Below are 138,621 nucleotides of genomic sequence, written 5' to 3'. Positions count from 1 at the left end.
TGAGTCTCCTCAGCACACACGGTTGGGAGAAGTCTTAGCTAGAAAAGTAAAGTGACTTAATTCAAATAAAAAACACAGGAGAAAAAGTGATCGTTTATGGTTACTACAGAAATAGCCGACCACTTCCTGAACTTAAAGGCAGGAAATCTGAAGATGGCTTGCTTTTCCCCGTAACTGTCATCACTGAACTCTCCCCCGTGAGACCCAGGCACCCCTCCCAGGGAATGTGGGGCCCGGACGGGCGTCCGCAAGCCCCCCATAAGCTGTTCGTATCTTCTTCCCGGGAACTTCCCAGATTCTCAAACGGCTTATGTGACCACAACGTTGAGTCAAACTAAGGAAGCATTAGCCTTTACAGCCGTAACAAGAAATTAGCTTAAAATTCATTTTCTAAAAAGATCGTGTTACTAAAGTCCCAAGAAAATCTGTCATCTCTCGACACATCCGTTTTCATGAGGCCTGTTTCCCAACATGTCTAATCACGCAGTTTCCTTTGGTTCTGAACTCAACTCCTCCCCGTTTTAAATGAGTTTTCACACGCCAAGCCAGTTCCCGTCTTGAGCTATAAAAATGCCTCCCGACAGTCAATATTAGACACTCAAGACTCCATTTTTACGTGATATTCCAAGAAGTGAGAAACGAAGGTATCATCAGTAAGCCCTCTTGAAAGGGTAAAAGGGCCTATTTAACAGCCTTAAATAAATTACGATCTCCTGGGCCTTGAGTCATCCACAACGCGAGTCCGGAAGTTCGCTTCTTCCGCCGGGCCTCCGCCTGTCTCCGCCGGGCCCGGGACCCCGGGAACCCGGTCCTCCGGCCGCCCCCGCCCCGCCGGGCTCCCGGATCTCGCCTTCTTCCCCCAACAATGGGGAGCCCGGCCGCCAACATGGCCGCGCCCACGGCGCCGCCACTCACCGACTTCAAGCTCGGGACTGCGGCGGCGGCTCCTACCGGCAGCGAGGCCCCCTCCCCTTCCAGGGAGAGACGAGGCACGGGACGGACACAGCCCGCGAGCACCGCGACCCAGCTGCTGGCACCTCAGGGCCCCGACGACTTCCTCCTTCTGTCTCCACCGACAAAATGGAGGCTGTGGAGAGCGCAGGAGCGGCCGGAAGGCACGACGGCCAATCAAAACGCGCGGAGGCGGGTCCGGCCAATGAGGCGAGGCCGCCGCCTGTTGCTGGGCGGCTGGGCGAGAGCGGCGGTGGTTGTTGCCGAGGTTTTGAAATCCTCCCGGAGAGGAGCATGTCGGGAAGCACTGCGGGGCTCCTGGTGACGCCGGGCTCCTCTGAGGCGCCTGCCCAGCTCCTCCCGGCGCTGCTGGCCCGGTGGCCTCTGCCCTCAGTCCTGGCGAATCGCGACGCCGGCGCCCCAACCCAAGAAGCCCGCTCCTCCGGCGCCTGGTGGGGGCCTCCGCCGCCCGCCCGGCTCTCCCGCGGCCCTCAGGACCCGGGGAGTGACTGAGGGGCCATGTTTCACGGGCGGGAGACCGCTTCCCGAGGCCCGGCCCCTGTCCGCGGCCCCTCGCACTCCGTCTCTCCGCGCCTCGCCAGCAAACCGCTGCTGCTCTCAGAACCTGCGGCGCCTCCTGTCCTCGCACCCGGCCTCGGCCTTCTGCCGAGTGGCCTCCGCCGTGAACGCCTTTCCTGCCCACGGGCGCCGACCAAGTCCATCGCCGCCTCTGGGTCCCCGCTGGGCCCCAACTTCCATTGGAGCCCTTCACCGAATCTACCACACACACCCCCAGCCCTGGAGGGCAAGTCTGGGCTTTATCTTGACGAGCACAGTGTAAGTGCACAAGATGAGCTTGTAGAAAGAATGGGGGCTTCCCGATTCCCCTTCCCGACCAACGTGCGAGTGAAAAGCGGGAGGATTATGCCAGCGAGGTGCACAGTTAGGAAAAGGGCAACTTCTGTGGCGGGAGCGGGCGAGCCATCCAACGTGAGTGTTAAGAGAACACCAATGTCTACGAACACATGAACATTTTGTTACTGGAGTCCTAGATACTTTTTATAAGTTCCACACAATTCGTTTTTTAATCTTCAGTTTTTCGCTGCCATTATCCCCATTCCACGCCCGCCCCCCCCCCCCTCCCCCACTATGTTCTTCTGGCCCTGGGTCTTAAGTTTTCCTTTTTTTAAAAATGTATTTTTATTGATTTCAGAGAGGGAGAGAGAAATAAAAACATCAATGATGAGAGAATCATTGATTGGCTGCCTCCTGCATGCGGAATAGAGCTGAGAATAGAGCTGCAACCAGGACAGGTGCCCTGACGGGGGAATCCGTGACCTCCTGGTTCACAGGTCCATGCTCAACCACTGAGCCACACCAGCCGGGCAGTCTAAAGTTTTCTTAAGAAAACTACCTAAGCGACTGCATTTCTAAAAAGGAGTTTGTTAATCAAATTAATTTGGTAAAGTGTGTAGAAGAGATATTGTTGGGGTCCAACCCCAGCAGGTCCAGGGGTTCCCAAAGGTGTGGACAGAGTCAGTGAAGAAGAAATGACACAGAAGACAGCATTCAGTTGATCAGCAGCCTAGCCAGGTTCTCTAGTCAGGTTCTCCAGCCAGGTTCTGTGTTTATTCTCCTGTTACATCTGTATTTATACCAATTGATTTTAATCCTATCCATTCTATTCCAAAGGTTAGGGTGTTTGTTATCTCCATTCCAAGGTCACTACTCTATTGTTCTGTTAAACTACAAGGAAGTAACTGAAGGAGATTATCCTAAGTAAAGATTATGTAGCTTAAGCGTGATTGTTCGTAGTTAAAGTGCTTAACTACCCACCTGGCACTTAGTTAAGGAGTTTTACTGATTTATTCCCTTCCTTAGTCCTGTTAATCCCTAACTCCAAGGAAAAATCCCCACCTGGGGAAACAACCTTTCTCGGAGAGGTGACCTTGGTTTAAAACACATAGCACTAAGTAGGGGAGCAAACATATTAAGAACAGATTGCCATATACGCCAGGTCCCTTGAAACATGCTGTGCAGATGTTTCTTCCCTGCAGCAACTGTGTTAAGCAGCAAGGATGGACGGGCTTCAGGCAAGATATTTTTGAGCATGGGACTTTCTGGTACTATTATAGTCAAAATGCACTGTACATGGTAACTGCTGGTTACTGAACATGTGATAAGAAAAGCTGCCCTGGCCGGTGTGGCTCAGTTGGTTAGAGCATCCTCCTGTGCATTGAAAGGTCATGGGTTTGATTCCTGCCAGGTGCATTAGGAAGGCAGGTGATTGATGTTTCTCTCTCTCTCTCTCTCTCTCTCTCTCTCTCTCTCTCATCCTCTCTCTAAAATAAACTTCAAAAAATTTTAAAAGCTGGCTTAGATATCTGGCCAGTAAAATAGCTGTTTTTTTAAACAGGTCAAAACTTTGACTTCAGAAAAGACCCTTACAATATATTTTTTAATATAATGGTTTGTATTTTTAATATAACTAGTGGCCCGGTGCATGGATTTGTGCACATTGAAAGCAAATTAATTATAAGAAAGATTCATGTAGTAATTATGTTACTGCAAAAAATTACATGTCAAAGTAGTATATATGAAATTATAAAATTAAAATACAAAGTATTTTAATATTGCTATTTGCCCTTTTTCTATAATAGAATTGTCAGAGATGAAAGAAAATTAGTGAAATATATATGAAAATAATATATAAATTGATTAATAATAGCATGATATAAAAACAAAGACATGATATAAAAATAACAAAAACATGATATAAAAACAACATTGAGCCCTGACCAGTTTGGCTCAGTGGATAGAGAGTCGGCCTGCGGACTGAAGGGTCCCAGGTTCAATTCCAGTCAAGGGCATGTACCTTGGTTGCAGGCACATCCCAGTGGGGGGTGTGCAGGAGGCAGCTGGTCGATGTTTCTCTCTCATCAATGTTTCTTTTTTTTTTTTTAATATATTTTATTGATTTTGTACAGAGAGGAAGGGAGATAGATAGAGAGTCAGAAACATCGATGAGAGAGAAACATCGATCAGCCGCCTCCTGCACATCTCCCACCGGGAATGTGCCCGCAACCCAGGTACATGCCCTTGACCGGAATCGAACCTGGGACCTTTCAGTCCGCAGGCCGACGCTCTATCCACTGAGCCAAACTGGTTTCGGCTCATCGATGTTTCTAACTATCCTTCTCCCTTCCTCTCTGTAAAAAATCAATAAAATATCTATTTTTTTAAAAAAATTGATAAAACAATCCTATATAATAAAAGGGTAATATGTAAATCGACCAAACAGCAGGAACGACTGGTCGCTGTGACGCACACTGACCACCAGGGGGCAGATGCTCAATGCAGGATCTGCCCCCTGGTGGTCAGTGCACTCCCACAAAGAGAGCACCACTCAGGCACAAGCCAGGCTGATGGATGGTGAGGGTAGTGGCCCGCCTCCGCAGCAGTGCTAAGGATGTCCAACTCACAGCTTAGGCCCGCTCCAGGGAGTGGGCTTAAGCCATCAATCAGACATCCCCTGAAGGCTCCCGGACTGCAAAAGGGTGCAGGCTGGGCTGAGGGACCCCTCCCCCCAAGTTCATGAATGTCATGCACTGGGCTTCTAGTGATTGATAAATTGATTAATAAATCAACAACAACATGATATTACAACAACAAAGACATGATATAAAAACAACATTGATAAAAACAATGACTGAGAAATTGATTAAACAATAGTTGGTCTTCAAATACATTCTGTCAACAATACCCGCTTCTTTCGGCTTCAGAGATATGTTGTGCCAATAGTTGGTCTTCAGACATATTCTGTTGACAACGTAGCTTTCTTTCAGCTTTAGAGGTACATTGTGCCAATAGTTGGTTTTTAGATACACTCTGGCATCGAGTGTGATTGGCGCTGCATGCAATTGGTGCCAGCGAGAGCTTTATATGTATCGTGCATGCGAGAGTCAATGTTTATTTTTAAATTGCCAGTGCACATCATATGTACGGGCTGGTTGGTTGGACAAACCAACAGTCAGTCACTTAGCCATTTATATAGATAGATAGATGGTTTGTAAAGTGAACAGTCATTTCAGTCTGAACACTTTATTTTTCTAATACTTTTTTCGGGTTTGATTCCCAGGTCAGGCACACATACAAGAATCAACCAAGGAATGCATAAATGGATGGAACAACAATTTGATATCTCTCTCTCTCTCGCTCGCTCTCTCTTTCCCTCCCTCTGTCTCTAAAATCAAATAGCCCTAACTGGTTTGGCTCAGCAGAAAAAGTGTTGACCTGGAGACTGAAGGGTCCCCCCAGTTTCAATTCCAGTCAAGGGTACGTACCTCAGTTGCAGGCTTGATACCCAAGCCTGGCTGTGGTATGTGTGAAGGCAACCAGTCAATGTGTCTCTCTCACATCTATGTTTCTTTCTCTCTCCTCCTCCCATTCACTCTAAAAATCAAGGGAAAAATATCCTCAGATGAGGATTAACAACAACAAAAAAAAGTTTAATAAAAACATTTTTTAAAATAAAATCAATCAATAAATTTTTAAAATAAAAAAACATTTCAGTGGCCCCAATTGTATTATAGAATCCAATCCTCCTCCAGATCTTATCTGCATAAACACACAGATAATGTATTGGATACTTGTAATCATGCATACCATGTCCCAGACTCCTAGCAGTCTCTCAATATAGCTCCTGTCTCATTCTTCATTAATATTTACTAAGTGCGCACAACAGCTCAGAACTGGAGAGCAGGAGTTAAAAATACACCCTCTTCGGGACATGTGAGACAGCCTCTGCCTGTCCCATGCTGGTCGTTAAAGTCAGTTCCACCAACACCATCCAATTACTGGTTCTCAGTTCAAGTGGGAAGATGTTGATGCCAACAAACAGCTCTCAGGATGTAGACCAGCCCCAATGCTGGCAGCCACATGCATAATAAATACACAGGTTTTAATACCAAACATTTACTTAAAAATTTATTTGATGCCTTCTTTGAGGCAGGCACTCTGCCAAGCCTTGGGGATACAGTGAGATTCCATCCCAGCCCTAAAGGAACTCAAAAGCTGTTTCCTTTACTATAAATCAGAGAGGAAAGCTGGTGTCTGGGAGATTTATTCCCTCAGTTCTTCCCCTGAGAGTCAAGGACATGCAATGCCAATTGTCAACACAAAAATCAACCTGCTAGCATTGATAAGGAGTGCAGGTTACAGACGTTGTACCTGACTGAAGTGGAGGGCGAGAGGAAGGGATTCTCATACTCACTGAAATCCCTTCCCAGGAGAATCTGTGGGAATTATGTACCAGTGGGAGCTACAATCGACGACCGAAACCTGTTCCGTAAACATGACCTACCTAATCTGTAGGTAGAAGTGGGACAAAAAAGTGTTTCTAAAAGTTTGGCTTTGGAGCACTGGCAGGTTGCAGGCTGATGGTTATTGGGTTTTAGATCCAATCTCCCAGGTTTCCAAACCTGTGGAGCAAGTCTTTAGTGGGACTGACAACTGGCTTTCAGGCTGGGTCACTTAGCTCCCAGTCTGTCTATCTCAAAACAAGCTGGTCTGGCTATTTTTATTCCTCAAGCTCATGTATGAGTTCAGAATACAACTTTGAATGCTTGCAGATCTGTCCATTGATAGCTTAGGAGAAGCAGGTTCTTAGAACCCGACAAAGAGTAAAGGAGACCGCCTCCCTGGCATCTCAATGTGCCTTAGGGTTCTGATCTCATTGCCAAACTGGTATCTAAGCACACACCTGAATTTGTTTCCTGGGGAGGCATCTGCCGCGTGTTCCCAGTTACTCACACGTTCCTGAGCAGTTGCACATCAGTTCCCAGCATTACAGTCATTTTGGTCTGATTACTAAATGGGGCACAGGATGTCAATGCTAACCTCCCACACTTCCTGTGACTCTGACCCAGGGGCTCTCAATCTCCCAGTCCTTTAAAAGATTCTGATGCATGGATTCCCACCCCAGATCAGAATCTTGGAGGAAAGGTGCTTGGGTGTTCCAATTGCAGCTCAAGAGTAGCATACCCGGCTGGTGTGGCTCAGTGGTTGAGCATAGACCTATGAGCCAGGAGGTCACAGTTCAATTCCCGGTAGGGGCACATGCCCAGGTTGCAGGTTCCATCCCCAGTGTGGGACGTGCATGAGGCAGCCTATCAATGATTCTCTCTCATCATTGATGTTTCTATCTCTCCCTCTCCCTTCCTCTCTGAAATCAATAAAAAAATATATATTTTTTAAAAGTAGCAGAATACGCCTCTTCAAAATATGCCACTTTGGTGTAAGGATAATTTTGAGCTAAAGGCACTTGAGAAACACCAAGTACAAGAAAAGCACTCGGATCCCCCTCCTCCTCTTTTCTTCCCAAAAACAGAAGAGAGGGAAAGATGTCTTCCCTATACCAGAAGGAAAGAAACACTCTTATCCCCAGGGAATTTTGTACAAACAACTTTTATATCAATTTAATTCACAGACCCAGTTTTTCTAAGGGTGTCTGTGTGAAGGGGGCACACTCTGTCCTCTATAATCTTCAAAGGTTACCTTGCCAAACAAACAGTGGGAAAAGGTAAGAAACTAGCTTCTGAATACCCAGAGTTGTTTAGATTCGTTTTTTTGAGTGTCTGTCACACAGGTGCTAGACAGTTCCACCAACACCATCCAATTAGTGGTTCTCAGTTCAAGTGAGAAGCTCCCAGGCTCTACCATCAGGCTCCTTGCTAGTCTGGTTTTTTGTTGTTTGTTTTGTGTTGTGTTGTGTTGTTAATCCTCACCCGAGGATATTTTTTTCCATTGATTTTTAGGGAGAGTGGAAGAAAGAGGGAAATCCTCATTTCCTTAAAGAAATTTCCTTTAGATAAGTTACTAGGGTAAATACATAGGGAGGGTGTTGATTTAACACCCCTCTCCCTCCCCCTACCACACACACACACATCACCACCACCACCACCATCAGGATAAGAGTCAAGTCGCAGGCTTCTGGATTGAGACTACCATTTCCCACTCCCACCCCCCCACCCCCGTCATTTATGGCTTCTTTGGCATTGGACCTGTAAGAGGAGTTGGTGGATTTACCTAGAAGGCAAGTAGTTGAAAGAATTTTAAAGGTTGTTCATTTGTTTTTAAATATATTTTTATTGATTTCAGACAGGAAGGGAGAGGGAGAGAGAGACAGAAACATCAATAATGAGAGAGAATCATTGATCGGCTGCCTCCTGCACGCCCCCCACTGGAGGAGTCCCCAACCTGGGCATGTGCCCTGACCAGGAATCGAACCCTGACCTCCTCATTCCTGGGTCGATTCTCAACCACTGAGCCATGCCACTCAGGCAAGAATTTAAAAGGCTTGTAAAGATCACCTGGTACATATGGCCCTTTTAAGAAATATGCCTGTGGGACAGCTCTTTCTTCAAGGGAACATGAAGCTAATAAGTTCTACTTATTCATTACAGTTGACAGCCACTATAGGTGTTGATTTGGCAGTTAATGAGCTACAAACATGTGGAATTTTCCACTGACTCGGGCAGGCTCTTGTTTGGGTCGCATGGGTTTAGGAGGAGACTGTGAGTCAAGCTTCCATGTCCCAAGAGTCTGTGCTTTGCCACAGCAGAAAAAAAATACAGATTGACATAGTTTTAAAAGATGACTAAAACTGGCCTGGTTGGCACTAGGGCATGACTTCCACTCTTGGGAACAGCAGGTACCAAGGAAGTCTCCATTAAACCCACGTCTTCTAAGGCCTGGGGAGGTGAAGTAACTTGCCCAAGGACAGTCTAAGCCAACCGTGGGCAAACTACGGCCCTCGGGCCGGATCCGGCTGTTTGAAATGAATAAAACTAAAAAAAAAAAAAAAGACCGTACCCTTTTATGTAATGATGTTTACTTTGAATTTATATTAGTTCACACAAACACTCCATCCATGCTTTTGTTCCGGCCCTCCGGTCCAGTTTAAGAACCCATTGTGGTCCTTGAGTCAAAAAGTTTGCCCACCCCTGGAAGCTCTTAACTTGGGTTCACCATGGCTGAATATTTATATCATCTCTTTGCCTTTAAGTGATACATCTTCATTTTAGTTATAACTGTTGCCTTGTACAATTCAAAGGTATGATCTTTTGCATATTCCAAATGTACTCTTCATTAGATAATTGCAGTAAGTATTGAGCACTTCACTATGAGCAAATGCTGAACAAAGCAATTTATATGTATCATTTAATTCTCATCACAACCCTTCTGAGGTCAATAGTATGTTTTTTAAAAATATATTTCTTTATTGATTTCAGAGAGGAAGGGAGAAGGAGAGAGAGAGATAGAAACATCAATGATGAGAGAGAATCATTGATTGGCTGCCTCCTGCACACCCCACACTGAGGATTGAGCCCACAACCCAGGCATGTGCCCTTGGCCGGAACCGACCCTGGGACCCTTCAGTCCGCAGGCTGACGCCTTATCCACTGAGCCAAGCCGGCTAGGGCGGTCAATAGTATTATTATCCCCATTTAACTGAAGAGAAAACTGAGGCTCAGAGAGAAAGGTTATGTGATTTGCCCAAAGTCACACATGGAGATCTCAAACCTGAGTCGAAATGAATGAATATAGAAATGAAAACCAGACTGCTTGCCCTGGCTGACGTGGCTCAGTGGTTTGAGCATCAACTTGCACACCAAAGGGTCTTTCTCGGGTTTGATTCCAGGTCAAGGGCATGTACGTGGGTTTCAGGTTCACTCCCCACCCCCACCCCTTCTTGTTGGGATGTGTGCGGAAGGCAACCAATCAATGTGTCTCTCTCACATTGATGTGCTCTCTCTCTCTCCCCTTACCTCCTTACCTCCCTCCTTTCCTTCCACTCTCTCTGAAAATGCAATGGAAAAAATATATATCCTCAGGTGAGGATTAACAACAACAAAAAACCCAGACTGAATAAACCCTAATGCAGCCAGCTCCAGGAGCTGAGTGACTGGTCACATGGGTTGCTCTGCAATGCAAGGACACGGGGGCACCTCTGGCGCTCAGGGCTGGCACATCACAGCCTCAGCATCCACCCTGTGACTAACACTGTGTGCCCCATGGAAGTGCTTCTCCCCATCTCTTGCCCCATGACCTCGAAACAAAAGGCAACTGTGTCAAAATGATGTGAAGTTTGTGGTTGATGTTATCATTATGAATATAAGCTGCACAAGGTAGGAACATAGGAAAAAATATCTCTTATTTAAATGTTTGTTAGTTTGTCCCATTTAAATATTTAGACAAATGATATGTGGGTCTTCATAGGTTGTCTCCATTTGTACCCTATGTACAATATGGTGATTAAGTTCATTTATAAGGTTGTGCAGCCATCACCACCATCCATCTCCATAACTCTTTTCTTCTTGCAAAATTGAAACTCTGACCCCACCGGTGTGGCTCAGTGGTTGAGCGTTGACCTATGAACCAAGAGGTCACAGTTCGATTCCCAGTCAGGGCACATGCCTGGGTTGCGGGCTCCATCCCCAGTGGAGAGCGTGCAGGAGGCGGGGGATCAATACTTGTCTCTCATCATTGATGTTTCTTTCTCTTTCTCCCTCTCCTTTCCTTTCTGAAATTAATAAAAGTATATTTTTAAAAATTAAACCTCTGCCCATTAAACAATAACTCCTCGTTCCCCCTCCCCACCCCCAGGTAACCACCATCCTATTTTCTGTCTCTAGGATTTTGATTACTCAGGGAACTTCATGGAATCATACAATATTTGTCGTTTTGTGTCTGGTTTACTTTACTTACCATAATGTTCTCAAGTTTCACCCATGTTGCAGCATATGTCACAATTTCCTTTCTCCTTAAGGCTGAATAATACTCGATTGTATGTATATACCACACTTTGCTTATCCATTCATTCGTCGATGGACACTGGATTGCTTCCATGTTTTAGTTATTCTTCTGAATAATACTACTGTGAACATGAGTATAACAAATATCTGCTCAAGACCCCACTTTAAATTCTTTAAAATCCCCTTTTCAGCAAGTAATAGAATTACTAGAGAGAAAATCACCATAGATATAGAAACTCTGAGTAATACAATCCAAAGTGGGATAGCTGTGTCAAATGGTAATTCTATTTTTAATTTTTAGGAACCACCATAATGTTTTCCACAGTGGTTATGCCAATTTACATTCCCACCAACAGTGCACAAGGTTCCAATTTCTTCACATCCTGCCAACAGTTGTTACTTTCTGTTTTTAAAATAGTAGCCATTCTTACCCATGTATGTTTTTAACATACTAACATACAGCACAAAAACTACATATTGGTATGATTATGTCACCTTTGGCAAATATAAATTGCTTTATTTATTTTATTTTTATGTCAATGATCTGTTGGATTATGAATCCAATGGCATAGACAACAAAAGAGAAAAATACACAAATAGGACTTCGTAAAAACTAAATCTTTTGTGCATCACTATCAACAGAATGATAAGGTATGGGATGGAAGAAAATGCTTTTGTTCCAAGTTTTTCTTCTAAGAGTCTTAGCTCTTGCATTTAGGTCTTAGATTCACTTGGGTTGTGTATATGGCAAAAGATGAGAGTCCAACTTCATTCTTTTGCATGGAGATACCCAGGTTTTGCCCTAGCCAGTTTGCTCAGTGGGTAGAGTATCCTTCGGACCAAAGGCTCCCAGGTTCGATTCTAGTCTTGGTTTGGTTGCAGGCTCCTCCCCAGCTGGGGCCCTGGTCAGGGCGAGTGCAGGAGGCAACCAATCGATATGTTTCTCTCCCCTCTCACATTGATATTTCTCTCTGTCTTTCCCTCTCTCTTCCACTCTCTCTAAAAATCAATGGAAAAATATTCTCGGGTGAGGATTAAAAACAAAAAAACCAACAATTTTCCCAGCACCATTTGTTGAAAAGACTGTCCTTCCCCCAAAGATCTTGGCACCCTTGTTGAAGACAATTTGACCATATATGGGAGGATTTATTTTCGGACTCTTGGTTCCATTGATCTGTATGTCTATTTTTACTCCAGTATCACATTGATTTGATTACTGTAGGCCTGTAATACATCATTTTTTAAAAATATATTTTTATTGATTTCAGAAAGGAAGGGACAGGGAGAGAGATATAGAAATATCAATGATGAGAGAGCATCATTGATCAGCTGCCTCCTGCACACCCCCTCACTAGGGATTGAACCCACAACCCAGGCATGTGCTCTGACCGGGAATCGAACCGTGACTTCCTAGTTCATAGGTCGAAGCTCAACCTCTGAGCCACATCAGCTATAATAAGTTTTGAAGTGTGAGACCTCCAACTTGGGTTATGTTTTCAAGATTGTTTTGGCTATTTGTGGTTCCTTACATCCCAGCACTTTTGCTACATTCTGTTTGTTGGAAGCTAGTCCACAATCAAGAAAAGATCACGCAAAGGATATGAATGCCAGGAGGCAGAGATTACCGAGAGCCATTTTAGGGGCTGCCTACCACAAAGCTGACAGCTACTGAGCCATGTGCATTCATTAAATGCATATTCATTAAATACTGACAATAAGGTTGGGGATCTGTAACTATTATTATACCTCGTTTGTCATAGAGGGAATTGAGGTTTAAAGAGATTAAACTTTTACCTATAGCCCCACAACCACAAAAGAACGGAGCTGGGTTTCACACTCAGCCTGTCCAGCTCCAAAACTGTGTTTTTAACCATCATGCTATCCACGCACACTTGGCTGCGTCAGTATCTCAGATGAATATGAAATGCCATTGGTTGCCATTTAGAGCTTAGATTTATGATTTGCAAGAGTCTCAGACGACTGCTCACGAAGAGAAGGCGCTTTTCCGGCTGTATTTAGCCCTAGTCAAATGAAGTTGAGAAAGCCTTCTATTTTAGTTCAATGTCCGCCTGTTGTAGAAGTTCGCAGCTCCCTGTGAGAAAGGAAACACAAACCCACTAACACGTTGAAGAATTTCCCTTCTTGCTGTGCTGGACAGGAGGTTCTCCAGCTCCTACGAAGGACCTCAGCTTTAGGGAAGCTTCTGGACCCGATTTCGTGGGCAGCTGCCTCCTAACATCAAATTTCTCTCGAACTTTGCCAGAGTTTCTGGGCCAGTTCACACACACAAGAGAACTTTGTGAAAACGGAACCTCTTGACCTGAGAGAGTTCTACTTTCAAATTACCGCCCCCCTCCTTCCTAGGGGGGTTCTGCCGCTTGTGATGGGGCTATGGAAAAGTACCCATCTGCCCAGCCGAGGAATGTGTCAGGGAATGTCCGATGGAGCCTGCAAGATCCTCCTCCTCTCTCCTCCTTCTGCCACCACATCTGCAAACTCACAGAAAGAAAAATGCTGGGTTGCGTCTTCAAGCCCCGGATAGAAAGCTCGGTTTAGAAGTGTTTGGGGAATGTTAAGAATGTTTTTAAACATATTTTTAAGAGGTGTTTTTGTTTTCCTTATGCTTTCATGAGCAGACATAGTTGCCTTAGAGCAGGGGTCCTCAAACTTTTTAAACAGGGGGCCAGTTCACTGTCCCTCAGACCGTTGGAGGGCCAGACTATAGTTTAAAAAAAAACTATGAACAAATTCCTATGCACACTGCACATACCTTATTTTGAAGTAAAAAAACAAAACGGGAGCAAATGCAATATTTGTATTTGCATGTGGCCCGCGGGCCGTAGTTTGAGGACCCCTGCCTTAGAGCTTCAGCTTGAAAGGGGGGGCCCATTCCAGGTACATTCTCCCCACTGGGGGGCTGTGAGGATTAAGGGAAGTGGTGTGTCTTAAGGGCTTAGTGTACAGAGCGTGTAATAAATGTTAGCAGTGACAGCATGTCTGGTTTGTAAGTGAGCAGGCTGAGGTTTCACTAGTACCCACAGGAAGTCAGAGCTGGACGGGCCATCCCATCCTCTGATTTTAAAGAAGAATCGAAGGCTCAGACTTGTTCAAGGTCACACAGCCAGCACGAGGCGGAGCAGGACTAGAACTCTGTCCCGGATCCAGTCTTGCCTCCTCCCTTGCTTCCTTATCCATCCAAGTGTCCCCACCCCCCTTGCTTGCTGACTGTTTCCATAGGAGCCTGCAAACTATTGTTAAAGAAAAGAATTATTCATGACTGTTGTTAAAGATGGGAAGGAAGACTGTAGGGACCATCACAGTGGGGTTTTGCAGTGGGAGAGAGATCGACCCAACTCTGAATACAGCAGGGCAAGTGGGAATTTACAGCCAGGGAGCAGGCAGAGGGTCAGAGGACGGAAAATTACTAAGAGGAACCACCAGGAATAAGTGGGATTCCGGCTAAATCTACCAACCAGGATTCCTGCTGATGGCAGGCCAGGGTGACCAGACACCATCTGGAGGGCAGAGGGTCGGAGGCTGAGAAACTCAATTAGGTATCAAAGGTGATCAGATAAACCGAACAATGCAGAGACTAACAAAAATCCAACATTCAAGGCCTAATTGTAAGGTCCAAGGCAGCCTGAGTAGAAATAGGGGATGTAATGTACAGCTCAGGGAACAGAGTTAATAATATCAGCATAACTGTGTGGCGAAGGTCATGGCGATCAATTGTAAAGTACATAAATATCAAATCACTCTTTTGTACACCTGAAACAAATATAATATTACATGTCAACTATACTTTAATTAAAATAAATAAAATAATCTTTAAAAAAGTATTCAAACCATTCAATAGTTCAGTCAACTTTCTTTTCCGGAAAGTTTCAAGATTAACCTGTCCACAGCTCCTTGAGTCAGGAGTGTCTGGGTCAGAAGCATGCAGCCAGCTGGACACTTTGTTCTTTTGTTTGTTTTGTTTTGTTTTGTATTTTAAGATTTACTTTAAAAAAATATATATTCTATTGATTTTTTACAGAGAGGAAGGGAGAGGGATAGAGAGTTAGAAACATCGATGAGCCGCCTCCTGCACACCCCCTACTGGGGATGTGCCCACAACCAAGGTACATACCCCTGACTGGAATCGGACCTGGGACCCTTCAGTCCGCAGGCCAACGCTCTATCCACTGAGCCGAACCAGTCAGGGGTAGCTGGACACTTTGGCATCTTCCCAGAGAGGAAACTGTGGCTGCTGACCAGCATCCCCCCACCCACGCCCACCCCCATGCCAGGGCCCCAGCCAGTCAGGCAGCAGGAAGTGCCTCCCTCTGACGTTTTCCTAGACCCCTGATCTGGGGCCTTGGAGGTCAGCTCCTCTTTGTTTAGGGGCTGTTCTTCCGCCCCCTCCCCTGCCTTTGGGCTCATTTTGTCCCCAGCCCTCCCTGTCTTTGCCCTGCCTCCACTTCTCCGAATGTTGGGGAGTGGACAGGGCTCTCCCCTCCTCTCCTCCAGGAGGCTGTCGCCCCCTTAGGCTGCCCTTTTAGCGTCCTTGTTCTCTGTGTCTTGCTGATCACTCCAACTCAGCGCCTGGCCCCTGAATGTGTCTTATGCCTTTTTTACTTTTCCATAGCCCCACACACTGTTCTAGACACATAAGTTGACAAATAAATACCCACCAGCTAATTGACAGGTATGGCCATTTCAGGAAAAAGAAACCAAAACAAAACAGATTGAGAAGTGGGACCTGTGACAAGCAAGGAAGACTTCCTGTAGGAGAGAGGGTTGGGTGAGCCTAGAAGCAGATAAGACCAAATAGATAAGGGGGAAGAGGGCCAGCAGCCTGGGAGAACCACAGGACCACAGATGTGGAGGCAGAAATATGCAAGCAGATTAGAATTCCAAACCTGGGCAGGAGGCCCTCTAAGAAGTGTTCTTCAAATTTCAGTTTGTGGCCCATTGGTGGGTGATAGAAATTATTTCTTTGGCTACAAATAGCATTTTGTAAAATGAAACAGAACAGATTAGGAGCAGATCTATGTATGTAGCAAGGATTATTTGTTTCATCCAATTGATGTTGCAATCTTAAATGAAGCATATCAATATCTTAAGTACTAGAGACCCGTTGCACGAAGATTCGTGCAATAGGCCTTCCTTCCCCTAGCTGCCGGCACTGGTTTTCCTCTGGCACCCAGGACCAAAGGGTCCAGCTGCAGCAGAGAAGCCAAGCCTCTTCAGTCTTCAGTCCACACCTGCATATGCAAATTAACCACCATCTTTGTTGGGCTAATTTGCATGCTCATCCTGATTGGCTGGTGGGTGTAGTGGAGTGACATCAATTTGCATGTTTCTCTTTTATTAGTGTCGATACTGGCTCATGCTATAAATGAATTTTTCTTGAATTGCAGTTTTTTTTTAAAAAAGTGTGTGTGTTGCCCTGACCAGTTTGGCTCAGTGGATAGAGTATCAGCCTGTGGACCGAAGTGTCCCGGGTTCGATTCCAGTCAAGGCCATGTACCTTGGTTGCAGGCATATCCCCAGTGGGAGGTATGCAGGAGGCAGCTGATCGATGTGCCTCTCTCATCGATGTTTCTAATTCTCTATCTCTCTCCCTTCCTCTCTGTAAAAAATCAATAAAATATATTTTAAAAAATAAAAAATAAAAAAATAAAAATAAAAATAAAAAAGTGTGTGGTTTTGTTGTTGTTGTTTGTTTTTAAATCTCTTGTCAAACCCAGCCCATTCATCTCACAGCTGTGGAGAAGGCTCATAGAGAGAGCTGGAGACTGGACCAATCCCCTGACTCCCAGTGCTCCTTCTCGATGAGCTGTCCCACCTCCTAAGCTGAGGGAGCAGCTGGAACTCAGCTCTTACACACTGTGGCTCCTGTGATTTTTAGCATCCAAAGGACACTTCGTATTTGTTCATTCAGCAAATGCTTGTTCAAAGCCTACCCTGGGTTGGACATCTGTGCTGAGTAGTTACATCGTATAGAGTTAAAAACAGGAATGTAGGGTTTACTGTCTGACATTGATGTCTCTTGGGTTAACTTTTTAAATTTTTTGTCCAGATTGAGGATGTAAAAGAAAAAGTATCCTGACACTTGTCAAAACAGTAAGGAAGACTTTATTCAAGAATATTGCAATAGAGGAGAGAGGAGGAGCTCAACTTCAAATACAGCAAAGACAGCCGGGGTTTACAACCAAGGAGCAGGATGGGGGTCTGTGGGTGGGAAGTTACTGAGAAGACACATCAAGGGCAGGAGGGTTCTTGCTAAAAGCCGGCCAAGGACTGAGACATGGAAAGTGGAGGATGAGGACTTAACCAGATGGTATCAGAGGTGGAGGGGAGGACTTAGATTCTGTGCTAAGACTGGGCTGGGCAGGTCTAAGACAGAACAGAGGCCAAGATCCAGGCCTAATTGTGTAGTTGGGGAGAGTCCTTGTCAGTGACAGCATCTATAGCTGTCTTATTTATCTTGTGTTTACACTTCTCCCTGATGTCTATATGGTACTTTCCAATTTTTTGTATTTAAATGCTAGCTAGTAGCCCAGCCAGCATGGCTCAGTGCTTGAGCATCAACCTATGATCCAGGAGGTCACGGTTCAATTCTGGTCAGGGCACATGTCTGCATTATGAGCTCAATCCCCAGTGTGGGGTGTGCAGGAGGCAGCCAACCAAGGATTCTCTCTCATCATTGATGTTTCCATCTCTCTCCCTCTCCAATCCTCTCTGAAATCAATAAAAATATATTTTTAAAAAGTGCTAGCTAGTATTAGTGCAAGGGAAAACAGAGGTTCAAGGATATTGAGTGACTTGACCAAGGTCACACAGCTATTCAGTGGCAGACCCAGAACAGGACCAGGTCCACCTGGCTTCAGAGCCCAGACACTTCACCCCTGTGCTGTGTTGCTCCTCATGGCCAGAGCCCAGCTTGAAAATCCCAGTCCAACCTCCTGTCACTGCATTACCTGCTTTGGAGCCTGGATGTGATCCATCTCTGCTTGCATGGCTGAGCCCAGCGGTGAGCGCCAAGGCTATTATTAAACCCTCTCGGGTCCCTGAGCCCGGCCCCTGCTGTTATTTATGGAGCCGATTGTTTACTGCTGGACCTGGGCTGGGACACAAGGGCAAAGACCAGGTCGAAATACCCCAGGGCAGAGCCCAAAGTTTGTCTCCAAAGTCAGATTCTGTTGGCCGACTTTCTGACTCATCTCTTCAACTCTGCCCCATGGCCCCCAGAGGCATGTGGAGGCTAAAAATAAATAAATAAACCCTTTTCTCCCACATTCTAGGTCTTCTGGTGGGGCTAATAATCAAGTTAACAGAGACAGATTAACAGGAGAAAATCAAATTTTAATACGTGTGCATGGGGAATTCACATAAGCATGAAAATTTCAAAGACAGTGAGATAAATTTGGGGATAGATTGGTAGGTAGATATCATTTTTGACAAAGGATGAAGGGGGCGAGAGGTCTGAGATTTCAAAGAAAGTAGGCAATTTACAGGTAGTTGGAAGAGGGGAATGCATGTTGCCAGTGGAAATAGGATTCTTCCACGGAGTCATGAGGAAAGCATTTCTGGGACTCACACGTAGGAGGAGGAGGCATAGCGGTAAGATTTATTGGAGCAAAGACAAAGGACTACCCGCAGGTGCCCGATGTCTCATCCACAACCAGGTGGCTCAGCCTCTGGGCCACAGCCCACACTTGTCCTCACCAAGCCCAGAAGACGGGCCAGGGCCCAGAGATGCGGAGCTATTGGCCGGGCATTGGCAGGGCCTCTGAAGCTCCCGTAATTCAGTTCAGTCTCCGTCCCCCTCTGGCTAGCTTGGTCTCTGTTCCTGGTCAGGGCACATGTCCAGGTTGGGTGCTTGACCCTCAGTGTTGGCATGCAGAAGGAAGCTGATCAAGGATTCTCTTTCATCATTGATGTTTCTATATCTCTCCCCCTCTCTCAATTCAATAAAAACATATTTTAAAAACAAGAAAGAAAAGAAATACAAAGGCATTCCTTAGAAAGGGAAGAGTAGGTGCCCTTGGGGAGAAGTTTTCAGCCATCCTACCTGGGAGGGGCAGGAGCAGGAAAGGATGGGGCAACACGGAAATGCCAGAAAATGAGAAGGGTCCTTAGGCAAAGGGTGCCAACTGGAGGCCCACGGGACAGGTCCAGCCTGCAGACATGTGTTGTTTGTTCCTCGTAATGTTGGATTAAAACATCAAATCCAGGCTTTTGGCTTCTCTTGAAAAATCATGTGATTTGGCAACTTGAGCCCATTTCCACCAGGAACCATCAGCAGAGCCGAGAGGCACTGCCTCCTTTAGGCAGGGCACCAGCTCTCCAACTGGCCACAGGCCTTCACGCTCCGATGTTGAACACAGGCCTCTGCCTGTCCCCACACAGCTGTGTTTGCAATTCTTGCCTTAAATTTCATCAGCTTCTTAAAGAAGGCCATGACCCCCCAACACTTTAAGAACTCCGTTCTGAGGATGCCAAAGCCTGGCCTGCGAACTCCTGCCTCTCTTGCACCATAGCAGACCCCATTAATTGATCGTGACCCTTTTTTCTACGGAGCTTAGACTCAGCTTCACAATCCCTCTCAACACTATGCTCTGACAGCAATCACCACAATAGCAGACTTGGCAATCAAGAAGAAAAAAAATATATTACCCGGCCAGTGGCTGAGCGTTGATCTATGAACCAGGAGGTCATGGTTCCATTCCCGGTCAGGGCACATGCCCAGGTTGAGGGCTCAATCCCCAGTGGGGGCCATGCAGGAGGCAGCCAATCAATGATTCTCTCGCCTCATTCATGTTTCTATCTCGCTCTTTCTCTCCCTTCCTCTCTGAAATCAATTAAAAATAAATAAATAAATAAAAATCTACCTGCCAATTCCTGGAAACCCAATTACCTCCTTTTTCAGAGGAGGAGACCAAGGCCCAGAGAGGAGACGTGACTTATCCAAGGTCTGCACAGCTGGATTAGGAGGGAGGAGCTTTCTAGTCAGGGGAATGACATCGAGGGCCCTGGAGGTTGGAAAACGTGGGCATCTTTAAGAAGCTAAAATAAGGCCCCAGGGTCTCGAATAGAGGGAAGAAGTAGAGGCCTTCCTCCCCCTCCGTATCCCCACCTCCTGTTGAGCACCTTTACATGTTTAACATTTGGATTTTTTTTCTTCTTTTTAAAAGAATGGTTTATTGATTTTTAGAGGAAAGAGGGAGAGAGAGAGAGAGAGAGAGAGAGAGAGAGAGAGAACACCATTGATACGAGTCCCTCCTTCCTCCTGCACGCCCGTACTCCGGGATAGAGGCCCAGCATGGGACCAGCAACCTTTGGGTGCAGGGACAAGGCCCAACCAACTGAGCCACGCCAGCCAGGGGTCTGTGTCAGGTTGTTAAAAGAAGAAAATAGCACTGATCTGGTGAAAGTATTATTATCCTACATGCTTGCAGGAGCGTTTCCTTTTCATAATCCCAGGTTAATTCGAGTGCCAGTATCCACAGCGGAAACGGAATCATCTCCAGGGGCGAGATGGCCCAGATATTACAAAGGCTGCTTCCTGGGCGGGGGAGGGGTGGGGGAGGAGGGGAGCGGTTGGGTGTTGATAGGAAAGACCAGGAATGTTCCTCCTTCAATCAGCTCCTACCGATGGCCTTGCTTGGGGTCCAGCACTGAGGAGATGCATCCAGTAGGTGGCGATGTCTCACAGTACAAGGGCTGGTGAGGCAGGCTGCGGGGCGGGGGGGGGGGGGGGGGGGGGGGGAGATACTGAGAAACCAGATCCTGGACCCTCCCCTGCAGATGCACCTCACCCTCCCAGGGCGATAAGACAGCAGACTTCCTGTGAGGGCCCTAAGAGCCCAGCCCAGGTTAGCCAGGGCACTTGGAGATCCCGGACCAACCGAGCTAGAAGGGCCCTTATCCATCATCCTGTCCAGTGCTACCCAAGGTGTGTCCAGCGACTAATAGCATCACCTGGGAACGTGTTAAAATGCAGATTCTCGGGCCCCGCCCCAGAATACTTCAGTCAAAACTTAGGGGTGGGGCGCAGCAGTCTGTTTTAACAAGCCCTACAGGTGCTTCTGATGCATTCGGAAGTTATAGAAGCACCCAGTATCTCCAACTTCCTCATTTTAGGAATGGGGAAGTGGAAGCCACACAGAGGAGGCAGCGACCACACTAGCGTTCTTTTCTTTTTTTAAAAAAAAATATATTTTATTGATTTTTTACAGAGAGGAAGGGAGAGGGATAGAGAGTTAGAAACATCGATCAGCTGCCTCCTGCACACCCCCTACTAGGGATGTGCCCGCAACCAAGGTACATCCCCTTGACCAAAATCGAACCCGGGACCTTTCAGTCCGCAGGCCGACGCTCTATCCACTGAGCCAAACTGGTCAGGGCCTCCCAGCATTCTTAACACCTTAGCTTTTAATAGCTTCCTTCTTGTCTTCATTCATCCATCCATTCATTTTTGCATTCAGCTTGTCATTAGGCACTTGAGGCTGCAGAGGGGGGCCAGACTCCGGGGCAGCAGCCTCACCCTTCGCCGTGAGGCTTCCTCCAGGCCACGGTCCAGGGCTCAGTGTCATGGAAGCACTTGCTGGATCTTTGCCAGCTCACCCCTGGGGTTCCCCAATCCCAGCCCAGCCAGTGGCCCCCAGTTCCCAGCTACTTCCTGTCTCCTTTTCCTTTTTCCAGCCTCCCTGGCTCTCAGTCCCATTCCTTACTGTCCATTACTTGCTCTTGGAAAAGGCGCAAGAGCTGGGAGAAGGCACTGTGCCCTCTCCCCATGGGACTAACGATCAAATTAAAGTCCCCTCTCCAGAGTGGTGTTTGCTCTGAAGGGACCTGGGCAGGTCCAGAGCCCCTTTTCAATCTGGGCACGATCATCGTTTAACCTTGTGTCCTGAGCGCTGTAGGACGTTTCGCAGCATCGTTGGCCTCTACCCACTGGGTGTCAATAGAATCCCCTCCGAGTTATGACATCTTCGGACATTGCCAAATGTCCACTCTGGGTAGGGTCGCCAGGTAAAATATAAAATGCCCAGTTAAATTTCAAGTTCAGATAAACAACAACTAATTTTTTAGTCTAGGTATGTTCAACATTTGTACTTGCTGTATCTGGAAACTCTAGCACAAGGACAAAAATCTCCCTTCTTGAAAACCACGGGTCTGGGTGTGGGATCGGATGAGCTAATCAGCGGCCATTCGCCTAGGAGGGCAGGCACTTTATCATACTCATCTTCTATCCCCAGGAAAAGCAGGTTCTCATTAAATATTCTCTCTGACAACAGGTGTGGGAACACTTTGAACTGCATCAGGTACCATATCTGCGCGTTGACCCAGGACCAGGCCTCAGGGACACACACACGGAGCTCGTGGCCCAGCAAATATAAACTGAAAATGGCGTTCGGTTAGATCCACAGAGCATTTTGTAAAACTATGTTCTTTTTTTTTTTAATTTTATCATTGATTGATTTGAGACAGAGAGGGAGAGTTCAATTTGTTGTTTCACTTACTTACGCATTCATTGGTTCATTCTTGTATGTGCCCTGACCAGGAATCAAACCCAAAACCTCAGCATATTGGGACGATGCTCTAACCAACTGAACTTCCCAGCCTGAGCCATAGCATTTTTTAAAGATTTGACTTCGTGGTTAACATTTTAAAATTGGAAGCCATGGCATGACGTCAGGATTCCTAGTATCTCATGGGAAATGGGGCACATCTTCCAAGTGCTTGGAACAGCTGCCAGCGGCGCCTACACTCCCAGGGGCCAGGTGTGGCTAAAGCTGAGTGATGCCGGCCCCCTTTGGCTGGGTCATGTGCTCCCCAGTCCCCACTGCTCTCTATTGCCCTGTACCAGCACCCTCCACCCATCGATGAGATCAGCCTGGCACCTGTAGGCATGGTCTGGGGGGGAAGAGGCATTGGGATAGAATGTGAGGTGATCTATGTGAGGCTGGTACATTATCCCCATTTTACAGGTGAAGAAACTAAGGTTTAGGAAGCTTAAATGAATTGCTCAAGGTCATAGACTGGATCCGAACCCAAGACCCTTGACTCTAAGGCCTATACCCAAGCCCCACCCTCAGAGTTCCTCCTGAGAAACAGCTCAACTGCAGGGGCAAGAAGCGTGTGGCAGTGGGGACCCGGAGGGGAAGTGGTGACAGGGACGGAAGGCCAGACCTCCCACACTTGCTCATCTGTGATGTGAGAAAGAGAAAGCTGGTATGGTGGGCAGCAGCTGGCAGGAGCTCTGATTGGGACCCAGGGCCAGGTCTTAGACGCAAAACCACCAGGACTCCTCAACTCCCAGCAGGGTCGGGGGCTCAGCCAAAAAACTGTGAGTAGCTTTCTGGTTGTTTTATTTTGGGCTTCTTCCTCATTCCAGAAAAACCTGTGTTGTTACCTGACCCCTTCCCTCCTGGGATATAAGAAACTGGGTGGGCCTGCCTGGGGCGGGGGGTTGATGTCATATGAGGACTCCTGGGGTTTATAAGGACCAGTCACGGAAGACTTAGGGCAGGCGTGGTCCTCGCCCTGGGACATGCCCAAAATCCTATCCACCAAGGTCAGGACAGAGGTGATCATCACCAACACGCAGACGGCCTTACTGTGTGCCAGGCACTGCTCTAAGGGCCTTCCATGGTTTATTATATGAATCCTCACCACAACTGCGTATACAAGCGCTTATTCCCCACTTTACAGAAGGGTGCAACCCAACTTAACCAAAGGCACACGGGCATTGAGGGAGAGCGCTGAGCTGGAACGTAGGCACTGTGACTCCACCGCCCGCTCTTGAACCACCAGACACTCCTGCGTTACAGGGTGCAGGCTTGAATCGCAGACGGTGGGCCAGAAAAGAACCCCAAAAGACGAGGGCTGGAGGAGCACTTAGAGGCCATCTGGTGGGTCCAAGTGCCCTCATTTTACAGAAGGAGAAACTGAGGCACAGGAAGACTTGCACTTCTGGCTGGGGCAGTTCAGAAATGTAGTGTAGCCCAGAACACACTAGAACCAGGAGACCAGGGCCTCCATTCTCAGAGGTTCCACTCAGCAGAACAGGAGTGTCTATGGGGCCAGTGCCGGGTGAGAACCCTGGGGCTGTCTCTGTAACTCTATGGCCTCAGGCAAACCACTCACTGATCTCCCACTCAGCTTCCTCTTCTGAGAAATTCTGCCCGAGACCATCACCCATAACCTGTGGTGGACCATGACCTCTGGCCCCTTCCCAACCTGGGCCGTCTCTCCTCTCTCCCTGGGGGTTGACTCCATGATGCTGGTGCCAGGATGGGGACTTGTGCTGGGCTCAGAATGACTGTAGTGGAGATTTTGATCTTCACCCCATCTGTCCTCGCTGTGGGTGAGAAATGAGGATAAATGGGGCCATGGTTGTTTTTCCCTTAAATGCGTGGCAGGTAGACACCTTGAGCCACAAAGGCCAGGACTGAGGCAGGGGAGGGGATGGGAGGAATTTGGGGAAACCCTTGGGAGGTGACATGCCAAGGACTCTGGCCCCAGCTCTATGCCCCACCTTGTGGGCCCCTGGAGGTGGCTCCCTAACTTTTCCTGGGCTCCTGGCATCAATTTCTACCCATGAAGCATGTCCTTTACCCTTTGGTCGGTTAAGGATGTTAAGGCAGTTTAGAACGGCAAACTGGCAGCCCAGCTCAGTGGAGCAGAGCCCTCAGTGTCAGTCTCTTCTCTTCCTTCCTCCTCTTATTGCACCTGTTCATCTTATCGCCTGCTCTCAGATGTGCATAAAATGTTCTTTTATTCATTCTTATCAGAGCACATTCAATAGAATCCTGAGCCCTCACCCTGCGGGGCTGGTCGGTACTTAAATCTCAGCGTGTACTGAGCTTCCCACCTGCACCTTCCAGCATCAAACATTGACTCTGAGGGTCACAAACAGCATAGCATGAGGGAGGCCCCCTGCTCTTTGTGCAACCCTGGCTCCTCCTAGGATGGATGCCCATTGCAAACCGGCTTGGTCTCCTGAAGTCCAACATCTCCATTTCCCTGGCATGCCTGGAGTCTGAATTCTTTGTCAAATTCAAAGGTTCAACCTCCTTAGGACCAACCTCCAAGGTGTGCCACCTGGCAGCTTCCCCAAGGCATCCCTGAGTCACAATTGTGAGTTCTGACTCTTGCTCCTTATTTAATACTAGTAGCCTGGTGCACAAAATTCGTGCATTGGGGTAGGGGGGGAAAGGGGACCCTCAGTCTGGCCTTCACCCTCTCCAATCTGAGACCCCTCAGGGAATGCCCAACTGCCTGTTTGTGCCCACACTTTTAACAGATAACAGCTCCATTGCTGTTTCTTTCTTATGCTTAAAACCATTGGAATTAGTAGGTATTCAAAGTGTGTATACATTTTGGGGGCACACCCTGTATATCTCTAGTCAGCGGTGAAAGAAACCAACAGCAGATTTGGAACCCCCGGACAGGGAACCTCGCTCACTCCCCACATGTCTCCCCACTTCACTTTCCACCTTTGTGGGCAGCAGGAGAATCAACGTTTTCTCTCATTAATTTGGAAAAGCACGTCCTGTCACCGGCTGCCCGGCAGGAGTGCGCTAGGCCCCAAGCAAGCGAGGCTCAGTCAGAGCAGCCTTCGCTCATGGGTGCTGGCACCCAAAGTGCACATTGCTCCTCTACAGTTGCCCCGACTATCCCACTGTTTCACTGAGAGGACGGAATTCCTCTCCGCCTCTGGGTTCTTGATCTTGAACGCTGACCAAAGGCACCTCAGCGAGGGCCGCCCACGCTAACCAGGTGTGTCTGTCTGCATCTGCTCTCGCCTAAGCACCTGCATTAACCCCCCAGTGGTGATCTCGTAGCTGCACTGGCCTCCGTGGGAACAGGGCATCACCACTCCGCCCTTTCACTGTCATCTCACAGGCGCCCACCCTCAGCACCCAAAACACCCAGACACTCTCCAAAGGACGTGAGCGCATCAGAGGGGATGTGTGCACATCCTGTGGGGGTGTTAGGCATGCTGGGTTGATGGAAGTGCGGTGGAGAGGTGGGGGGAACTTGTGCACGCCTTGGTTTGCAACTGTTGCAGGTGCGGGAGGGTGACAGCGTGCTGGGGGATGTTCGCATGCCGGGTGGGGGGGGGGTGGGGGATGTGCACACTGGAGGCCTCTGGCTTTGCAGATCCGCAAACCCCCATGGTGCGGCCAGGAGGACGTCAGTCTGGCCCGCCACGGTGGCTGTCCCTGCGATCCTGCACCTTCTGGCCAGGAGACGGGACTTGCACAGCCACTCCTGAGCACGGATGGCCTGCAGGCGCTACTTCAGCTCAGCCTGCAGGCCCTGCTTGGCGCACTCACAGTTGTCACCACCGCCATGTGGGGAGTACAGGCAGCCCTCCGCCAGCCTGCCTTCCCTGTCCAGAGGCTCTCTGTGCTGCTCACCTGCCCAGAGTGACTGGGGATGGGTGGAAGCCAGGCGTTCTGCCCTGCCCAACCCCTGCCGATCTGCCCCTGTGCGAGCTGCCGCCCCGCCGGGAAGGGTCCCGGGACCGCAGACAGCCTCAAGCACTGTCCCCCGCCTGCCAGGGTCACAGACCCGTGTCTTGGTCCCGCAGGCAGCCTCAAGCACTGCCCCCCACCTGGCAGGGTCACAGGTACATGTCTTGGTCCCGTGGACAGCCTCAAGCGCTGCCCCCCGCCCACCAGGTCACGGATCCGAGTCCCAGACCATGGGCAGCTTCAAGCGATGTCCCCCACCTGACAGGTCATGGATCCGGGTCCCAGACTGCGGAAAGCCTCAAGCACTGCCCCCCACCCGCCAGGTCACAGATCTGGTCCTGACCATGGACAGCCTTGTTCGCTGCCGCCCGCCTTCAGTATGCAAATTAGCCGCCATCTTGTTGCTTCAGGGTGGGGGTCCCCATTGGGGTGCCTGGCCAGTCTGGGTGAGGGGCTGAGGGCCGTTTTCAGGCTGGTGGGCGACTGAAGCTCCTAACTTCTCCTTTTTGTCCTTTTTTTTTTATTCTGGGATTTATTTACCTTCTATGGCTGTCACTGGAGCTGAGAGCCGGCTTTAGCTCTGAGACCCGGCTGCAGCTCTGAGACCTTGGCTGCTGAAAGCAGGGATCTGGGTTTGTTTGGATTCTATAATTGTAACACTGTTGCGGTCCTGCTGGCTCCAGCTGTGACGGCTGAAAGCAGGTTTCTGGGGATTGTTTAGGTTCTATACTTGCAACATTGTTTCTTTAGAGTGCAAGCTCAGAGGCCAGCAGTGGCAGGCGGGGAACCTTGGCTTCCTCCTTCACTGGAGCAAGCAAGCCTCCTGTTCGCTTCAGCTGCCTGGCTGCCAGCTGCCATCTTGTTTGGCAGTTAATTTGCATATCGCCCTGATTAGCCAATGAGAAGCATGTCAGAGCTACGGTTAATTACCATGTTTGTCTATTATTATATATTTAATACTAGAGGCCCAGTGCACAAAATTCATGCACTCAGGGAGGTCCCTCAGCCTGGCCTGTGCCCTCTTGCAGTCCAGAAGCCCTCGGGGGATGTCTGACTGATGGCTTAGGCCCGCTTCCCACAGGCTGGTAGTCAGGCATCCTTAGCACTGCCACGGAGGTGGGAGAGGCTCCTGCCACCACCGTTGCACTCGCCAGCCATGAGCCCGGCTTCTGGCTGAGCGGCACTCCCCCTGACCACCAGGAGGCAGCTCCTGTGTTGAGTGTCTGCCTCCTGGTGGTAAGTCCACATCATAGCAACTGGTATTCTGTCATTCGGTCAATTTGCATATTAGCCTTTTATTATATAAGATTGGCCTCTTGGGTAAATTACTCACCTCCCTGAACCTCAGTCTCCTCATCTTGGAGAGAGGGTCCCCATCTCCCCAAAGGACTTCCAGGGAACAGAGCCCAGGTCCCCAACACTCAAGGGACCATGACCTCTGGCCCCTTCCCAGTCTGGGCCACCTCTCTTCTCTCCCTGGCTTTGGATCACAGATACAGGCTCTTTGCTCCCCACCCACCTGGGACACAAGCTTAATCTTTGTGCTGAGTCAGGTTTTCACAGGATGGGCAGAAAGGCTGTCTTCAGATATGGCTTCTGCTTTCTACTCCTCCCCCTTCAAAAAGTCCCTGAGCCAGGAGACAGAAAGGGTGCTCTCTGTGGGAGGCAGGCAGCCCGGCCTTACTGAGAAGGAAAACCAAGCCTCAAAGGCAACGGTAACTCGCTCAAGGTCACATGACCAAGGAATAGTGACGCCAGTGCTGAGTCCAGCTCTGTGGGCTCCAGCACTTGTGCTCTCTATCCTCTCATCCTGCGGAAGACCCAAGTCCCCTCACCAAGTAGGCAGGTCACCTTGGGTGAGTCACATCACCTTTCTGAAACTCAGTTTCTCCAACTCTAAAAATGCAGCTATAACAGCATTACCAACCTGCTCAAAGGGATGCTTCTTTATTTTCTTCAGTTGACATTTATGGGACTCTCACCTCAGGCTAGACCTCTGTTAGCACTGAGAATTACCTCCTTCAGTCCTCCAACAGCCTACGAGAGAGATACTGTCACCACCCCCAGTTGACAGGTGAGAAACTGACGCTCACATGAAAGGTCACACAGCTCAAATCCAGGTCCAGAACCATACTCTAGTGTAAGAATCAAATAGGAGAACAGGTGCGGAAAGCGCCTCGAAGGCACTAAGGTGTGATGCAGGCTTGAGAAATGGTCAGCCCTCCACCAGCAGAACTCAGGAAAGGATAAAACTACCCCCTCTTCCCTCCACGTCCTGGGGAGAGGACACATCCACAGAGCGTGAGATGTGTCCTGCCCCCAGCCCATGCCACAGGAAAGAAGACCCCAAATGCCAAGGAAAGAAAATGGCAGACAAGGCAGATCAATGGAGTAGATCAGGCAGGGAGAGCCCCCGGGCAGGGGAGGGAAGGCTGCTGGGACCCCATTCAAATGGGGAGGTTTTTGGCGAGACCTTGGGGCAGAAGTAGGTTGGGTTGGGTGTCCTGTGGGTTTTGCTGTTTCTCTCCTCCCTAACCTGCTCCGATCCACTGCTCACACAGCAAGTTAGAGGCAGCCCTCCCACCAAAGCCCCCCACCCACCTCTCCCTGGGGGTTGTGGCCGCCCCAAAGTTCCTCTTTGAGAACCACAGCTGCATTCATGGTGTTGCCTCCGCCAGAATTCAGTGAGTCCCTCTTCTGTGTGTCTCGTGGATCTGCTGTGGTCCTGGGGAGCTGGACGCAGGGATGGGCGTCTGCTGGGAACCAAGGGGGAGCAAGATGCTTCTCTAGTCCTCGCACGAGGCCGGTCTTAATAACACTCACCTGACAGATGAGGCCACCGAGGCTCAGACTCGGCAGGTAAATGGCAGAGACAAGAGTCAAGTCCAGGGCTGTCTTTCCACCAGCTTTTCCCAACAGGAAGGGAGGTCTTCTAGGAGGTTCACGTTATGAGATGATCATGGCGCCTGTTGCCATTTATTTAATTAATGAATAATTATTTTAAAAGATATTTAAAAGATATTTTTCCCCCAGTGTGAGAGCTTCTTAGGATAAATGGAAGAAGCAGCAGTTAGGATATTACTCTAAGACTTTAAGTGAGGTAAGTCAGACAGAGAAAGATACTAGTAAGTGCCATATGATTTCACTTATAGGTGGAATCTCAAAAAATAAAACAAGAGAGAAACAAAGCCATAGATATAGAAAACAAGCTGAGGGTTGCCAAAGGGGACGGGCAGAGGGATGGGTGAAATAAAAACATATGTATTTATGCTAAGGGGGAAAATGTACAAATATTAAACACTATTGTGTATTGTGGTGAGCTACTGCGTGCCCGCCTAAGGCAGTGATGGCGAACCTTTTGAGCTCGGCGTGTCAGCATTTTGAAAAACCCTAACTTAACTCTGGTGCAGTGTCACATATAGAAATTTTTTGATATTTTCAACCATAGTAAAACAAAGACCTATTTATTTTATATATTTAAATGCCATTGAACAAAGAAAAATCAACCAAAAAAATGAGTTCGCGTGTCACCTCTGACACGCGTGTCATACATTCGCCATCACTGACCTAAGGTCAGCAGTACGTTAAACTTTATTGATCGAACACCTGCTATGTACAAAGGCAGGATGGCAGGTTCTGAGGGCATGGAGATGACAAGACAAGGCCCCCATCTGGGAAGCAGAAAAAACAAACAAACCCACAAAAGCAGCAGTTAGTGGTGATCAAACCAACCATGATCTCATGACTCCCAACCAAGCTGCTGAACATTTGGCCACTGGAGTGGCTTTGGCTGATGTATGGTCTTATTCTGAATCTTATATTGTTTAGTTTATACCCTTCGTGAGCCAATGATCAAAGACAGGAAGCAAAAGGAACTCTGCCATCCATTCCATTTATTCCTTACAACAGCCCTGGGTGGAGACACTGTCATTATTTCCATTTTACAGATGAGGGCACTGAGGCGCAGGGAGGTGAGTAACTTGCCCAAGAGGCCACAGATTAAATAAGGGGCAAGAGTCAGAACTCACAACTGTGACTCAGGGCTGCCTCTTAAACCTGTCCATGCATCTGCTTCTTATCCTCAGTCGATCCTTCCCTGTTAACTGCCTCTCTTCACAGAAGCAGGAGAGAGAAATCCAGGTCCCCTTGCACGTTGGGTGGGATTCGCGCTGCTGGGTCTGATATCAAATCCCAGGCCAGAAAGGGTAACACGCTTTCTTTTTCACGGCTCTAGGGCCCAAAAGCCAAATAGACCCACAAACTCACATGAATTCATTCTGCTGGGGGGGGGCGGGGGGGAATGATCAGCTCCCCAGAGGCCAGGCCCTTCTCTGGCCTCTCCTCATCTCTCATGGCCTGAGTGCCCACACCAGGTTTAATGTATATCATCAGCCTCTGTCCAGCTGTCCCTGTGATTCTCCAGCCACTTTGTTACCCTCACAGATCTTGGTGGCCAGAAGCCCTGTGAGTCAGCCTGTGTGCTGGTGCCCATTCCCTCCGCCGTAAGATGGGGTGGTGACATTGGTCCCCTTGCTGGCTGGTCATGAAGAACCCATGACTTAACGTGTAAAGTGTGTGGAACGATGCTGGCTGCGGTATGTGGGAAGCACTCATTCCATGTTGCTTGCTACTATTGTCACCATCCCCAGTGTGTTGCAAGACCTGAGTCTCCGGAGCTCTTTGCATCATCATCTCCCCATCATGTCCACCTCTGCCCTGGGCACCTGCCGAATTCCACCCCCACCCCCACGGCTGCAACCCTGCAAACAACCAGAACCAGAAGTAGAGCAGGAACCCCATGCTTTGGGATGTGGCCAAGCCAGGAAGAGATAGACCAGCCTGGAGGAAAACCTCAAGTGATTCAGAATAGCCACCATGAGGTTAACCCTTTCCTGCTCTCTGCTGTAGAGAGAAGCCACCGTGAAAAGCCGTCCATTCCAGCCAAGGCCTCCCCCACCCCCTGGTTATAATGCCTTGCTTGTCCTACAGCGAGCATGTCAGGGGCAGAAGAGGTGTCCACTACCTCCAGGTGTAATTTTAACAATGTTTTCCAAGTCTCCCCCATTCCCATCCCCCACCCCCCCCAACACACACACACTTCCCAATGGCTAATGGCTCCCAGCAGTAGCAAGCTGCCCCCAGGGGGAGGGAGACTTAGACACTGTTATCAGTCACTTATATTTAATATGACTCAGTCTCCAAAATTTTCTGTAGCAGGTTTTCTTGGTAAGAAGGATATAGGCCTTTTTGTTTCTATTACAAAAACAGAAATGAAGGGCAGAGAATCAGAGTGATGTGCCCTGAGTCAAGGGAGTGACAGCATTGAAACGTGCCCATCTTAAGCCTCTGAACCCTGGGGCCTGGTGAAGCAGGAAGCAAGGAAACCTGGGCTGCTTACAGTATTCCAAGAGGTCCCCCAGAAAGGATAGAGATCCCCCAGAAAGGACAGAGGTCCCCCAGAAAGGATAGAGGTCCCCCAGAAAGGACAGAGGTCCCCCAGAAAGGATAGAGGTCCCCCAGAAAGGATAGAAGTCCCCCAGAAAGGACAGAGGTCCCCGGAGAAAGCCCACCGGGGACGGGAGAAATGATGATTATGTCCTGGGCCTGGGTTCAAATGGGCCCTGCCCTTTCGTAGGACCTTGGGCAAGGCCTTCAGCTCTGTTGCTCCTGTGTCCTTGTCTGTGATACCGAACTGACGATAATAAAACCGCCCTCGTGGCTTGTCGTGGGGCTTGACTGAGTTTACATGCAAAGCACGGCAAGCCATTGTTATTCAGGCACCTCCCCCGCCAGGACCCCACTCTCCCCGCATTTATGGAGGGGCAAGTTGGGCTCTGAAAATCTGTCCCAAGTCCTCTTGCCACAGATCCTATGAGAGGCCCTTCTGAAGCACACGTTAAGCCAGGCACGCCCTTCCTGCTGCTGCCTATCCATCAGCCGTCGTCCCCCCATAAAGGAGCTCAGCGTGTCCACTTTGGAAATCTTGGATGGTGTAATTGCCCGTGAGGATTTTCACGGTGTCAGGGAGAATTCCTGCGACCAATTCATTCCACAAACACTGATCGAGCAGGACACATGCATTTTTAAAAAATGTTTTTATTGATTTTTTTTGTAGAGAGAGGAAGGGACAGAGAGGGTTAGAGAGATAGAAACATCGAAACATCGATGGGCTGCCTCCTGCACGCCCTCCTCTGGGTATCAAGCCCTGAGCAGGAATCAAACTGGTGACCTCTTGGTCCACGGATTGATGCTCAACCACTGAGCCACACTGGCCAGGCAATTTCCCTCATGCACACCAGGTTGAGTGCAGGAACACAGATGAAAACCCAGCTGCCAGACCATTAAGAGATTTGCCACAAAAGGGTTATTTTCATTAAACATGTTATTCCGATGAACATGTATGAGGTGTATTTAACTTGTGAGCTTTATTTTCTAAGACAGTAATAACTGATGCATGTGATCCACATCAGCGAAAGCTCTTTCGGGTCTGGGTCACTGTTCAGAGGGTAAGGAGGTGCTGAGAGCACAAAGCTTGGGAGCGGCTGCCAGGCTTTGCTGAGCCGGCTTCCTCAGGCCAGCTCTTCTGCAGCCTGACAGCAGCCCCCTCCCCCGCTCCCACCCCCGCCCTGTGTGGTTAATTGCACAACTTCCAGGTTGGAAGGACCCTCTGAGATAGCATCAAAAACCCCTTCCTGATGCAGATGGACACACGAGAAGGGGACTGGTTTGTCTGAGGTTACCCAGCCGTCCGTTCCACCCAAAACGGGAACTGGAATCCACTCTCCTGTCTCCTGGGCCCAGGGCTCCTGTGACTGCAGACATGCCGGTGCGGACCTCCTGACCTCACCTAGCTGATCCTGGATCAGGCTCCCCGGCACATACTCAGCTTCCCGTTCGCTCAACTCTAAAATCCCAAATGGAGATCTTCCCCCTCTGCTCTGCTAACACGCTCCTCCCTCGGGCTTCTCACCTCCCTCCTTGACCCCCACCTCCACCCCCACCGCCCACCGCCAGCCCAATGCACAACAAAAAGCACTTGTCATTCTCATTCATCGACAACTAGCAAAGAAGTTGGGCAAGTGAGGAGAAAGGGATGCTATGTGCACATATTACATATGTCATCTACATATGATCTGCTGTCGGTGGAGGGCTGCTGTGTTCCAGGCATTGTACTAAAGATGATGCCATTCCATTCATTCTCCCGCCTCACCACCACTGAGGAAATAGGTGCTATTGGTCATTCCCATTTTACAGACGAGGAAACTGAGGAAAAGAAGTGAGCGACTTTATCTGAAGGCACAAAGCTAGCAGTTGGCTGAGCCACGACTGGACATCAGGGCTGTCTGACTCCTCAGCCCACCAGCCTGACTGGTAAGTCCTTGGGGGTGAGCAGGTTAGGACTCCACCAGCCTGGTGGGGGCAGAACTAACCCTCGTCCAGCTAATGGTAGTCATGGAGGCGTTAGTGAGTGAAACTGGCCAAAAAAAGATGTGGTTTACCCCTGGGACTAAAGACAAAAGATTGCCCGTGTTGGCTGTCAGGGCCCCCGCACCCTGGGCAGGGCCCTGAAATAGATCCCGGCCCTTGACCAACCTGACTGGGTCATAACACAAGGGCTCAAGTCCCGCCATTTGCTGTGGAGTTTGGGGCAAGTGACCCGCCCTCTCTGAACCTGTTTGCTCAAGGAACACCACTGTGGGGTGGTGAACACACAATATCTCAGATAATAGCTGAGAGCCTTCCTCCACCGTGCAAACTCAAGTGTGAAGAGCTGTGGGCATTATTAGCACATTCTCGAAAAGGGAAGTTGCCTGGGGTATCAGGCAGTCAAAAAGAGGAAGAAGATATTTGAAGAGATTCAACAAAATTGGCAGATTTTAAATCCTCCGTTAATGGGCTAAGTATTTGTTTGGAGGTGGGAGGGAGACTACAGAGCAAGAGGACTGGGATTGGACAAGAGGAATGGACAAGAGCGCAGGTTCCCAGTGCCCGCAGCAAGTTTCTTCACATGTCTGGGTCCCAGTTTTCTCATGTATAAAAGATGGAAAATAAGAATACCAGCCTCACAGGGTTGTTTTGAGGCTTAAATGAGATACCTGTAGATCGAGCATGTCAAACTCAAAGGCTAACACGGGCCAAATAAACAAGGTTTAAGTTTATGTGGGCCGCAGAAAAACAAAAGCTTCCGTTTTCATAGAAACGTAGGCTTATGTCGATAGAGACATGCTGAATACAAAGGGCTGAAATAAATAAGTAATCATTAACATAAAGTACTAGTAATAGAACATTTTCATAAAAATTAGTATTTTTTCTTGAACATTAACTTACCAGACACTGAATAACACAAATAAACCTATTTTTCTTGTTCTCCGAAAGCACACCAAACAAGTCAGTACAAGACTAATGACATGGCCATCGGCTGCTAAAATATTCGCTGCTAGAATTAGTTGAGAGAAATGGTGCGCCTGCGTGTAAGGCACATAAGGGAAATGAATGCAACACGATTATAGTCATCAGTCATTAGCGAACGTTGTAGTTCGTTATTAACAATTATGTATAACAGGATATTGTAAAAATTAAGTTAAGAAATTTTTATTAAAACGTTTCTTACATACCGTTATGTTGGCTGGGCTGCAACAATATTCGTTGTGGGCCGCATGCGGCCCGTGGGCCGCGAGTTTGACATGCTTGAGTACAATGCCTAGCACTGGTCATCGTTCTCCCCCAACCTTGCTTTCACGTGGCGACACCTGGTTGACAGAGTAAGTGACTTCTCCATGGCACTAGCTGGTGCCAGGGCCACGGCTCCTTCCCTGAGTGCCTGCTCTTTCCACACATCACATGCGCATTCTGTAGTTCAATCAGGCAGCCAAGCTATTGCTTAGTTTGCTTTATTTTATTTTTTAAAAATATATTTTATTTATTTTTTTACAGAGAGGAAGGGAGAGGAATAGAGTTAGAAACATCGATGAGAGAGAAACATCGATCAGCTGCCTCCTGCACACCCCCTACTGGGGATGTGCCCGTAACCAAAGTACATGCCCTTGACCGGAATCAGACCTGGGACCCTTTAGTCCGCAGGCCGACGCTCTATCCACTGAGCCAAACTGGTTAGGGCAGCTTAGTTTGTTTTAAACAATTATTTATGGGAAGAGGTACAAGAGGGTATAGGGGAGATAAACGGTGATGGGAGGGGACTTGACGTAGAGTGGTGAACACACAATAGAACCTACAGATGATGCATTATAGAATTGCACACCTAATTTTAGTAGCCAATGTCACCCCAATAAATTCAATAAAAAATAAAATTAAAAATAAAAGTATTTGTAAGTAAAAAAAAAAAAAGAAAGAAAGAAAATGTAGATTTCTGAGCTCCACATATTCTGATTCAGTCGTTTGGGGTGGGGCCTAGGATATGCATTTTCACCGGCATACCACTTTAAGAAGTACTTATCCAGATGTTTTAATGATTTTTTAAAAACTATTGGCTGAAATCCCATCCATCAGCAATTCTTACCTCACTGTTTATTAATCCTTCCAGAGAATTGACCAAAGATGGGCATAGAGGTGCCATTGAGATTGGCAATTCTGGTCCCTTCCATCAGTTGATTGACATTTTTGTGGCCCTGGATTTAAAGTAATGACCATACTTATGAATAATGTATATAACATTTTAGGAATTACTTAATGTATTTTTTATTCCTCTTAAGTCAAGAAGCCACATGCGCCCCATGCTTTTAATCAACTAGTTTCAATGCTTCAGTTCCAGGTAGTCACTGGCTAGAACACCTAAGTCATCGCTCAGCTCTGTCTGTCAAATGAAGCTTTTAATGTAGGAAGTGCTATTGAAAGCTAGGCTGCATCAGGAGAGAAAAGGAATTTCTGAACTGCTAAAACTCCTTTTATATATAAATTATTTCTAATCTTATTGAATTCTTATTGGAGAATGAGTGTAAAATTTCTGCTTTTCATATTTTTTGAGGTTTTCTCTGCAATCATGCACATGATTGATTTCCCCTTTTATTTTTTAAATTATGATTAAAACATTTTTATTGATTGATTTATTTTGGAGACAGAGAAGAAGAGAGAGAGAGACATCAATTTGCTCTTCCACTTGTTGGTGCATTCATTAATTAGGTGACCTGACTATGACTGATTTTTGTAATATGACTTTTTTTCCAGTCGATGTCAAATTCTTTGGCAATTAAAATAAGTGCAGTAATTAAAACAGTAAAAAATAAATAATTATTTAATCTGCATATCAGGAATGCAGGGACTGGCTTCCCTAGTCACAGGGGAAGCAACTGAGGCTCAGAGAGTTTGAGTGCCTTGGCCCGAGGTCACATAGCCCACCAGTGGCAGAGCTGGGATTTGAACCCAATGACATTTCATCCCTAAGCCTCGGCACTTAACCTGCCTAGAGTGGAAAGAGGCCTCAGGAACCTTGTAGCCCCATTCCTTCCGGGAAGGAGGCTGGAAGTGACACAGACAGATGAGACTGAAGGTTCAAGGAAAATGCGTGTCCATACATCAGGTGGTGACTCCACAGACCCGGGGGTGGGGGTGATGACTAGTGAAGGGACAGCAAGTTTGGGATGCAATCCTTCAGCCTCCCCGGGCAGACTCCTGGGGATTGACAACCAATAGACATTTGAGAGAGGAGTTATAGAGGAGACCTTAATGATAATCTTTTGCCCCAATTCTGTAAATTACTAATTCTTTCCTAAAGGACTGGAGGTGGCCTATATTATGCATTAGGGCAGTTTAAATAAAAGCAAAGCACTAGAAACCACTAAAAGAAGCAATAAATGAATCAGGAACCAGCTTTGAATGACCCAGGCCTGTAGGCCTGCATTGCATTTAGCTCTGAGCGTCCTAGCAGCAGAGGAAAAAGGAAACACAGAAGTCTGTCTGCAGAATCTTCCTTTTTTCCTAATAGATGTTTGTTCACTCCTTTGACAACCCTTTGCATCTCTCCTCATAGTCTGCCTGGCATCAATAAGCTTCTCCTGCAATTTATATCACCAGAGAGATTTTAAGTTCCTCCCCCCACATGCTGTCCTACCTCTCCGACAAATCCATGTCCGAAGGCACTGTCCTGTGGTTTGTTTACAAGGTCAAAGAGCCTGGACAGTGCCAACCTCCAAGTTCACTTTCTGCTTTAGTCCTGCTGCTTGTGGTTCCCATCTTTTTCTGCAAGTCTGATTGCCTGGGTCAGGTGAGAAGGTCACGGTGAGGCTCAGGGTGAATGAGGACCAGGACCGATGAGTGGTGTCGGCCATGGACTTGGGAATGAGCGATGGTGGCTCAGGGGCCATCTAAGTGCCTCACTTTCTTGGGCTGAGTTGCATTTCCATAAGGGCTGCTTTGCTTAGCTTGGGCCCCTCATGAAAAGATCTCCACTGAAAATCCACTGTGGGCTATTTTGGGTATGAAAGGCAGAAGAATCCAAAGATGTGTCCACTCCCTGACCCGGTTCTACTCTCACAATGAGAAACCCACAGTCCAGGAAACCAGATGAGACATGGACCCAAATAATAGAAGGTAAACAGTGATCCATGCAGGCTCAGTGACTCATCTACTTGGCGTGGTAAGAAGAAACCAGAGGATGCTTCCTGGAGGAGACGGCTTTTCATATAGACCCTGAAAAAATAGGTGAGATTTGGGCAAGGAGCATAGGCTACAGCTCCAAACTCCAGAAACTTCCTTGCACTGCAACCAAGTGCTATCAAGCACAGAGGGGGACAAGGAGAAGAAATGTAGGATACAGTCCCCATGGCTGGACATGGCTGGACATGGCACCAAGAGCAGCTGAGGGAGTAGGTCAAGAGGGGCACCTTGCCGTGTTACTGACGAATTGTTCGTGCAGGCCAAACAGGTTTTTTAAAATGTGTTGTTGGCTCGGACTCTTCATGGTGGGAAAGTGTCAGCTGAGGCTGAGTGGAGATCTTTCTCTCTGCTGAGCTCTCAGACAAAGGCCAGACGTAAGCACAGAATCCTACAAAGAACCCTATGAACTAACTATTGAGGGTTTCCCACCTTTCCTTAGGCATGTACTGTATGTCAGGCACATCGCCGTGAATTTAGGGAACGTCTGTCACTTCATCTGCACAGCAGTACGACATGGGTAGCATTTCTCCAGGTTCACAGATGAATGAAGCAGAGGCTCAGAGAGGTGAAGTAATTTGCCCCATGTCGCACTGCCCATCAGGTCCAGACCTGATTTGAATCCAGGGAGGTCTGGTTGCAAAGCCTGTGCCACTGGGATCCAATGTGCTAAAAAAATCACTCGGTCAACCCACCTGCTTTAAAGATGAGAAAAGAAAGACCCAGCCTTAACCATTTTGGCTCAGTGGATAGAGCGTCGGCCTGTGGACTGAAGGGTCCCGGGTTTGATTCCGGTCAAGGTCATGTACCTCGGTTGTGGGCATGTCCCTAGTGTGGGGTGTACAGGAAGCAGCTGATCGATGTTTCTCTCTCATCGATGTTTCTAACTCTCTATCCCTCTCCTTTCCTCTCTGTAAAAAATCAATAAAATATAATAATAATAATAATAAATAAAATTAATTATTTAAAAAAGAAAGACCCAGAAAGGAGAAGGGACCTGCCCAAAGCCACTCGGTAGCAGAATAGGGACTGAAAAACAGGCCTCCACTGGCCCGGTCAGAGATAAAAACCATGCTCTTGGGCCTCCAACCTCAGCTTCCTACCGCAGGTGTGGTAGCCACAGGGACGGGTCATGTTCCCTCTCACCTCACATGCTGCCCCGGCCTTCAGCTTTCAGCCTAGCGGTAGCGGCGGCCACCTGTGAGTGTGGCATTGTTTTACTTCACACTTTCACTTCGGGTCAGAAAAACCCCCAGTGCCCGGTTCCCACAGCCCTGGAGGTTCCCTTCGCCGGCACTGAGCCTGAGCCAGGGCCCCAGGCGGCCAGCCTGCACACCCACCGCAGCGTGGACACCCTCTCGGGGGTTTGGCATTTTTCTTAGGTGGGGAAAGCGCTTGTTGGTTGGTGGTTGGTTGCTTGGTTGCTTGCTTTCTTTGAATCTTACATGTGTCTGGTGTCAGGGTCACAAAATGTTGTTGCATGCCCCAGTGGCTCTTCGTATTTGGAGCTGCAGTGACACACTGATAAAAAAAATACGAAAACTTGCGCTGGCCTGTGCTGCTCAGTGGTAAGAGCATCAGCCCATGCACAGAAGGGTCGCAGGTTCGATTCCAGCCAAGGGTGCATACCTAACTGGGTTTCGGGTTCACTCCTCATCCTGGTTGGGGCACATGCAGGAAGCAGCCAGGCCATGTGTCTCTTTTACTATATGTCTCTCTCACGTCAATGTCTCTCTCTCTCTCTCTCTCTCTCTCTCTCTCTCTCTCTCTCTCTCTCTCTCTCTCCTCTCTCTCTCTCCCTCCTCCCTCCCTTCCATTCCTTCTGAAAAGCAATGGAATAAAATATCCTCAGGTGCGCATTAACAAAACAAAGCAAAACAAAAACAAAAAGAACCGTAACAAATGCACAGAAATAAACCGTACACTATGAAAGGATGCTCTCCCATCGCAGCCCACCCATGGACTGAGTTAAAAAGGCCTGGGGGAGCCCTAGCTGGCTTGGCTCAGTGGATAGAGTGTCAGCCTGCAGACTGAAGGGTACCAGGTTCGATTCTGGTCAAGGGCACATGCCTGGGTTGCGGGTTTGGTCCCCAGTAGGGGGGCGTGCAGGAGGCAGCCAATCAATGATTCTCTCTCATTATTTACATTTTCTCTCTCTCTTTCTCCCTTCCTCTCTGAAATAATAAGGAAATATATTTAAAAAAAAAAAAAAAAAAAAAAGGGCCGTAACCGGTTTGGCTCAGTGGATAGAGCGTCGGCCTGCGGACTGAAAGGTCCCAGGTTCGATTCCGGTCAAGGGCATGTACCTTGGTTGTGGGCATATCCCCAGTAGGAGATGTGCAGGAGGCAGTTGATCGATGTTTCTAACTCTCTATCTCTCTCCCTTCCTCTCTGTAAAAAATTAATAAAATATATATATTTTTTAAAAAAGGCCTGGGGGAGATCAGTAGTCGATTTGGTTTTCCCAAAGGGAACGGGACAGGTATTGTCATTTCACAAAGGAGAAAAGGGACCCAGCAAGTTGAAGGGACTTGCCCAGAGTCACATGACAAGCCATGGCAAAGGTGGAAGAGAGCAAACACCCAGAAGGCTTTGCCCGCAGGAAGGCCCGTCTGGAAGCCAGAGGCTCTGATGCCCAGGGGATCTGTCTGCCAGAGGGAAGCCAGGCAAGAGCTGGTTTCCTGCCGCTCTGCGAATTCTGTTGTTGTCTTTTCAGGACCTCCATCCAAATGCCTGGATTTGCGCCCTGACCTAACTTGGACAATAGCCACAGGTTGGTGGCCATGCCAGGCCTGGGTGGGGCACACACGTGGCTGCCCTCTCCCCAGAAGCCCCTCTTCTAGGCTGGACTCTGCGTGGGGTAAGCCTTTCTCTGATGGGGGGCGGGGCTGTTTCCTAAGGGAAATACTAGAATGAGAAGAGAGCTGGGGCAGGGGTGCACCAGGGGTGCAGGAGGAAGCTTCCAGAAGTGTCAGGTTGAAGAGGTGGGAGCTGAGAAAGGCTGGCACTCTGCCACTCAGTCATGACCAGGGCTGAGAACTCAGCTGGCACCATTTCCTGGCTCAGCTCAGGAGGGATCCAGGCAGCATTCAGCAAAGGGCCTGTCTCAGGGAAAGCCCCTTTCAGCGGGTCTAGGTAGGGTGTCTTTGTGCTTACAGCACAAGAGTTGTGTCTTGTGACTTGGGGTGTGGAATCTGGTTCCAGCTCTGCCGCTAATTCATTGGATGGCCTTTGGCAGATGGCATCCCCATCCTTGGACTGTTTTCTCGATGGTAAAATGGTGGAGTTGGATTAAATCAGAGGTTTTCAATCTGTTTCTTGGAGCCTGAGACTCCACAAAACATCCTGGGTGGATATGCCAAGGTTGTGGGTTCAGTCCCTGAATCAGGGCACGCATAAGAATCAACCAATGAATGCATAAAAAAGTGGAACAACAAATCTCTCTCTCTTTCTCTCTCTCTCTCTCTCTCTCTCTCTCTCTCTCTCTCTTCTCTCTCTCCCCTCTCCCTCTCTTCCTCTTTTTCTCTAAAAAGCAATAATAATATAAAATAGCTAGCTTCGGTCTCTGTCAATATTTTCTGTTCTTCATTGTTTTCCCATGTCATTAATTTCTGCTCATATTATTTGTCTTCTGCTTTTGTGTGTGCATGTGCATGTGCGTGTGTGTGTATGTGTGTGTGCATGTGTGTGTGTGTGTGTGTGTGTGTGTGTGTGTGTTTTCCATTGATCTTTAGAGAGAGTGGAAGGGAGGGAGGAGCGGGGAGAGAAAGAGAAAGAAACATGGACTTCACATCGTCCGGTTGTCTCCCAAACTCACCCCAACTGGGGCTGGGAATTGAACCTGCAACTAAAGTATGTGCCCTTCACTGGGAATTGAACCCAAGACCCTCTGGTCCTTGGGCCAACGCTCTAACCACAGAGCAACCAACCAAGGCTGCTTTTTCTTTTTCTTTTTTCTTTTTTGCATTTATGCTGTTGTTCATGTTCTAATTTTATGAGTTGCCTATTTAGTCTTTTTTCTTTCCTAATATGAGTATGTGAGGCTATAAATTTTCTTCTCAGTACCACGCAGATGCATCCCACAAATTTTAATATGCTACAGTTCTAAGTATTTTCTAATTTCCTTTATGATCTTTCTGACCCAGAAGTGTGTTTTTAAAGCTTCACACCCAGGAAGTTTGTTAGTTATGTTTTGTCTTTTTATTTAATTTAAATTCTTTATTGTTTAAAATGTTAGTTATATTTTTTAAGTTTTTGATTTTTAAGTAAATTGTATTGTGGTCAGGGGACATAGTTCATATGTTACAGATTATTTTAAAATTTATGAAATTTATTCTTCACCTGAGCCTTAGGTAAATAAGGTTATCTTTTTTTTTTTAATTTTAATATATTTTTTTATTGATTAAGATATTACATATGTGTCCTTGTCCCCACGTTACCCTCTACCCCCCACTCCCCCCACCCCCGCTCATGCCCTCACCCCCCCCCCCCCCGTTGTCCATGTCCATTGATTAGGCCTATATGCTTGCATATAAGTCCTTTGGTTGATCTTTCCCCCTTACCCCCACCCTCCCCTACCTTCCCTCCAAGTCCCGACAGTCCAATCAATGCCTCTCCGTCTCTGGATCAGTCCTTGTTCATCAGCTTATGTTGTTCATTATATTCCACAAATGAGTGAGATCCTGTGGTATTTATCCGCTCTCAAGTTCCATCCATGCTGTGGCAAATGGTAAGAGTTCCTTTTTCTTCTTCCTCTTCTTAAAGAATACCTTTCAGCATTTCATATAATGCTGGTTTGGTGGTGATGAACTCCTTTAGCTTTTTCTTATCCGTGAAGCTCTTTATCTGACCTTCTATTCTGAATGATAGCTTTGCTGGATAAAGTAATCTTGGTTGCAGGTTCTTGCTATTCATCACTTTGAATATTTCTTGCCAGTCTCTTCTGGCCTGCATGGTTTCTGTTGAGAAATCAGCTGACAGTCGTATGGGTACTCCCTTGTAGGTAACTGACTGTCTTTCTCTTGCTGCTTTTAAGATTCTCTCTTTATCTTTTGCTCTTGGCATTTTAATTATGATGTGTCTTGGTGTGGTCCTCCTTGGATTCCTTTTGTTTGGGGTTCTCTGCGCTTCCTGGACTTGTAAGTCCATTTCTTTCACCAGGTAGGGGAAGTTTTCTGTCATTATTTCTTCAAAAAGGTTTTCAATATCTTGCCCTCTCTCTCCTTCTGGTACCCCTATAATTCTGATGTTGGTACGCTTGAAGTTGTCCCAGAGGTTCCTTACACTATCTTCATATTTTTGGAATCTCTTTTCTTTTTTCTTTTTCGGTTGGGTATTTTTTGTTTCTTTGTATTTCAAATCTTTGACTTGATTCTTGGGATCCTCTTTTCTGCTGCTGGATCTCTGTAAATTATTCTTTATTTCAGTCAGTGTATGCTTAATTTCTAGTTGGTCCTTTTTCAAGTCCTCCATGGTCTCCCTATACTTATTGAGGGATTCATTAAATTTATCAGCGGTTTCCATAAAATTCTTGAAAAACCTTATAACCGTGGCCTTAAACTCTATATCCAATCGTTTGCTTTCCTCCATTTCTGCCATTTGTGACCTGTTTCTTTGTCTCTGCATTTTGGCAGCTTCCCTGTGTTGATAGAGTGGCCCTGTGCGCCAGGTGTCCTGTAGGGCCCAGTAGCTCAGCCTCCCCAGTTACCTGGGGTGGACACTCTTGGTGCACTCTTGGTGCCTTGGTTGTTGTAGAATCACTGGGAGGAATTGACCTCCAGGCCAATTGGCTGTGAGAATCAGCTGTGTCTAAAGTGGGAGAACTTCTGTGCTGAAGACACCCTTCTGGGGCAAGACTTGCTTCAGTGGGGCTTTGGTGCTCACTGAGTCTGCTCCCTGAGTGCGTCCCTTATGGATCTGAGGAGTTGCAGTCTGGATGGACCCCCTCTGACCACTGGGTACAGTGGCTCCTGGATCTAAGGAGGTGCTAATTCAGCCTCTGCCTGAGGCCACACAGCAGGAGCCACGAAGAGGCTCAGCTGTGAAGCAATGCAAGCCGCTGCGGGGCCTTGGGCCTTCTCTTGGAAGTTCCAGGTCTGCCTGGTTCGGCTGCAGTTAGGTACATTCACATGCAAAAGCCTCTGCCGCAGCCTGGGTGGGGCGGGGTCTCAGGGAGTCAGAGGGCGGAGAAAGCAGCCATGGCCGATTCTCCGCCCAGAGTCGCGCGTCTCAGTGTTCCGGTAACGGCTGCAAGCACCTCTGAGGGAAAGCCGCCCTCAAGTTCGCTCGCTGCCGGACAGACCAGCCTCTCCCCGTATGAGTCCTGGGTCCCCAGAGACCTCCCGGAACCGGAGTTCAGAGCAGTCAGGAGCTTGTGACTCAAAAAGTCAGCCGCGTCCTCAGGCGCCACCCCCTTTCCTCGCGCGCGCGCGCGCCGCCATACCTCTGCACTTCACCTCCGCAGCGCCTCTGGCTCTCAGCGTGCTTTTCTTTCCTTCTAGTTGTGGAATTTACACTCAGCCAGCCTTCCTGTTGTTCTGGATGATGTTTGCTCAGTCCTTTGCGGTAATTTTCAATTGTTGTGTGAGGCGATAATTTCCCGGTGTTTACCTATGCCGCCATCTTAGTTGCTCCAGGGCTCCCGGCTCGGCCTCTAACCAGGCAGGTAGGGTTGTGATCCCACAACCCGAGATTCAAATAAGGTTATCTTAAACATTTAGTAAATGTTCACATTTGCTTGAAAACAATGTGTATCGTCCAATTATTGGGTGCTGAGTTCCACATATGACTATTAGATCAAGCTTGTTGACTGCATGTTCAAATCTTACACATCCTATTAATTAGTATATTGTCTGCTTAATCTATCAACTTCTGAAAAAGAAGTGCTAAAATCACTCACAATTCAATTTCACTTTAATTCAATTTCATAAATAGGTACTGAGTAGCTGTTGTGTACCAGATACTATCCTAAGCCCTTGTATCAGTGCACAGAACAGTCAGATTTTTTTATGTAACTTAAAGTCTAGTGGAACAAACAGACAATGAGCAATAAGACATAATAAGTAAGTTATGTAGGGTAAATTATATGTTAGAAGGTGATAAGTGAGATATATATATATATATATATATATATATATATAGAGAGAGAGAGAGAGAGAGAGAGAGAGAGAGAGAGAGAGAGAGAAGAATGAGGGGGACCAGAAGAGCAGGAGTGTGGTAGGGTAGATAGAAAAGGCAAAATTTGAGCCAAAACTTGAAGAAGGTGAAAGACTGCATCAAGCATATGTCTGGGGAAGGTGTTCAGGCAGAGGGACAGCCAGCGCAAAGGCTCTGTGGTAGGACGGTGGACATCAGGAAGCCGCTGTGGCGAAAGCTGGTTGACCAAGGGAAGCATGGTAGTAGGGAGGTCAGAGAGGAAACGAGTCCAGAACACATAAAACCTTAGGCCATTGTAAGTAGTTTGGATTTTCCACTGAATGGAATGGGACCTACGCAGGGCTGGGACAGTGGGATGATCTGACATATTTTTAAAGGATCACTTTGGATGTTGTGTTGAAATTAGACTAAGGATGGGTCTTGGTAAAAGCAGGGAACCCAGTTAATATTGCAGTAAACCAGACAAGAAATAATGACTGATTTTGAAAAGCCTAAATTAGATCAATTCCTTGATTCATTTCCTAAATAAAGTTTCAACTCTATTCATCTCTCTTGTCTTGTGTTACTGTCATTCACAATTTTGCTTCCACTTTGTTTTATACCCTCCAAATCAGTCATTGTTATTATTACTATGGCTTTATACAGACATTTTTAAATTTACTTATATGTTTATCAACTTATTCGCAACTTCTTCTTGCCTTTCTGTTCTTCCCTCTACAAAGAATTTCTTTCTTCTGATGGCATATCCTTTAGATGTTCCTTCAGCAAAGGTCTGTTAAGGACAATTCTATTTGTATTTCTTTATTTTGAGTGATAGTTTAGCTTCTTTCCCTTTATCTTCTGGTTACTATTGTTGCCCTTGGGGAATCTGCTTTTAAATTGAATTATGATTCCTTTGCAGGTATCATATCTTTTCTTTCCGGTTGCTTTTAATTTTTTCTCTTTATCTTTGATGTTCTGGAGTTTTATTATGGTACTAGAGGCCCAGTGCATGGATTCGTGCACTGGTGGGGTCCCTCAGCCTGGCCTGTAGCCTCTCACAATCAGGAATTCCTTGGGGGATGTCGGACTGCCAGTTTCAGCATGATCCCCACAGGCCAGGCTGAGGGACTCCACCAGTGCACATGCATATAAGATATTTGGTTCATCTCTTCCTGCCCTCCCCACTTCCCCTTCCCTCTGAGATTCATCAGTCAGTTCCATGTTTCCATGCCTGTGTCTTGAGCATCTGCCCCCTGGTAGTCAGTGTGTGTCATAGCTACCAGTCGAATGATTGAAAGGTCACTTAGGCCTTTATATATATAGACTAGTGGCCTGGTGCATGAAATTCGTGCATGGGGAGGGGTCCCTTAGCCTGGCCTGAACCCTCTCCAATCTGGGACATCCCTCTCACAATCTGGGACCACTGGCTCCTAACCACTCACCTGCCTGCCAGCCTGCTCACTCCCAACTGCCCTTGCTGGCCTGCTCCCCTTGCTGGCCTGCTCACCCCCAACTGCCCTCCCCTCCTGGCCTGATTGCCCCTAACCGCCTCTGCCTTAGCCCCGCCACCATGGCTTTGTCCAGAAGGACGTCTGGAAGGTCTCCCTGTCTAATTAGCATATTACCCTTTTATTAGTATAGATATGTGAATGTGGAATTAGTTTGTTTTTTAAATTCTGTTTGGAGTTCCCTGTGATTGCTGAATCTGGAAGTCATGTCCAGGAGAATTCTGGGACAACTCTCCACTATCATCTTTGCATACTGCCTCCCCAATGCCCACCATCAATTCTATTCTTCCCTTTTGAAACTTCAACTAGATATATTTAAACCTTTTCATTCAATCCTCCATGTCTCTTAAGCTCTCTTTCATGTTTTCCATCTCTTTATCTCCTTGTGCTGCATTCTAGAAATTTCTTCAGACCTACCTTCTAGATCAGTGATAGCGAACCTCTGACACGCGTGTCAGAGGTGACACTCGAACTCATTTTTTTGGTTCATTTTTTCTTTGTTAAATATATAAAATAAATATCAAAAATATAAGTCTTTGGTTTACTATGGTTGAAAATATCAAAAAATTTCTATATGTGACACGGCACTAGAGTTAAGTTAGGGTTTTTCAAAATGCTGACACGCCGAGCTCAAAAGGTTCGCCATCACTGGTCTAGATCCATGCTGTTCAACAAGTCATTTGTGCTCTTTAACCTGCCCTAAAAGGTTTCCTTTTTCAATGCTTTATTTTTCATTTCCAAAATTCTTCTTGATCCTTTTTAAAATCTGCCCAGTCACTCACTATGTAGTCATGTTTTTGATTCCATATTGTTTAATAATATTAAACATTTTCATAATGTATACCCAAGAATTATATGAAGTGCCTGGAAGTCTGAATCTACTGTCTGACCTTTCTGCTAACTCGTATTCATGTTTCCTTATGCACTTTGTAATTTTGCATTATGAGTTCAAATTCCATGGGCCTTTATATGTGGGAATCTTGTGTGACCTAAATAGAAAGCATATCCCTCTAGAGAAATTTTGAGTTTGTTTTCTGATAATTTCCAATAATGTCCCATATGATATTTGGGTGATTTTTTTTCTGAATATTTAGGATATGCTTATACTAAAAAAATGATTTACTCCCTGACATTCAAATTTATCTGGACTCCTATATGTCATCTGGCAACCTACTGGTATGAAGCCATAGTCTTGCCTCCCATTCCTAAATAATTGTTTAAACTTCAGCATCTTACTTACCAAAACTTGCAAAAAAAACCCAAAAACACTAAGGCAAAAAACCTCTCCACCTGATCACTCTGGATTCCATTTTTCTTGGTTTTGATTTCCTCTTGATTTTTTAAAATATATATTTTATTGATTTTTTACAGAGAGGAAGGGAGAGGGATAGAGAGTTAGAAACATCGTTGAGAGAGAAACATTGATCAGCCGCCTCCTGCACATCTCCTACTGGGGATGTGCCCGCAACCCAGGTACATGCCCTTGACCGGAATCGAACCCGGGACTTTCAGTCCACAGACCGACGCTCTATCCTCTGAGCCAAACCGGTTTCGGCTTCCTCTTGATTTTTGTGGATGGGAGATTTACCTTACTTTCAAAGGGAAGTCTTAGGATTAGTCTTTTTGAAAACAAAAGGCCCAAAAGCTTGCAGGCCACTTCTGCTTCTTGAATTTCCACATACCTCTCCCTAAGACCTGTACCCCACTAGAATGGAGAAGAGGCAAAGTAGAGAGGAACAAAATATAGATTGCTATTTCAACATGTTCATCTGCACAGATAAAAGGTTTGGCTTGCGTCAGAGATTGTGTGAGGCCATTACTGTGTTGATTGAAAAAGACCCATTTCTTCTCAGTGTACTCCAGCAAAGACTTCTTGGCAAGCCCAGCAGAATCCAAAGGACTCACTCCATGGAGGGATGCTCGGTGATGAAGGCAGCCAACGGCTCCCGGGATGGCTTGGATTTCAACCCCATGAAGGATTACATGATTCTGAGCAGTCAGCAAAAGATAGCTGTTGCCGTGTTGTGCACCCCCCTGGGCCTGCTAAGCGCCCTGGAGAACCTGGCTGTGCTCTACCTGATCCTGTCCTCCCGCCGGCTCCGCAGGAAGCCCTCATACCTGTTCATCAGCAGCCTGGCTGCCGCTGACTTCCTGGCCAGTGTAGTCTTTGCTTGCAACTTTGTAAATTTCCACGTCTTTCAGGGCGTGGATTCCAAGCCTGTCTTTCTGCTGAAGATTGGCAGCGTGACCTTGACTTTCACAGCCTCTGTAGGCAGCCTGCTGCTGACCGCCATCGACCGCTACCTCTGTCTGCGCTACCCACCTACATACAAAGCCCTACTCACCCGTGGGAAGGCACTGGTGACCCTGGGCATCACGTGGGTCCTCTCAGCATTGGTCTCCTACCTGCCCCTCATGGGATGGACTTGCTGTCCCAGTCCCTGCTCTGAGCTTTTCCCTCTGATCCCCAATAACTATCTGCTGGGCTGGCTCCTGTTCATCACCTTCCTCTTCTCTGGCATCATCTACACCTACGGGCACGTCCTCTGGAAGGCCCATCAGCATGCAGCCAGCCTGGCTGAGCACCAGGATGGGCAGGTGCCAGGAATGACCCGGATGAGGCTGGATGTGAGGTTGGCCAAGACCCTGGGGGTGGTGCTGGCTGTTCTCTTCATATGCTGGTTCCCGGCACTAGCCCTCATGGTCTATAGCCTGGCCACCCCTCTGAGTGACCAGGTCAAGAAGGTCTTTGCCTTTTGCTCCTTGCTCTGCCTTGTCAACTCCATGGTCAACCCCATCATCTACGCCCTGCGGAGTGGGGAGATCCGCGCCTCTGCCTACCGCCGCCTGGCCTGCTGGCGGAAGCACCTGAGAGGCCTTGGGCCTGAAGGAAAGGAAGACGCCCCGAGGTCCTCCGTCAGTGAGACGGAGGCTGATGGGAGAGCCACCCAGTGGGCAGATTCCCGAGGTCCATACTGCTCTGACTGCTGATGCGGCCTCTTTCAGAGTTTTGAACAAAACGAGTCAGAAATCACTTCACTTCCTGAGGAGAGAGAGCAGTGTTGGCCCTCTCATCTTACTTGAACCAGCCCCAGAGGCCTTGACGCCTACCCTTTTTTGCTGATGAGAGTGGCATCCTGGAGAGTGCCTGGTCCTGCCTATCTGCACAGCTGGGCCCTGTTGGGAGTGGTAATGGGGGCAGGAGGCAAGACATCTGGGACAGGCTCAGTGCATGTCAGGTCAGGAAAACCTCCTCAACAAGATGGCTTAGTGCCTGCATTCTCCAGAGACCACGGAGCCAGAGGGAACCTTCAGGCTCAGCAATGAGGGGCTCAGAGGAAACTTGAGAAGAACAGATTCTTCTCCTGGGATCTCAGGGTATGGGTGGATGTTTGGCCAGCCCAAAACGTTTGGCTGGAGTCAGAGATTGTGTGAGGCCATGACTGTGTTGATTGAAAAAGACTCATTTCTTCTCAGTGTACTCCAGCAAAGACTTCTTGGCAAGCCCAGCAGAATCCAAAGGACTCACTCCGTGGAGGGATGCTCGGTGATGAAGGCAGCCAACGGCTCCCGGGATGGCTTGGATTTCAACCCCATGAAGGATTACATGATTCTGAGCAGTCAGCAAAAGATAGCTGTTGCCGTGTTGTGCACCCCCCTGGGCCTGCTAAGCGCCCTGGAGAACCTGGCTGTGCTCTACCTGATCCTGTCCTCCCGCCGGCTCCGCTTAACTGTGGGGGCCTTCTTGGTTCTAAGTCACCCTTTCCCATTGAGGACCTTTTTAGGTTACCCCATCCCACTACAGACCAAGAACTATGACTCAATGAGGATTGTGGGTGTGGATCCCACCTCTTTCAGAGGTAGGTGACAACCCTCCAGTTAAGGGCATCTTGTTATGAAGGCAATGGTCCTCTTTGACTCCTGATAATCCCCACCCACAGCGGCTGTGACTTCTTAGGTCTCTGGGGAATACGGAGGCTGGGGTCACTTGAGACACAGGCTCTTCAGAGAATTTTATTGACCCTGTGAAGTCCTACTTGGTGGCGCCACTGGAAGCAGGCAGTGTCCCAGTCTAACCCAACTCCAAGAAAAAGGAAGTTAGTCACAAAGATTTTATAAATCCTCAAATTGTTCTCACTCATGCTTAGTTCAGGCCTTTTTATCTCCTCCATACCCCTATGACAAATAATAAACAGCCAGTAGTAGGAAGGGGAAATTTCTTTACTACGTGTTAGGCACAGGGTGGACATCCCACAGTCCATTATCTGCAGCGACAATACAGCCCAAGCTTTTGAAGAGCCCGGGACACCATATTTTACATCTCAGGCCATCTGAGTTCCTAGCAGAGGGGCTTAAAGTAGAAGGCAAGAGAAATGCTGGTGGCAGGAGGATTGCAAGGCATTCTAATGCAGGTCTTTAGGATCAGAGACAGGATAAATGGACGAAGGTGATTAAACATGTCTTCGTTGAATAATTTATAAGACAAGGTGTCCACTATTCATTCACTCATTCACCCATCTCATAATACAGGCCAGGGTCTGTGCTAAGGCCTGAATGTCAACCCATAAATGAGACTCTGCCCCTGTCTAATGGGGCTTACATTCTCCATTCTGGTGCGGAGAGAGTAAATAAATAAATAAATAAATAAGACCGACATGGGCAGTACAATGAAAGAAATCAAGGATTGTTAGGGTCATGTGATAAGGATTAATTGAGGCAACTCTAGGTATTGGAGACCTACTAGGTCAGCGATGGCGAATCTTTTGAGCTCGGCGTGTCAGCATTTTGAAAAACCCTAACTTAACTCTGGTGCCTTGTCACATATAGAAATTTTTTGATATTTGCAACCATAGTAAAACAGACATATTTTTGATATTTATTTTATATATTTAAATGCCATTTAACAAAGAAAAATCAACCAAAAAAATGAGTTCGCGTGTTACCTCTGACACGCGTGTCATAGGTTCGCCATCACTGTACCAGGTGCTCTGGTCATAAATGCCGGCTGACTTGTAGCGAGTCTTTACTATGGGCCAGGCACTGGGCTAAGTACTTTTAAAAAAATTTATTTATTTATTAGTTAGTTAGTTAATCCTTACCTGAGGATATTTTTTTCCTTTGATTTTTTAGGGAGAGTGGAAAGGAGGGAGGGAGGGAGAGAAAGAGAAACATCAATGTGAGAGAGACACATCAATAGGTTGCCTCCTGCACGTGCCCCAACTGGGGCCAGGCATCAAACCTGCAACCGAGGTACGTGCCCTTGACTGGGAATCGAACCCTCAACCCTTTGGTGCACAGGCTGGTGCTCTAACCACTGTGAAACACAGGCCAGGGCTGGGCTAAGTACTTTTCTCTTTTATTTGGGGGGCGGGAGGATAAGTACTTTTAAATGAGGTATTTCATTTAGCTTCACAGTAACCTGATGAGGATTTGGTATCCTCACTTTACACATGAGGAAACTTCTAAGAGGCAAAATCACTCGCCTGAGGCCACACCGCTAAACGTAACCAGAGCTGGGGTGTCCAATCCCGTTCTCTTTGACTCCAAAGCCTGCCCTCTTGACCTAGTTCAGTCAAACTCAGCTTCATTAGAAGTACAGATTGCCACAACCTTAAATCTCATTATTTCTCAGTGTGCTTCTTTTTATGCCCTGTGTTAGTTTCCGGTAACATTTTTCCATAGATTAAGTGCCTTAAAACAACAGAAAAGTATTCTTCCACAGTTCTGGAGGCTGGAAGTCCAAAATCAAGGTGTTGGCAGGGCCATGCTCCCTTCAGAGGTTCAAGCAGAAGATCCTTTCTTGCCTCGTCCGACTTCTGGCAGCTTCTGGTGCTCCTTGGTTTGTGGCAACATAACTCCCATCCCTGCCTGTGTATTCATGTAGCCTCCCCAACCCCTCTGTCTCTTGGTGTCTTCTTTTAAGGACACCCATCATTGGATTAAGGCACACTCTTAATCCAGTACGATTTCATCTAAATTTAACAAGTTACAACTACAAAGACTCTATTTCCAAGTAAGGCAACACTCACAGGTTCTGGGTAGACATGAAGTTCTGGGGGACACTATTGAACCCAGTTGAAATGGCATAATTTTTTAAAGGTAAATTTGTGATTCCTTAAAGTTGGGGCATGCCTTTCTTTTCTCATGTTAGCAAAGACAATGCCCAAGTGCCTGACATAAATTGATACTCAGTAAATATTTCTGTAATAAATATAGAGCTTAAAAGTCGTGGAATTAAATGCACTTCCAGACTTTCTACCTCTCTCCTTTCACAATCTCCTATTTCAGCTTTAAGTAAAGATCTGGAGTTTATGAAGGAGGAGAGCAAGGGGATAAGGCACCTGGATACCACTGAGAACTGCCCCATTGTTCAGAGGAGGAAATGGGCCCAGACTGTGGACGAGACTTGCCCAAGGAGACCCCATTAGGTGGTGTCTCGTGCAAGAAACCCAGCTTCCCAACTTCTAATATTGTCCAGTCTATCACAGTGTCTCTCACCTGCTCCTGCAAATTCTCATTTTGGCTATGAGGATGTTGACCTTTAACAAATGGACAGTCCGATATTTCTCCAGCAAAATGGGTTTATTCAGGAACAATAAAGAATTGCAACTCAGGACCTGCAGTCTAATGGTAAGCCATGCTCAAATCCAGAGAAACAAAGGAGAGGACTGCTCTTTGGTGGACTTCCGAGGGGCTGTTGTAAATGAAGAGCCCATTGGAGGAAACTAAAAGTTTGAAGTATGGAGATTTTTCATTGGCTGAGTTATGGCAAGCTCCCATTGGCTGAGCTGAGGAATCTTTTCTTTCTTGTGCTCAGGTAGTTATTTATCACTTCCTATTGTAGATGCAAGGTATGTCTGTCCTATTGGGGTTAGTATGCATGGAGTGGCATGTGAGCAAGAGTTCTCTCTTCTAGCCTCCTGACTCAATTTTAAAAGAGGTTTCTGCTTATTAATTTTCACAAGGTTAAGGAGAAATGAAGGTCACAATGTCCCATTTCATCTTCCCCAAGATGAGTTCTAAAACATCAAAGACCATTACTCTGATCATTAGAAAGTGTGTGAAGATGGGCTTGGTTTTGTTTTTTTAAGGAGTCTGTGCTTACTGTTTTGGACAATATTTTAGCCTTACCTTGCAGATTAGAATAACTGTTTATTCAGTAATTGCCTTTGTATTTCCTTATAACTCCTAGGATGAGGAAGTGCTTGGTTCTGTCAACACAGGCGCTGTCCCCTTCCGGGGTGCAAGAGAGAAGCAGTATGTGGAGAGGCACAAATTCCACATCTGGAGACCTGGGTTCTGGTCCCACCTCTGAGCTCAACTAGCTGCATCATCTTGATCAACTTCTATCCACTCCCTGGGTCTCAGTTTTCTCCTCCCTCAAATGGAGAGAGTAGGAAAGGCGATTGTGTAGAGGATCCCAAATTCCCTGCTGCAGTTCTCTCACTGATACATAGGGACTGGCGGTGCCACTTAGGGTCATTGTACTTTCCACACCTGATGGATGGCCTCACTTCCTGTCTCAGCATGCACAGCATATGCAGGTTGTAGAGGACTTGGTGACCTCCCTGCCAGACAACATTCACACAGGTACTCCTAGGGCCTGGGACTCTTTTTATTTTATTTTATTTTTAAATTACAGTTGGCATTCAATATAATTTTATATTAGTTTCAGGAGTATAGTATAGTGGTTAGACAGTTATATCATGTATGAAGTGATTCCACCCGATACTTCTAGTACCCACCTGGGACCATACATAGTTATTACAATATTTATTACTATATTCCCTATGCTGTAGGACTCGGGGCTCTTAATGTTCTTACCCTACTACTCTAAAAACGTTCCTTTGTACTGCTTGTATGTCCATGGGTCTCATTTTTCCAATTAGATGTTAAGCTCTTTGAATGGCTTCGGAATTCCCAAAGCAAGTATTAGATAGGCCAAATGCTCACCCCTGCTCTTCCCCTTTCAGCACCCACTGTTCTCCCTCCTCACAATGCTTCTACCAGCATTATTTTACTTCGTTATTGCTACCAGGACTGTAACAATGACCTTGCATCTGGTATTCCTGCCTCCAGGCTTGCTCTTCTGTACTACAGCTCAGAAAGTCCCTTCTGACTCCCGACGGCCAAATGCACTACACCAAGTTCTCTGTACACACCCCGCCTTCTACCACCCCACGGTTGAATCACTCCCACGACTGAACCCCGCTATGAAGTCTTCGGAAGTGTTCATTAGACCTCCCGCCGAGCGCTGTCAACGCCTCCTTGCGTCTTTCTCCCTGTAAGCGCTAGAGGGCGCAACAGGGCTGGCGGACTAAGAGGGGAAGAGACTCGGTAGTCAAGCCGCCAGGGCTGACCCGCCCCTTTTTCCTACCGAGCCAATCATTAGAGTGGGCGGGGCCTCGCGCCGCAGCTGCGCGGTGAGAGGGGATGGTGGAGGCGGAGGCGGAGAGTCCGAGTGTGGCCGTCCGAGATGAAGTCGTGGGCGGTGGGAGCCCGGCTGCCGCTGCTGCCGCGGCTGCTGCTGGTTCTCGGAGCGGCCGAGGGGGCGCTCGGGGCTCAGCGCCGCTACACCCCGGACTGGCCGAGTCTGGACTCCCGGCCCCTGCCGGACTGGTTCGACCAGGCCAAGTTCGGGGTGTTCGTGCACTGGGGCGTGTTCTCGGTGCCGGCCTGGGGCAGCGAGTGGTTCTGGTGGCACTGGAAGGGCGAGGGGTCGCCGCAGTACCAGCGCTTCATGAGCGACAACTACCCGCCCGGCTTCAGCTACGCCGACTTCGGGCCGCTGTTCACGGCGCGCTTCTTCGACCCGGAGGGCTGGGCCGACCTCTTCCAGGCCGCCGGGGCCAAGTGAGTGTGGCGGCGGGTGCGGGCGGCGCACCTCCTCCGGGGTCGGGGCAGTGGGCGGGGGTTAGGCTGGTGGGAACCGAGCGGGGAGGGAGGTTAGGCGACTCGCCCAGGGTCACACAGCCATCTGCCTGACTTAAGATACCCCGGGTCATGAGCTTTGTCCCCGGAAGGATGCAGAATTGAACGTGACATGCCTGATCATAAGGGGAAGGTGCGTCCGGTTGGGAATTAGGAGGAAATACAAGTTTCAAGGAGGTGGTGGGTGGGAAAGCCCTCAATGGATGGAGCTGCGTGATATCTCATCGTCCATTCCAGGTTGACAAGAAAATCGGGACCCCAGGATTGTAAGCCCGTGGCATGGAGTCTGATCCTAGTTCAACAGTGAACTTGACCAAGGCATTTCACCTCCCTGCAGCCTCCTAAGTCCATACCTATGGAAAGGGATTGTGTTGGTTCCTTTCAGCTTTACTATCTCCGGGAGGGGGAGGGAGGGGCGTTCTGGTGTGCACTGTGTTTGGGCAACAGTACAGATTCTCATTCATCTGCCCTCCTCAGTGCTTTGCACATTAAAGTGCTCAAGAAGCGCGTGCATTGTCGTGAGAGCTGTTGGAGCTTGCGTGTGGATGGCGTGGAGAACCGAAAGTGTAGCGTGCTGGAATGGGGAAGAGAGAGGCAAGGACCCAGGGCGCTGTGGAAGGCTGGGGCCAGTCCTAGCCGTAATCCTCTAGGGCAGTACGTAATCCTCTAGGGCAGTACGTGGCCAGGTGTCCAGTCAGGGAGTGGTTACCCTGAGGATTAGTAGGGTAGTGACTGCTGGGAGTGGCGGGGGTTGGAGGAAACTAAGAATGGAGACAGGGAGGTTTCCTGGCTCGTGGCTTAGAGCAGTCCTCTACCGTTGTCTCTTCAGTCATCTTCCAGGTTTTAGTTTCTCTGAGACTTTAAGATGACCTGGCCAGGTGGCTCATTTGGTAAGAGTGTCGTCTTGGTATGCCAAGGTGGGGGGTTGGATTCCGCATCAGGGGACATTCAAGAACCAACCAATGAATGCATGAATGGGTGGAACAACATCCATGTTTCTCTCTCTCTTTCAAATCAATAAAAAATAGTACCTTATACTAATAAATTACAGCTGACGTTTAGTGTTTGCCATTAAATGTATGGGAATATAAGGCTGGAATAAACAGAGGAGGTGTTCTCTGTCTTCTAGGAGCCATAGAGATCCATAAGTTAAAAATGAAAAAAAAATTTAAATCTGGGAAACATCCTTTGTCCAGACCCCTTATTTCATGGACCAGGTGACTAGCCCAGATAGAGGAAGGGAACTGATGTCCTAGACCAGTGGTCGGCAAACTCATTAGTCAACAGAGCCAAATATCAACAGTACAACGATTGAAATTTCTTTTGAGAGCCAGAAATTTTAAACTTAAACTATATAGGTAGGTACATTGTTATTAACTTAATTAGGGTACTCCTAAGGCTTAGGAAGAGCCACACTCAAGGGGCCAAAGAGCCGCATGTGGCTCGTGAGCCGCAGTTTGCCGACCACAGTCTAGACTCCAAATCTCACAACTCCAAGGTCTGCTTACCTTGGACAGAGGGATTGGTCCTCTGCCTGTTTTTGTAAGTACCATGAGATGAGAATGATTTTTACATTTTAAAAGGGTTATTGCCCTCCCAGCCTGAAATACTATCTGGCCCTTTAAATCTTGGAGCTCCCCACACCAGCCAGTGGTTAAATTATCTCGTTTTTTCCGCCATGAAAGCAAATGAAATGTTGAATGGTTTGGTGGTTATTTCAACACTTGTCTTTTCTCCCCTGCTCTTTTGGACTTTTGTCACCTCTATAAATGAGAGGCAATTCATGTGGGCCTGTTAAAACAAATAGCTTGCTTTTCTGTCATCTGTTATTTCTAGTAGAGATTTCTTTCTTCTTTAAAGCAAAGGTTAAGAAAAGCTAATAATGACTTCTCCTAATGTCTTCAAAGCTGGCGTGATGCACCAAGCGGGAGGGAGTGCTGTCCAGTAGGGAGTGGACGCTGGGCGCGGCGGTGAGAGGAGGCCTGGGCCCCGGGGGTCATGGTGATTTGGGGGGGAGGCCACAAAGTCTTCTTTGAAGAACTTTGTACAGCTACTGCAGGATGTCAGAAGCAGTGTTGATTGATCTATTTGGCTTGACATTGAACTCTCAGGAAAACTATCAGATGTTACTGAAGACATTGGATGCTGTTAGATCCCACCATGCTGCCAAGGCCAAATTCCTCTGCATAATGTGTTGCAGTAACATCAGCTGTGAAAGGAACGGTGACCTTGATACTTATGAATTAGAAACAACCAATGGAGTATGAGCTCTCTTGAGAGAATTTGAGATTGTTAGCAACCCCAGTATGGCTGCCTCTTTGTATACCGTTAAACAAAAAATTGATGAAAAAAACCTGAGCCGCATTAAGGTAATGGTACCCATCAACCGGAAGACATTAATGAAGGTTTTTATTGATCAACTCTTCACTGATGTTTACAATTTTGAGTTTGAAGGTTTACAGGTAACGTGGAAGGGAGGTCTTTTGAAACAGTCCACTGAGATAAGCATGATCACAACTCAAGAACTAGAAGTTGTACATAATGAAATAGAAACATATTTGAGAAGTCTGCCGGCACCGAAAGGAGAATTAACTATTCTCACATCTCCTTTGATCTCAGATATTTTCATACATGGATTTACTACAAGAAAAGGTGGGGTATCTTACATACCAACTCTCAGCTCATTCAATCCCTTCAGTAGCTCCAAACGAAGAGATCCCCAGGTAGTTGTTCAAGAAAATCTTCGTACGTTGGGGAGTGCTGCAGGATTGAATGTGAAGAAATTTTACAGAATAAAGACAGATCATGCCAATGACGTCTGGGTTATGAGAAGGAAGGAGCCAGAATCTTATGATGGAATCACCACAAATCAGAGAGGAGTCACCATAGCAGCTCTTGGTGTTGACTGTATACCAATAATTTTTGCAGATCCTGTCAAAAAAGCATGTGGGGTTGCTCACGCTGGTTGGAAAGGTACTTTGCTAGGTGTTGCTATGGCTACCGTGAATGCTATGATAGCAGAATACAGTTGCAGTTTGGAAGATATTATAGTCATACTGGGACCTTCAGTAGGACCTTGCTGTTTTATCTTCCAAGGGAATCTGCAAATGCATTTCATAATATTGATCCTGAATGTGTGCGGCTATTTGACTCACCAAATCCCTATGTTGACATTCGTAAAGCCACCAGGATTCAAGGAGGAATTCTACCACAGAATATCCAGGACCAGATGCAAGATCTCAACCTCTGTACATCCTGCCATCCTGAGAAGTTCTTCTCCCATATCCGTGATGGCCTTATTTTGGTACACAGATTGGCTTCATATCAATTAGAGAATGAGATACTTGACTGGATTTTTAGATAACTATTTCCTGCCTCCTTCCAAACCTACGACTGCAAGAGAGAAATTTAGTTGTTTGATTTACTTAACACCAAAAGGATTACAATGGAAAATTCATGTTTAGGGTAAATGTTCACTATTATCCAAAGTCCAATGATTTTCATTTGATTCTAACAATAACTGACAAAATAATCAGTGGGATGTGCTTTATACATTTTAGATAGGTAAGGATTATTCTTAAAGTTTGTTTCTCTGTTTGTTACATAAATCAAGACTAGGTCTGTTCAGTTCAGTATTTATTGGGTACCCTCTATCAGTCATTGTGTGAAGCTTGGGTGAAATCAAAATAAGTAAGACTTTTTCCTTTTGAGTGTAATGCTGTGGAGGAGATAAAAAAACTTCTAACACTTAAATTTAATTTTAATAGTAGTAAGAAAAGTACAGAAGAAGGAAGGATTAATACTACCTTGAAGTCAGGATAGAGAAGATATTACAGAAAAAATGGATCACATGGGCCTGAAAAATGTACAGGCTTTTGACAAATGAAAACAACCATAACAGCGAAACCGGTTTGGCTCAGTGGACAGAGCATCAGCCTGCGGACTGAAAGGTCCCAGGTTCGATTCCGGTCAAGAGCATGTACGTTGGTTGCGGGCACATCCCCAGTAGGAGATGTGCAGGAGGCAGCTGATCGATGTTTCTCTCTCATCGATGTTTTTAACTCTTTATCCCTCTCCCTTCCTCTCTGTAAAAAACCAATAAAATATATTTAAAAGAAAACAACCATAACAGATTAAGGGAACACCATGAACTAGGACATGAAACTGAAAGTTTATAACATGTTCTAGAAAGTGAAGGGTGTCGACAGAAATTACTGGCAAAACAGGATAGAAAGATTATTTAGGATCTCAAATGACATGTCAAAGAGTTTAGAGTTTATTTCCAGGCAAGGAATAGGCATAAAATGTAAGGGAGTGTTTAAATGTCCTTAGCATTACATTGAGAAAGGTTGATAACTTTCTAATTTTTCACTGGGCATTATTTTGTTTAAAGTTTACAAATTTACAGAATATTTTACTTTATGTATGAAAATATTCAAAATCCAAATAAAAATTGTTTTGATTAAAAAAAAAAGAAAGAAAAGCTAATCATGCTAATCATTAATTCCTAGAAGGGTTGAAGAATGAGAGCTAAGGTGCACATCTTTTCCCTCTGGGCCCCTGCTTGTCAGGAGACTAAGGACTGTGGTTTCCTCAAGTTTGCTTCCATTCCTGGAGCAATATACCCCTGGGGAGCTGTGGCTGCAGCAACTCACAAGTATGTTTCCTATAGGCAAGTGGCTAATGATGTGAACAAACCGACTCCATCTTTGTAAGCCCTCCACTCTCTCTGTTCAAGCTTTAACTTTGACCAAGCTAACTGTTCCTGGCCAGCATTCTCTGTCTTATAGCTAACTAGAGGCCCGGTGCATAAATTCGTGCATGGGTGGGGTCCCTCACGGCCGATCAGGGCGGTCTTGCCCAGTCCTGATTAGGGCTGATCAGGGCCGATCGGGCCAGCCGGCTGGGTGAGGGACCAAGGGGGGTTGGCTGGCGGGGGGAGGTTGGCTGTGGGAGTGCACTGACCACCAGGGGGCAGCTCCTGTGTTGAGCGTCTGCCCCCTGGTGGTCAGTGTGCATCATAGCGACCGGTCAGTTGTCCCGTTATCGCTTAGGCTCTTATATATATAGATGACTACTGTTCTGTAAGCCTATACAATGTAATCATAAAGATTCTTGTCAGTAAGTGGCCAGACTGGTACAGCAGTAGAGACCTATGTCAAACTAGGTCTTGGTGTCAATTCTAAGCAATTTTCCATCATAAGACCACTAGGAGGGAGGGTTCCTGGTTCATAAGGCATTCTTAGGCCCTGTGCCTTGTCAGTCATTAGTAGTTCAGCTGTACTAAAAACATTCACTGTAATAACTGTAAAGCAGTGGAGAATGAGCTGCACAGAACTACCAGGGTTGTCTATCCACTCGGACCCTCCATCCCTGTAACTAACTTACCCTGTCATAATAATCTGTTATATTCTGTGGAGTTGCCTGCTTTGTTTTTTGGTCTTGAGACACATTTACAGTTGGTGGTCACTGTATCTCCGCTCCACATTCAAACAGCCAGTTCTCCCTACCATTTCCTAAGCCGTAGCCCTGCTGGGTAAGTTCATGCTCGTGGCCCACTGCCCACTTTCTTTGCTCATGTGGTTTCGATGTCCACAGGTATGTAGTCCTGACAACAAAGCATCACGAAGGCTTCACAAACTGGCCGAGTTCGGTGTCTTGGAACTGGAATGCTAAGGATGTGGGGCCGCATCGTGATTTGGTTGGTGAGTTGGGAACCGCCGTCCGGAAGAGGTGTGTGTGCACTGCAGTTAGTCCATCATTGCTTCTGACCTAACAGCCGTCCAGAGTACCAGACCTTCTGTACTCGCGTGTTTTCTAAGTTTGCATTCAGCGAGTACCTGAATTGGCAGTGTTTGATGCTTGGCTGTTTTTATGTGACCAAAGGTGACACCATCAGAGACATTCATGGCTCTCTGGTTGGGTGAAGGATACCTAGCAAAGACCACAGCAGCCCATTTGTCCTCTGAGAAGGATTCTTTCTGGAAAGCCTTCCAACCCAGGTCCCTTTCCAGTGTCTGATGGACGGCAGGGACCAGGTCTCGCATCTTTGTGTCCCCCTTCGTTGTCAACACAGATCTTTGCCGGCATTCAGGGAAGGTTTGGGTAAGTGACAGATCAAGAGGGAACTGAAAAGGGCAGTTAAAGCAGCAAAAAGTGAAGGAGTCACTGGGTTGATTCTAACTAATGGGGGGATGGGGGTGGGGAGAGATTGACCAAAAAACGCACATGCGTATATGCATAATCCATGGACATAGACAATAGTGTGGTGAAGGCCTGGTGGGGTGGAGGTGTGATACTTTGCACAATAAAGATATATTAAAACAAAAAGTAGCTTCCCAAGATCAATGAGCTAGGAAGTGGCAGAGGTGGGATTTGAACTCGGGTGTTCTGGTTTTGGACCCTACAGTTCTGGGTATATTTGCCTGCAGGGAGGAAAGTGGTATTTGTGCCATGCCCACTCTCACCTCTGTTGTGATTTGGCAAACTTGATATGCTATTTAAGGGGTGGGCCAGCTGCCTGTTTGTGTCAATGAAGTTTGATTGGAACATAGCTATGCCCATTCATTTACGTGTTGTGAGTTAGGAAAGAGACCCCAAGGCCTTCACAGCCTAAACTACTACCGGCCCCTTAAGAAAGAGTGTTCTGACTCTTGTCACCTGTACAAGATTCAGTTTCCCTATGATGTGCTTAGATAACAGTCGTGCTGTAAAACTCTGAGTGTTGATTAGATCCAGATTTTAGGATGCTTGATTTTTATCTTCTTTGAATCTGTTTAGTTCCTGAGTCATATGAAACAACTTCAGTTCTTTCTGTCTTATCTGTGCCATTACAATGTACCTTACTTCTTACTTGCATCATAGTGTTTCTGTAACACTCACCAGTCTTAACTCAAAACAAGCTTTCTTGTGTTTGAAAATAGGTCACTTTAACTGTATTTCCCTTTGGGTATGTTAAAAACTATCAGTCAAGCCCAGCCCCTGTGGCTCAGTGGTTGAGCATCAATCTGTGAGCCAGGCGGTCACAGTTCCATTCCAAGTCAGGGCACATGCCTGGGTTGGGGGCTCAATCCCCAATAAGAGGCATGCAGGAAGCAGCCAATCGCTAATTCTCTCTCATTGATGTTTCTATCTCTCCCTCTCCCTTCCTCTCTCTGAAATCAATAAAAACTATTAGTCAATCTTAGAAAAATAAAACAAGAAACCATTGACCCACCTCCACCCCACCCCCCAGGCCTTCACCACACTATTGCCTATGTCCATGGATTATGCATATATGCATGTACGTTCTTTGGTCAACCCCCACCCCCATCCCCCCATTAGTTAGAATCAACCCAGTGACTCCTTCACTTTTTGCTGCTTTAACTGCCCTTTTCAGTTCCCTCTTGATCTGTCATTTACCCAAACCTTCCCTGAATGCCGGCAAAGGTCTGTGTTGACAAGGAAGGGGTACACAAAGATGCGAGACCTGGTCCCTGCCGTCCATCAGACACTGGAAAGGGACCTGGGTTGGAAGGCTTTCCAATATTTCTTCAATACGTAGTCTTATGCTTCACAGATAAAACATTTTTAAATGGACTATATGTTATTGAGATAATTGACTTAATGCTCTAGCTGATTTGGCTCAGTGGATAGAGCGTCGGCCTGCGGACTGAAGGGTCCTGGGTTTGATTCTAGTCAAGGGCACATGCCCAGGTTGTGGGCTTGATCCCCAGTGGGGGGAGTGCCGGAGGCAGCCGATCAATGATTCTCATCATTGATGTTTCTGTCTCTCCCTCTCCCTCTCTAAAATCAATAAAAAAATATATTTTTTAAAAAGTTAAAAGATGGTTTAAATTTGATGTCAAGATATGTATGTGTAAAAAGTAGTTATGTGTACTATCAAAAACATAGTACACCCAATCATTATAATTGGTTGTGAATGAAGAGATCATTTTTAAGTTAATGGTTTTGGACATTCCCCCCCCCCCCAATGCCCTCAGGGGTGCATTTCACTGAGATATAAAAATGCTGCCAGTGATTGTTTTTAAATAAACTATTTTTTCTTTGCTTAATGACAGTTGCTGACCTGTTTTTCTGTTTAAGGAACATACGCTACGGACTGTATCACTCACTCTTCGAATGGTTCCATCCACTCTACCTACTTGATAAGAAAAATGGCTTCAAAACACAGTATTTTGTCTTTGGGAAAACAATGCCAGAGCTATACGAACTTGTGAACAGGTGAAAAACAGAAATGTTTTTGGCCTTATTACTTTTCTCAATGAAATCAGAGAAGTTGCGGGGGAAAGGAGAAAAGGTGGAATATAAAAAAAATCTAGAGGACATCAGAATAATAAAAGTGGTAGCTGTTTTGAGACAAAGAATATTTTTCCTCCTACTCTTCAGAGCTCCCGTAATGTCATATTACCTTTATAAATTGAAGCACACAGGTCCCAGGTGGTAGTAATCAGAACTTCAGTTCCATCCTTGCGGGCCACTTTCTCTGTCTGACCTTGGAGAGGCAACAGTGTCTAATGGGCCCTGGACCTGCCTGGGACTTGGCATCCGGCAGATTTGCCTTTGAATCCTGGCTCTCCTTAATTACACAGCCTTAACCAGATCACCCTTCTGAGCCTGAGAGTCTCACTATAAAGTGGGGATAAGGATGCCTTCTTATGGGGCTCAGAGTAATATGTGAACAGTATCTGTCACCCTGCTGTACAGAATAAATGTTATTATTGTTACTAGAGGCCCAATGCACGAAATTCGTGCGAGAGTAGGCCTTCCTTCCCCTGGCTGCCAGCACCACCTTCCCTCTGGCACCCAGGACCCAGGCTTCCCTCCGGCTGCCAGCAGGCACCCAGGACCCGGTTTTCCATCGCAGCCCCAGCTTTGTCCAGAAGATTGTCCAGAAGGATGTCCAGTATAATTAGCATATTACGCTTTTATTATTATAGAGTCTTAAAATGACCACTTCCATTTTGGGATTTGTCTTCATCTTGTTTCAATCCTATTTACCCTTCTCACACTGTATTGCTTAAGAGGCAGCTGTCTCTGCCTGGACACTCATTTTAGGGGGACTTACGGGGTGGGGATTTGGACCCTCCTTGCATCCAGATGACTTCTATTTTTTTTCTTTTTAAAAAACTGTATTTGGCCCTAACAGGCTTGGCTCAGTGGATAGAGCGTCGGCCTGCGGACTGAAAGGTCCCAGGTTCGATTCCTGCTAAGGGCATGTACCTTGGTTGCGGGCACATCCCCAGTAGGAGGTGTGCAAGAAGCAGCTGATCGATGTTTCTCTCTGATCGATGTTTCTAACTCTCTATCCCTCTTCCTTCCTCTCTGTAAAAAATCAATAAAATATAAAAAACAAAACAAAAACAAAACTATATTTGTATTGATTTCAGAGAGGATGGGAGTGGGCGAGACATAGAAACATCAGTGATGAGAGAGAATCATTGATCGGCTGCCTCCTGCACGCTCCCTATTAGGGATCAAGCCTGCAACCCAGACACGTGCCCTTGACCGGAATCAAACCCGGGACCCTTCAGTCCGCAGACACTCTATCCAATGAACCAAACTCGCTAGGGCAAGATGACTTCTTTAAGGAAATAGTACAGTCATAAGAGACCAGCAGAGGCTTAGAGTCAGACCTGGATCTGAAATCCAGCTCTTTTTTCTTACTGGCTGTGTGGCCTTGAGCAAACTATGTAATTTTCTAGATCGGTTTATTTATCTGAGAAATGGGGATAATATACACCTTAGGATCATTGTAAGAACTAATGAGGTAATGAATATAAAATGCCTTGTACAGTTTCTCGTACACAGTAAAACACAGATTCTGCTATGTTTTGCCTCTTACACAGGCAGTCTTTTTCCTGGAGTCTGTTTGCTGTCCTAGTTACGGAGTACAGGATAGGAGTTGGCAGCAGGCAGATTTACATTAGCGTTCCAGTTCTTGTTTGCTTACAAGCGTTTTCACCTAAAACAAATTGCCCTGCTGAGCGTCAGATTCCTGCTCTCTAAGATGGGACTAATAATGCTTATCTTATAGATATATACTCACTCTCACACCTCAGAAGGCTCAGAGTAATGACATGTGAAAGGGGCAGCTATGGCCAGGGGGTTCTATAAATCTTTATGGTCGAAGCTTTGGGTAGTTGTCCAAAAAAATGGATTGGGCAGAATAGTTCAGGCTCTTAATACATCTTGTTGTTGTTGTTGTTGTTGTTCCTCACCCAAGGATATTTTTCCTGTTGATTTTTAGAGTGAATGGAAGGAAGGAAAGGAAGGAAGGGAGGGAGGGAGGAGAGAAACATTGATGTGAGACCAGTTGACTCCTTCATGCGCCCCAACTGGGCTGGGGGATTGAACCTGCAAACCTAGGTACATGCCCTTGATTGGGAATCAAACCTGTGACCCTGTGGTGCACAGGCCGACACTCTAACCACTGAGCACACCAGCCAGGGCTCTTAATGCATCTTAAAAGCAGAAACCTCAATCCTGTAGTTCTGAAGCACCAGTCTTTTAGTTGGAATTAGTTGCTGTAAGGAGACCAAATTGTATAATACTGATTACAGCTCTACCTTTTAAAAAGACATTAAAAAAAGATTAGGGGAAAATATACCAAAATGCTGTGCATTAAACAATGGTTATGACAGCAGATGCATTTTTTGAGGTTGTTCTTGTCTCTTTAGTTTTCCACATTCTCTGCACTATGGTAATTTTATGGTACTTTCAAAATTGATGAGCCCTGGCTGGTGTGGCTCAGTTGGTTGGAGCGTCGTTCCATACACCAAAAAGTTATAGGTTCGATTCCTAATCAGGGCACATACCCAGATTGTGGGTTTGATCCCCAGTTGGGGTGCATCTGAAAGACAACCAAGCAATGTTTCTCTCTCTCTCTCGCTCTCTCCTCCCTTCCTCTCTCTGAAATCAATAAAAATATATTCCTGGGTGAGGATTTAAAGAAAAAAAGGTGAAAGAAGATTTAAAAGTATGTGTTGCAAAAAATGATTGGTAAGACTTTTGTGAATGGATTCAGGTAATAAACTTTGTTCTAATTGCATGTCTTTCAGGTATAAACCTGACTTGATTTGGTCTGATGGAGACTGGGAAAGTCCTGATTCTTACTGGAACTCTACAGATTTTCTTTCTTGGCTCTATAGTGACAGCCCAGTTAAGGTATGTGATTATATGACTTATGTCTTATTTATCTGTTGTGATACAAGACAGTATAAGGAGACAAGATCTGCAGTAATAACAACATCACCATGGGGGAGCTAGGAACCCAGGGACGTAATGGATGTTAAAGGTTTCTCCTTTAAGGCAGCCGATCGATGATTCTCTCTCATTGATGTTTCTTTCTCTCTTTCCCTCTTCCTTCCTCCCTGAAATCAATAAAAATATATTTTAAGAAAAGGATTTCTCCTTTAATTCTTTTCTCCCCTTCTTTGAAGCATAAACTTTATTTTTCTTCTTTAATTCTTTTTTTTTTTTTTTTTAATCCTCACCCGAGGATATTTTTCCATTGATTTTTAGAGGGAGTTGGGGAGAGAAGGAAAGACAGAGAGAGATACTGATGTGAGAGAAACACATAAATGGTTTATAAGATGATCTTTAAAACCGGCTCTTCCATGCCCTAACAGGTTTGGCTCAGTGGATAGAGCGTTGGCCTGCAGACTGAAAGGTCCCAGGGTCGATTCTGGTTGCGGGCACATCCCCAGTAGGAGGTGTGCAGGAGGCAGCTGATCATGTTTCTCTCTCGTCGATGTTTCTAACTCTCTGTCTCTCTCCTTTCCTCTCTTAAAATAATTCAATAAAATATATTTAAATCAATCAATCAATCAATTAATCCAGCTCTTCCAGCTCTAACGTTACAGATCACTTGACCAGGGTTCCTCAGCCTTTGCACTGTTGATTTTTTAGGGCTGATATTTCTTTGTTGTGATGAGGCTGTCTTTTATATTGTAAAAAGTTTAACACCATCCCTGGCCGCCAACACCATCCTGGCCTCTAGATGGCAGTAGTACCACCCCATTTGTGACAACCCAGAATGTCTCTAGGCCAGTGGTTCTCAACCTTCCTAATGCTGCGACCCTTTAATACAGTTCCTCATGTTGTGGTGACCCCCAACCATAAAATTATTTTCATTGCTACTTCATAACTGTAATTTTGCTACTGTTATGAATCGTAATGTAAATAGCTGATATGCAGGATGTATTTTCATTGTTACAAATTGAACATAATTAAAGCATAGTGATTAATCACAAATACAATATGTAATTATATATGTGTTTTCCGATGGTCTTAGGCGACCCCTGTGAAAGGGTCATTCGACCCCCAAAGGGTTCGCAACCCACGGGTTGAGAGCCGCTGCTCTAGGCTTTGCCAAAATCCTCTTGGGTCAATATGGCCCCAGTTGAGAACTACTGCTCTAGACTAAGTCTGTTCTTTGTTTCCAAATAGGTTCTTAATTTATCTCACTGCGTTATGTAAGGAAGATGAGGGGTTCACCCTTGATGACCCAGTACTCTTTCCTCCTTTAGGATGAAGTAGTGGTGAACGACCGATGGGGTTTTAACTGTTCCTGTCACCATGGAGGATACTACAACTGTGAAGATAAATTCCAGCCATCAAGTTTGCCAAATCACAAGTGGGAGATGTGCACCTCCATAGACAAGCGGTCCTGGGGCTACCGTCGCACCATGTCGATCTCTGACGTTGCAAGCGAATCGGAAATCATTTCGGTAAGACACCTGTGAGTTACCTCTTTCTTTCTTCTTTCTTTCCTCCTTTTTCTTCTTTCTTTCTTTCTTTCTTTCTTTCTTTCTTTCTTTCTTTCTTTCTTTCTTCTTTCTTTCTTTCTCTTTCCTTTTCTTTTCTTTTCTTTTCTTTTCTTTTCAGAGAATTAGGGAGAGAGGGGTAGAAACATCAATGATAAGAGAGAATCACTTATCGGCTGCCTCCTGCACACCCCCTACTGGGGATCGAGCCCACAACCCAGGCATGTGCCCTGACCAGAAATCGAACCATGACCTCCTGGTTCATATGTTGACACTCAACCACTGAGCCACGCCAGCTGGGGATGAGTTAACTATTTCTTAACTGCCATCCAAACCAGCCTTGTAACTGAGTGTGGTGGCAGCACGGTGGGTGAACGTGCAGGTGGATAGAGCCCTTTGGGTTATTGGACATACGCAGAGCAGTCTGTCCTGAGGGAATCATTGTAATTACAGAAGGGAGTTTTATGTACAGACATGTTCTTCCCAGGGTTCTCTTCAGTTGGACATAAGGTTGTTTCAATTTCTTGCAACCATAACAGGATAGGTCAGTAGATTTGGGGGTTGTCCTTAACCATTAAAATGTTTATCAATTTTATATGGGTTAATGCTTTATTCTCAGGGATATGTTCTAAGACCCCCAGTGGATGCCTGAAACCCAGGATAGTACCGAACCCTGTTTTTCCTATACTATACATATCTATGGTAAAGTTTAATTTATAAATTAGGCACAGTAAGAGATTAACAACAACTAATGATAAAATAGAACAATATCCTGTAATGAAAGTTATGTCCAAAGAATTTGGCTTCCCCAAATATCTGACTATATTGTACTCACTCTTCTTCTTGTGATGATGTGAAAGGACTCGATGCTTACTTGATGAGATGAAGTGAGGTACTCAGAACGAAGTGCAACTTAAACCTTATGAGTTGTTTATTTCTGGAGTCTTCCCATTTAATATTTTCAGACTGCGATTGACCATGGGTAACTGAAACCATGGAACATGAAACGGTGGATAAGGGGGGACTACTGTATCTCTATAGCATGTTTTCCCAACAGGGCAGCATATACATTTATAGCCCATCACATACAGAGAGTCCTGAAATTCTTCAGATCTCTTCAGTCTCCCCAAAGTCTCCACAACACCCCCTCAAAACCTCTTGCCCTAGCTGGTTTGGCTCAGTGGATAGAGCATCAGCCTGGGGACTGAAGGGTCACAGGTTCAATTCCGGTCATGGACACATGCCTGGGTTGTGGGCTCAATCCCCAGTAGGGGGCATGCAGGAGGCAGCCGATCAATGATTCTCTCTCATCATTGATGTTTCTATCTCTCTCCTTCTCCCTTCCTCTCTGAAATCAATAAAGATATATTTAAAAACAAAACATAACAAAAAACCTCTTCCCTCTGACTGCCATATTCTCTCTGTATGGCTCCATGTGATCCCTTCATGGCCAAGTGCTTTGTTCTCAGCTCCTGCTCGTCCTCTGTGCTTCTGACACAGGACCCTTCCCACTGCCTGTGGCACCATGGAAGGGCAGTCTCCCAGGGAAGTGCCCGTGTTCACTTCCTGGAGTTCAAGTTAATATATTTCTCCATCTTGTAGCAGGATTTTTCAGTTTTCTTATATAATCTGTCTTGCTTTTATAGTGACAAAAATATATAGTATTTTCAAAAGGGTAAAGGACATTCAAAAGCAGGGAGAGAAGGTGCCCTAGATTCTTTTTCTTCTGTTAATATCAGTGTGTTTTAGGCATTATGACGGGCTTGGAATTCATAAGTAGGATTTCATTGTTTCCACTCTTTCCAGGAACTGGTCCAGACAGTAAGTTTGGGAGGAAACTATCTTCTCAACATTGGGCCAACTAAAGACGGACTGATTGTTCCCATCTTCCAAGAAAGGCTGCTTGCTGTTGGGAAGTGGCTGAGCATCAGTGGGGAGGCTATCTATGCCTCTAAACCATGGAGGGTACAATTGGAAAAGAACGAATCTGTATGGTGAGTCCTGTCTTCTGTTGTGTGTGGGAGCGGGACTGTGCCCATCCTGAGCTGGCATCTCCTTGGTCCACAAGGTTAGAAGCCCCACTGGAAGTCATCTTGAAACCCACAAGCTGTCCTTTTGCTGTTCATTTGTAGCCCAGTTTATGGCTTAAGCCACCGGGATATCTTTGACTAGTTAGGGTGGGGATAGGCTTGGTGCAAAAAGCATCAAAAAACATCAGTCAGTTTACTTGATACTTTACCTGGTCTAATTAAAAATAGTACTAGCTAATAGTTGTGTAGCAACTACAATGTGTAAGGCTCCATTCTAAATTCTTTCCACCCATTTCATCCCCTCAACAAGCCCACCAGATGGATACTGTTATTATCTCCATATTACAAGTGAGAAAGAGGGCCCAGAGCAGTACTATAACTTGCCTAGGATCACAGAGCTAGTAAATGCGGAAGTCATTATTCATACTTGGAATTGTGGATCTAGTTATTTGATCAACTGCAAAATGGGGTGATGATTCTTCCTAGAGCTACTGTGAGGATTAAGTGAGATAATGTATGTAAAGCTTCCAGCAGAGTGCCAGGCATATACGATGAGTTAATAAATCTGCTAGTGTTATATCAGAGCGTAAGTCCTTGGATCAGGGGAAACATGGCCATTCCTGTTTCAGATGAGCTTTCAGTCAGTGATTTTCATCCTCTTCTCTAAGCATGAAACCTCAGAATTACAAATTTGTCTTCATTGCACATCTTGCCCTTGTTATATCCTCTGGTGTTTTCACATGGATTTGGAGTTGAAAAACTATTTGAATGATAAGGCAGAAGGCCTCAGTGTGAAATAACTGGTATTAAGAGTTTAAAAATTTTCAAGAAAACTTGTAACCCAATAGAGCAGTGGTTCTCAACCTTCCTAATGCTGCGACCCTTTAATACAGTTCCTCATGTTGTGGTGACCCCCAACCATAAAATTATTTTCATTGCTACTTCATAACTGTAATTTTGCTACTGTTATGAATCGTAATGTAAATAGCTGATATGCAGGATGTATTTTCATTGTTAGAAATTGAACATAATTAAAGCATAGTGATTAATCACAAAAACAATATGTAATTATATATGTGTTTTCCGATGGTCTTAGGCGACCCCTGTGAAAGGGTCGTTCGACCCCCAAAGGGGTCGTGACCCACAGGTTGAGAACCGCTGCAATAGAGAGTGAAAATAGAAGATATCACCAGAAAGAGGCAGCTTTCTTCCCACAGACCTTAATTGGTATTGAGTTATTAGTGCTTCCTCGTGTCAGTGACAAGCACAGGGTTTAGGGTTCGTAGATCATAGGAAGGGGAGTGTATAAGGTTATGTATAATAACCTTAGGTGTCAGGGTAACAAGCCAGGTGCCTTTGATACTGATGCTTCTTTTTCCCAGGTATACCTCAAAAGAATCAGCTGTTTATGCCATTTTCCTGAACTGGCCAGAAAATGGAGTCTTAAGCCTTAAATCCCCCAAAACTACCTCTGCTACAAAGGTAAGGGGCCTCAGTCCTTTCAAAGATGTAACTTTTTTTATTATTATTAATTAAATCTTTATTGTTCAGATTATTACATTTGTTCCTCTTTTTTCCCAAAAAACTCCCCTCCACCCAGTTCCCACCCCACCCTCCTCCCTCACTCCCCACCCACTGTCCTCATCCATAGGTGCATGATTTTTGTCCAGTCTCTTACCGCATCCCCCTCACCCCTTTCCCCCCAAGAATAGTCAGTCCACTCCCTTTCTATGCCCCTGATTCTATTATAATCACCAGTTCATTCTGTTCATCAGATTATTCATTTGATTTTCAGATTCACTTGTTGATAGATGTGTATTTGTTGTTCAAAATTTGTATCTTTACCTTTTTCTTCTTCTTCCTCTTCTTTTTTTTTTTTTAATATATTTTATTGATTTTTTACAGAGAGGAAGGGAGAGAGATAGAGAGTTAGAAACATCGATGAGAGAGAAACATCGATCAGCTGCCTCCTGCACATCTCCTACTGGGGATATGCCCGCAACCCAGGTACATGCCCTTGACCGGAATCAAACCTGGGACCTTTCAGTCCGCAGGCCGACGCTCTATCCACTGAGCCAAACCGGTTTCGGCTTCTTCCTCTTCTTAAAGGATACCTTTCAACATTTCATATAATACTAGTTTGGTGGTGATGAACTCCTTTAGCGTTTTCTTATCTGTGAAGCTCTTTATCTGGCCTTCACTTCTGAATGATAGTTTTGCTGGATAAAGTAGTCTTGGTTGTAGGTTCTTGGTATCATCACTTTGAATATTTCTTGCCACTCCCTTCTGGCCTGCAAAGTTTCTGTTGAGAAATCAGCTGACAGTCGTATGGGTACTCCCTTGTAGGTAACTGATTTTCTTTCTCTTGCTGCTTTTAGGATTCTCTCTTTGTCTTTTGCTCTTGGCATTTTAATTATGATGTGTCTTGGTGTGGTCCTCTTTGGATTCCTTTTGTTTGGGGTTCTCTGCGCTTCCTGGACTTGTAAGTCTATTTCTTTCACCAGGTAGGGGAAGTTTTCTGTCATTATTTCTTCAAATAGGTTTTCAATATCTTGCTCTCTCTCTTCTTCTGGCACCCCTATAATTCGGATGTTGGTGCGCTTGAAGCTGTCCCAGAGGCTCCTTACACTATTTTCATATTTTTGGATTCCTTTTTCATTTTGCTTTTCCAGTTGGGTGTTTTTTGCTTCTTTGTATTTCAAATCGTTGACTTGATTCTTGCGATCCTCTAGTCTGCTGTTGGGAGTCTGTATAATATTCTTTATTTCAGTCAGTGTATGCTTAATTTCTAGTTGGTCCTTTATCACAACCTTGAGGGTCTCATTAGATTTCTTGTAGGTCTCATTAAGTTTATCGGCAGTGTCTAGAAAATTCTTGAAAAACCTTAAAAGTGTGGTTTTGAACTCTATATCCAGTAGTTTGCTTTCCTCCATTTCTGTCATTTGTGTCCTTTCTCTTTGTCTCCACATTTTTTATGCTTCCCTGTGTTGATAAAGTGGTTTTCTGTGCTAAGTGTCCTCTAGGGCCCAGTGGTTCAGCCTCCCCAATTACCTGAGGAGGACACTCTTGGTGCACCCCCTTGTGGTCTTTGTGCACAGTCTTGTTGTAGTTAAGCCTTGATTGTTGTAGGTATCACTGGGAGGAATTGACCTCCAGGCCAATTGGCTGTGAGAATCAGCTGTTTCTGCAGTGGGAGAACTTCTGTGCTGGAGACACCCATTCGGGGCAAGACTTGCTTCAGTGGGGCTTTGGTGCTCACTGAGTCTGCCCCCTGAGTGTGTCCTTTATGGTTCCCCAGAGTGCAAACTGGATGGTCCCACTCTGACCTCTGGGTACACTGGCTCCTGGATCTCTAGGGAGGTGCTAATCTAGCCTCTGCCTGAGGCAAAAGCCTCCCTGCAGGGCTTGGGCAGGGCGGGTCCCACGGGATCAACAGGGCAGGGCTAGCAGTTATGGCTGCTCTATGAGGCCCAGCTTCTCAGTGTCTCGGCAATGGCTGCAAGCCCCTCCGAGAGAAAGCTGCCCTCGAGTTCCGACCGATGCCAGACAGTCCCGCTTCTCCTGTATGAGTCTGGGTCCCCAGAGACTCGCCCGGAACTGGAGCTCAGAGCCTGAGACTCCCTCCTGATTGAAAAAGACAACCGTGCCCTCTGCTGCCAGCCCGCTCCGCGTGCGCCTCTGCACCTTAGTATTTTACTTCCGCACTGCACCTCCTCTGAGTCTCGGTATGCTTTTCTCTTTCCTTCTAGTTGTAGAATTTCCACTCAGCCAGCCTTCCTGTGGTTCTGGATGATGTCCGTTTCATCTTTTAGTTGTATTTTTAAAATGGTTGTTCGAGGCAGCAAACTCTGGTGTTTACCTATGCTGCCATCTTGGTTTTTAATCCAAAGATGTAACTTTTTAAAAAGGAATTGGCAGGTCTTCTTTACTTCCTTCTTCCCCAGGTTTCTCCCATATTTATCCCCCTTTTAGACCCAACTGGTGGACCACTGGTGGTCCGTGGCGTCCGAAAGGTTGGCGACCACTGTTTTGGATGGCCTTCCCTTCCCGGGCTCAGCTAGGTTGTTTTCCACCATGTTCAGACCATATTCTGTCCTCATTAATGCATTAATGTTTTTCCCATTGCCTTTTGCTTTCTTCAGGTAATGATGCTGGGAATCCAAAAAGATCTGAAGTGGTCCACAAATCCACCCGGAGGTCTCCTCATTTATCTGCCCCAGTTACCACTCTCTGCTCTTCCAGTTGAGTTTGCCTGGACCATAAAGATGATGGGCGTGGAGTGATCATTGGAGTTCAAGAGGAAAGCAACACTGCCTGCTGCTCAGTTTTGATTTTCTTCTTGCAGTTCCATCATTGAAATAACCTACTCTTCTCTACCCAGAGATGGCTTTTCCTACATACCTTAATCAAAGGAACTGAGTGCACTGCTCTATCAGTGGATCAAAGATCTGAGCCACCTTGCTGGCATACCTCTCTCATCAGCAGAAGAAGGAACTAAACAGTTAAAGCTCTCTGAGTCCATTCTTCCTGAACTTTGGACATTATCTACAGTGGAATCTCTCCTCCATTCTCTGTTTGATAACCGGCTTGCTTAATGACTTCGGGTAAAGAATAAGCCAGTTCACCTTGTTGCCTATGGGAGAAGGTTTAAAGGGTTTGGCAAGCTCAACCACATGCTATTTATTTAGCATCGTCTGTCACCAGCTCCCCCTGAAAGAGCAGGAGAGCCTGGAGGGACAGAAGGGCATGCTAGACTAATAGCGCTTCAGAAGTTTCCAAAGCCAACTCAGGGCTCTGAAATTCAGTCTGTACAGTGATACTATGAAGAAAATGGATGTGATTCTGTGCTGCTTTTTAAAATATAATCAAATAAATAATTTTTAATGTCAAATGATTTCTACCAATAAACATGTTATAGTTTTCTTTCCTCAGTTTCTATGTGGACTGCTTATAGCTTTATGTTTCTGTGTTTTAAAGGGGCCAGTCATGCCTCTTTAATGCAGAACAAAAAAATGTAATTTCTTTGGTTTTCTCTTCCTCACTTCCGGTACCATTCTTTTGAAATTGATTTTTAGAAAGAGGAAGGGAGAGAGAAACATGGATGTGAGAGCAGTTTGTAGTTTTCAGTGTACAAGTCTTGAAAGTCATTTAATTTAATACCATGCTAGTATTTTTGGGTTTCAAGCTACAGGTTAGCAAATTCTGTGGGTAGTGCTTTAACTGTTATGATGGAGGAAATTGTCAGTGCTGCGGAATCATACAGAACACTTATCATTTCTGTTCTCTCCCTCGCTAAAATCTGAGCCCCTTGAAGGCAGGGACAGTGCCTTCTCTACCTCTCCTGAGAATGCCATTTAGTGCACTCACCCATTGCAGATCTACTCACTCAGTAGCCATAGTGACTATTTACAAAATGCAAGTTTGATTATATCTCCTACTTAAAACCCTTCAAATGCATTGCTATTAGGATAGCTGTTATTATTCTTTCAATCCTCACCTGAGGATTTTTAAAAAATTTATTTTAGAGAGAAAGGGGGGGAGAGAAACATCCATCTGAGAGAGAAACATTGACTTGTTGCCTCCTATATGTGGAATCGAACCTGAAACCTAGGCATATGCCCTGACCAGGAATCAAACCTGCAACCTTTTGGTGTACAGGAAGATGCTCCAACCACTGAGTCACCCAGCGAGGGCAGGATAGCTGTTATTGATATAAATCTCCAAAGCCTTATGGTATGGTGCCTGCTAATCCCTCTCATTTTAGTAGGAAGTCCCCTTCCTACTCCCTCTCTGCTCTCCAATCATTCTGGCCTTATTTTCATGTTTCCAAAACAATGTTTTCAAACACTTCTAATTACTGTCTGCAGTAAGAAATTTATTTTACAATACAACCTATTTGACATATGTAATAACAAAAGTTTTGCAAAGCAGTACTTAGTACTTATACAACGCACAACTTTTTTTTTAAGTTGGTATCCACTACGTTGATATTATGACCACAACATGTATTTTGAAAAACACTGTTCTAAGAATTCTTTGCCTCAGAGTCTTTGCATATGCTCTGCTCTCTGTCTGGAAAGCTTTTCTTGTATCCTCTTTACCTGGATGTCTAACTTATTCTTCAAGGTATGAAAGGAAAGGATGTTTCTCTCTAGAGTCAACTACCAGCATTTGAATTCTGAAGATAGTGATGAATAAGTTAATACATGCAAAGAACTCAAACAGTGTGTGTGGCAAATAGCAATGCTTTATCTTATTGTGAAAGGTAGTAATTATGCAAATATTATATATTAAAAAAAGGGCCACATACTAAACCTGACACCTAGGGGAGGGAGGAGGCGCATGGCAGGCCTTACAAACTGGTGACCGAAAATAACCATACAGGATGGTCTGAACATAAAAATTCCTAACTAAAGTGGGTCATGGTGGTTAGTCACATCATAGGCCTGTAGCTTACTTGACAAAGGTCAGTTTGTACGTTGAGCCTATATATTGATCGTCTTTGTGTGTCTAGCATAACGTAACTTTGAAATGTCAGAGGCACAACTTCTGGCACCAAAGCACAAGACCAACAGAGCAGGAGACCACAGAGCAAGCTCCTCATTGTTACTGTCCACATACCACCCCTATGTACTGTGCATGTTAATTAACTATCCTGTACCCACCAAAGTAAAGGAAGTGTCTCTGTTTTGTTTTTAATCCAATCCTAGAAATTTCCTACTGTTCTGCTTTCTTCTTGTTAGTGTTTTTGTTTTGTTTCTTGTGCCTTTTTAAAAAATATATATTCTATAGATTTTTTACAGAGAGGAAGGGAGAGGAGTAGAGAGTTAGAAGCATGAGAAACATCGATCAGCTGCCTCCTGCACACCCCCTACTGGAGATGTGCCCGCAACCAAGGGACATGCCCTTGACCGGAATCCGCAGGCTGACGCTCTATCCACTGAGCGAAACCGGCTAGGGCTCTAGTGCCTTCATCTACCACCAATCGATTTCATATAACCCTCCTTACGGCTCCTTCTTTGATTCTAATGTATGAAGTTCCAAAACCGCAATTCTTCAGAGCATTTACTTAATTTGAGATTTTGCTTCCTGGCATGTCCTCAAAATTTGGCTCAAACGATAAGAGTTTTCTATAGGCTGACCATTCTTTCATCGACATTATTAATATGTCTTCCCACACCTTCCAGACTCTGAGCCTATGAAGACAAAAGCTTTGGCTAATTTTTGTTCATCTTTACAGTCCTAGGTCTCACTTCACCGGGCAATGACACGGAGCAGCTTAGAAACACCCGGGAACCGGTCCGGAAGAGCGGCCGGGAGGACTAGAGGCGGAGGGGCTGGGGGCGGGGCCAGCGTAGGGCGTCACGCGTCACCGCGTCGCTCGGAGGCCCGCCCCTCAGGCGGGACCACGCCCACCTGGAGGTGTGTAGTCACGTGGGCCTCCCCCGGGCTCCGCCGGGTCAGCTGAGCCAAGATGGCGACAATGAGGGGGTCGCTGCGGCAGCGGCTGGTGGGCTTGGCGTCCGTCAGGGCTGTAAGTGCCGCGCCCGGGGACGGCGGCCATTCTGCATCGTGACGCTCGGGTCGGGGGCGTGGCTCGTGTCGGCTGTTCTGAGAAGTGAAGCCAGAGAGCTCCTCAGGCCAGAGTCAGGTGGATCTTGAAGTCTGAGACCCTCTGTGTACCCCAGATCCCTGAGGGTCATGAGGGAAGCTGAGGCCCAGAGGGGGGCGACCTGCCGGTGCCCTAAATCCCTGCTCAAGGCGCTTTCGCGTGACCCTGGCACCTTCCTCCCTCTGATTGCGCCGCGGCCTCTCCAGCTCTGGCTTGTGAAGTGTCGCCGGTCGCCCCGCTTCCAAGGGAGCAGCAGGGTCGCCCCGGCTTCGCCTACTGCGCACCTGCTGGGCGGTGGGGGTGCCCGGGCGCGGGAAGCTGGAGATGGGCCTGCGCGGGGAGCCTGGCTCTTGTTATTCCCGCTTCTAAGTGAAATAAATAGTCCTTCTGCTCTTAATTCTAGAACAGACCAGAGGTGAGTCAAACGGCGAGAAACGTTGGTTCCGGGGCCAGCATTCTGAAAATGGATCCATTCCTTCAGATTTGCCCCTCTGGGGGGTTCCCCTCCGTCCCCCCACTTCATGGGCTTATTTGGTTTCATCATGCAACATCCACAGTTAGTCACACAGGCAGACAGGAGCAAGAGCAGTGTAAGTTAGGTGTTTACATCTGTTCAGGTATTACAATACTAGAGGCCCGATGCTCGAAATTCCTGCAACAGTAGCCCTTCCTTCCGCGGCTGCTGCTCGGCTTCCAGACCCCAGACCAGGCTTCCCTCGCAGCCCCAGCTTCCTCCAGAAGGTCGTCCGGAAGGACGTCCGGTCTAATTAGCATATTAAGCTTTTATTATTGTAGATGAGTTCCAAGCCCTGGCGGGGTGGCTCAGTTGGTTAGAGGCCTCTGATAAGCCAAGGTTGCAGGTTCTGGGCAGGTCTGGGCACGTACAGGAATCAACCAGTGGGCGAATGAGTTGGAGCAACAAGTCGATGTCTTTGTCTCTTTCTAAAAGCCAGTTAAAATCTTTTATAATAAATAAACAATGAGTTCCACAAATTTACCCAAAAAAGTATGGTAAAACACCACTCTAACATTGCACAGTAAGCCACATTAGTCACCGTGGGGAAAATCAAAGTGCTTTCATTCCTTCCCAACTGGGGGGGTGGTCACATCGCCTCTTCCTCGTGTGTGTGTGTGTGTGTGTGTGTGTGTGTGAGTGTGCACGCGCGCACCCCATGGGGAACTGTGACAATCTGTTCTTGTTTTACTTTTTGTTTATTCTTTTAAACCAAAGGCCAGCACCTCATCTGTGAGTACGTTCCCAAAGCGGGTGAAAATTGTGGAAGTTGGTCCCCGAGATGGACTACAAAATGAAAAGGTAAAGTTGGAAATCAACCACAGAAGCTGTTTCTGAGCGTTGAGAGTTCGTGTGGTAGGGTAGGTGCAGCAGGGACGGACTGACAGAGCTATCGATGCAAGACACCATCACTCTGCCCAAGCTAGGGCTTGGTGGGGAGAACGCAGGCTCCTGTGACGGCTAAACGATGGTGATGCAACCGGTGTGGTAGCCCAGGTCCATTTCAAGGCCCAGTGGGTGGGGTGGATGATGCGTGCTGGGGGAGTGTAGTGTGAGGGTGAGGGCATGCCTTAGATCCAGCAATTCCTTGGAGGAGGATTTATCCAAAGGAAGTCATGAAGGCCACATGCAAAGATTTAACCTGGGGGATGTTCCTTACAACCTGAAGAAAATTGGAGTAGTGCTGTCCAGTAGAACTTCCTGTAAGATAGAAATGCTCCAGACCTGAGCTGCCCCATGTGGTAGCCACTAGACAAACACATGTGGCTATTGAGCACTTGAAATGTGACTAGCATGAATTTTTATTTTCATGTCACTTAAATTTATATAACCGTGTATGGCTAGTATCTAATATATTGCACTGCACAGATCCAGAAGGTTACATATCTGGGAGGTGTTAAGTGTGGTTTTCTTTCTTTTTTTGGCATGTGTTTTCAAAACAATCATGTATTAACTATTTTTTCATTAAGAAAGATTTTTTTTTAAGTAGACCAGCCTAGTTTTAATGTTGAGCATATGCTAGAAACAACAACTATAAGTCCCAAGAGGGCAGAATCATGTCTGTCTGCTCATTGCAGTACCGCCTACTGCCTAGCACAATTCCTGGAATATAAAGCGCTCTCAGAATTATCTATGGAATAGATTACATTAAAGCAGTGCAAGAGAAATTGTGGGGAGGGTATGGAGGGACCTGAACTCCTTAGGATTTTTTACCTGGTCCTGTAGTCAGTAGGGAGCCACGGAAGGCTTTTGAGTGGTAGAGTGAGACAGTAGAAAGTGTTCTAGGATGATTCCTGTGGGATGAACTGGTGGAGTGAGACCAGGCCATAATATACATGGGATGATGGACTAATGGTATTAGATTTGGAAAGAGGGACCTATAGAAGCTGCTTAGCAACTAGACATGGTGCGGGGGGCAGAGAAACAGTAGGCTGACCATGTGAGGATGAGATCCGGTGCCACTTGAGAGATGGAAAAGGAGCATGTAATACTTTGGGGGCCCGTCTCGTAAGAACCAGAAGGTTAGTCATCTCTGCCCTTTCAGGCCAGGGTACCTTGCTCTCAGTTTGTTTATGATGGAGTAATTAATTAACAAACTTTCAGTTAAGAAAAAGCCTGTATGGCAGAAAAATATGGTTTCCATGTAAGTATTAACGCCCTTTCAGATGATAAGCTGCCTCCACTCCAAAATGCTATCTGTAGAATTTGAAGACGCTTTGGACCTTATCTATTGGTGAGGATTACATGTGAATTCATATTAGTGTTTAAAAGTTGAGATAGTGAAGTGTTTGCTGTAGCAAAAACTTGGAACTAACAGGCACTGCTTTCTGAGGCCATTTTCTTCCCAACTTTGCTGAGCTGTCTTTTCTAGTGTTTGTCTTTCCATTACAGAATATCGTCCCTACTTCAGTGAAAATCAGGATGATAGACATGCTTTCTGAAGCAGGACTCCCCGTTATAGAAGCCACCAGCTTTGTGTCTCCCAAGTGGGTTCCTCAGGTGAGCCCCCACCCTCAGTGAGAGATTTTCAGATGAGAGGGATGGAAAGGTTTGCAGTTGCCCTGGAAGAGGAAGTAGAAGTCAGGAACATAGATTTCCTGGCCTCTGGCTTTCAGAGGCTGTAACCTGGGAGTCAGGAGGCTTGGATTCAGTCTGGACTCTGCCCCCGAATTGCTTGGTGACCTTGCTAAGGCCATCCCCTCTACAGGTTGAAGGTGACCTCTTCTGGCCCTGGAAAGCTAGAATTTCTAGGCCTGGCCCATGGATTCTGCCTGCTTCACAGAGACAGTCGTGGGGAGAAAGGTCCTGTCCCAGCTGAGTGGGTTAACACAGAGGAGCTGAGCCCAGGCCCGGCTTGGAGTGTGTTCTCAGTAATGGCTGCTGGTGTTGTTACTGCGGTCACTGCTCTGTAAAGCTGACATGTTCGCCATGTGGAGGAATTGGGGCCATTGCCCACTCCCAGGGGCCTCCTGGCCCATCAGCAGTCACACAAATAATCAAGGCCTTGGGGAGACTCAGCTCTGCGGAAGGACTCATTCTCCAAGGGCCTGGAGAACAGAGATCTTGTGATAAACAGTTTTGTGTACCTGAGCTCTCGGCCTGACCTTGGTGATGACTCTGCCATGTCTCCTTTGGTTCCAGATGGCTGACCACATCGAAGTCTTGAAGGGCATCCAGAAGTTTCCTGGCATCAACTACCCAGTCCTGACCCCAAATTTCAAAGGCTTTCAGGCAGCGGTAAGCTTGTTGGTGGAGCCCCTGAAATGAGATGGATGGCACTGGTCCCTGCCTTGTCCCTGGGCCTCAGTCCCTGTCCTGGGACATCTGTCTGAGGGCTGTCTCCAGGGGTGGTGAGCACAGTCAGACAGACAAGGCAGTCCTGGGCTTGCCACTCCCAGTTCTGTGGTCTTGACAGGCCTCAGGTTCCGCCTATAAAATAGGCTTCATGATAGGGTAACATTGTGAAGATTTCAGAAGATAAAATGCACATGAATTTCCTAGCAAGAGCCTGGTGGAAGATAAGTGCTTAATCAATGGTAGTTTTGTTGCTCTTACCCATTTCCTCTTTAGAGAAAAGTAAGCAAGCACTCCGTAGAGCTTCATCAGTAGTTGCTAGAATCTGCCAACTTTCTTATAACTTTAGATGAGAACATCATTGAGATATTGATTCCAAATTGAGGCAAAAGCTTCTTTTAGGAGTGACTGACTTCCAGAGTGGTCATGGCAGGGGCAGTGTTGGTCCCTGAGGGAAGGCCAAGGTTTCTTTCTTATTGAGGTACTAGAGGCCCAGTGCATGAAATTCATGCACTCGGGCGGGGGAGGGGACCCCATGGGTGCACTGATCGGGTGCACTGATCAGGGCCAGGGAGCGACACGTGAGGCTGACCAGCTGAGGAGGGACTGCAAGGAGGGCTCCAGGGCAAGTCTGGCCTGTCTCAGTTCTGATGGGCCGGATCCCAGCAGCAAGCTAATCTACCGGTTGGAGTGTCTGTCCCCTGGTGGTCAGTGCACATCATAGCGAGCAGTTGAGAGGCCTTAGCATATCATTAGCATATTACGCTTTGATTGGTTGAATGGACGACCGGACATTTAGCATATTAGGCTTTTATTATATCGGATAATTCACTGTATTAATTCTCCTGGCTTGCCATAACAAAATACCAAAAACTAGGTGGCTGAAAATCACAAAAATGTATCCTCTCACAGCTCTGGAGGCTAGAAGTCTGAAGTCAAGGTGTTGGCAGGGTTGGTTTCTTCTGAGGGCTCTGGGGTGGATTGTTCCATGCTCTCTTCTAGTTTCTGGTGACTGCCAGCAGTCATTGACATCCTTGCCTTGTAGATGCATCGCTCCAATCTCTGCCTCCATTTTCACGGGCCTTCCCCTCGTGTCTCTCTGTCTTCACATGGCCACTGTCTTAAAAGGACACCAGTCATATTAGAGAGGAACCAATATGGCCTCATCTTAATAAATTATTTCTACAATGACCCTGTTTCCAAATAAGAACACATGTTGAGGTACTGGGGTTTAAGACTTCAACATACCTCTTTTGGGGAGACACAGTTCAATCCGTAACATTCATATATCATAAAATTCACGTTAAGACAAGGGTCTTGCCACTCTAGGGTTCCTTGAAGAGGAAAATGCTGAAAGGAAGTTCCCTGGCTGTTGGCAGGTGGCTGCTGGAGCGAAGGAAGTGAGCATCTTCGGAGCTGCCTCCGAGCTCTTCACCAGGAAGAACATCAACTGCTCCATAGATGAAAGCTTGCAGCGGTTTGACCAAGTCTTGAAGGCAGCTCAGGCAGCCGGTATCCCTGTGCGGGGGTGAGTCAGCCACATCGGTGCTGCCTGTCTTTTCCTCAGTGCCATTCTGGCCAGTACCAGACTCTGGCCCAAGTGACCCTCCCCCACAGCAACTCATCCTGTGGGCAGACAGCCTACGCTCCACGCCGTGACATCCTTTCCCAAGTGGATGTGGTCAGAAGAAATCCTAGCAAGCGCTTTCTCCAAACCTGGTGTTTGGGTCAGTTCACCAGAGGAAATCTAGTAGGACAGGACTAGACCCGTTTTGTGGAGGCCAGTTTACTCTTGGCTACACCACCGACACCTCACACGTTCCCAAAGATCCCCTAGGCCCCTTAAGCCTCCAGACCACACCTGTAAGAGCAGCAGTGCCAGGAATCGCCATATGTAACTTCACAGCTGGCCGGCAAGGAGGGGACTGGCCCCACTTACAGGTGACAGGACAGGCTCAGGAAGGACGAAGAGTCTGCCGGAGGGTCACACAGCTGTCCAATCGCAGCCAGAGTGCTTTCAGAAGTGCACATCTGGCCGTGGTCGGGTGGCTCAGTTGGCTGGACCTTTGTCCCATGCGCCAGTAAAGGTTGTGTGTTCGATTGCTAGTTGGGGGAATATGGGAGGTAACTGATCAGTGTTTCTCACATCTCTCTTCCCCCCCCTTCTCCCTCTCTCTAAAAATCAATAAAAACACCCTTGATTTAAAAAAAAAAAATGCACATCTGACCACATCACCTCCTGGTTAGACACCTTACAGTGACTCCCAACTCCGCTTGGCTCACAAGACCCTGTGTGAGCCAGCCTCTGCCCCCAAACAGCCTCCTTGGTCCCTGCTCCTTTCCAGCCCAACTGAAACGTCTTTTCATTGTCACCTGTTCCTTGCCTCTGGACCTTTACACACACTTCCCATAGTCTCAGCACTCTCTTCCTCCTGTATCCTAATTGTCAGGACTAACTCCTGTTCACCCTTCAGGGCCCCTCACGGATGCCAGTTTCTCCAAGAAGCTTTCTCTGCCCCTCAGCTGGAGTTAGTGTTCCTCCTCTGGGCGCCCATAGTCCCTTAGACATCCTCTAACATAACACGTGGCTACTTGTTAAATCATCTCCTGCCTCCCACCCCGCTAGACTGAACCCACATTTCTCTCTGTCCAGGTGTGCCCCTCTCCCAACTCAAGGCCCAGCACACAGTAGGTGCTCAGGAACCAATGGGCAGATGGATGGATGGATGGGGAAGCAGGGGCTTGTCAGGTCTGCCTGCACCCAAGCCTGTGCTCTTTTGTCAGTATCTCTTTTCCCTGCTCAGCAACGATTGGAAAATAAGGGGGAGAATTTAAATGGAAAACTAGACTGAGCCCTGGCCAAATGGCCCAGTTGTTTGAAGTGTCATCCCCTACACCAAAAGATTGTGGGTTCGATTTCCGGTCAGGCCACATACCAAGGTTGTGGGTTCGATCCCAGATCAGGGTGTGTAGGGGAGGCAACTGATCAATGTTTCTCTGTCACATAAATGTTTTCTTCTGTCTCCCCCCAATCAGTAAAAAAACGTATCCTCTGATGAGAATTTTAAAAAACAGAAAAGAAAAATATACTGAGATCTTTGAGGCTGAAGTTATTTAACCAGGAAATATTTGTTATGCCTCTGAATATGCAGAATAGTTTTGTAGACTCTAAAAGGTTTTAGTGGAGCCCCTGGCCCAATGGTGTGGGTGGAAATAGGAGCCACCTCCATCCAAGACCCAAACTTCTTACCGTCGTTAACAGGACCCTGTAATGAAGCCCATGCCCAACTCTCCAACTCATGTCTTACTTCTTTGCCTCTTGCTCTCCGTGCCTCGGCTGTTCCTTTGTTCGGCGTCTTGAACACACCTGCTCTGCCAACTCAGGGCGTCTGCACTGGGCCCTCTCTGCCGGGAATGCTCTTCCTGTGGCCGTCCCTGTCTCCCAGCTGCAGTGTCCTGTCTTCCCAGAGGTCTTCCTGAGGCACCCAGCCACTGTCGGCCTCTTCTGTTTGCTCCTGGCGCATTCCCGGTCCTTTCCTTCGTAGCACATCGCTTTCTGAGATTATCTCATTGATTGTCCTTTCATCAGCTATCTCCCGGATTTGAAATAAGCACTGTGAGGGTGGGGTCCTTGTCAGTCTTGCTCACTGAGCTTCCCTAGCGCCTGGCCCATAGTGGGCAACTCGGTAAATATCAGTTGAATAACTGAGTGAATGAATTGTCTGGCAGCTCACCAGAGCAGGCTAGCCAGCTCCATCCCTGCCTTTGGTTTCATGGGTCGCTGGTCCCCTCCGGTGCGTATGGGCCCCAGCTCCTCTGGCCCATGCTCTGCTTTACCTCACCTCTGTACGGCTCAGGTGCCTGCTCATAATGCCCTCTCCAGCTCCTCCTTCCTGCTGGTCTCTGGCTGCCTCTCCAGAACCTCTGCCACCCCTGCTTCCTGAACTGCGGGCCTATTAGTCCCTCCCTTCCCTGCAGTGGCTCTCCACTGCCCCCTCCGGCACTAAGCGGCACAACCTTCATTCTGGCTCCACATCCTTGAATTAGCCTTTCCAGGCACTTGGCCTCCTGCCCAGGTTCAGGTTTTGATTTCCAACTAACCGGGAATGTGTGTCAGACAGCCCCCCTGCCTCAGCCCTGCTGACCAAAGAAGCCAGGGGCATTGACACCATTCCCCTGTCTTCCCACAGATACGTCTCCTGTGTGCTTGGATGCCCCTATGAAGGGAAGATCTCCCCGGCCAAAGTAGCTGAGGTGTGTGTGAGTGTCAGGGTGGGGGGTTGTGAGGTTGGCTTCCTTGCCTGCCCCTGAGTGCATAGGTTCCCCTCACCACCCTTTCTTGATGGGTCACTGATTCCTTGTTAACACCCCTGCCCTCCCCGCAGAGTAAAATGCCTCCAATTGAGTTTCCAGTCTGGTTAGTGGACAGGCAATAATTGAGGTGATAATCCTTTTTGGAGAGGACCCCCCGCCCCCCGCAACTCCTGCCCCAGGGTTTTTGCTGTGCCTTGTCTTGGTCAGAGAGGCCACTTCACATCCTCTGAGCAGCAACCAAGTCAGCCCTGAGGACACAGTGTGGAAACTGAGTTTGAGCGTGAGGGACACAAGAGCTCATGGTATTTAGTCCTCAAAACCACCCTGCAAATTCGGTATTATTGTTGAGACTAACTAACTTGCCATGCAGGTTGCCAATGGTGCCACCGGGTCTCCACCCCCATCTCGTTTACCTCCAAAGCCCACTTGCTCTTCCCCAAAACCAGGTAGCATCCAAAAATGAGGAATGGTAGGTGTGGCATCTGGGATTGAGAGTGACTGCTGTGCTCCACGACTCAGCCTCCTGTTGCCACCATAGCCCTTCAAAGGCTTGCCACTGTTTTCAGAAGCAGAAATTGAAGCTCCGGAAAGTTAGTCCCTGGCCAAGATCCCACAGCTAGTGAGCAGCAGAGCTGCGATTTTAATCCCGCGTCGTCTCACTCCAGAGCGGCTCCTTCCTTCTACTGCCCGCCTGCCCCCTACCCCCCCCCCCCCCCCCCCCCCCCCCCCCCCCCCCCCCCGCAGGCTGCGGGCTGCTGTCACTCCTCACCATTTCCTTTATGCCGCAGACCACACCCTTCCTCCACCTTCTCAGCAGCACCGCGTAGGGAAGCATCTCCTTGGGCCGGGCTTACGCTGCTCTGGTTTTGCAGTGATTTTAGGGCTTTGTAAACGGGCTTCCAAACATTTAAATAGTGACGTACTTCTGTCAAAAATATAAAGCGGGCACCTCTGACGCCTGATTTCACAGACCTTCCCACCAAGGATAAGACTACAAGAAAGGGGTCAGTTTTACTGCTTCCAGTGGCTGAGTCTGCCACAGTGTTTGAAGGCGGTAAGGGAAGGACTGGAGTTTGAGACCCGGGTGGGAGGAAAGCATAGGGGTTGGAGCCCAGAGCCTGCTCCTGACGTGCGGTGTCCTGACGAGAAGAATGAGGAATATCATTCCACTCAAAGTTGTAAGGAGCCTGTGACCCGGTTGGTTTAGTGCTCAGACACGGAGGTGTTCTGGACAGGCCGACCCCTGTTTCGGAGCCTTGGATCCTTGGCTGGGGAATCTAATGTCCTCCAAGTGCCTGTTTGTTTTCCCAGGTCAGCAAGAAGATGTACTCCATGGGCTGCTATGAGATCTCCTTGGGGGACACCATCGGCGTGGGCACCCCTGGGATCATGAAGGATATGCTGTCTGCTGTCATGCACGAGGTGCCCGTGGCTGCCCTGGCTGTCCATTGTCATGACACCTATGGCCAGGCCCTGGCCAACACCTTGATGGCCCTGCAGGTAATACAGGCATGTCCCAGGAGAAAGGCATGTGTCCATTCTCCCAAAAGATGTGGCGGCAGGACAGCTGTGTTTCATCTGTGCTGAATGCTGGTACCTGTGTGACAGGCCCTGGGCTCACTATGATGGACATAGACATGTGACCCTGCCCCAAAAGTTCTTATGTCTGTGTGTTAGGGGCGACAGTGCAGGAGTTAGGGAATAATCCTCATGCATTATGACAAATGCTCGAAGGAAGCACAGGCTGAGGAAGGTCCCCACCCCAGCGGGGAGGTCAGAGAGGATTTGCCAGAAGAGGCCTAAGTGAGGCTTGAAGGACCTGACAAAGTTCAGCAGTTGAACAGGGAGCAGAGGTGGCTGGGCAGCACTGCATTGAGAGACTGAGGGAGGGTTCGGGGAGGACTGCTGGGCCCTGGTCCTGGATGACATGCGGGTTTGAGTGTGCGAGCACCTCTGTGGGAGCAGCAGGCAAGGAGCCAGGCAGTAGGGAGGTAGGCAGAGGTCAGAGGGAGAGCCTTAATGCTGCTTTCCAGAGATTGGACTGGAACTTCAGGTTGGGTTTCCCTTGAGGCTTCTTGTGGGCTGGTCCTGTATGAGGAGTCCATGGCCTGGCTGCCCATTAGAAGGAACGTTCTCAGTGTCTGACCACAGGCTACCTTGCTGAAGCATTAGTCTCATTCCACCCTGCTGTCTTTAGGAGAGGCTCATGTCTCAGGTGATTCTATTACTTTCTGGGTCTATTTTCTCAGAGTTGTGGTTGTCAAGGTTGTTAAGGTCTGTTAGGAGTTTAAGGAGGAGAAAGGGAACAGTCATCTAAGGGAGTAGGAGATGACTGACCTGGGGAAATGGCCTGGTCCCTGGGGTTAGAGAGCAGCCTTGTGAGGGAGGGCGCATAAATGAATCACAGTAAACGGCAGGGATCTGGAATCCCTTCAGTGGGAGGCGGTGACTTGAGGTCCGTGATCAGGAAGGGCCTCTCTGAGGAAGTGACTTGTAGGCTGAGCCCTTAAGGGTAAGAGGGAACCTTGAAACCATTGAAGGAACTGAGTGGGGATGTTCCTGGCAGAGGAAACAGTGTACACCAAAAAGCCTCACACTGGCCCGGGGCTAAAAAGAGGAACACCCTCTTTCAGTGGGATTTCCACTTTAACAGAATCATAAACCAAAGGAAAGAATAACCTGCAGTGGAATTTCAGGCAGCAGACAGTTGGGAGGTTTAGAAGGACCCGCTTTGTCGGCTTTGGCCCCCACAGTGACAGCCTTGTCACCATCCTTTCGTCTCCAGATGGGAGTGAGTGTCGTGGACGCTTCTGTGGCAGGACTTGGAGGCTGTCCCTATGCACAGGGGGCATCGGGAAACTTGGCCACTGAGGACCTGGTCTACATGCTGGAGGGCTTGGGCATTCACACGGTAAGCTTGTCTGCCCCTGTGGCCATAGCCCTGAACTAACCAGGGGACAGGAGCTGATGGGCTTGTTTAGTAGTTTTTTGGGGGTCAGTGGAAGAGGGAAGGAGGAGGAGTTAAGAGGGGAAAGGTGCCAGGGGATTATTGTGTACTTTTGAGATAGCAGAGTGTGGGGGATCCAGGCCTGGAGAAGGCCAGGCTCTCAGTGTGAGTTTGACAGTTTGGTTTAAGGAGGCACCAGGGTATAAGGAAAGAGCCCCCCCAAAAGGGTCAGGTGTGGGACCTGAAATGAGTCAGTTGTCTCTAGACCTTTGTTTTGTTCTCTGTAGAATGAGGCAGTGGAATTAGCCCCCAGGGCTCTGTCAGAGTCAGTAAGGGCAGCCAATGTGGACCGGAAGCACAGCAGCTGTTCTTTGGGATCAGATGGGCCTGGGTTTAAAACCTTGTCCTTCCACTCACAAGCTGTGTGACCTGACAAATGACTTCACCTCTCTGGGCCTACGAAATGGGAATAATAATAGCACCTATCTTGTAGGGCCGTTATGAAGATGAACTAAGAAAACGTAGAATGCTTAGCCCAGAACTGAGCACATAGTACACATCAGTAAATAGGAGCTATTGCTATGAACAGGTTTTCTGGAGTGGCCCTTTCAGTAGGTGTTTTTACTCTCTCTGCCTCACAGTTCATTGCTTGAATATGTACTTTTTGACCACTGTGGGCCAGGCCCTGTGCTAGGCCCTGGAGATGGAGTACTGAACAAGACCGACAGATTCCTATTCTGGTGGTGGCATGACACAGATTGAGGCATCCTGTACAAGGGGAGTCAGAGGGGGGGCCGATGCCAGAAGGACATGACCTCACAGGCAGCTAGCTGGTGTCTATCATCAGAGGAACAAGAGCCTGTCTGTCTTCACCTTTACTTTTTCGTTTCATTTAAAAAAATTTTTTTAGAGAGGAAGAGAGAGAGAGAGAGAGAGAGAAACATTGATCGGTTGCCTCCCACACGCGCCCCAATGGGGGATTGAACCTGCAACCCGGGCATGCGCCCTGACTGGGAATGAAACCCACCACCTCTTGGTGTACGGAAGGATGCTCCAACCAATGGAGCCACACCTGCCAGGGCCACCTTTAGTTTTTCAGTATCACAGTTGTATGTCCAATGTGATGTTTCCCTGGGTACTGAGGGCATGTCATGACTTACTGCATCTTCCAACTTGTTTCTCAAAGGGCGTGAACTTCCAGAAGCTCCTGGAAGCTGGGACCTTTATCTGTCAAGCCCTTAACAGAAAAACCAGCTCCAAAGTGGCTCAGGCTACTTGTAAACTGTGAGCCCCTTGCCCACCTGAAGCTCTGGGGACTGTGGGAATAGGGGCACGTCTGATGATTCACTGATGGACACACGGAAATGGGAGTGACAGGAACAGGAACAGGCACCTCACCACCAGGACACCTAAGTATGACTGAGCGGCCTCCCTTCACCATGCACCCAGGAGTTGAGGACACTTGGGAACCCAGGTCCCTGGCTTGGGTTGATCCCCAAGCCTTACCTCTGGGTGACATCTGCCAGGTGGCTACACAGCGCAGCCCTGCCATGGCCTTGGTGCCGTTGCTCTCTGACTTTGTAGGGCAAAAGGCATGGACGGTTTTCCCTGAGCTGGCAGAGGGCATTTGCTGAAGGGATGAGGGCTGAGCTTCTGCATTGGCCACCTGCCAACTTAGCACCTCTGAAAAAATCTCCACTCTGAACATGGTTTTTGAAAACAGCTGTGTAATTAAAGGTTTAATGACATGGAACCATTCCAGTGCTCTGCGGATGTGTGTATATGAGAGCAGAGGAATAAAACATCTTTATTCGCACTGAGGGGGAAATGCAGACTAATCTTTGGATTTTTCTCCGTTTCTCCACCTGAGCCCCAAAAGCAGCGACTGGGAATTGGTGGCTTGGGGCTTACTCTTGGCTCTGACCGGGGCTGTTGCACAAGCGCCCCCAGGCAGCAGTGGCCGTGCGCTCCTCGGGGTCTGGGCTAGAGCAAGCCTGGGTCCCTTAGTTCCTTGTGCCTCAGGCTCTGCCGGTCGCCGTCCTTGGCAGGCCAGAGCTTTCCAGGTTTGGGGAAACACTTGTGCATTTATTTCTTTGCTCGGGTTCCATCACTCAGTATGCCATGCCTTTATGCACATCATCCCTAGCCCTACCTTTATCTTAAACAGAAACAACCATTCTTTAACGCACTGGGAGGCAGGTGCCGACGAACCATTCCCAGCAGCTGGGGGCCTACAGTTTGTGTGAAGGTGGAGCGCAGTGGGCGCGTAGCCCTCCTTCGGTTTCAGGGTCCCTCCAGGTTAGTGGGTGGGTTTTCCAACTAGACTTCCCTTCGACCAGCGCCGCCCCTTCTTGCCTTTGTTCTAGCGGCTGTGTCTCCACACAACCGAAGAAAGGGCTCGGCAGACACAAAAGGGCTGGGGCACCTGCGGAGGAGCCAGGAGACGGGTTCCCGCCGCGGTTCATCGGCCAGGCGCCCCGACAAGCCCATCTCCCGGCGCGCTGCCCTCGCCTGCTCCCAGGTCGGGACGAGCGCTCGCGCCTGGCGCGGGACCCGGGCACCCACCACGGGCGGACCTCCGCCGCTCGGCTCCCGGGCCCCGGGTCCGATCGCACCTCCCCTCCGCCGGCCGCCCGGCACCAGCTGCGCCGCCCACCGCTGGCCTCCGTAGGAGCGCGCCGCGCAGGCGCCTTCAACCGCTGCTCCTTGGTCCTCCCGGCGCCCCGTAGTTTGGTTTTCCGATTGACACGTTCGCGGAGGGCGGGGAGAAGGAGGCGGGGCTAGGTGGGCTGTGGGCCCTTAAAGGGACCGAGGTGTGGGAGGTGGCACCGCTGGAGGCAGCGTGGGACGCGCGGTCCTAGGCAGGTTTGCGAGGGGCTGGTGGTCCGCGGGGAGCGGGGGAGTTTCGGGGGCCGGGCTGTGCCACCAGGGCTCGCCCCCGTGGCGCCCAGCTCCCGCTGCCGTGGCTGGGGTGGCCCGGGGTCATTCATTCCCAGCCTGGGGGCTCCTGGCGCGGCCGGCTCCTACCCGGGACCCAATTCCTGCCGGGGGCCCAGCGCCCCTCCCACCCGGATGCGGGCTGGGGAGACAAGGACGCGACAGCTGAGCTGGGTCGCCCCGCCGGCCGGCACGGGCTGACGGCTTCACCAACCTTTCTGCCTCCCAGGGCACCCTCCGCTGCCACTTTCTGGGGCTCTGCACAGTGCGCGGACCTCGGCGGAGTGAGGGCGGGGAGGGGGAGGTTCGGCATCCGGGGCAGAGTCCAGCGGGAAGCAGTGGGTAAAAGACTAAATGCTTGGGCGAGGGGCTGGTGTGAGAGCCCGGAGATCCGGATTCTAGCTCAGCTACCACAAGCTGTGACCGCAGGCAAATTACTTCATCTCCCTGACTTTACTATCCCTGTCTGTGAAGCGCCAGTGATAATATCTGCCTCCTCAGGATGCTGGGGGAACTCAGAAAAATAATGCAAAAATGCGCCCGGAACAGCGAGGCCGCTCAGCCAAGTTGGTTGGAGCTGGACGAGCCCAGGAGGCACTGGAGGCAGCCTGGCAGGAGGCGGCTGCGGGCCGGGCCTCCCCCATGAAAGGCCTCAGTGTCTGGAGCTTCCTTCTCCCTCCATCCCCCCTGCGCTGAGTTTGCTCAGGGCGGGGTGCACACCTTGCAGTGGAATGGATGCCAAGGCCACGTCTTCACCGGCCAGCTCAGTGAGGACTACAGTTGGGCGGGATCCTTAGCTCCAAACCCGGGTGATCTGTCCGGCCTGGGGTGGGGCGGGGCCCCCGCCAGGACAGCGGTGCTGCAGCCCCAGAGCTGGGCTCAGCCTGCCTGGCAGAGGACCCCACCCTGAAACCACCTGGTAATTTCCTGCCTCCTCCCAGCCGACCACGGAGGGAGTAAGTCAGGGGGGCTGAGTACAGCGAGGGCCCAGAGCCAGATCGCACATAAGTGATCTCCAAGGCCTAAGGCCAGAACATGATGGTATCCAGACTTGGACCAGGGCTGACTCCAGAGCCACCCTATTAACTAGGACACACTACCGCTCCCCTCTGAGGCCAGGCTCCAGGCTCCAGTCGGAAGGAGCTGAGTGCCCAGCCTCAGCCACCTCTGAGGCTCTGTGTTCTGGTCCAGGTGCAATGGCAGAAAAGGTGCTGGTAACCGGTGGGGCTGGCTACATCGGCAGCCACACGGTGCTGGAGCTGCTGGAGGCGGGCTACTCACCCGTGGTCATCGACAACTTCCATAATGCCATCCGCGGTGAGTGTGGGGCGGGGCTGGGCTTCTGGAGGGGACGGAAGGAGAACCCTGGGTACCACCTCCAAGGGGTGTGTGTCTGGCTAGTCTCCAGGACCCCATCTCTGATTTTGATGGCCTCTGTGTGCCCAACCAGGAGCGGGGTCCATGCCCGAGAGCCTGCGGCGGGTTCAGGAGCTGACAGGCCGCTCTTTGGAGTTTGAGGAGATGGACATCTTGGACCAGGCAGCCCTGGAGCGTCTCTTCAAGAAGGTGGGGGGCTTGGAAGGTAGGCAGGGGGCACTGCCGAGGGCCGGGCCCTTTAAAGCAAGCGCTGACCCTGCTTGTCCCCGCAGCACAGCTTTACGGCGGTCATCCACTTTGCGGGGCTCAAGGCCGTGGGCGAGTCAGTGCAGAAGCCTCTGGACTATTACAGAGTTAACTTGACAGGAACCATCCAACTTTTGGAGGTGAGACGTGGGGCAAGGACAGACTGGGAGGGCCCCTAGCCTGGTGGGCAGTGCCAAACAGTGGGTAAGGGGGTAGAGTCAGGCAGGGCCCAAAGCTGTACCATCTTGGACACATGTCTTTACCTCTCCGCCTCTGTCTCCCCATCTGTACGTGGGAGCGCCCACACCTCAGCCCCACCCACCTGTGGAGGAGTAAGGGGGCTGGGAGTAACTGATACCGCCCCCCACGGCCAGATTATGAGCGCGCACGGGGTGAAGAACCTGGTATTCAGCAGCTCGGCTACCGTGTATGGGAACCCCCAGTACCTGCCCCTGGACGAGGCCCACCCCACCGGTGGCTGTACTAACCCCTATGGCAAGTCCAAGTTCTTCATCGAGGAAATGATCCGGGACCTGTGCCAGGCAGACAAGGTGAGGGATCCCCTTGACCCTACCCCCCTCCCCCCCCCGGCTCTGCCCCCATGAGCCTACTGTGAGCCTACAGATGGGATTCTAAGCAACCCCCACCAAGAAGGACGCTAGAGCTCAGGAAGCCGCAGTGACTGCGCAAGGTCACAGCACCTGGGAAGGGTCGATCCCCCTGCTCCTTGCCAGGGACAGGGAATAGGCACAGGGGGACATCAGAGGTAAAGGTCTCTGCACTGAGCTGGGACAGCCTATACCAGCCGTGGGCAAACTACGGCCCGTGGGCCGGATCCGGCCCGTTTGAAATGAATAAAACTAAAAAGAAAAAAAGACCATACCCTTTTATGTAATGATGTTTACTTTGAATTTATATTAGTTCACACAAACACTCCATCCATGCTTTTGTTCCGGCCCTCCGGTCCAGTTTAAGAACCCATTGTGGCCCTCGAGTCAAAAAGTTTGCCCACCCCTGGCTGTACCCTCACCGCCCCCCATCTGACCTGTGTCCCGCAGACCTGGAATGCAGTGCTGCTGCGATATTTCAACCCCACAGGCGCCCACGCCTCGGGCTGCATTGGTGAAGATCCCCAGGGCATCCCCAACAACCTCATGCCCTATGTCTCCCAGGTAAGGGAGGGGAGGGAGCATTTCCTCAACCCCTAGTGGTGAGGGGTACAGCTGGTGTTGAGGGAAGAGCTGACCTGACCTCCACCCCAGGTGGCCATTGGGCGACGGGAGGCACTGAATGTCTTTGGCAACGACTATGACACAGAGGATGGCACAGGTGAGCCCAGGATCAGGAGGATTCAGGAGTGGGAGCCAGGAGGGAGACTGAAGTGGGAAAGACTGTACTGAACCCTCCCACCCGACCACCTCCTCTGCAGGCGTCCGGGACTATATCCACGTAGTGGACCTGGCCAAGGGCCACATCGCAGCCCTGAGGAAACTGAAGGATCAGTGTGGCTGCCGGGTAGGGAGAAAGAGGATGTGGGGAGGGGAGAGGTGGAGTCCTGGGCAAATGGGGACAAGAGCGGTGGTAGTCCCGCCCCCTCCACATACCTATTCTCTCCTGGGCAGATCTACAACCTGGGAACGGGCACAGGCTACTCAGTGCTACAGATGGTCCAGGCCATGGAGAAGGCCTCCGGGAGGAAGGTAGACCTACCCTGCCCCGTCCCACCCGACTCTCAGCAGACCTGGCCCCTCCCACTAGCCTACCTGAGGGGCACTGCACCTACTCACCTGCTTTAGCGCTATGTGCCTCCGAGAGACCCTGCCCTACAGCCCTGCACCTCCATTTCTTGAGGTCAGCAGCTGGCTGGGTGAGGCCAGGGCTACAACTGTCCCCTCTCTTGCAGATCCCGTACAAGGTGGTGGCACGGCGGGAAGGTGACGTGGCTGCCTGTTACGCCAACCCAAGCCTGGCGCTCCAGGAGCTGGGCTGGACAGCAGCCTTAGGGCTAGACAGGATGTGTGAGTGCTAGCCCAACCTGTGGGAGAGAGCTAGGGGCTAGGAGGGGCTGACTGGGTCTGCGTGTGCCTACACTGGGCTACCCGAGGTGGTGGGGGCCCTGCATTCCAATGTGGACCCTGACCACACACCTCGCCCTATCACAGGTGAAGATCTATGGCGCTGGCAGAAGCAGAATCCTTCCGGCTTTGGCACACAGGCCTGAGACCCTCCTACCGCAGACAGAAAACAGACAACTGCTGCTCTCCAGCATCTGGCAGGACACAGGGGCCTCGAGCCCGCCCTACCTCAGACCCCAGCCAGGCCCGCCCAGCCCAGCCCACAGGCATGAGGCCAAGGGCTCTGAAGATGAGGAGTCAGTGGTCTCTAACTTTTCTCTTCCCCAGGGGCTGGGAACCCATAAGGATCACCAAGAGCAAAGGGGGGGGGGGGGGGGGGGGGAGCAGGGTCCTGAGCCTAGCACCCTACTCCCAGGCACTAATTTATACTGCTGTGAAGGCACTCTCCAAAGTATTTAAAATAAAAGGTTTTCTTACACTGGAGCATTTTCTCACACATGGTCTCTCCCTCCCACTTGAATACAATCAGACAGGCCTGAGAGTTGAAGCAATTTCTTTAATTTTATCGGAATCCAGGAGACAACAAGAAAAACACCTGAAACCACATGGAGACAGAAGACGAGACACAACTTCTCCCTACCTCCCCTGGCCCTAGAGTGGGGACAACATGGGGTGACACAGCTGGGGAGACCTTGAGCCTCAGTCCAGCCCTGCAGGCTCCAGGCCTGCAGGGGAGGAAGGTAATGGGGAGGCAGGGCCCAGCCCCCAAACCAGAAAGGGCTGAGAAAGGCCCCTCCAAGGACCCTGCCCCTCACCATCATTGCTGCCTGGGCCAGTAGCCCACAGCAGCAGGGGCTTGGGTCATGGACACATTCATGACTGAGAAGCAGCTGGAGTGGAGGCAGGAGAGACGCACGATTATCTGGGCAAACTCAGTTGGGAGGGGGTAGATGGGGTCTGGGAGGGCCCCTTGGGCCAAACCCTGAGGTCACAGGAGGGGGCCCAAAGCGGGGCTAGTGAGTGAGGTCCTGAGTGAGTGGGTCAGCGGCTGGGCCCCTTCTCCCGCTGCCTACAGCCCCTCCAATACTGCTGCCAGGGGCCCACCTTCAGGAAAATGGGAGAAAGCAGCCCAACCCCTGCTGCCGACAGCCAGGTGGCTAAAGCCAGGAAGGAAGGCCTGGCTAGACCTGGGCCTGCCTGCCTCAGAGGCCCGTGGGAAGGGGATGGGTCAGGGAGGGTGGGGACCGGGGCCGACCGGCTCAGATCCAAGATGGTGCCACACGTGCTGGGTCCCCTGTGAGCTGGGGGCCAGCCACTCTGGTTAGACAGGAGGCAGCAGCTTCTCCAGAAACTCCTTCACGGCCGCCATCTCCTGGAGGGAGGGGCTGTCAGAGGCTCCGGTTGGAGGGAGGGAGGGAGGAGGGTAGAACAGGAAGCGGCCCTTCACCACTGACCTGAGGACAGGAGCCGTGCATGACACCCGGGTAAGTCTTGAACTGGACCCTGGCAGGTGTGACAACGGACCGGAGCTTCTCAGCTGTCAGGGCCCCAAACCGTACAGGAACCATGGGGTCCAGCTCCCCATGGCACTGAAGGATAGCCAGGTCCTTGGCACTGCCATTGGCTGCCTGTGGGCCAGACAGGGCTTCAGCACAATCCCCATGCCAGCAGGAGACGCCAAGGGCAGGAGAGGGGTCATGGAGACACTCACCTGGGGGAAGGCCCGGTGCAGAGGCAGCCAACAGCTCAGCGCCACAATGCCAGCCAGAGGATGCGGGCAGGTGAGGGCTGTGTAGAGGGACAGGGCCCCACCCTGAAGGAAGGAGACAGTAAGTCATGAGGGCACAACTCACCTACCCAGTACCCACCACCCTCCCTCTCCCCTCACCTGTGAAAAGCCTCCCAGGACGATCCGATTGGCAGGGATCCCATTCTTCATCTCGTGCTCAATCAAGGCCTTTACTGGGGGGAGGGGCATGACTGGGTGAGGAAAGCGCTGGAGGGGCCCCCAGGAAAAGAACCAGACAGAGGTACTGCCCAGCGCTTTCCTGGAGGGGTGGGGGTGGGGCAGAGCCAGCATGCTGAGGGGCTGGGGCCTTACTGTTCTCTGCTGCCTTCTTGATACCAGCCTCATCCTCAGGGGCATCTGGACTCAGCCCCATCAGGTCAAACCTGGGAAAGTAGAGGCACTGCAGCTGAAGGAAGACCCCAGCCAGCCCCCTACAACCCCCTCAGCTCCCACTGCCCGTCTCCAAACTCACCAGGAGGGCATCACCATCTTCATGTTGAGTGTCACGGGGATCCGAGGCCTGGGGAGACCACAAGAAGGGCCGTCATGCTCCAGAGGGATGAGAAAGCCATAGCAGTGATCCCAGGAGGGGGCAGAGCAGCCCCTGGGGGCCCCTCCCAGCAGGCAGGGCCTGTGTTTAAGGTGTTGCCAGGCAACCTGCCACCACGTGGGGCCGGAAGCTGTGGTTAAAGCATCAGCAGTAGAGATGGAGAAGCAGAGCCCAGCACTCAGCTTGCCGGGGTTCCAGCTTGGCTGGTGAGTACTTGGGGAAGGGGAACAGGGGGTCCTGGTTCTAGGAGATCTCAGGTCTAGGAGGCCTTGGGCTGAGGGCTGGGGCTGGGCCCCATTCCTGGAGGCTCCACAGGGGTAAAGGCTGAAAATGGCATTTCCTGCCCAGGCCCCAGGATGCGGCGGGCAGGAGAGAACAGACCTAGGACCACAGGATCAACCCCCCTAGCTGATTCCCACCCTCAGCCCCTCCCTTGCAAGGGTGACACTCACGCATGGGGACAGATGTACTTGACGTGAGGGAGCCGGATGGTGGAGAGGGCGTCAGCCCAACTGTGCCTGGAGGAGGGAGGGGAGAAAAGGCACCGATGTGGAGACAGAGAAACGGAGGCCACAGGCCTCTCTGCCCTGCCAAGTGGACCGGCCCACCGCCCCTGGGAACACCCACACCCGCTCACTCACCCTGTGTCTCCAAGTCCATGTAAAAAAATAACCTGCAAAAGGATCAGAGGTGGGCAGATGGGGAGGAGCGCAGTCAGCATCTTGCTATCATTCCCTACCGTCCAACTTCTGGCCACCCCTCCCCCTCCCCCTTGGGGGAACTGAGGTAGCAGCCAAACAGGTTATCATCCAGCCCCCCACCTCCTAGCTTCTCCCTCCTCGTCACTGCCACCTCCATTTTTCCCACGCCCCTCCAGCCAGTTCCCCAGCTGGCCTGGGGCTGCTGTGGGTGCGCGAGGACCTTACCGCAGCCGTTTCCCGCTCAGCTCCAGACACGGTGGCAGCATCGGTGAGCAGGGGCACAGACATGGTGTTACCACACATACACCGCAGGGCTCCAGGCTGGGGCCTGTGCGAATTCAGGGGAGCGGTCAAGGGCACGCTCAGGCAGCCGACGGACTCCTGACACAGGGCAGAGCCTCACACCCAGGGCCCACTCGGGCCGTTGGCCCCACACAGCACCCAAGGTCTGTCCTGGGCACAGAGAAAAGGCGGGCAAGTCCTGGGCTGGAGCAGGTAGAAAGGGTGCCTCCATTCTAGGGATGAGAAGCAGAGGTGCCCCCTCTAGTGCCCCTGGTTTTGGCCACCACACAGCCCGAGCTTGCTAGAGATGGGCAAAGGCTGAGCGTGGGGGCTGTGGGGGGAGGGGGTTCCCCTGCAGCCTCCCCCCACTCTCCGCCCTCAGCCCCTAGCTGCCTTCTCAGGGCTCTCCAATCATCCCCTCTAGAGCCCGAGGCCCTTCCTCCCCAACTCCTAGCCCTGCTGGGAAATGAAGGGAGGAAATGCCAGGGAAATAAGCTCCCAGCCCCTACTCCCCGGGACCCCCCATATTTTCTCCAACCTCCCTCCCATCCCGCCCCCACCCAGCCTTCACAGCATCTCCAGAGCCCCTGGGGGCTGCCCATGTCCCCCAAGGCACTCAGCCTCCAGCCCACCGCCCATCTCTCACTGGTGCCCCACACGCCGGCATGGGGCCACCTGCCGCTGCTGCCCACCGCCTCCAAAAGGGCCCCCAGCCTGACCACGCTCTGAGACTCCCGGACACACAAAAGGATGTCAGGCTGGCTCCTCATCACCCCTAGCATCCTCCCAACTCCCCAGAAGCTTCCGCTACCGGCCCCCAAGTGCCTGCCCTTCCCCGCGGTGCCCCCCTCCCTCCTCAGTGCCCTCTGCACAGTGGGGCCCTCACCTCGTTCACCCTAAGCCGGGGGTCCCTTCCACCTCTCACCCCAGAGTCCTCCTGTCTCAGAATGGTGCCCCACCCCCGGTCTGGGGTCTCCCTCCCGCCCCTAAAAACCTCCACCCCACGCAGGGTTCCCACTCCCCACAATGAGAACTTCCGTTCTGGTTGAGGGGCGCCCCCTCCCCACAGGGGCATTTTCCACCCTGACCCCGGACCCGTTCCTGCCCACAAAGGGTGACCGTGGGGCGCCCCGCCTCACAATGGGATCTTCCATTTCCGACCTTACGTCCTTCTCACCACGCGCGGATCCCACTTCTTACCCCTCTTTATCCCCCAAGTCCCCACGCCTGGCCGGCGCCCCTCCGCACCTCACTCCCCACCCCCATCTCCCACCGCGGCGCCTCCTCCCCACTCGCCGGGACCCCGCGTGGTCCGACTCCCCCCACAGCGCCCTTCCTGCGCCCGCGGTCCGGGCCTGGGTACCTTCACTCCCTGGGGGTTCGGAGACCTCTCGGGCGGTTCTCCTCTTTCTCCGGCACAGACACACTCTTCCCCCTCTACCGCCCCCGCCGGAACTTCCGTTGGCGTCCCGGGAACCCGGCCATCGCGGTACCGGAAGTAGCCTGGCCAGGGGTACGGAACCCGGAAGTGGGCGGCGGGCCCTCACCAGAGAGGGGCGGCCCTGCTGGGTCCCTGGGGCCACGCCCCGTCACTCAGCCCGCCGTCCCCCGAAGAATGCAGACCGTGCATCGAGGCACGAGGCACCCGGGCGCCCCCGGAGGAGGGGAGGGGTTCGCGCCGGAGCAGGAAGTTTCCCCGCCCCGCGCCCGGCCCACCGTCAGGAGGGTCTTGCGTATCCACCACAAGCTTTCATGCCCCAGCCCAGGATCATGGGCGGCATCCGTAAAGACCCTCAGAGGCCTTCTAGTCCTCCAGTCTTGTTTTTAAAATGAGGAAACTGAGGCCCAGGGAGGGGAAGTAAACAGCAATCTCAGGATGACACTCTGCACTTGCTTTCTGGGCTATAAAATGGTGATAATAACCACCCTGCTACTTCACAGCTTCGCTGGTAGGCTCAAATGAGAAATGCTTAATACATTATAGTCAGTGGGAGGCCTTAATGACTCTACAAACGACCCTGGGAAAATAACACAGGTCACAGCAGGACAGCTGGGCTGGCCTCGGCAGTGTTACCTTAGCTCTGCCCGGGGCAAGCAATGCCCGGCAGAGTGCACAAAATACCACCATCACCGAGCTCGTTATTAAGAACAGAAAGGGCTTCATGTGGGTACCAGCGAGTCACCCTTTGCTCCTTGCCGTGCTGGTAAAGTGGAAATGGGGATCAGGGTCCACAGGAAAGCCGGAAGGGGACGCGGACTGAGTTGAAGGACCGTGTCCCTGAGAGAACATGTGGCCACCTGTAACAAGAAATGAGTGGTGCTCATCCTTCAGGAGCTTAGGACTCATTCCTTCAGCAAAACCTACACTTTTTTCTTTGAACTGAAAAAAACGAAAGTCAACATGGAAGCTCAACCAAGCATTTTCTCCCAGGGTAAGAGGCAGTTTGGTCTTAAGTGCTCAACAGGTCGCAGAGACAACCTAAAATACCAGGATTCCCCGAGCAGGGAAGCTTCAGGTCCAGAGGACCACAGCAAGCCAAGGACCCAGGACCAGAAAGGGGATGAGTGGACGAAGACTACACAGCTACTCCCACCCTCAACAGAACCCCTCCTGGATGTTATGAAAGAATGAGCAATTCCTTCCGCACTCCCAATCAGACACTGTGGCACTTTGAGCAAATTCTTCAGAGTGAAGTCTCAAATTCAGAGGCCAAGTCCCAGAGGCTACCTGTGACTAGTGCTTTAATGAGTGGAATTAATGAAGGGCTATTCTAAGACTTCGCATGTTTCTCCCAACTCCAAATTAAAACGGTCCTTCATCTCCAAAATGATACAACTGAGGAGTAGGACCCTGAGTGCATCAATAATTGCATTTGCTTCTGGTTGGTTTCAGGCAGTATTTTAGAAATGAGACTCGACAAAGCTTAGTGGTGGCAGGCTTTACATAGGATAGCCTGGGTAAACAGTGGGTATATCTTCCTAATCATGTGGGCCAAAGTCCTAGAGCAGGGGTGGGGAATGTCTGGCCTGTGGGCCATATAAGGCCTGAGAAATCATTTTTTCTGGCCCTTCCAAGGTATTAGGGGTGAGTTGTTTGACCCAATATAGCAGAATAATTTTTAAGTTGATAACTTTGGCCCACAATGATGTTTTCAATATCCAAATAGCCCTTGGCAGAAAAAAGGTTCTCTAACCCTGCCATAGAGGAATTCTCTCAGGAGGATCAGATTCAATACTAATTCCCATGGTCAATTGTTTCTGTTTTCTGCAAGGGAGAGAATACTGACCATTTGAAATCCTCTTTGTAGGTAACTTCAATTCTCTCCAATTGCAAGTCTCTCCTGAGTCAAAATTTAAGTCCGAAGTCTTGGGTCCACCTTGGACTGCAGGTGCTGCTCGCTCACTTTCCTTGCCCTCATTCTGAACTCCAGAAGCTGCTCTCACTCATTTATGCTATTTTCTTTCTTCCACGAGAAATGGAATATAGGTTTTTAACCTCACCTCCCTCTTTACAAAATGTTGAGTGGGTCGGTGGGTACAGGAGTGTTTTTAGTTTACTGTACAAAATTAAGCTCGACCTTTCCTGGAAAAACTGATCTAGTCTTGATATAACTAGCATTTATATCTACCTGGTCCAAAACAACAAACTTCAAAGTTATATACAGTTCCCAATAAAGTAAAAGTTTCATCAGTACTACCAAGAACTCAGAAGAATACACAAACAAGTTTGGCAAGGATTTATTAGGAAGCTTATTAGTCACAGTGAATAAAAAGCCATGACAAGAACTGAGATCTCCAAATTCTGGCACTTGCCTTACAACACTAGCTAGAAGCTAATAAACAATGAGGATGTCCCAAGGGGAATCTTACCTAAGGCCCAATCTTACCTGGACCAGATACCCACAAACATAGAAATGCGATGCCCATGCTCTCCCCAGACTGCTTACCTAGGCAGTAGGAAAGAAGACCTTCTCCTCAAGCTATTAATTAAGCATCCTCAGGAGAGGCCTGCTCTTCCAGCTATAACCATGGCACACTAGTGCATGACAGACAACTCCAAGCTGAGCAACTTGACAAGAATGCTAAATGATGACAGGGAGAAGGAGCAAGCAGGGACAGGTATTTCTAGTTGGAGACCTTCCTGATGGCTAATACAAACACAATGCTGAGGCTTCAGAAAGTTTACTGCAACCCAGGAACAGTTGCCATTAAAAAAAAAAAGTCACACAAAAAATCCTGCCACAAAGTAAGACACTTGAAATCCCATGGCCACACTGACTGGAAAGGCAGGCATTATCCATGACTGCCAGATACTGACCAAACCAAGACCCCATTTCTACGGGGCCCTAGAGAACCATGATTGTCCCCCGACACCCACACAACCCTCCCGGTGGTGTGGTGTCTTCCACAGGCCAGGTTTCTGCAGTAAGCCCCAAGGACAAAGTTTGGCAGAGGCTGTGGCAGTCAACTCTCTCTGGAGCCCCATCTTTGTCCTTCTCAATAGGCTGTCACACATCTTCACTGACACAGGGCCTCCATGGGAGCCTTGACCAGCCCCTAGGAAATGAAGTGTGTCTGTGGGGTAACCTGATGGACCTTGTGGTCTGCTGGGTTGGCCGATGCTTCATAATTGCAGATGGTTACCTCATGTCGGCGAAACTGCAAGAAAATTAAGATGCTAGGTCAGCTGGCTACTTTCCAGATGACACACTGCAGTAGTCCTTATTCAGGTCCATTTCTAGAAGTCATCATCTAATCTCTTCCCCGTTCTGATACTTTTTATCTTGAGAAGATTGCAAAGATCATTATCAATAATTCACCCCATAACTAAGAAGCATCATTCCCCCACTATATTGGAGGCACCATGAGAAAAGGACCTTCTCTATCTTGTTTATCATCTTATCTCTGATGCCTGGAACAAGAAAGACGCTCAGAAATGTTGAATGAGTGCTTGCTTCAGCAGCACATAATATACTAAAAATGTTGAACAAAAAAAACATTGAAGGAAACAATTTTAAACTGAAAAACTGAATTGATATCAACTGTATTATTTCAACCCTCTTAAAAATACCTATCTATATAGCCTCTCAAATGACAAGGGCAGTTCAAAGCGATGAACCAAGAAAAATTATAAACAGACCGAGAGCAATCAATGTCTCAATTTGCTCTTTTTCCTTTTTTTAAAGCTCTCACTACCACATCATGAAGATATATATACATACATATACTGGAGAGGGCAACGTTTCCAATCCCATCTTACCTCAGTCCATTCTCCTCTCAGGCCAATATACAAGACCTTTGTGGTATCTGCTCCAAAGTTTTTTGAAATATGAATTGAGAGATGATAGACACTTGAAAAACGAGATATTCTAGAAGATGAAGGAGTGGGGAGAGAAGACAGGTTAGAGTTCAATTAGCATCTCACTACAATTTTAAAACAACAATTCCAGCTCCGACTTGTGGTAAAACCTAGGCAAATGTCACAGAACATTATTGGGGTCTTGTGTCTCATTCTTATCCTTTGGAAAAGCAATTAATTCCGTGAACATTTACCTAGCGTTTGCCAGATCCTGTCCAAGGCAATAGGGGTAGAAAAGTGAATCAACACTGCCCCTATCCTCAAAGGGCAGGATTAAGAAATGCTGTATGGCCGAAACCGGTTTGGCTCAGTGGATAGAGCGTCGGCCTGCAGACTGAAGGGTCCCAGGTTCGATTCCGGTCAAGGGCATGTACCTGGGTGGCAGGCACATCCCCAGTGGGGGGTGTGCAGGAGGCAGCTGATCGATGTTTCTCTCTCATCGATGTTTCTAACTCTCTATCTCTCTCCCTTCCTCTCTGTAAAAAATAAAATATATTTTAAAAAAATAAAATAAAAAAATAAAAAGAAATGCTGTATGACCAAGCAGAGATTATAACTCGAGCAGCGTTGACCTCACCTTGGGAAATGAGAAATAAGGTGGTCACATGTAACTTGACCTTATAAGCCAACCATGCACAGAGGAATTCTGAAAACATCTTTCCTAAGGCCATCCTAGGAATGCATTCAGATCTGCCAATTGCTTACAAGTTAACAAATCTGTGGCTTGCATCGAATCTCTGCCAAAAATTGGCCAAGCCAAGGATCACATTTCCTCCACTGTTTTAACCTGTTTCTGATGCTAAGTGGGCAGGAGATGGGCCAAGAATAAATTGCAAGCCCAGCAAGCACTAATGCACATATGCTCATTGTAGATGAGGAAGTGCCTGTTGGTCCTCAGAAGCCACAGAACACCTGAAACCTATATAATTTTATTAACCAATGTCACTCTTGTAAGTTCAATTTTAAAAATAAATAAATCTTAAAATTCAAAAAGTAAAGAAGCCACAGAGAATGGAAGATAGACCCAGTGCTTACTTTGTAGCATATTCTAACTCTCCTGTAGGATCCCGGTTCAAACTAAAGGTCTGATCTGGCTCCCTGTCCGTGTCATCAAAGGACATCTGTGGAATGTTCTTATACCTGAGAAAGGAAAGGAAGGAAAATAAAGAAATGTGTATCACCATATTTTTAAGTTTTTCAAAACTTACTACTGACAACTGCCTTCAGTTCTACTACCAAAAAGAGATCAAATTTTGGAAATGGCATTTTTTCAAAAATATCTTTAATCCAACAAGAGCTGAAAATTGCAACATAAGCCAATGGCATCTTTGAGTGGGTTAGGATCACATGAGAAGCAATACACAAAGAGATAGCTCAAACTAGGTCACATGCCTCAAAAGCATGGAGAAAATAAGCGACTCAGCACATTCAGACCATGCCCAGGATGTTTAATAAAACAGCTCTCTCATGGAGGGGGGAAATACTTTGGCAGAAACATATTAAACGGTTAAAAGATAGGATCAGGCAACCCACTGCTCAAGCATTTTTTGTGTCCAAATTCCACTATAGGGCTCAGTTGATTGGAGCATTGTCCCACACACCAACCTGGCACACACCTAGGTTGCAGGTTCAATTCCTGGTCAGGGTGCATGAGGCACACAACTCATTCTAAGCTCTATATGTTTTATACCATTTAATTCTCTCCACAATCTTATGAGATTTATACTATTACTACTGCCGTTTAACATATGAGGAAATTGAAGTTTAGAGAAGACAAATACCAAAGTCATGAATACAGCTAGCAAGTAGTACAGACAGAATTTGAACCCAAGCATTTATTCCAGAGCCCACTCGTAACCACAGTACAACATGAATGTCTAGTCTTCTCAATCCAATCCATCTCCCACATAAATAGGTCTCCAAAAGCATTAACTCAAACATACTGTTTTCCTAAAATGATTAAATATGTGAAGTTGCTTTCAAATTCATGTTCCTAACATTAAAAAATAGTGTTGATTTCTTAAATATGTTTTATATTGATCAATTTTATTTTAAAAAATATATTTCTTTAAAAAATGTTTTTATTGAATTTCAGAGGAAGGGAGATGGATAGAGAGAGATAAATACATCAATAGGCTGCCTCCTGTCGCCCCCTACTGGGGATTGAGCCTACAACCCAGGCAAGTGCCCTGACCTGTGGTTCATGGGTCAATGCTCAACCATAAGAAGACATTTTTTGTAAAATTCTTCTGATATTTGTTTCTTCAATATTCTAAAAGCAATTTTCTCTTCTTTTAGGCAAGTTGTTAAAAAGAGAGTACTAGTCCTGGCCGGTGTAGCTCAGTTGGTTGAGTGTTGTCCTGTGAACCAAAAAGGTCGCCGGTTGGATTCCCAGTCAGGGTTTGATTTCCTGTCAGGGTCCAATCCCCTGTTGGGATGTGTGTGGCTTATCCTGATGTTACGCTCTCACACTGACGTCTCTCTCTCTCTCTCTCTCTCTCTCTCTCTCTCTCTCTCTCTCTTTCTAAAAATCAATGAAAACATATTAAAAAAGGGGCGGGCGGGGGGGGGGGCACACACAAAAACACAAAACAAAAACGGAGGGGGGTATTACCAGCTCTGGTGGCAACAGACCCAGTGTTCCAAGATATATATATAATTCTACTAACGAAAGGCCACACAAACTCAAATGGACTAACTCCATGTCAGCGAAGCACATGGAAAGATTATATGTAACTGTATGAAATTTTGAAGCTAAACGCCAAGAGTAGAATCATTTGAGATCTGCAGCTGGGTCATTAAGAAAACTGCAAAGTCATCAACAACTGGCGTTTAATAGGATCTCTCTGAATGAGTGGTGCCAAGGAAGCACTTTGAAAAAGAGACAAGCTGTCGGTCTTGAAGATGCTTAACTAAAACAGTCGTTAATTCAGGAAGAGATAAGTATATTCTGATGCAGAACAAGACTAACATTATTTCAAGGGCGGGGGGAGGGGATATTTTAGCCAGTAAAAAGAAAGAATTACATTATTCTGGAATAAAGTAAAACCAGAGGAAAGAGAGACAGCTAGCAGCTTCTTGGGGGCATAAGCCCTTAACACTTACAGTCTCATCTCGGAGGGGTGTGAGTCATCATCCTCTCCCATTATAATGATGCCTTTGAGCTTGACGTTGCCTGTAAATCTGCCAGAAACGCAAAAGAGATGGCTGTCATCCTGGGTTTGAATCTGGGCTGACGCCAGGCCAGACCCTTCCCCTTTCTGGGCTTCCGTTCAAGGGTCAACTTGTGCTAGGTCCTTTCCAGGATCCTGTCTGCCTCTGGCATTGTGCAGCGCTAAGAAATGTGCCTTGACTTTTCAGTAATCTTTTTCGCCGGCACCAAGAAATCTGTGATGCTTTTCCTCCTCAGACCCACCACGGCCATTTACCCCATTTCTAGACACTGCTGGTTCTCGACACAACCAACGCACGAGTCCCGAGAAGGCAACCGGGTATTCCGCCCGCCGGAGGCCAGCACCGCGGAGATACTTACGGAATATTAAACAGAAGCTCTTCATCTGCATCACTTTCAACAAACTGGAGGGGGCGGGGAGGGGGGAGGAGAAAGCAACAAACATTTGCTGAGAGCCTACAATTTCAGGTGTCTAACCCTGTTCTACAACCAGAGTGCAATGCAAAATAGCTAACCTCCTTCGGTTTTTCCGCACTTAATAATATTAATAACTTGATGGCCACAGACCATCCAACCACCGGGTTCTTAATGGGGAGCCCAGGAATGAACTTCCCGGGCCGACTAGCCCCCGAAATTGTGCGCAAAGATCTGAGCCGATGCGGCCCTCGCCTTCCCAATGGCTCCGTGGCCCACACTGCGAAACGCTCCGGAACGGGTAGCAAGCTTCCTCTCCCCCAGGCTGGCCTCCAGGTGATAGCATCCGGCGGCCAAATGGTAGGGAAAGAAGCCCTCCTGGCCACCCTCCCTCACGACCCACCGAAGCCCCGGGACAGAACGTCGGCTGCGCCCCTCTCCCTCTCTGGGCCTCAGTTTCTCTATCTGCAAAATGGGGAGACTCGACCCCGTTGGGCTCCCGCGGGGCTAAGCAGAGATGGGCACGGGAACGCGCCTCCCAATCGGGCCGTCGCTGTTTCTAACTCCGGGAAGGCGGCTGGCGGCGCAGACGGGCGGCCCGCGGCCCCGGGAGGCCCACCTTGGAGCGGTCGGTCCGCTCCTCCCACGGCTTGAAGACGCCGCGGCCGCTGCCCTCGCGGCTCTCGTTGAGGCACTGCAGCCGCTCCAGGTCGATGCGCAGGTACAGGCCGTAGGCCAGGCCGCGCTGCTCCGGCGGCTCCTCGCGCTCCGCGGCGCAGCGGCAGCCGCCCCCGCCGTGGCTGTGGCCGTGCGACATGGCGACGCCGCCGCCCGCGCGTCCCCTCAGCCCCGCCGCCGCCGCCGCCGGTCGCACCGCGCTCCCTCCGCACTGGCCGCCAAGCGCACCGCGGCCGCCGCGTCGTAAAAGGCGCCCCTGTGCGGCGCATGCGTCCTGGCAGCAGGGGGCGGGCTCGGGGAGGACTGACGTTTGAGCAGCGCTTCCAGGTGCCCGGGAATCCCTGTTGCTTTTTTTTTTTTTTTAAATCCCGGAGACGAATGCTGTTGCGAGCCCGGTTCCCCAGACGTGAACGGAAGGGCAGAGGCGCGAGGCCGGCGTTCCGAGTGCAGGGCGGCGCCGGGTGCCGAGTCCTCCCCCGGCTTAGGCTAAGTCTGCGCCCGGCTTTTACCGCCCGCGCCCGGGAGCGGCGGCGGGCGCGTGCGCGGAGATAAGGCCCCGAGCGGGAGACGCCGCTATCGCCGCCTCGCAGGTGCACGTTGGGCGCGTGGACGTGACAGACCCGCTCGCCGCCGCTTTCTTCACGGCGGGCTGGGCGGGCGCGAGCCTGCGCCGGACGGGCGGCCGGACCTGAAGACCAGGCCGGAGCCGGCTCCTGGCGGCGTGACACCCGGAGCAGGTCGTTTCCCCGCCCTGAGACTCGGTCCTCGGCTGTCAGGGGGAGTGAGGATATCCGTCCCGAGGATCGCAGTGAGTGAAACAGCGCACCTAGAAGAACCCGGCCGGGGGCGGGCACGCGGGAGGCATTCGGGAGCGGAGTCGGGTCTTCCTTCACATCCCCGAGCGGCCGCTCACCCGCCGGGAGGCCCCGGGTTCACGGTCCCACCTCACCCGGTGCAGCGCCCCGACTGGACTAGAGGACCCGGCAGTCCCCTCCCCGGGTGACAGTTGAGAGCAGTTCCTCACAGGCCTGGCTGCCACCCATGTAAAGGTTTCAAGTCCGTTGCAGTGGTTCTCAACCTTCCTAATGCCGCGACCCTTTCATACAGTTCCTCATGTTGTGGTGACCCCCAATTTCATTGTTACAAGTTGAACATAATTAAAGCATAGTGATTAATCACAAAAACAATATGTCATTTTATATGTGTTTTCCGATGGTCTTAGGCTACCCCTGTGAAAGGGTCGTCCGACCCCCAAAGGGGTCGCGACCCACAGGTTGAGAACCGCTGGTTTAGAGGCATCTGACCAGAATATGAGAGTCAGAACATATCACACGTTTTTAAGTCCCAGTTTATGGAACTTTGTTTCAGTTCTGGGTTTGTGCACCAGGTGCAGCCTAAACATGTGTTTCATATTGTGGACTGAAGTCAAAATAATTGAAAGCCACCGTTTAGAGTTGAAATGATTTGGGTTTCAGGATAGAATGTGTTCTTACCCCTTGGCGGGGGTGAAAGGACAGGATGGAGAGAGTGATGGGCTGGTCTGGGTTTCCCCTGCGCTTCCCTTCGGGATCTGGAGCATACAGACAAGATGAGGCTGGAGCTACAGACAAAATATCCAGATGGTCGCGTTCCATTCAGAAATACTTTGATGCCCCAGTTCAGCTCCTTGTGAAATAGGCAAACGTGGCTCTGGTTCAGCTTAGCTCAGTGTCATGAATTAACCCTGCTTTCACATCACAGTTTCAGGCAAGGGGGTTGGCATGTGGTGGCAGCTTAGTAAATGTCTAATTGAATGACACACTCAGCGGCCTTTCTCTGCAAATATTGTGGCCCACTGCAGGGCTAACACAGGCCTTACTGAGGACTTCTCCCTTTGGCTTCTTTGTCATTTGCATCATTGTCATCCTTTACCCATTTATTGAGCATGATGGGCCAGGCCTTGTGCTAAGTTATCTGTCACATCTCAGTTATCTGTCACATAAATCCTAGCGGTGAATGCTAACTCTAAGAGATAGGTAGTGTTACCCACTGTTATCTCCCACTTGAAGATGAGGAAAACTGAGGCTGAAACAGGTGAATTAACTTGCTCCAAACCAGATAAGTTGAGGAACTAACCAGGCTTTGAGCACATCCTGTGGTTCCCCAAAACGAAAGATTCGCAGGAAGTAAATATGTTGTATCAGTTAGTTTATGCTGTGTAACAAATCGCCCCAAAACTTAAAAGCTTTAAACAACAAGCATTTCTTATTTCTCATGATTCTGTAGATTGCCTGGGAAGTTCTTTTCTGAGCCAGTTGGCTTGGGCTAGGTAGTTTGGAATGGCCTCACTCGCATAGCCAGTTGATATTGGCTGTCACCTGAGGTGATGGACCACATGTCTCCAGCAGGCTACCTGAGCTTAGTCATATGGCAGCAGTTGTAGAGTTCCAGGAGCAAGAGAGGGAAGATCCAATTGCACAGGCACTTTTTAACTCTCGGCTACTGTAATTTTTGCTAATGCCCCTTCAGACAAAACCAGTTTCATTGGCGAAATCCAAATTGAAGGGTGGATAGACTTCACCTTTTGAGTGGAAGAACTGAAAAACACTCTGGCTTCCCCACCCCAGTATACCCGAGTTCTCATGTACCCTGGTTCATAGATTGACGCACAACCACTGAACCATGCTGGCTGTGCCCGAGTTATCTTTTGTTGTGTAAGAAATTACTTCCAGATTTATTGGCTTAAAACATCTCTCTCACAATTTCTGGCTTAGTTGGGTGGTTCTGGCTCTGCTCTCTCATGAGCCTGAAGTCTTCTGAGACTTTGACCGGGGCTGGAGGATCCACTTCCAGGATGTGCACCCACATGGCTGGCGTTGGAGCAGGCTCTTGGCAAGAGGCCTCAGTTCCTTGCTAAATGAACCTCTCCTTGGGACTGCTTGCGTGTCCTCAGGACATGGCGGCTGGCTTTCAGCAGAGCAAGGGACACAAGAGAGAGCAAGGTAGAAGCCACAATGTCTTTTATGGCCTAGCCTTAGAAGTCACGTACTGGCGATTCTGCAGTATCCCATGGACCCACAGGTCAGCCATACTCAAGGTGTGAGGGAACCACCGAAGGGTGTGGACACCGGGAGGTCGAACTCACTAGAGGCCACCTTAGAGGTGGCTACCACTCTGCCATACATGTTCAGTGACTACTAAAAATGCCTTCCTTCTCATGTTTATTTGGTAATTTGACTGAGGATTCAATTCCCTACGAATTTTGAAGGGATTTCTCTGTTTTCTTCTAGCTTTGAGAAGTACAATGTTATTCTGATTCCTGGTTCTTTGTCTGGGTTTCCCCTCAGTTCCTTTCTAGAAGCTTTTAAGACCTTCTCTTGGTAACCTAGTATTCTGACATGTGAGGATGTTTGTGGCTCTTCTGTCATTTTGTGCCAGATACCTAATGGACCCTTCTAGTTTAGAAACTCTAGTTACAGAACGTGGGCATACAGGTTAGGACATCTGCTTGCATGTGCACGAGGCCCCTTGCAGGGAAATATTTAAGGATATGACGAGAAGGGGGCGGGGCAAGGGTCCTGCTCTCCCCTGTTCTCCACTGTCTTCTAGTACAGAGTTCCATGAGACTCAGAAATTTGAATGTGGCCTTCCAGCTCATTGTGAAGGTTTATTTGTCAAGGTAGCAGAATAGGCAGTATTTTATTTCACATTTTATTAGCTCCATTTATAATTGTTAAGTATGCTTCCTTTTGTACTCACTACCCAGTCCCACAAATATTAGGAATGGCCTGCTGGGCAAGTTGCTTAGCTTCTCTAAGCTTCAGATTTGTTGTACATAAATGGGAATAAAATTACCTACTTTGAAGGGTTTTATTATGAGGGTAATATGAGATAATGCATGAAAAATGTTTGGGCTGATGGGAAAAGGTTCAATAGTTGTCTATCGCTATTGCCGAGCAAGCCTTCCACTTCAGCGCCCCCGTCTGGTTGGGTGGGAAACAGCAACTACTTAGAAGGCTGAATTTGGAAAAAACTGCACTTAGCTGATTTGGGAACAGCCTTAGCCTCTGTTGTTTGGCCTGCTGCTTCGTTTGCACTCCTATATTTGTCTGAAAACAAATGGGAGTCTCACTGACTTCTGGGACTAGTCTGGGCAGGTGGGAAGAGCTTCCATTTTTTTTCCCCTCCTACTTCCAGGATCCATCTGCAAACATTTCCTTACTCAAGTACTGAATTTGGCCCTGGCCGGTGACTCCACTTGTTGCCGGGGGCGGGGGGGGGGGGGGGGGGGGGGGGGGCGTGTGCAGGAGGCAGCTGATCAATGTTTCTCTCTCTTCCTCTCTCTCTCAAATCAATAAAAACATTTTTATTTTTAAAGAACTTAATATGGCCCTAGACAGTTTGGCTCAGTGGATAGAGCGTTGGCCTGTGGACCAAAGGGTCCCAGGTTTAATTTTGGTCAAGGGCACATACCTTGGTTGCAGGCTCCTCCCAGGCTCGGGAACTGGTCGGGGCTCATGCAGGAGGCAACCAATTGATGTGTTTCTCTCACATTGATGTTTCTCTTTCCCTCTCTTCTACACTCCCTAAAAATCAATGGGAAAAATATCCTCAGATGAGGATTAACAAAAATAAATGATTTATTTAATAAAAACACCAAAAAACTGAATTTGTATCCATTTTGCCATATTGCTTATCTCCATGAGGCTAAAACACTTTTGAGGCAAACTGAAGAATATAGTAATGATAATAGCTAGTATGCAAATGGTACTGATAATGTGTCAAGCACTGTCCAGAGGGCTTTATGTATACGTGTATTTTTTAATCTTTACAACTACAAGTGTCCTATTATCATCTCCATTTTATAGATGAGAAAACCAGGGCCCAGGAAGGCTAAGTAACTTGCCAGAGGTCACACAGCTGGTTAATAGTGGAACTAGGATTTGAACACAGGCAGTAGGCCTCCAGAGTCTGTGTTCTTGCCACATTGAGCCTTCTCTAAATATTAATATTGAGGCCCAGCCCAGTGTGGCTCAGTGGTTGAGCATCAGCCCATGAATCAGGTCACTGTTGAATTCCCAATCAGGGCATGTGCCTGGGTTTCAGGCTTGGCCCCCAGTAAGTGGTGTGCAGGAGGCAACTGATCAGTGAGTCTCATCATTGACATTTCTTTCTCTCCCTCTCCCTGAAATCAATAAAAACAAATTTAAAAAATATATTGAGTACTTACTGTGTGCCAAGTTGAGACTCTGGAGCTCAGGCTCTTAACCACCATGTTGTATTTGGGTTACCTTGGACAAATCCTTTTCCTCAGAACTTCAGTTATAACAATCCTATATAATAAAAGGCTAATATGCAAATCGACCAAACAGTGGAACGACGGGTGGCTATGACGCGCATTGGCCACCAAGGGGCAGACACTCAATACAGTCCACAGGGGGAGCACCACTCAGCCAGAAGCCGGGCTCACAGCTGGTGAGTGCAGCTGTGGTGGCGGCAGCCTCTCCTGTCTCTGCGGCAGCACTAAGGATGTCCCACTGACAGCTTAGGCCCGCTCCCCGCAGGGACTCCCCCAAGGGCTCCCAGACTGTGAGAGGGTGCAGGCTGGGCTGAGGGACTCCACCTCCCAGTGCACGAATTTCATGCACCGGGCTTCTAACCCTTTAATAAATGCCCATTCCATGTTGGCTATTTCACCTAATTCATCACCAACATCCTGGCTAGCATGTCCTGAGCTCTTTTTATGTGCCAGGCACTTTTCTAAGCACTTTACGTGTTTTACTCATTAGATCATTGTATGATAGCTCTGCAGGGTTGACCCACAGAGAAGTTAAGTGACTTGCTCAAGGGCTCACTTCTAGGAATTGTGGGATTCAAGATTGGGTAGCCTTGTGATTATCCAGGGCACTGTGGTTGCCTTTGGAGTCTTTGGTGGGCTCTTAGCAAATCAGTTGTGTCCAGGCACATGGATGAACTGTACTTTCCTGTCCCCTTGAATTTAGCTGCAGCCAATGATATAGGATGGAAATGATGGGTCACTTCTGGACATAGCTTAGGGGCCAACCTGAAACTCTGTTTGAGAAACACAGGTATAGCTAGCTATGTACAATTTTGATGACCTGAACTTTCCTCATACTCCTCAAAGTTTTTAAAAATAATACAGTAGGCATCACAGAAAGAGAAGTCTGTGGACCTATGAAGACAAACTGTCTATGTCACCATTTAGCCAATAACCAGGGAGAGACTCAAGTGGATGTGGAACGCTAGTGGAGAAGCCCTGTGAAGGGGGCATCTGTCAAGGTGATTAGCCAGATGCTAACAAGGATTCTTCTGGGTATCAGTTACATGCAGCAGACAAAAAAACCATTCTTAGAAATGATCAGGGCCTGGCCTGGGCATCTTCTGCATTGGAGTCAGCCTTGCTGCAAAAGCCTTGCTTTGGGTATGTCTGTCTGATTATGAGATAGTTAAATGTGACTGAGAATGTGTGCTTGGGGTCAGGTCAACACACAGCATCACTGCTCACTGATTGTGTGACCCTGGGCACGTTCCTAATTTCTCTGTGCTTCAGTTTTCTCATTTTCAAAATGGGGCCATGACCACCTACCTTGTGGGGTCATTGTGATAACGGAGACAATGTATACAAGACAGAGAGCTGCTTGGCACATGGTAGGTGCATAACCAGCAGGGCCAGTTACTCTTACCTGAGTGCCAGACTTGATTGTGTCAGTCTAGTCCAGGGTCTAATACAGGTCCAACGGCTCAGCAAATGATGAATTAATAAGGGACTAAGGGCTAACTTACAAACTCTGGATAAAGTCATCAGATACCATGTTCCACAATTAACTTCAATGCATATTAATTTCTAATAGTGAGAATTAGATCCAACAAAGAACTGCAGAAAGTAAGTCTAGACTATATATATATCCAAAATGCCTTCTTTAGGAAAGAAGCGGTAGTAAAACTGTGTTGTTGTGAGATGTAGGTTTAAGGTAAGATCCAACCCACTGGATGTATGCAGGGGCTGAAACCAAGCCCTTGACTCCATTAGCAACTGCTGAAACTCCAGCAGCTCGGCCCATTCTCACGCGAACGGCAGGTTCTCATTAATTCCTTGTTGGCGTGATCTGTCCACTTTAGTGTTATGTTCTCATTAGGAAGCCAGTGTAGGACTGAGATCTACCTGTGTCTTTCACACCCACAAGAAATGACTGAAAGGTGGAGCAGCATTCTTTGCAGTCAGAGAATCTGAATTTAAAATCCTTTCCTTTGCTACTTCCTAGCTATATGGCTTTAACTGTGCTATTTCATGGTCTGAACCTCAGCTTCAACTATAATGGGATTAATAGCTTAGTCTAGGGCTCCAAGTGTAACAAAGGACAGTGCCTGGTCCCCACCAGGTGTTCCTTTTTATCCGAGTCCCTCCCTTTGCTTACAGGGCTCTCCCCCCTTTCCCAGTCTGCTATGCTACAGACAAAAATCCAACCACCCTTTATCCAGCCCAGGGATTAAGATCTCTGCCTCACAGCCCAGGAACCAGACCTTTTGTGACCAACTCCCATTCTTTGACACAATAAGGGAGAAAGACCAACAGTATATGGGATTTTTTGTTTGTTTTTTTTATTTAGACATGGAATTTTTCTTTCATTTCATATAACTTATCTAATTAAAATATTCATCTTGGTAGTTACCACAAAAAAGTAACATAGAAAATTATATTTACATTTTGGGACCAAAATACAAATGAAGAGCAAGATGACACCTTGCTCCTTCCCCGCCCGCCTCCCAGAAAGAAAGAGAAAGCCCTAAAGAAACTGCTCATTAGATCAACGATCACAAAGGGTTAATTTGTAATTTGCTGATTTGTATGTAGTGTAGCACAGAAAAAAAAAAAAATTGCACACGTTTTCACAAATGAGACCAAAAGTTCGATGTCATCCTATGTCTGTTTAGCAGCCATTTCAAGCACCCAGGTAAGGAGGTCGTTTAGAAATTGGGTTTCTCCTCTTCCTTCTTTCCTGGTTTCACCAAGTCACATTCCTGATGCAAACATGCTTGGAAGGGGAGGAGAAAAGTCCTGGCTCTATTCAAACAGGGGTGATCAAAAATCTTTATGGTAGTGATGTTGGGATGAAAATGTGTATGTTTTTTCCCCCTCCCTGTCTAAAGACTCCTAATAAAGGAAATTAAATCATACACAACTGAATCTGAAATGTGAAAAACTGGTCTCAATGACAAAGACTTGAACACACAGCTAAGAGACAGATTTAAGGTGGACACCTCAAGGAAGCTATTCTAGGCACCTGACCCAGATGTTCATTTGGTTTTAGGTAAGAGGCTTCCTAATATTCCTAAGATTTGGGGGTAGGGATGGAATGGTAATACAATCAATCAAGAGAAATAAAATCCATTCAGAGAAATAATGTTTTACCCAGTTAAAAAACACAGCAAATTAAAACAGAGCAATACTTATGTCACATCACAACAGGCACCTGCACAGCAATGCACTGATCTTGCTCCTAAGTAAACTCAAAAGGGAGGCCCTCCCTTCCCAAACCAGGTGGATGCCCCTGTGGTTCTCTCCCATCCTGATGCTATAGCTTGGACACTTTTGCTAAGTTGACCCTTCGCTCCAAATTCTGGCTTACACACTCGGAAAGTAGAGAGAGCTTCAGCTGCAAAGTTCTCTACAAAACAGCAAATTGTTGTGCTCTTTCAGTCACATGATCTTACCTTTTAAAGAAAGCGAAAACAAAATCAATTTCCAACATAGCATTACAACTTTCAAAACCATTCACTTCTAATAGCAATTCATAGAGATTGAGATTAAAGTGCTGGCTCTTAAAATTCTGACGCTGTATCTGGGGGTGGGGGGGTCCTACCAAAAGCCCTGCCATGTATTTGTGTTTTTCTCCCATGCTAGTGGGAGAAGGAAAAACAGGGAAGGGAAAAAAAACCCGAAAGTTTTGAATCAGACACTGGAAATTGTAAAAATGCTGGGATTCTGTGCAAATCGCTCTCCCAAGGGTCTGTGTCATCTAGTGAGCCTCAAAAATGAAAAATAAAAATAATTTGGAACTGCAAAATAGGACGGGGGGAAAAGACTCTAGACCTTTACAAATAGCCTCCCTTAATAAATACTATTTAATGAATAATAAAGAGTTGTACCTGCAGAGGAACTCAAAGCAACACTGAGCAGGGTCTGAGGTGAGGGGTCTAACCTGGATGCTCCTGTCTGCTTGCTGAGGCCCCTCTAGGACAGGCAGCCCAGGACCCACTCCTCACCCTACGTGGAGCGGGCACCACAGGCTCTGGGGATGCCCAGTCCGCCCTCTGTACCAGAGTCCATTCAGGAGAGCTGAACTGGGACAGGGGAATGGCTTTCATTAGGCCTTTAACTTTAATAAAGGACCTGAACATAAAGGCTAACTATGTGGTAGAGGACAAAAACCAAAGAAAACCTGGGGGTAATATAAATACAATCTGGGGCAATATTTATTAATTAAAACTATCTTATAGTTTACAAAGAAGCTAAATAACAACAGAAGTATAATTGACCTTAAAATGCTCAGTGAGACTGAGGCTTCACATCTTCTTCAGAGCTCTGAAGTGTTCTCAGGCAGGAGGCAGTGGCGTGGCACAGGCTCACAGATGCGACTCTGGCAGACTGTGCAGGACTCGGAGACCAACGCTGCCACAAAGCAGAAGACTCGGGTCTCCTTTGGAAGTTCCATTCCCCAACCCCCACTGTCCTTGTCTTCCTCACCCCCAAATTCCATCTCCAAGGCAAGTCCTCAGTTTATCGTCGGGAAAATCTGTTCTTGAAAGCTTTAATTGTCTTAGCCATCATGGGGGCAATTTCTGTGGAAAGAGAAATAAGGCCATTGTTTCAGATCTGTGGCAGTTTAGACATACAACACCAGCGGTTTACAATCAGCCAAAGTCTTGCCACTCTTGGTTCTGCACTGCCGGGAGCTGGTCCATCCTTGCTGTTTCAAGGGACCTGGCATATATGGTATACTGTTCTTAATATGTTTGCTCACCTTCTTGGCACTATGTGTTTTAACCAAGGTCACCTCTCTGAGAAAGGTTGTTTCCCCAGGTAGGGATTTTTCCCTGAAGTTAGGGAGGGAATAAAACCCCTTAACTAAGTGCCAGGCAGGTAATTAATCACTTTAACTACGAACAATCATGCTTAAGCTACATAATCTTTACTCCCTGGAATGGAGATAAGAAACGCCCTAACCTTTGGAATAGAGATTGAGAGGATTGGAATCAACTAGTATAAATACAGATGTAACAAGACAACAGGACACAGAACCTACATAGAACCTAGAGACAGAAGTACTTTGCTGGAGAGAACATGGCAAAAGATCCTGGACAGAAACTGGACACAGAACCTAGAGACAGAACTTAGCTACAGAACCTGGCTGGAGTACCTGGACAGAACCTGGCTGGAGAACCTAGCGAGGGAACATGGCTGGAGAACCTAGCAAGAGAACATGGACACAGAACCTGGCTGGAGATCCTAACCAGAACTTGGCTAGAGATCCTGGCTAGGCTGTTGATCAACTGAATGCTGTCTCCATGTCCTTCCTTCTTCGCTGACTCCGTCCACACTTTTGGGGACCCCTGGACCTGCTGGGGTCGGACCCCAGCACTGCACCACCAGGAAAATGGATGCAAGTAATAGCTGTTGGCTAACATCACAACAGAAGCAGTAGCACAGAGCTACCACCTGCCAGACCTGAAACAATCACTATTTCTAACCTCACCAAGACACACACTCTGGCTAACCTGCCCCCGTAGTGGCAGAACTAATTCAATCCGGACTGTAAAGGCCATGGTGAGCCATAATTTAACTTTGTCTCATAACACCCAAACCAGCAAAAAGCATTCCCTTCCCACCGTCTGCTCAGTGTAGCAACAGGCGTTAACACGAGCTAAATGCAAATACCACCTAAGGACTGATAAATCTGCGCTCAGCCAAAGCTTAAGCCAGGATTCCTACTCTCCCATGGGCTCTGAAGACAGAATAATGCTTTTAAGTTAGGGCACCTCCTTAGAATACTGGGCATCGTCTATGGTAATCAAGTTAATAAAATACAAACAGACCCAACTAGATATAAAAAATAAATACTTGGAAGCTGGGGTTTTAAGGTTATAAAAACCTCTATAAGATGAACTATCATGTAGCTGTCAATAATGGTTATGAACCTGTTATTGCCTGGAGAACGTTTTACATTTAGATTTTTTAAAAAAGGGCAGAGTGTGAAAATGAACATGCATTATGATCATTATTTGAAAGATACACGTGCATTATGAACAAAGCGGGGGAAAAGAGGCCCTGACATGTAGACCAGCTATGTGCAAGGCATCATACATATGCTACATCCAGCACACAAAATGATGCAGGGTAATGACATTAAAGGGGTTCAAACACTAGTTTTGAAATATCTGAGCAGAAACCCCAAGTCACTCACTCTTCACAGTCGGTTTCCTAGGATCATAGGAAACAGTGCTGCTGACCACAGGCGCCAAGTGGGCACTGCTGGTACTGGGGCCGTCGTAGGCGGGCTCTTCCGGACTGGCGGTAAAGCTATTGCTGCTGCCACTGTTGGAGGGAGCTTGGCTGCTTCCTATGGGATAGGGGGCTGGCTTAATCCTGCAACACAGAAAAAGCTGGTTAGTCATGAGCATGAGAAATCCACCCTCAGCACCAACACCCTGAAGCTGGCCGGCCTTTCTGAGGAAGACTCAGTTTCGGGGCGTTGACCACTGCCTCCTGCTTGAGAACACTTCAGAACTCTGAAGATGTGAAGCCTCAGTTTCACTGAGCATTTTAAGATCAATTATACTTTTGTTGTTATTTAGCTTCTTTGTAAACTGTAAGATAGTTTTAATTAATAAATATGGCCCCAGATTGTACTTATATTAATTACCCCCAGGTTTTCTGGAAGTGGCTCTGAGATGACAGCGTCAGCCCTTCAGAAGGAATGATAGCCTCAACTAACTTTTCACTGTTTAGGTGTAAATCTGCAGGGCAAGGGCAGAAGCAGGGTGCTCTGTGAGGAGGCTGTTACACAAATCCAGGCAAGAACTGATGGTCCCAGACACACCTAACAGCCATGGAGGTGGTGAGGGTCAGATTATGGGCATCTTTAGAAGGCAGGGCTGGTGGTATTTGTGCTGGATCAGACATGGGCATAAGAGAAGTCAAGGACAATCTGCATAGTGGTGTGAGCAACAGGAAGGATGGAGTTGCCATTTGCCCAGATGGGAAAACCAAGAGAGGATCAGGTTTAGAGGTAAAAATTAAAAGTTCAGCCGAAACCGGTTTGGCTCAGTGGATAGAGCGTCGGCCTGCGGACTGAAAGGTCCCAGGTCCGATTCCGGTCAAGGGCATGTACCTGGATTGCGGGCACATCCCCAGTGGGAGATGTGCAGGAGGCAGCTGATCGATGTTTCTCTCTCATCGATGTTTCTAACTTTCTATCTCTCTCCCTTCCTCTCTGTGAAAAATCAATAAAATATATTTAAAAAAAAAAAAAGTTCAGCCAGGCCAGTGTGACTCAGTGGTTGAGCATCGACCTATGAACCAGGTCATGATTCAATTCCCAGTCAGGGCACATGCCCGGGTTGTGGGCTCGATCCCCAGTGGAGGGCGTGCAGGAGGTAGCCAATAATTCTCTTTCATCATTGATGTTTCTATCTCTCCCTCTCCTTTCCTCTCTAAAATCTATATATATAAAAGCCTAAGCAACCGGCCGACTGTTCAACCATCTGACCAGTAGCTACGATGCGCACTGACCACCAGGGGGGCAGACGCTCAATGCAGGAGCTGCTGAGCTGTGGTGACTTGGCAGTAGCGGTTCTTGGGTGACGCACCCCGGAACCAGAGAGGGGGGAGCCCGATTCCTCATGGGGCCGTGCAATTCCACCTTTGGCTATGGGTTATGTTGTTGCTGGGGCACTGTTGGCCCCAAATCTGGTTTACTGCCGAGCTGACCAGTGACCACAGACACCCTTTGAGCCACTGCAGCTTGGGCAGCCAGGGAGGGACCGCAGAAGACTGGCTCCAGGGCATATCTGGCTGTCTAGCCCAGTCCCACCCAACCGGCCACCGGCTAATTAATTTCCTTTTAATGTGCACGAATCCGTGCACCAGGCCACTAGTATTTAATAAGTTAGTCATACAGTAAACACCATTTTTGCTTAAATGGGGGAAGGGAAAGCGTAAGTGTTTCCAGAAGCCAGATATCAGACGTTCTCTACTTAACCTTGACCTCTCTGAGAGTCAGCAATAATTATTCAGCCTGCACTGCAGTCAAGGAAGCTGGGGCTCCAGAACCCACTCTGCACTGCCATGCTTTCCCTCCAAAATGAATTGCCTGGGCTGCCTTCTCAGGGTGAGTGAAAGCTCATGGACCCTCTTCCCTGAGCTTGCAGAAAGCAGAGCAGTAGAGATGGTACCTGATTTTCTCGGGCACAGCTGCTCCTCCTGTTCCAAACTTCTCCTGCCTCCTTCGAACATCACGAGGTGGTTTGGCTACAGAGTGGACAAAGGCCATCTTTGCCTGTCGGCCTGTGGAAAAATACGAAGATTAATACCTGCCTTCTGGAACAGAGATGCTACTGTTATTTCAAGAATCTACACTATTGCCAGATAAAAGCTTATCAAGTGCCCCCAAAGCTGAGGGTTCACCAAGCCTGAAAACCGCTTTGTAGGGTAGCATAAGCAGTGGTAGAAAAACCCCCTCTGCCCCACTTGTGCAAATACAAGAGATTTAGGGGCCAGAGGCCCTACATCAGCAGGGCCTACCAAGACCCTGCTGTGGACCAGAGCACAGGGCTCACTATTTTGCCAGGCCCTGTCCTGCCGGTCCTTCCCCGCCTACCTTTGGGCTTATTGGCATGTGCAGATCGGATATTCTTTGTCAATAATTGTAGCCGCTGCTCTCGGGCATCCTGAAGCCTCAAGTACATCTCCCGCCATGACTCATACTCTTCTGGCCTTTCTTCCTTAAAGTCTCGGTGACAATGAACTTTCCATAATTGATCTGTTTCTTCAATTAATACCTAAAACCAGAACCAGGACATCATTTATATGCAAGCACTCTTATGTATCTCTTTTCCACCTTTAATCACCTAGGTTTCCTAATGATTTTTTGGTCCACATAGAAATATATTAAAATACCCATGGTTCTAGAAAAAAATCAAATCACAAAATTAAAGTTAAATGTGATGCACCATACTAGCTGCTTTTGGGGGGTTGTGTGGCTAGGAGATAAGACAACACAACATTAGTTTAAGATCATTCTTTTCCTTTATAAACATCAATGAAGGGTCAACTAGAATGAAGTCAAATCCAGGCATTTTCCAAGTGCTACACTGAACTGTATTGGCGAGGGGCCATCTAAGGAGGATATGTCAGGGTTCAATCAGATAAGTGTGTCCCAGCATTAGGAAAAGGGTATCTGGATCGATCTCGATGTGCCTAGGACACACCCAGCCCCTTGTGCTCTTTAAAAAATTCACCAGACACCTGAGTGTCAACACAAAGCTCTATCCCCGGCCTGGATCCCAGGGGTGGTGCTGCCAGAATTCTCCCTTTGCCTCTGTGACCAGGTAAGCTCAAAGGAGGTATGGGAAGTGCTTTCCTGCTTCCTTTGAATCCCACCTAAGATTCTAGCCCAAGAGGCCCACTTAAGATGCCAGAGACAGATGCTAAAAATATTTTTGTTTAAAGGCCCACTGGCAAAACAAACACGCCCAGAACAGTGATCCAACCTGTGGCCTACCCTTCAGCTGCGGCCAATTCAAAGACAATGCTATTTGTGGACACACAAGCCAGAAAACTGCCCTCTTCTCACCCAAACAGGATACTCACATGATTGTATTCCTCTATGCGATACAGCTGATCAGGCGTACACCTCTCCAAAACGGGTTCAAGAACAGAATACGGGACGCCTCCCACTTCAAAGATTGCTGCAGAGAATCAAAGGTGAAAGCACTGAGTAGTAGCCAAGCCACCCAGTGATGCTGCCCTAGCGAGCGCCACAACGTGCTTGAGAGCTAGAGAGAAGCATGTGACTTACAATCAATGTTGTTTTTAAGTACCCGGATGCACTGCTGGTGCAAGGTCATCATTTTGGGGAGATAAGCACACTTGGAACCAGAGTACACCTGCATCTTAGAATTCATTCTCCGTCCAGTGAATCCAACTTCCTCCTCCTCCTGGGAAGAAGAGTGTGCTGTAACGCAAGAAACACAGAACGTAAGTTACAAAGGCTCTAAGCTATCGAGTGAAAACCATCCTTCCCACCCCATTCCTCAGCCTCCTTTCCCTTTCTCAGAGGCAACCAATGTCACCAAATTCTTGTGTCCTTCCAGAGTCTATGCAAAAGTAAGCAAATGTGAATTGTTCCTTTTTAACCAATTAGTAACATGCTCACTATTATCGTTTTTTTCATTTACCACATTTTAGAAATCATTCCATTGTCAGTACATAGACTTTCCACATTTTTAAAAAGATTTTTAAATTGGCAGTTTGACTCAGTGGACACAGCGTCGGCCTGTGGACTGAAGGGTCCCAGGTTCGATTCCGGTCAAGGACACATGCCCGGATTATGGGCTCAATCCCCAGAAAGGGGGGGGGGGGGGGGGGTGGTGCAGGAGACAGCTGATCAATGATTCTCTCTCATCATTGATGTTTCTATCTCCCTCTCCCTTCCTCTCTGAAATCAATAAAAAAAAAAGAAAAAAACATGGTAGCTAAGAGCTTTATCAGCTTTTAATCCACTACACAGCCCTAAGAAACAGAAACCATTATTATTCTCATCTATAGAATATAAAACTGAAGTCCAAGGAAATTAAGTTACTACACAAGTTCATGTAATTTGTAGAAGGCAGAGATGGATTCAAACTCAAGACATCAAACTCCAGAGCCTGTCCAATTAAGAAACTCACCAAAATCTGATGACAGATCATGATTTTTAAAATCTTTCTTCCATTTAAAAAAAGATACAGAAAATTACCTTTTCGCTTTGGTTGGAAGGAGGATATCAATTCTAGGGAAGGAAGTGGCCGGTAATTGGCCTGTATCACAGGTAATGGGATGTCTGGCAACACTGGCAGGACATCAATGGGGACCTGCAGAGGAGAGACGAGTGACCGGAGTGCCCTTTTCTACAGGCACAGCTTCCCTTCCTCCTGTCCATACCCAACAGAGTGGGCCAGGCAGTACCAGGCAGATCCAGGCTGGAGGAGGGCAACAGGCATGTCTCACACCTATGTCAGGAAATACAGACAGATGGGCCCAGCACCCAGGACACCTCAGCAAACACTTCTTGGGTATTCTCCACCCTGGCAGGTAGAGGCCTGGAGGAAACTGAAATTCAACCAGCCATACAAAAGCCAGCCATGCAAAGAGCAGCAGGGTGGGTCCTAGGAGCTCTGCAGAGCCAGATGCTCTGAATGGGAAGCACCAAGGGGCTGAAGGGGTTACCTTTCTCGGCTTGGCTGCATCGGCTCCAGCTGCCTGATGCTTCTCTGACTTGTTTTCGTTCACCTTAGGCAATTTCTGAACTGTGTCCGAGCTTTTACTAGTGCTTTTCGAATCATTTTTTTTAAGTGCTTTTTCTCCAGCGGTCGCAGTTGAGGTTTTCACAATCTTTTTCTTTTTCTTCCGCGGCTGGTCATAGCTGAGATATGACTCAAAAGACATGGTGGGCTGCTCAAATTCATCATCCATATCCGTCTCCTCAACTCTAGGGAGGGAGCCCGCTGACTTTCTATCTGAATGAGTTTTCACTTTCCCTTCTTGAGTCTTTAGGTTGTTAGAAACCTTCTCTTTTGCTTTGGGCAGCAGGTCTCCGGCCCCCTTTCCTCTGTCTAAGCTGTCTAGACTTTGCTTGTTTTTATCTGATTTAGTTTTCTCTGAGTCTTTGTGCTTTTGCTTTTTACGGTGGTTGTCTGAAGCAGTCTCCAAGGGGGATGAAAACTTCTTGGAGTTGCCCTCTCTGTCCTTCTCTTTCTTGATACCACTAGAGGGCGCTTTCTCCTTTGTGACATCCCCTGAGAGGGGCCTCCGGTTTTCCTCTTTGGCAATGGCCTTGTGGGATTTCTCTCTGCTCAAAGGCGACTTCTCATCTCCCCTGGCATCCACTGGACGTTTTTCTTTATGGGATGATTTGTGCTCCTTGTTCTGACTCACAACCCCTTTCCCCCGGGGCTCACCCAGGTGTCTTTCCTGGCTGGCCCCGAGTCTCTCCTGAAAGGCATTACTGTGGGCCTTTCCAGGCTTCTGGTGTGGAACAAAGGGCTCATGGTCCTCATCTGGGGACCTGTAATGGTCCACGGACATCTGATGAGGACTGCTGGATGATGGAGGGGACTGCACATGGCCGTAATCGGAAGATTCATGATCTGAAGAGTAAACTGGTGAAACCCTGTGGCCCCTCTTTCGCTCATCTCGTCTCTCCTGACTGTGAGACACTTTGTGAGGTCTTTCGAACTCTGAGAGTTTTCTGTGTTTTTTCTGTCTGTGATCAGGACTATATGGTTGGCTACTGGAGGCTTTCCAGTTTTCTTGATAGTCCCCCTCTATCTCCTCCTCCTCCTTCTGAAGAACATCCCTGGGGCGCTTTCGGGAATCATTCTTCTCAAAGTCCTGTTCATCAGCGTCAGTGTTTCTAAACAGAAGAATATACAGATAAAGCAGTTATAAATCTCAGTGTTATCCTTGTTCAGAGGACACAGTCACGGACCCTGAACTCACAAAAGAGCCACAGAGAAGGCAAACGTTAGTAAGAAGGTCTTGGGAAGAAAGTAAATGTGTTCTGCTCAAAGACACTTAACAAAGTTTTAAAACTGGGAACTTATGCCCTGGGCGGCATGCTCAGTGGTTAGAACAATGGCCCATGCACTGAAGAGTCTTGGGTTCGATTCTTGGTCAAGGGCATGTACCTGGGTTGCAGGTTGGATCCCCGACCGTAGTCGGGGCTCATGTGGGAGGCAATCAGTCAATCTCTCCCACACTGATGTCTCTGTCTCTCCCCTGCCCCACCCTCTAAAAAAAAAAAGCAATGGGAAAAATATCCTTCTGTGAGGATTAACAAACAAACTAAAAACACAAAACCTGGGAACTCAAATATTCAATAAATGGAAAATGATGAGTTTAACTATAGGACACAAAGACCAAATATCTTATAGGCATGAAAATGCTTAATACAGGGACATATTTGTTACATAAAAACAAAGGGGCTGTTATATATAGTTTGTTCACAACTACATAAAAAGCCTTCTAAGAAAACATTAGAAACATCAAAATGTTAATAATATTTATCTTTGGATGGTAGACTTAAGAAATTTTGATTTTTATTTCTATTTTTAAATACTTTTTAATACTATAATCATGGATTACTTTAATATCTGAGGCAAAATATTTTAAATAAGAAGGCAGAGAGGAATAGTAGACAAACATTTCTGTCTGTAAACACGCCAAATGCCAGCTTTAACCATGAAACTGAACAGACCTAGAGCTCTGTTCTTACCGCTCCACAGGAACCAGCTTCTTCCACTGGGCCACGAGGTCCCTGGCAAAGCTTCCCACATGCTCGTGTTTTCGTAAGCTATTTACCGTCTTCCCAACGCCTGTCTCCTGCAAATTGAACACATGAATTTTTAGAGTTGTGGAAATAGGCTCACAATTTTCAAAGAAATCAGACCTCTTGCTTTTTAACAAACCAATAACTTCCTTCTTAAAATGTATCTTGCAAGCCCCAGTACAAAATTAGTTTGTTTCTATACCCCAAACCTCTGACACATAGTAGCAAATAAAGCATACCAGATCAGAAGAGGAGATACTGAATTAAAACACTTCTACAATAACCAGTGGTTCTGGCAGGTGCCAGACACTGAGCTAACAGCTTTGCATAGAGTATCCCAGTCAGTCCTCACAGTAACAACTCTGTGAGACAGGAATCTACCCATTTTACATAGAACAGGCTAAAGTCACAGAACTTGGATTTGAACCCAGGACTAGTTGATGACAAAGCCAACATTCTTTCAATTTTTAGAAAAATATTTTTGAGATAAAATTCATGTAACATAAAATCCACCATTTTAACCATTTTCAAGTGTATAGTTCAGTGGTTTACAGAATATTTACAAGACTTTGCAGCCACCACCACCGTCTAATTCCAGAACATTTGTCACCCTAGAAAGGAACCCTGCTGCTCCCAATCGCCCCCACCCCCTGGCAACCACTAACCTACTTTCTGCCTGTGACAGTGAGGGTGAACCTTTTGAGCTCGGCGTGTCAGCATTTTGAAAAACCCTAACTTAACTCTGGTGCTGTGTCACATATAGAAAGTTTTTGATCTTTGCAACCATTGTAAAACAAAGACTTATATTTCTGATATTTATTTTATATATTTAAATGCCATTTAACAAAGAAAATTCAACCAAAAAAATGAGTTCGCGTGTCACCTCTGACATGCGTGTCATAGGTTCGCCATCACTGGCCTATGGCCTGCCTATTCTGGACATTTCATATACATGGAATCATACAATACATGACCTTGTGTTTCCATTCCTTCACTTCCAAAGCCCATGCTCTCTGTCTTATGGTACAATCTCTCCCATTAGGAAGGGGATAGGATATAGTTAGTTTGTGTTTTTTATTAGGGTAGATATAGTTTTATATAATATCTAAAGTTATACAGTTCTTACCACAAGAATGTCTACTGTTATAGGCAAGGCGGAGAGCTTCTTCAAATATTTTAATAGCTATAGAGAGAATAAAATAAACATTAATTCCTATAAACATAAACATTCACTGGAACAAATAATAATATCTGACAGTTAAATACTTACTCAGTCTAAGTATTATACAGTAACAAGTATGGTTATTATCCCAATTTTACAAGTGTGAAAACAGGCTCAGAAAAGGTAAGTTACTTGCCCTAGGATGCAAGTAGGGCGAGATTCATTCAGGTCTGTGGCTTAGATTCCTGGCTTTTTTTTTTTTTTTTTTAAATACATTTTATTGCCAAAACCGGTTTGGCTCAGTGGATAGAGCGTCGGCCTGCGGACTGAAAGGTCCCAGGTTCGATTCCGGTCAAGGGCATGTACCTGGGTTGCGGGCACATCCCCAGTAGGAGATGTGCTGGAGGCAGCTGATCGATGTTTCTCTCTCATCGATGTTTCTAGCTCTCTATCTCTCTCCTTTCCTCTCTGTAAAAAATCAATAAAATATATTTATAAAAAAAAAAATAAATAAAATAAAATAAAATAAAATACATTTTATTGATTTTTTTACAGAGAGGAAGGGAGAGCGAGAGAGTTAGAAACATCGATGAGAGAAACATCGATCAACTGCCTCCTGCACACCCCCTACCGGGGATGTGCCCACAACCAACATACATGTCCTTGGCCGGAATTGAACCCAGAACCCTTCAGTCCGCAGGCTGATGCTCTGTCCACTGAGCCAAACCGGTTAGAGCTAGATTCCCGGCTTTTAACCACTGTGCTACACCAACAGGAAATGAGACTTAAAGAGAATCAAACCTACCAACTCTAAGAAAAGTTATCAACTACCATTTTGAGAGAATTTCTAAGAAAGGTACTGATCTTAGGGAAATTACCCATGGACTTGGCACAGAGGACAAGAAAAAGGAGAAGTCTCCGTAAGAAAAGGGTACCATGTTTCCAGGCAGAGTCAGCAGTGTTTAACAGAACTGTTTTTTGGAAACAATGGGAAGGCAAGACCAATTTCAAGTTGCCAGAATTAGAGCATTGCCATTAATGTTAAACACACAATGTCTGGGGATATTAGAAAAGTGATCTGGGTTTGGTCACATTTCCTGTCCCTAAAACTAGGTCAAAATCAGGACAGCACTGCTGTTAAGACAGTTCCAGAGTCAGAGACAGGCTTGTTTTGCCCTGTCACCTCCTTGCCAGGCGATCTTGTACAAGTCAGTAACCTCTCTGCACCTCATTTACTCCATCTGCAAAGTAGGAACTGGATCCTGTTTCTGCCTCACAAGTGTGAGGATTCGCAAAAAAACAACCATGAGTAGTCCTTAGCTATCGAGTCCTATAAAGCTCAATAAATGTTTATAATTAACCATTTCATTCATCAAGGAACAGATCTTTATTTTTTTTGTTAATCCTCACCCAAGGATATTTTTTTCCATTCATTTCTAGAGAGGGGTAGAGACAGAGAAACATCAATTTGAGAGACATCAACTGGGGGCTGCAACCGAGGGACATATCCTTGACTAGAATCGAACCCATAACCCTACAGTCCGAGGGCCAACACTCTAACCACTGAGCAAACCGGCTAGGGCTCAAACAGACCTTTACATGCCTACCCTTGATCCTCAACCAGATAGTCCCCAGCCAATTCAAAGTTATACTTGCTCCATTTCCACCAGAAGTCATGTATGTACATGTAAACATACTACCATTCAAGAAGCTGCAAATTACAAGTAGTTCAAAATAGAGAACTGTGACTAACCTTTACATTTACATATTAGTTCTTTTTCCATGTATAGCCCAGGACATATAAGTATGTCACAAGCTACAGGTGGAGTAGCAAGTATGTTTTTCTGATCACTCTACTTCAATAATTACTGAATATGGTCACTAGGCAGAGCAACTGGATCACATATAACATTGTGTGACCAGGAACAAATGAGAAGCAAGTGGTGGATCTAGGGAGTTTCACCTTCATAGTTGAGTGAAAATTATACTCCACTTCAAATCTGGCTTTGTGTTCTGAAGTGAACATTAAGAAGATGAGAAGCTTCCAATATCCAACTTAGGAAAAACAATTCCTCTCCTTAAAGGAACACTGAGAATCACTGAAAAGGTTAGAAATACATTGTCTCCCCTAATACCATTCCCGGGAAGGCATTTATATGCCAACTACTGTGTGTCGATGACTATGTTAAGTTCTTACATGTGTCACCTCATTTATTTCATCTTCATTAACCACCTCTATAAAGTGGATATTATTCTCCCCATTTTATAGATATGGAGACCGAGCTCAGTGAGGCTAGGTAACTTACCTAATGAGCTAGTAACCAAGTATACCTACCTCAGTATGTGCTACAAAGCCAGAAGCAACATCCAAAACAATATTGTCCTTAGGAAACAGAGCTGTAGTTTACCCCAAAGCAAAAAGCTCCTCCTTATAGCATCATATTGTCAGACAGTTTAGAGTCCACAGCGTAAAGGTCGCCCTGGGGACAAAGGATCCTCAGGAGCTCTGAAAGCCAATGTTAAGGATGGGTCAGAAGTCACTGAGAGGTGTTCCATCGCAAAGCCTAGCACTAACTGGAGGAGCAGATGCTACCTTCCTGGTTTGCTTTGGGTTCGTAAGGGCGACTTAAGAGGAGACAAAGCTAAAGCCCTGGAGATTTTCAAAACGCTTTAGCCCCATAAGTGAGAGGAAAGGGACTTCAGAGCCCTCTGTTTTCAATGAGGTTCAAGAAAAAACACACACAGAGCAATAACAAGGTAAAAGCACTTTGGGCATCCTCAGGTAGATGGAAACTTGTTATTAAGCCAAAAGACCATTGTAGAGTTTGCAAGAACTGATAACAGGTCACTGAGAAATGTCAAACATTTGCACAGTACAGTGGGGCCTTGACTTAGAGTTTAATTCCTTCAGAGACCGAGCTCGTTAACTCAAATTACTCTAACTCAATGCAAAAAATCAGCCGAGAGACAGCTGGTATCTCAAAAACTCGTTAGTCGGGACACTTGTAAGTCAAGGCCCCACTGTACATGCTTAGGAATTCAGCTGTCCTCTGCACACGTCTTCGAATCCAAAGAGCAGAAGATGTTCGTAAGGTTGACTCCTTAGTCTCCACTTGCCATCAAACTGTGTTCTGGGTAGTTTCACATTCAAAATGTAACAATGGACAGGTAACTTTACCAGCCATAAAAATTATTTCCCATAACATAGTAGCAATCAAGTGATCCTGGTCTCTGCCTGACACCTTTGCACCAAGTAAACCTTGACCATAGATGGACTTAAAAGTGAAAATAGTTAAACACCAATATTAATACCAGAAAATCCACGAATATATGCATGGAATCCACCCTTTGGCTAATAATGGTTTGAAATCAGGATTTAGTTGCAATTCGGTACTGCTATATAATCATCTTGCAATTTCAAGAACAACCTGTGGGAGCTTGTTGGGTTAACAGAAGGTTGAGGAAAAGGCCATTGTGCCAGCTTGCAGTTTTCCCCCTGCAGTTAGCTCATTTCTGCACGCTAGCTAATGCTAGCGAAAATGATCTCCCAACATTTTTCTCATCTTCTTTTAATTTTTAAAAATTGATCTTAGAGAGATGGAGGGGGAGAGGGGGAGAGGGGAAGAGAGGGAGAAGGAGACACACAGAGAGAAACATCCATGTGAGAGAAACAACCTCATATCCACAGGTTGCCTCCCACATACACCCCAACTAGGTATCAAACAGCAACCTAAGTATGTGCCCTGATCAGGAATTGAACCTGCCACCTTCTGGTGTATAGGACAACCAACTGAGCCAAACTGGCCAGGGCTTTTCTCATCTTCTTAATGTTCACTTCAGAACACAAAGCCAGAAGTTCAGGGTGATTTCCTATCTGGGAAGAGAAAGCCCAAATACTGGCAATAATCTCTAATAGTTCAAATAGGACAATAAGTCAAACCTTTCCCTAATTTGGAATTTCGTTCACATCTACTACTAGAAAAGCTACTTCAAAATTTAAATTCTAGTGGAAGAATGACTATAGATACTACCTGGTGCATATTTTTAACCTGATAGATCAAAATTAGGGTTGGGAGATGGATTTACATAATATTGCTTTAGGTTTTAAAGATCAGTCACAAACCTACAGAGTTTAGGAAAACCAACTGGTACTAAAAAATAGTGAACATTTATTAGAAGTCCAAAAAGGGTTATTATAAAAAGAAACTTGTAAAGATGCCTGGCCACTAAGTACTGAAGCCACAAGAGAAAATAACACAATAATAAGCATTTACATTTTCACAGATTTAAAACTAAAATGGCTTCCTAAATAAGTGGATCTTTGAGCTAGGTATGAATTCGAAGAGTTAAAAAGTGGCCTGATGGTGAGATGCTGTATGCAGCCTTTACAAATGGAGAAAAAAACCCTCGTCTATGACAAGCTGGGAACAAGGTGAAGAGAAAGGGCCCCTTCAAAAAAATGGTGAAGGGTGGTGATTAGTATCTACTGGCACTTCCCATGAACCTGGCACTTCTGCCTTTTAGTTTATCTTAGGAAGCAGCAGGTGAGGAAGCAGGCTGAGCAAGGATGTCCCCACCCTCCGTGGCTGGTAAACGGGCCCCTTCATCTCCCCCTCAACAGGCACTCTGGGGCTGAGACCCAACTCTCAGAAACTGCACACTCGCTAGAAAGCCGACAGAGAATGTCAAACCAAGGTGTTTTCATCCGTGTGTTTAAATTTCAAAAATTCTAACACCCACCTCTCCCAGACACGGATAAGATGGATAACAGAAAGTCGGAGAGGGAGAAGAATGCATTTAACTTAAGAAAAGCTTAAAAAATAAAACAAAACTAGCTGAATACAATTAAAAATGGTTGCCCATCACTCGCTGCAAAACGAGAAACGTTAGCTCTTACCTTCTATGAAGTGAGGCCAGCAGGAAATCTACCCGCAACTTCTAACCTTTTTCCTTTTCCAATCACAACCTAAGTTTTTAGGCTCTGTACAGATAGGAGACGTGAGGTTTATTTTGCCTCGTTTTTTAAGGGATTTACTCGGAAAGTGAAAAGGTCCAAGTTCTAGTATCAAAACGTCTCTTGGAGACGCAGGACCACACGCCAAGCCCAGACTCCTCGTTCGCAGGCAGACTCACCTCCTCCTCCCAACAAACATCAGAGACAGAAACCTTCGCGGGGAGGGACGGGACGGGGAGGGCAGGAGTGAACTCCGGGCGAGCGCTCCCGGCAGGAAACAGCTGGCCCGGGACGCCCGGAGGCTCGGGAGCCCGCGGACACGCGGTGCCCGCACGGTGCGCGCCTCCGCCGCCGCCGGTGCCCCGGACCGGCCCGGAGGTAGGGAGGTTCGGCCGCCGAGGCCCGCCGCCTGACGTGCGGGTATCTCCGCGTGGGCCGCGGCCAAGGGCCGGAACTTCCCGACTCCGGGCTGCGAGCGCGGCGGGGCCTGGCTCCGGGTCCGAGCCCCACGGCCCCGGCTGACCTGGAGGGGCCGCGCTCGGGCCCACGACCGTTACGGGGCCGCGCCCGCCCAACGCCCGCCCGCTCCGCGCCGCCCACTCGCTCACCTTCTTCGGGTCCGGGTTCGCGGCCAGCCGCGCCTGCAGCTTCTCCACAACTTGGAGCGCCGACTCCGCCGCCATCGCTGTCACTGGCGCGGCCTCCTCGCCGGAACTGGGCTCGCGTCGCGTCCTCGGGCCGCAGCTCCGCCCTCCGTGCATCCCCGGCGGAGACGGAAGCGCTACTGCCCCTTCCGGGCCTCGGCGAGCGAGGGGAGGCGCGGGGCGCTGGGCGGCCGCAGGCCCCGCCCCAGGCCCCGCGGGCCGGTCCCCAAGGCGCGCTCCGCGGCCGCGCGCACCGAGAGCTGGGCCGCCGGGGCCCGGCGCGCCGTCTCCATGTCGGCGGTTCGCGCAGCCCGCTCCAGCTCGCGGTGCAGAGCCACGGCCTGGCAGGCGTGCCCGGTGCCTAGTTACGACGGAATGAGGCCACAGCCCCAGACTCGGGCTTTATAAATCCTAATCCGGGGCGGGGGGCGGTGAGCCACGCCCCGCCGCGCGGGGATTAACGATTGCGACCACCCTAGGCTGAGTGCTACCTTAACTTCACCTTCAGTACAACCCGAAGAAACCTGTTATATCATCCCCACTTTTCCAATGAGGACACGGAGACCTAACAGGAAAGAGGTGAAGCTGGAATTTGAATCTAAATAATCTAGGTCCACTGTGAACACATCTCTGTATAGGTCGAGGAATGGAGGTCCAGAGAGAAAGGGATTTGTGAAAAGTCAAACAGCTTAGTTAACTGAGGTAATAGCCCGTGTCTCCATTTCCTCCCAAACCCTGTCTGGTACATAGGCACCAAATAATGAATGAATGAATGGGGTTGTGAATCAGACCAACCCAAGACACCATCCTTGAGGGCACTTACTCTTATCCTAACACTAAATTTTATTGTTACTGTTATTAATACTAAAAAGAACTCAACAGCCGAAACCGGTTTGGCTCAGTGGATAGAGCGTAGGCCTGCGGACTGAAGGGTCCCAGGTTCGATTCCCGGTCAAGGGCATGTACCTGGGTTGCAGGAACTTCCCCAGTGGGGGATGTGCAGGAGGCAGCTGATCGATGTTTCTAACTCTCTATCTCTCTCCCTTCCTCCCTGTAAAAAATCAATAAAATATATTTTAAAAATAAAATAAATAAAAAGAACAGTTGAAAACAGACTTAAAATACCAGCATTGAGGGGTGGGGGGATGTGGAAGGGGGACACATGGGGACAGAAAGAGACTACTCTGCGCACACAGTGCAGTGTGCAGGTGTTTTATTGAGTTGCACACTTGAAACCTGTAGGGTTTTGTTAACCAATGTCACCCCAATAAATTCAACTAAAAATACCAGCAATGATCACATCTTATTTGATTAGATAAGGTTAGATCCTAGTCAGATCTCCAGCAGTAACTTGGCAATGTACCTGGCCTCACTCAATGCGGGAAAGCAGTCTTCTAGTTCCTTAATCTGGAAAAGGAAACTTAGAATGTTTCATCAAATGCACTTTCATACACTCACTATGCTGAGAAGCCCTCCCATCTGTGCTCTCACCCTCTGCTTAGTGCTTCTCCCTCTGAAATTAACCCTTTGCAAGGTGTAGATAAATTATCAATCTATTTTTCTGTCTTGTCACTGGGCTATTTGCTTATCAAATGCAGTGACTGACCTAACATTAAATCTCTGCTGCTGGCACAATCCAGTTGAGATCATCAGTCTTGGATACGTCCATACAAGATTAATGACCACTCACTGGTGCTGTAAGACTCAATCATGGGGTGTAATGGAAAAGGCATCAAATTGGGTGTGAGGGGAGCAGATTGTAGTCCCTAGAGTCTCCCTCCTCACACAAAAAATACTTTTACATTTTAAATTCCTCCCATGTTGAGAATGTAGCATTTATGCAATGGAAAATGAGCAGATTCTTGAAGCAGAATTGCTAATTGACCGGGCATATACTTGGGAAGCTGTGGAACATTTTGCGCACGGTACCCAGGGAGATCTAACAACCAAAATGGAAAAACAATTCATGCTGCTAGGGGCTTCTGGAGAGGGTCCACCCTACCCCTCCACTGTATCTGTCAGCCTGAGTTAGGCTTAACTGCAAAGAACTCCGACTTCTCTGATCAGTTAATATGTCTGTCTTTCTGACTAAAATGACAATTTTAACCACTTCTTAAAATGGTACTTTGTATGTGTTCATTAGGGGATTACCCCTATCATCCTTAGTTTACACAAGGGTGTTCAATGCCTAGGTCAGAGGCTGTTTTGTCCATCTTGGATCAACACCACCTAGCACACAGATGACATTCTGTGATGGTTTGTTGAAAACTGAACTAATTATTACATTTAAGGCTAGCCCAGAGTATTATCTGAAAACCTGAGGACTCCCTAGCTCTTTTGCCAGCACTATATAGGGCCCCCTGTGAGAGGAATTAAAAGACCCATCTCATTCAGCTGGGAAGGCATGTTTGAGGCTACACTAGAGGGGAAAGATGGGCAGGAAGCTCTTACCTTCCGCTATACACACTTCTGTTTGCAACAAACATGGGCTAATTTTAATGTTGGAGAAGAGCAATCCCAGGTTGGCTGGTGCTAGCGTCATTTAAAAAACTGAGATAAATGAGAAAAACAAAGCCACCAACCATCTTGTCCTCAACAGAAAACAGAGCCCTCACCTTTCACAACACTATCAAGTGAGATTCTGTGGGCTGGACAGCATGTTGAGTGAGGAACACTGGTGGGTGGAGGGCTTCCCCGTGGGCCTCGCCTGGTCTGGCTCTGCCACTCCTCTATCTTACCAAGTAGGCTGCATCGGAGATTGGTTGGATGGCGGGTATAAAGGACACAGGGTTGGGGAATCAGTAACAACCTGAGCTCCAACACCCACTTCTATCAGTGCTAACCATGGCTCCAGGTTGTTAAATTCACTGACACTGTTTGCTCCTCCTTTACAGATTTCTTGCGAGGCTTATTCATGTCATATTAATTTACTAGCATTCAGGAGGTGCTGTGTGTGTGTGTTTAAGTAGCAGTTATTAGGGAAGATTCACTGCCTTGGTAAAGGGAATCTTGTATTCTGCTGTGAAGACCATGGAATCTCCATCTGAGCAGTTTGTTCTGCACAGCTGTAGCCACTGTTCTCTCAATGGGCCCATTTTTCTGAATCGACTGTACTCATCTTTGTTTCACATCCTTCACACATGTTCAGTGGTTATTTACTCAGGGATGGCATCTTTCTGGGTCTGCCTTCCTTAAATATAGTTATACAATTGGAGACTGCCAGCTCCAGGGAAATGGTCTGAGGTTCAAAATCCACATCTTTCACAGACTGCCTCAAAGTTGGATGAAATCCCCACTAACAATTTAAGGATATCTATCAGGCCTAGAAATCCTCTGAGGTCCTTTATCTAAAGAGGGCAGACAGCAGCATTCTACAATGCCCATGGAGAAGCAGCCCCTGAAGAATCTCTTACCAGGAAAAATGCTATCATAAAAATCAGAGAGTAGTAACACTTTGATACTTTTATATCATGAATTTATATAAACTGTATCCAGGTAATAACCTAAATCAGCAGTGGCATGCTGGTATGCTGCAAGCAAGACTTTTTAAACATGCAATTTAGTCAGGGGCGCTACCTCTTTTCCCTTAGATCAGCGCTTCTCAACCTGTGGGTCGCTCGATCCCCAATCGAACGACCCTTTCACAGGGGTCACCTAAGACCATCGGAAAACACATATATAATGACATATTGTTTTTGTGATTAATCACTATGCTTTAATTATGTTCAATTTGTTACAATGAAATTGGGGGTCACCACAACATGAAGAACTGTATTAAAGGGTCGTGGCATTAGGAAGGTTGAAAACCACTGCCTTAGACTGTCAAATAAAATCATGACAATAGCCATACAGTGTGAATGAATCAAAATTATACCTATTTTTTTGTCAGATTAGCAAAAAATGTATTTTTTGGTGTGCCACATAATTTTTTTAAAAATATGTTTTTATTAAATGTTAGAGACAGAAGAAGGGAGAGGGAGAAACATGGATGAAAAACATCACTATCCATTGGCTGCCTCCTGCACACCCCCTGCTGGGAAGTGAGCCTTCAACCCAGGCATATGCCCTGACCTGGAATTGAACCTGCAACCTCCTGGTGCATGGGTCAATGCTCAATCACTGAGTCACACTGGCCGGACACTGCAGAACTTTTAGCAATGAATTTATGTGAAACAGGAGATGAAAAAGTTTGAAAATCGCTGACCTAACTGATTTTCCTTAGCTCTTTATTTTTGTTTTTTTGAAAGAGGGAGAAACATCAATTTGTTATTCCACGTATTTATGCATTCACTGGTTGATTTTTTTAAAAAATATATCTTTATTGATTTCAGAGAGAAGGAAAAGGAAGAACGAGATAGAAACATCAATGACGAGAATCATAGATTGGCTGCCTCCTGCATCCCCCTTAGTGTGGATTGAGCCCTCAACCCAGGCATGTGCCCTTGACCACAATCGAACCCAGGACTCTTCAGTCAGCAGGTGGACGCTCTATCCACTGAACCATACCGGTTAGAGCTGGTTGATTCTTGTATGTGCCCTCACCAGGGATTGAATCCACAACCTTGGTGTATGGGATGACACTCCAACCAACTGAACTACCCAGCCAACGCTATTTTATTTTTATTATACCATTTATCACAATTTGAAATGACCTTATTTAGTGCTCATGTTTTTAAACTTCTCTTCATTATGTAAGCTCCATGAGGCATCACTGTGGCTAAACTGCCTACAACACAGTAGGCGCTCAACAAATACCGAGCTGAATGAAAGCTCTACCTCACAGCACTGTGT

General features: G+C 47.8%; 9 protein-coding genes and 1 long non-coding RNA gene across 25 annotated transcripts in view; 6 read left to right on the top strand and 4 right to left on the bottom strand.

The window, feature by feature from the left end:
* The window catches only part of PNRC2 (proline rich nuclear receptor coactivator 2), a 3,508-nt gene extending 2,415 nt beyond the window's left edge, over positions 1–1,093 (bottom strand). Inside the window, exons 1-2 of one of the 2 annotated variants that reach the window (XM_036352591.1) lie at positions 916–1,093; positions 1–38 (exon numbers count right to left, since the gene is read on the bottom strand). The exon at positions 1–38 is cut by the window's left edge and continues 168 nt beyond it. The gene's annotated coding sequence lies outside the window, so the exon portion shown is untranslated. The remainder of the gene's footprint in view (positions 39–915) is intronic. The other variant, XM_036352592.1, reaches the window with a different exon arrangement.
* Positions 1,094–22,987: 21,894 nt separating this feature from the next.
* On the top strand, positions 22,988–50,922 carry CNR2 (cannabinoid receptor 2). Of its 2 annotated transcripts, none has more exons than XR_004974224.1 (3): positions 22,988–23,106; positions 33,497–33,613; positions 40,566–40,611. XR_004974224.1 is itself a non-coding variant. In XM_036351272.1 (3 exons), exon 3 carries the CDS (start codon positions 48,403–48,405, stop codon positions 49,483–49,485), a length of 1,083 nt encoding a protein of 360 aa, XP_036207165.1. In that variant the 5' UTR covers positions 22,988–23,106; positions 33,497–33,613; positions 48,348–48,402; the 3' UTR covers positions 49,486–50,922. The 2 variants fall into 2 exon arrangements, 1 of the variants encoding a protein (XP_036207165.1); XM_036351272.1 differs by lacking the exon at positions 40,566–40,611 and adding an exon at positions 48,348–50,922.
* Positions 50,923–54,913: 3,991 nt separating this feature from the next.
* On the top strand, positions 54,914–75,153 carry FUCA1 (alpha-L-fucosidase 1). 3 transcript variants are annotated; one of them, XM_036350181.1, is made up of 8 exons: positions 54,914–55,347; positions 61,024–61,130; positions 63,486–63,648; positions 66,486–66,591; positions 67,956–68,156; positions 69,999–70,186; positions 71,605–71,704; positions 74,365–75,153. In XM_036350181.1, the coding sequence occupies exons 1-8, from the start codon at positions 54,971–54,973 to the stop codon at positions 74,503–74,505; spliced, it is 1,383 nt and encodes a 460-aa protein (XP_036206074.1). In that variant the 5' UTR covers positions 54,914–54,970; the 3' UTR covers positions 74,506–75,153. The 3 variants fall into 3 exon arrangements, with proteins under 3 accessions (XP_036206074.1, XP_036206075.1, XP_036206073.1); XM_036350180.1 differs by having other exon boundaries at positions 54,915–55,347; positions 61,024–61,158; positions 63,511–63,648; XM_036350182.1 differs by lacking the exon at positions 61,024–61,130 and having other exon boundaries at positions 63,511–63,648.
* LOC118676361 (purine nucleoside phosphorylase LACC1-like) lies at positions 55,396–59,905 on the top strand. Its single transcript, XM_036350183.1, is given in 3 exon segments — positions 55,396–58,509; positions 58,512–58,721; positions 58,724–59,905. Coding segments are annotated over 3 exon segments (1,029 nt in total). The 5' UTR covers positions 55,396–57,731; the 3' UTR covers positions 58,765–59,905.
* Positions 75,154–77,602: 2,449 nt separating the features above from the next.
* On the top strand, positions 77,603–90,723 carry HMGCL (3-hydroxy-3-methylglutaryl-CoA lyase). 5 transcript variants are annotated; one of them, XM_036347961.1, is made up of 9 exons: positions 77,604–77,756; positions 79,066–79,149; positions 80,740–80,847; positions 81,490–81,585; positions 83,022–83,170; positions 85,833–85,896; positions 87,268–87,456; positions 88,742–88,867; positions 90,090–90,723. In XM_036347961.1, the coding sequence occupies exons 1-9, from the start codon at positions 77,697–77,699 to the stop codon at positions 90,189–90,191; spliced, it is 978 nt and encodes a 325-aa protein (XP_036203854.1). In that variant the 5' UTR covers positions 77,604–77,696; the 3' UTR covers positions 90,192–90,723. The 5 variants fall into 5 exon arrangements, with proteins under 5 accessions (XP_036203855.1, XP_036203854.1, XP_036203853.1 ...); XM_036347960.1 differs by having other exon boundaries at positions 85,833–85,902; XM_036347964.1 differs by lacking the exon at positions 77,604–77,756 and adding an exon at positions 77,779–77,873 and having other exon boundaries at positions 85,833–85,902.
* A 937-nt stretch (positions 90,724–91,660) lies between these two features.
* GALE (UDP-galactose-4-epimerase) lies at positions 91,661–95,979 on the top strand. Of its 5 annotated transcripts, none has more exons than XM_036347956.1 (11): positions 91,661–91,764; positions 93,032–93,157; positions 93,291–93,406; positions 93,490–93,603; positions 93,838–94,014; positions 94,522–94,635; positions 94,726–94,792; positions 94,893–94,978; positions 95,086–95,163; positions 95,367–95,481; positions 95,626–95,926. In XM_036347956.1, exons 2-11 carry the CDS (start codon positions 93,037–93,039, stop codon positions 95,682–95,684), a joined length of 1,047 nt encoding a protein of 348 aa, XP_036203849.1. In that variant the 5' UTR covers positions 91,661–91,764; positions 93,032–93,036; the 3' UTR covers positions 95,685–95,926. The 5 variants fall into 5 exon arrangements, with proteins under 5 accessions (XP_036203849.1, XP_036203848.1, XP_036203852.1 ...); XM_036347955.1 differs by having other exon boundaries at positions 91,673–91,768; XM_036347957.1 differs by lacking the exon at positions 91,661–91,764 and adding an exon at positions 91,790–92,607.
* A 95-nt stretch (positions 95,980–96,074) lies between these two features.
* LYPLA2 (lysophospholipase 2) lies at positions 96,075–100,391 on the bottom strand. Its single transcript, XM_036347965.1, has 10 exons — positions 100,224–100,391; positions 98,804–98,906; positions 98,519–98,550; positions 98,330–98,395; positions 97,800–97,847; positions 97,640–97,710; positions 97,427–97,500; positions 97,250–97,351; positions 96,993–97,166; positions 96,075–96,910 (listed from the first exon to the last, which is right to left on the bottom strand). The coding sequence occupies exons 2-10, from the start codon at positions 98,879–98,881 to the stop codon at positions 96,860–96,862; spliced, it is 696 nt and encodes a 231-aa protein (XP_036203858.1). The 5' UTR covers positions 98,882–98,906; positions 100,224–100,391; the 3' UTR covers positions 96,075–96,859.
* Positions 100,392–102,582: 2,191 nt separating this feature from the next.
* Positions 102,583–108,651, bottom strand: PITHD1 (PITH domain containing 1). Its single transcript, XM_036347966.1, has 6 exons — positions 108,425–108,651; positions 107,752–107,795; positions 107,325–107,402; positions 105,255–105,359; positions 104,121–104,229; positions 102,583–103,519 (listed from the first exon to the last, which is right to left on the bottom strand). Exons 1-6 carry the CDS (start codon positions 108,620–108,622, stop codon positions 103,418–103,420), a joined length of 636 nt encoding a protein of 211 aa, XP_036203859.1. The 5' UTR covers positions 108,623–108,651; the 3' UTR covers positions 102,583–103,417.
* A 7,407-nt stretch (positions 108,652–116,058) lies between these two features.
* Positions 116,059–134,189, bottom strand: ELOA (elongin A). Of its 3 annotated transcripts, XR_004973957.1 has the most exons (12): positions 133,795–134,184; positions 128,197–128,253; positions 127,017–127,123; positions 124,970–126,155; positions 124,500–124,614; positions 123,561–123,716; positions 123,353–123,450; positions 122,361–122,541; positions 121,936–122,047; positions 119,946–120,127; positions 118,021–118,323; positions 116,059–117,195 (listed from the first exon to the last, which is right to left on the bottom strand). XR_004973957.1 is itself a non-coding variant. In XM_036348778.1 (11 exons), exons 1-11 carry the CDS (start codon positions 133,945–133,947, stop codon positions 118,262–118,264), a joined length of 2,409 nt encoding a protein of 802 aa, XP_036204671.1. In that variant the 5' UTR covers positions 133,948–134,184; the 3' UTR covers positions 116,059–118,261. The 3 variants fall into 3 exon arrangements, 2 of the variants coding, with proteins under 2 accessions (XP_036204671.1, XP_036204672.1); XM_036348778.1 differs by having other exon boundaries at positions 116,059–118,323; XM_036348779.1 differs by lacking the exon at positions 119,946–120,127 and having other exon boundaries at positions 116,059–118,323; positions 133,795–134,189.
* LOC118675882 lies at positions 123,352–138,180 on the top strand. Of its 2 annotated transcripts, none has more exons than XR_004973959.1 (3): positions 123,352–123,466; positions 123,580–123,739; positions 138,162–138,180. It is a non-coding gene; the product is annotated as an uncharacterized LOC118675882 (long non-coding RNA). The 2 variants fall into 2 exon arrangements; XR_004973958.1 differs by lacking the exon at positions 138,162–138,180 and adding an exon at positions 129,673–131,868.
* The last annotated feature ends 441 nt before the right edge of the window (positions 138,181–138,621 follow it).

Source organism: Myotis myotis, unplaced genomic scaffold (genome assembly GCF_014108235.1).
Source record: "Myotis myotis isolate mMyoMyo1 unplaced genomic scaffold, mMyoMyo1.p scaffold_m19_p_2, whole genome shotgun sequence".
Classification (NCBI taxonomy): domain Eukaryota; kingdom Metazoa; phylum Chordata; class Mammalia; order Chiroptera; family Vespertilionidae; genus Myotis; species Myotis myotis.
This window is presented reverse-complemented; position numbering and strand designations above follow the sequence as displayed.

Bases quoted from the DNA above. Each gene is read 5' to 3' on its own strand.
- CNR2 (XM_036351272.1), top strand. From the start codon at position 48,403: ATGGAGGGATGCTCGGTGATGAAGGCAGCCAACGGCTCCCGGGATGGC.
- FUCA1 (XM_036350180.1), top strand. From the start codon at position 54,971: ATGAAGTCGTGGGCGGTGGGAGCCCGGCTGCCGCTGCTGCCGCGGCTG. The intron at 55,348-61,023 runs GTGAGTGTGGCG...CGATGTCCACAG, and splicing joins TTCCAGGCCGCCGGGGCCAA to GTATGTAGTCCTGACAACAA. The intron at 63,649-66,485 runs GTGAAAAACAGA...CATGTCTTTCAG, and splicing joins CTATACGAACTTGTGAACAG to GTATAAACCTGACTTGATTT.
- HMGCL (XM_036347960.1), top strand. From the start codon at position 77,697: ATGGCGACAATGAGGGGGTCGCTGCGGCAGCGGCTGGTGGGCTTGGCG. The intron at 77,757-79,065 runs GTAAGTGCCGCG...TTTAAACCAAAG, and splicing joins GCTTGGCGTCCGTCAGGGCT to GCCAGCACCTCATCTGTGAG. The intron at 85,903-87,267 runs GTGAGTGTCAGG...TTGTTTTCCCAG, and splicing joins CCAAAGTAGCTGAGGTGTGT to GTCAGCAAGAAGATGTACTC.
- GALE (XM_036347956.1), top strand. From the start codon at position 93,037: ATGGCAGAAAAGGTGCTGGTAACCGGTGGGGCTGGCTACATCGGCAGC. The intron at 93,158-93,290 runs GTGAGTGTGGGG...GTGCCCAACCAG, and splicing joins CTTCCATAATGCCATCCGCG to GAGCGGGGTCCATGCCCGAG. The intron at 94,636-94,725 runs GTAAGGGAGGGG...CCTCCACCCCAG, and splicing joins TCATGCCCTATGTCTCCCAG to GTGGCCATTGGGCGACGGGA.
- LYPLA2 (XM_036347965.1), bottom strand. From the start codon at position 98,881: ATGTGTGGTAACACCATGTCTGTGCCCCTGCTCACCGATGCTGCCACC. The intron at 97,352-97,426 runs GTGAGGGGAGAG...TCCTTCCTTCAG, and splicing joins TCCTGGGAGGCTTTTCACAG to GGTGGGGCCCTGTCCCTCTA. The intron at 97,167-97,249 runs GTGAGTGTCTCC...TCTGGCCCACAG, and splicing joins TGCACCGGGCCTTCCCCCAG to GCAGCCAATGGCAGTGCCAA.
- PITHD1 (XM_036347966.1), bottom strand. From the start codon at position 108,622: ATGTCGCACGGCCACAGCCACGGCGGGGGCGGCTGCCGCTGCGCCGCG. The intron at 105,360-107,324 runs GTAAGTGTTAAG...TTCCTTTCTCAG, and splicing joins CACCCCTCCGAGATGAGACT to GTATAAGAACATTCCACAGA. The intron at 103,520-104,120 runs GTAAGATGGGAT...ATTTTCTTGCAG, and splicing joins TGAGAGGAGAATGGACTGAG to TTTCGCCGACATGAGGTAAC.
- ELOA (XM_036348778.1), bottom strand. From the start codon at position 133,947: ATGCACGGAGGGCGGAGCTGCGGCCCGAGGACGCGACGCGAGCCCAGT. The intron at 123,717-124,499 runs GTAATTTTCTGT...CTTGCGTTACAG, and splicing joins CTTCCAACCAAAGCGAAAAG to CACACTCTTCTTCCCAGGAG. The intron at 122,542-123,352 runs GTGAGTATCCTG...TTCTGGTTTTAG, and splicing joins GCATAGAGGAATACAATCAT to GTATTAATTGAAGAAACAGA.